The sequence below is a fragment of the Gigantopelta aegis genome, chromosome 4 (genome assembly GCF_016097555.1).
Source record: "Gigantopelta aegis isolate Gae_Host chromosome 4, Gae_host_genome, whole genome shotgun sequence".
Taxonomy (NCBI): domain Eukaryota; kingdom Metazoa; phylum Mollusca; class Gastropoda; order Neomphalida; family Peltospiridae; genus Gigantopelta; species Gigantopelta aegis.
In genome coordinates this window covers 93,809,757-93,936,433 of record NC_054702.1, presented here as the reverse complement: position 1 = coordinate 93,936,433, position 126,677 = coordinate 93,809,757, and the positions used below count along the sequence as shown (strand labels likewise).

Here is a 126,677-nt window from a genome sequence, read left to right as displayed (position 1 = left end):
ACGAGCTATTCATGCTTTGTGATCTTAAGTTGCATTACTAGCATGCTTGGTCACGTGCTCCTCTTTGACATCATTTTTCTTATCATTGGACTCTAAAACTTGTATGGATTCTCATCACGCAGAAAAATACTTTTGTTGGCATCTGATCTTCGAAACATGGGCATGATTGCAGTTAGAATGGCACAAACGTTGTTGCTAGTCATTTTGATTTTCATTGGTGTTCATTAGAAAACTATGCAGTGTCTGCGAAGATATTCTCGACAATTTTGGAATACTAGGGATCTTCCAGGTTTAGAGAGTACACGTGACGTCACGTTAACCAATCGTCAATATCAAGCGGGTACACATGTGTAATCATTTGGAAATGACAAGTTTAACATCCTAATACATCCCTGTGTTAAGGCCAATCAGTGGAAGAACTTTACGCAACCGATTAGGTGATCACAAAGTACGACCATGACATGACGTCAATACGTTGTTCTGTTATATCGTCACCGACGGCGCACCAAGCATTGTGTAGACCGTATTTCAGGTTCAGTAGACAGGATGGGATCACTGTACTTTTGACCGATAAATAGTACATCTAAGTAAAACACAATATTTTCAAATTTTATAAATATACGTCTAACTGACATTTTAATGATGAACGGGAACGTTTTTCCGTGAGTATATATATATATATATATATATATATATATATATATATATATATATATATATATATATATATATATATATATATATATGTGTGTGTGTGTGTGTGTGCTGTATTCGCCACTCTCAATAAAAATGTTGCCACCTTTATCATGTTGACGAACAGTATACTATACATTGGGTATTTTAAGACAATGTGTTGAGTGCGTCGTTAAATAAAACATTTTCTTCCTTCTTTTTAAGTCAATAAAATGTAGGAAAAGTATTGTTGTTCTGGGGAGCGTAAACCCTGTGCACCACGACGGGTACATCAAATGTCGTGGTATGTGCTATCTTTCCTGTGGGATGGTGCATGTAAAAGATCCTTGGCTACTAAAGTATAACGGGTTTCCTTTCTAATACGGTATATCAAAATTACCAAACATTTAACATCCAATAGCCGATGATTAATAAATCAATGTACTCTAGTGGTGTCGTTAAACAAAACAAACGTTAATTTTAAACCCTGAACGCATACTGTTACGACCTCGTCATAATGTTTTATATTTCACCCAGTGCCCAGACACGAGCTTGAGTGTGTTAATGCATTGTGTTGTCGTCCAGATGATAAATAACCCGTTGTGCTTTACATGGCAACTCCATTTTTGTGATGATGTATCTACACCCCGAATTTCGAATTAGGTCTAAGAAAAAGAAAGAGTGAATGAATTTTTGTTTTAATTTGTAGGTAAAAGAGGACATACATGCGTAACATTTTATCTCAACTCGTAGGGGTCAACGCAGTGGAAATAATAGTAACACAATATCTTACCTATCCTACCTAAAACCATATTTCAGAACGTTCACGGAACCTCATTTAGCTAACAAGTTAGTTTTAACTTACAAACATGTAGTTACCGAACTGTTCCAAATTTTAATTTTATACAAACTGAGTTGAGACAGAGACGCATTTAAGTATTTGGCGCCCCTAAGCCATTAATACTTTGCCCCATCCCCCCCCCCCCTTCTGCCAAAATATTGCCAATCTAGACCAAATGTGTATACACTTAGAATGCAATTTTATTGTTTTAAAAAAGTGTTCTCAGAAAGAAAGCAGTTTTCTGCAAGTAGCATGACAGCACAATTTTGTATTAGATACATTGCAAACTGGGGTGACGTATCTGTTTAAATGTGCAAGGGCGGGGCGTAGCCTAGAGGTAAAGCGCTCGCCTGATGCGCGGTTGGCCTGGGATCGATTCCAGATTGTGATCTATTTAGTGTAGTAGAGTTAAGGTATAATATTGCAAAAGGTGATACTAATATGCCACTTTGCATGCAATTAGGTCATAATGTGTAGAGTAAAACTTAATATAGGACGAACCTGGCAGTGGCCTCTATTGGCCAGGTGACGTCACAATTCAAAATGGCCTCCAATTAACTATTTCTCACTGTATCACATTTAAAAGTGTAAGGTGTAAAATATTAGCTCCAATGACACATTTCAGGCAATATTATTACTATTTACGTGTTGCTGTTATATATTAATCATTATTTTTTAGAAAAAAAAATGAATATGCTGAACAACAACAGAAACGTGTCTAATTACAAATATCATATATATAATAGCCCAATGGGTAGGCTAAAGCCTAAATATCAATGGAATCGTTCACTGGTGTCAACTTAGAAACAGATATTAATATCTCTTCCTGTGGCCGCCATTTTGAATTTCTATTACAAAAGTGTATGTGCATGTGATTACGTTGCTGGACCAGTAGGACTACATACATGTAGTAGAGCTTCTACCTTTAGTCTCGATAAATCAGTTTGTCTTTGGCACAAGTGGCACATGACAATTTGGTGACAAGAACAGATAATCATCAGTTATACATGTAGTCAGTACACAATACTGAAAATAATAATTCATTTGCCTGGTACCCAAGTACTGCACTTGATATTGTTACATGGGGAATTAGGTAGGCAGAAGCTGTGGCGCTTCTTTTGTGGCTTAATGACATAGTCTCTGAACATTCTAAACACTAGAAAGATTTGTTCGAATGATAAGTTAATAATCAATTCTATTAATTTAAAGCCCAAAATTCGATATGGGAGTTTTGCTATTGACATGATGATGTGATTTTGGAGACTTTATTCTGTTGAAGTAATATACATTGCTAAGTTGCTGTAATAGTTTGGAAATAATGTTTCTGTCAAGCCATTTATTCAGTGAGGCAAGTGAAGAACAGACTGACAATATAGTCATTTCACATTGCTATCATTGGTGAATATGATTCTTGATCCAAATATTAAACAGTGCCAGGTTTTATGGTAACCCAAGACACAAACTTTCATATAATGACACAGACATTCCTATCCCAGTATCACTTTATGCAAATAAATACAGTGGAAATCGCCATAATTAATCATCAAGGGCATACGGCAGATCATAAGTGATTTCATGGATGGGTGTGTGTTATCCAATGCAACTATTGCACCAAATATTGCTACAAACTGTGGAAAGCTTTATTTATGCAGTATACGTTACCAGAACCAATAGAGTTCCACAAATCACAGCTGCCTCGCTTAAAGTTTGCAGAAGAAAACATGTTACACTCATAATCTCACAATTCAGAAGATATTCGTATTTTGGTGATGGTGGATAATGCACCTCATGTTCATATATTGGTCCACGTTTCTTGAGTTAATGATAACTGTGTTGATGTCTGTGTGAATTCTACTGGCACCCAACTTCCATATATACGAAGAGTCATTGGAAACATTGGTACTCAGGTCCTTTGAATTAGACCATTCCAGCTATTATCATTGTCTCCTTGTACACACAAGAGACACGTCCAAATGTCCAAATGATCATCCCCAATTGTTTGTGATGAAATTGATAATGAATTATATTGTTTTAGATCGTAGTGTGAAATAGAAAAAAACTAATGTTTTTTTGTGATTTGCAGGTTTGCTTTAATTAGTATCGTATTATAATTAACACAGTGAAGATTATATACTCTTCAAAAAAAGAAACGCAAAAGGGTACAAATGGGTTATAACTCCGATTTTATGTTTCCTACCGGTTCATGCTTTGTGAATATAAGGTCATTGCATGTCCCAAACACATTCCCACGGTTACATTCGATAAAACGCAGCTACTGTACAATAAAGTTCCAAAATGTGAATATTCGCAAAAACGCAGCCACGTGCAAACCATGTCACCACTGCACGTGCGTTGTCTGCACGTGCAACATGAACACCGACAGTATAAAAGTGCAGGGTGTTCGCTTGCCTGGCCTCTGTATCTGGCCGACAGTTGACAATCCAGGACATGCTACGTCTCAGTGAACCGCAGAGAAACAATGCCATCGGCCGACTAGACGCAGGCGAATCCAGAACGGCCGTTGCCAGGGCATTCCATGTGTCCCCAAGCACCATCTCCAGACTGTGGGACCGTTACCAGCAACATGGATCAACACGTGACCTCCCTAGATCCGGTCGACCACGGGTCACTACCCCCGGGCAGGACCGCTACATCCGGGTACGCCACCTTCGGGAACGATTGACTACTGCCACCTCCACAGCCGCAGCAATACCAGGTTTGCGCAGGATATCCGACCAGACCGTACGGAACCGCCTACGTGAGGTAGGAATTCGTGCCAGACGTCCAGTTCGAGGTGTCATCTTAACACCACAACACCGTCGAATCCGACTGCAGTGGTGCCAGATTCATCGACAATGGCCTCAACTGCGATGGAGACAGGTGTTGTTCAGTGACGAGTCCCGAGTTCTGCTCCGACGTCATGATGGAAGATGTCGCGTGTATAGGCGTCGTGGTGAACGTTATGCGGCAAACTGCGTGCAGGAAGTGGACAGATTCGGCGGGGGTAGTGTCATGGTGTGGGCAGCCATCTCACACACTGGCAGAACTGACCTGGTCCACGTGCAGGGCAACCTGAATGCACAGGGCTACATTGACCAGATCCTCCGGCCACACATCGTTCCACTTATGGCCAACGCCAACGCAGTGTTCCAACATGACAACGCCAGGCCTCACACAGCACGTCTCACAACGGCTTTCCTACAGAACAACAACATTAATGTCCTTTCTTGGCCATCGATATCACCGGATTTGAACCCAATTGAGCATCTATGGGACGAGTTGGACCGACGCCTCCGACAGCGACAACCACAGCCCCAGACCCTGCCCGAGCTGGCAGCAGCCTTGCAGGCCGAGTGGGCCCCGGGACGTCATCCGTACTCTGGTTGCTTCAATGGGCAGGCGGTGCCAGGCAGTTGTCAACACACGCGGAGGCCACACCCGGTATTGACTCCAGATGACCTTGACCTTGGTGGTGTGTCCTATCACTTACTCACAATGGACTAGAGTGAATTGTGAACAATCCTGCAACATTTGGTAATTATCGGACTCACCATTCAATAATTAAATCAATTCTCCAAATGTTACGACAATGTGGTTTTGCGTTTCTTCTTTTGAAGAGTATATATAGGCAATTTGTAATTAGACGCGCTTCTTTGTTGTTCAGTATATCCACTTTTTTGGGCGAATATGGTGAACATATATATTACTTTCTTTTTATATTAGATTCATAGTTCCTTGAAACATGAGTATAAGTTTTGGTATAATGGTTTTAAATGCCTTAGAATTAGAGTTTCAATTCAAATTAAAGCTAACTGCGGTCATTTTGAAATTCAAACTATAGCGGCCACCAGGAGATGATATTAATTTTTGTATGTCCTGATTTTAAATGGACTCCACAGTGATACATAACATCTGTGCCAAGTTTCATTGATATTTGTGCTTTGACCACTGGGCATTTCTTTAAAAAAAAAAAAAAAAATTGTTCAGTATATTAATATTTTTTTCAAAAAAAAAAAATTAATATATACCAGCAACACAAATAGTAATTATAATGTCATTGGAATTAATATGCTATAGCTTGCACTTTTAAATGTGATACAAATAGAGTAAGAAATAGTTAATCGGCGGCCATTTTGAATTATGACGTCACCTGGCCAATAGGGCTCACTGCCAGGTTGGTCCTATGTCAACTTTTACTCCACACATGATGGCCTAACTGCATGCACAATGGCATGTTAGTATCACATTTTGCACTATTTACTGCTGTATACATGTCACAACTCAGCTACAGTAATTGGGCTATTTCTTGTTCCAGCCAGTGTACCACGACTGTTATATCAAAGGCCGTGGTATGTGCTATCCTGTCCACGGTCTCTACGGGCCTGTTATACATCTCTCTCTCTCTCTCTCTCTCTCTCTCTCTCTCTCTCTCTCTCTCTCTCTCTCTCTCTCTCTCTCTCTCTCTCTCTCTCCCCCCCCCCCTCTATCTCCCTCTCTCTCTCTGGGGTTTTATTTTCTGTTTGTCTCTCTCTATCTCTCTTCTCTCTCTCTCTCTCTCTCTCTCTCTCTCTCTCTCTCTCTCTCTCTCTCTCTCTCTCTTTCTGACTTCACATTATTTTAACAAAGCTATTTGTCTATCTGTCTGTTTGTGTGTCTCTCTCTCTCTGTCTTTCTCTCTCTCTCTGTCTTTCTGTCTCTGTCTCTGTCTCTGTCTCTCTGTCTCTCTCTCTCTCTCTCTCTCTCTCTCTCTCTCTCTCTCTCTCTCTCTGTGTGTGTGGTGTTTCTATCTGTCTCTCTGTTCTATATCTCTCATAGTCTCCCTCCCCCCTTCTCTCTCTCTCTCTCTCTCTCTCTCTCTCTCTCTCTCTTGTCCTCTCTCTCTCTCCTCTGTCTGTCTGTCCTCTGTCTCTCTGTCTCCTTCTCTCCTCGCCCCTCTCTCCTCTCTCTCTCTCTCTCTCTCTCTCTCTCTCTCTCTCTCTCTCTCTCTCTCTCTCTCTCTCTCTCTTCTCTCATTTTCCACGGCCATTCAGATGAAATAAATGTATGGCCACAAAGAAATTGTAATATTTTCTAGACTCTTACAAATATAGTCTCGCATTGTGAAGTTTTAAACTTAGCTCAATACAAAATCCAAACAGACAAAAGAAAAGATAAACACACGAAATTGACGTGACCTCATTTCCATAACGATGACCTGACTCACGTGATATCAGTTAACCAATCGGTTTAAGCGATAAAGCTTCAACATGGCAGTCTTTCATTTGTAAGTTATTTTCGTTTTCTTCTATTCGTTGGGGTAACCCAGTTCAATATAATGAATCAAAGCAAACTCACAGTGACAGAGACTAATGTATTATGAAGATAATGGCAATTAATAATATAATGTTGGAATTGTTCACTACTTGTTTTAATAAAAAATAGTAAATTATAAGATGTTTTGTACCATTTTCGACTATGTTTTTATTTCGGAATCCGGCGATCTTACATACCATTAGGTTTTTAATACCGTTTCAACCAGTGTTCTACAACTGGTATATCAAAAGCCATAATATGTGCATGCATATAAATATATAAGTCCTATGTATGTCAAAGTGGGGATGTGTGGGGTGGAGGGTTTTTCAGATAATTGATATTGAATTTTATGTCGGATTCACTTGTCCATATAATGGCATATAAAATTGTAAGACAGGGAGCTGTTGTGACCAGTTAGGTCACATTGCATTGCTGCAGAATTTTTTTAATATTGAGGGGCAACTTGCAAGACAGGAAGTGTTTTTTTCCCGTGCACAAGCTATTTAAGGGGTTATACTTTATACCTACTCCCGCATGGAACAGAGGATCATAATATATATAGGGGAGAAAAAGGGTGTCTATTGAATTTGGTGATGGTAGGATAAATAATTTAGTTGAATAGGTCAATCTTACATGCTTTCTGCATGAATGTTGGTTAACTCACCCCAAAACCATCTCGCCCCCTACCAAATCACCGCAGCGTTTGGTCAACTTGCCCCAATGTTTGGACAACTTGCCGCAAACTTGACTGCCTGTAAATAATTTTTACAAAATTAAAAATGGACGTCTACAACTTTGGTGTCATTTTATTTATTAATATTACAGTGAAACTCTACTATTACAACCACTTATTAAAATAGTTTTATATTGGGGAGATCCAATAATCAATTACAATGAACTGTCAAGCCTATTTTAGTGACGCTTGTGAATTTGTCCCTTATATCCTTAAAGGAATGATCAGGCAAGGCTTTTGGACTTGACTGGTGTGCATATTCAACAATATTTAATGCACATAACTGCTTAAAATATTAGTCAGTGATGTCATTAAAAATAAAAATAGCAGGTGAAAATCAAATTATAGGCAGCCATTAATCAACAAAAAGTCGACAAGCATTGTTTATTGGAAGTTCGATACCGCCGGGTGCCAGCTATTAATGACATCCCTGTTAGTATATTTAATTACTAAAACAGTAATGATATGAGTTGAGTAAACAGTATGGGTGAGTTGGTAGAGGGCGAGTAGACTTGTTCCCGTCAGCACATGTGCACAACGAGTAAAATCCCTTGCCAAATTAGATCACATCCAGGTGATTTAGCATGACCAACAGGTGTCATGAGTAGCTTCATAGATATAATGGCAGTGAAAGACTCCACTGAAATTTACAGCGGATCCGTTCTATTAAAAAGCAGTGCAACAACTTTGACAAAGTCTCTGCAACTCGTACCCATGGGCTGTGAAACTAATTATAAAAGCATATTTTATATCAAATGGTGTAATGTCTGCAAAAAAAAAAAGGTCCAGAATGGTTTAAAACCAAAAGCAGTGAAACGACTTTGACGAAGTCTCTGGAGCCTCGAAGGCTTAAACAATGCAAAATTAAAATATTCATATAATAAAATAAGCTGAATTGGAATGTGTTTGCTACTTTTAACAGTAAGAATTATAGTTAAATAGTCATACAGATTTCTAGTGATTACTTCTCCACTAGTATCAGTATTTAAAATTTAATAAAATATGCCCCCCCCCCCACCCCTTAAAAAATGCCACCTGACAGACGTTTATCACAGCTCTATATTTTTGTCCCATTGCATTAAAACAAAAAGAGTCATATAATTACTAATCATTGCTACATGTCTATTCACAAATTATAATTAATTAATTTATTTATTAAATTTCTTTTCTTTCTTTCTTTCTGTTATTTTCACTGTTTATTTGCATCACGATTACATCTCCAACAAAATGGATAGCTTCGTCATAAATAAAGTCTTAGCTCCAGGGGTATAAGCTATGTCACTTGGCTTAAAACCTTTACAGCTGTGCTCTTAAGTATGTGCCCTGACAAACTGTAAAAAAAAAAAATGTTTTGGTGTTTTCTTCTTCAGAGAAATTTTATAACTAATATGCATATTATTTTTCTTCTTTTCTTCAGGTTACCAGGATGAATTTCCTATTGAGAGGTTAATAATCTTTGCAAAATCATGTTTGATAGCCTAGAGTAAAACAAACCTGTTTACCATGTCTTCAACTAGCTCCGAACTGATTAGTGATAGCACTGGGATGGAGTCACCTTCCAAAGACCAGGCAGGAAGGGCACCACCCATGTTACCTTGTAAAGTGATAGACCCAGTTATCACAGTTAATGGTGATGAAGAAATACTAAAAGAAGTGGTGAGATAAAATTATTTTTAAACATTAAATATATGGACAAGACAATATAACAAAATTTTAGCCTATTTTAAGATTATTTATGTATTTACATGGATGATGATTTAAAGTAACATTATTATCAAAGTTGATCCATACATGTGTATTTTCTTATTTTGGCATTTAAAAACAAATCTTATTTTGGAACTGTTTTGAACATGCTAGCTTGTGAAGACTGACTTTAAGTGAGCTATTTTTATCTCCGTAACGTATTAAAACAAAAGCATGATTTGAAGGAAAATAAAGAAGTCTTGCCAAATTATATTTGGAGAGTAAATATTATTCATACTAATTACTAATTTTAATATACATGTAATCCGCAGGTTTTTGCAGTTATATGTGGTAGGATAAAAGTAGTTGTTTGATGTCACATTATGTCTATGTATCATTATCATGTTGCTTTTCAGTTGTGATCGTTATAGATTTTTAAAATTATTAATTATTTAATACGGTCGGAGGTAAAAACTAGTGATACTTTTTCTAGCTTTGAATATATTCTTTACAAGTCCATTTGTTATATTGTGTTGTCCTAAAATATGGTAAAATAGTTTTTCAGCCTGCTTGAATCCTCTCATAAAGATTTATACATGTAATTCCATACTAAACAAAAGTACTAATCACAATAGTGACAATTATACTTTGTTTTTTCTTATTACTTATGATTTCTGAAAATCCTTGGGATGAAAAACTGAAAACTGTATTAACACTATAATGATGGTCAATGATCACATCATAAATTATTATATTTTCAGCAAAAAATTGTTAATGTGAACAAAAATCCTTAGTTTGTTGACATGTATGTATTGTAGATTGGTAACTACATCATTTACTTTTATTATCAGTGTGTAAACAATGGAATCAACTACCACAAGTTGCAATATGAAGGAGCATCTGTGCGCATGTTGGAAATGTTTTTCTCTGGATACCCCAAGATAACTGGACTGCATCATTTCCCCCACCTGACCACCCTGTGTATCATCGGACAGACAATATCACGGATAGCGAGTACTGCGTTAACTCCTGTTATGACCTGTCTTACTGAACTGTGGATTTGTGAATGTCAGTTAAAAGTTAGTCTGCATTTGCTTTTGTGGTATATTGTTTGTTTTTTTTTGTAAAAGATTATAATGTAATAAACAAGGTTGTTCATGCAGGTCTATTTTTTAAAAGTTAAAAAAAAACATTGTTCAAGCCAATGAATAATGATTATTGTGCCATAGGAATGTGTGTTTTTTCTGTAAATAATATTAACCAAATAAATATAACATTTAAAATTATAACAGTTATCATCAGTAATATTCCTACGGCTTGATTAAATTAACAACCTAAGTTGTGTTCTATGAAGAATTATTATTTATTTTTGGTTGTGATTATTAAAACTTGTTAATTAACAGTACTTTATAATTGGAATAAATAAACAAACAAATAAATAAATAAACAATGACACATGTGTGTGTGTGTGGTATTAAGTTTAGGAAACTTGTCTGAGAATTAATCAAATAATTAACAGACACATTTCATACATTTTCTATAACTCATTTGCTAACATAATACTAATAGTCTGTATTAACATGGGTTTCATCAAGTATATTCATGTTATAAATATTGTTCTCTGGAAATACTATACAGTCATATAATTATGTTATATTTATGTAATAACATTAATTTATTTAATATTATTATGTTTTTTCTATTTCAGAAAATTGAGCACATTGACAGTATTATTGGTTTAAAGAAGTTGTATCTGTATGGAAATGAAATCTCAGTTCTTGACAACTTATTTCGTCTGACAGAACTGGAGGTCTTGTGGCTCAACAATAATTTTATAACCAATATAGAGGTTTGTAACTCAGATGTACTTAGTAAAAAGTGTATGTTTGTTAGAACAGTTTCTTTATGGGGGTCACAGTAACATTTGTAGGTTTTTAACTTTATTTGTAAATAGGGAATAACTATTTTAAGATATCAGCTTTATCCTGCGAAGGTTAGAATGGTGAATACAGCAAGGCTCTGCCGAGCTGCATTCACCATTCAACCTGCGCAGGATAAAGCCGATATCTTAAGACAGTAACCAGTTATTTCTTGTGTCCTGCAATCCTATGGAAATATTTATTTCATTTTTGTGTATGCAAATTGAGTATCGTCAACCTAGCAAGGCTTTTGCCGTATCACGTCATACAAGATACATGACGTAATTCTTTGTAAGACGCTAGCTACATTCTGTCACATTCAAAAAGCGTTTCTAAACTCCAGTTCATAAACAAATATACAAGTTTTGTATTGTTATCGCAAAACTAAAATTTATTTGCATTTACTGTACTAAAACAAATGATTTAAAGAGTATGTTTATTGAAAATCTAGTCTGAAATACTCGAGTTGAGTCAGGCTTATGTCACGTGACCTATATTTTTGGTCAGTGACTAAAAATATAGAGATTTATCTAGTCTTGACAATGAATACAGTGATTGCAGGATAATTTTATTTATTATTTCCTTTGAGGTACATGTATCTCAATTTTCTTCATATTTGGTACTCATCTGGATGCATCATTCTCTTATAGTAAAAATAAATAAATTATAACATGAATAGTTTACCCTTTTTGTTTTAAAGTTTCATGTTAGTGTCACGTAGTAATTTCAGTACAAAGCATGTGAAATTCTCTTGTACAGACCAAAGGAAATAACTTTTGTAAATATAAATTATTTCACACTTTAACTAAAGTACATGTACAGTTAGTTATGTGGCTTCTTTCGTAATAGGGGCGGGATTTAGCTGTCAGTTGACTGCTCGACTGAGGTGCTTGCATTGCAGGATTGAACCACCTTGGTGGATCCATTCAACTGAATATTTTTTCTCATTCCAACCAGTGCACCACAACTGATCAAACAAACTTTAACTTTCTTTCAGAATATTGGTACACTGACCAAGCTGAAAGAACTTAATCTGGCAAACAACAGAATTGAACAAATAGGTGGGTTTGCAGTTATGAAGCTTATTGTTGTTGTTTGTTGTTGGGTTGTTTTGTTTTTTTAATGAATTTCACTTATTAATGTACTAGTAGAATACATATATTAAAAAATAAAACGACAAATTAATATTTATTTTAAAGGGACATTCCTGAGTTTGCAGGACTTTTTAAGATGTTATCGACTAACAAAGACTTTATAACGATTGCAGTTACATATCAAATATATTTTTCTGCATAAATTATTAGTGACTGTATATTAAACATGTTTCTTATCGTTCTAATATTTGTACTAGGTTAAACTTCATTTTATTTCCAAATTTTTTTTTCCGTACAAAATCCATTTTTGGCTTCTTACAAATATTAAGATGACCAGAAACACATTGAATATTCAGACACTGATATTCTAAACCAGAAAATATATTTAATAAGTAAGTTTAATCGTAGAAATATTTTATAAGTCGGAAACATCTTACAGTGCAGCAAACTCAGGAATGTCCCTTTAATACAAATAGTATAAAAATCCATAAACTTCGGTATAGATGGACATGATTTCAAAATCAGTGCCAACATGTATGCATACATGTATGTCTTCACATTCCAAACTGCATGACTACAACATGGTCACTAAGTCGAATAAATTGTAATGAGATTGATTGACATCAAATAAAACTTTGAGGCAATTAATAATTGTCCTTTGTTTCTCGATGATAAACATTCAGATCAAAATCTCTTTTCTCACAATGTTTGGTCAGTATTGCTTTATGTGCTCTAATTTATTTTGGTAAAATGCTTTTATGCATGTCTAGCTCTGTCACTCGCCAAATTTCATGTACTAATTAATATTTTGTTGAAAAATAACGGTGGATTTTGAATATTTAAAGATAATTTGGCAAATGGTTTTGCTTACCCAGAGCTAGCCCTGTTATGTGTTGTCTTGTGTACTGTACACTTTGATTCCACTTAGTATATGCTTGGTTTGTATTACTTCATGCACAATATGCTCTCTGTTTCATAACAAAAAGTTGTAAGTACATTTTACTTACTTTTTTGTAGGTCATTCATTGGATGGAAATGTAAAACTGGAAGAGTTGAATTTATCAGGAAACAAGATATCTTCTTTAAGGGTACTAGTCTCTCTCTGTGTTGCTAGTACTACATGGCATGTTCACTGTACAGTATCCATTGTAAACCTATTTTTTGGTACATGTTTATGATAATTTAAAAAAAAAAAAAATTATAATTATAAATCTTAATAAAAACATGTTATTTTAATATAATTACAAACTTTCTGCTTTTATTCTGATTGGACGATGTCAAACAAAAACTGAAAGTTATCCTTTGATAAACCTCAGAAAAGGACATCATTGTATGTGTATTTTAACTAAATAGAGTGTGTCCAGACACTTGTGCATACATTTTTCAAGAAGGGGCTAAACTGTTGCTGGTGAAGTTTATGATGGGTTAACACATGCTTCCCCAGAAAAAGTATTGAAAAAAAAAAGAGGAGAAAATGTCAGTGATCAAGGGGAGGGTTTGACTGCCGAAACCCACCCTCTTCACACGCTCCTGTGTTTGTAATTATATAAGAACTGTTTGTGATTTTAAAAATTAATTTATTGATGTACAACTGTTACAAACTGCATAAAATTGCGTAGCATATTGAAGTGAATTAACCTAAAAACGTTAGAAAATGTCAAATGGGACATCATGTGAAACATCATGGAAGAATGTTAGAAACGGATTTGTGAATAATGTGTAGTTTTAACTAAATAAATTGTGTTGTTTGTAATTATAAGAATTGTTTGTCATTTTGTTGTGGATTTATCGATGTATTGCAGTCACAAATTTAGTATAAATTGCTTTGCTATGATATGTAATTTTATACAATTTGTGACTGTTATACATTGATAAATTCACAAAAACTTGCACACAATTCTTATATAAACATGTTCGTTAATTATGATAAATGACTATCCAAAACGACAAGATTATTATTGTTACAACGGCAAACATGTTATGACAGAGTGATCTTAGGACAAAGTTGGTTGTTATGATTAGTTTTTACTGAATACATATTCACTGATATCGCACTTCATACAACTTTATGATATCATTATATTTATTATATTAAATTGCTGTTTTAAAGATAGATGTCGCATAATTGTCTGAGAATTGTCTGACAGCTGTTTAAATTTTTCCTAATTGGGATTTTTGTACAGTAGATCTTAATCTAATTTTTCACCTACTGAAACAAATACTATTACTTTATCATTGTTAGTGAACATACAGTGGTACGTGCATTTATGAATTTTTGTTGTTGATTAATTATCTTAATTGTATGCTTACTTTAGGATGTGACCAACTTGGTGCGGCTACCCAAACTGACCAGTGTCAGCTTCAAGGACCCTCTGTATCCGCCGTGTCCAGCCAGCTTACTGTGTAACTACTCTATACACGTCATGTTCCATCTGCCAGGACTGAAACGACTTGATACGTACGATGTTGTTTCAAAGAATCTCTCAGAGATATCAGAGGTAACTTGATAGAGATTCAGGGCCCAATTTACAAATGCTTTTTTTAGACTTGCATACGTGTCTTACAATGCTTAAACATCAGCATTTAAGAAAAAAATCAAGTCAGATTGTTCTGAATTAGATTTTCCTTTTCATACTATAACCTGACCTGTGAGTCGAAGAGGAGACCCCCCTGAGTATAGTGGAAGATTCTAGCCAACTGACTTTTGGGGATGTTTGGATCAGTCTATTGAAATGGGGGTGGGGGGAATGCCATAGGTCAGAGGTCAGGTCAAATGTTCATGGAAAGAAGGAAAAAAATGGGATGAATTCAAGATGCTCTTAAAATACCATTTACGTACGTATGTTCTGTTAAAAACTTAAACTATCCAGTTAATGAAATAGAGTACATAAAAATAGATGTTATATTAATGTGCATATTGTAGTTGTGGAAAGCTAAGGAAAATAATGGAAGTTGCTACCATTTCATCACAATAAAATAATATTGGTTTGGGAACTCAAGAATTGTTATTGAATTTAAAATTTGGATTTTGACATTTATACACTGCAAATTATTATATGACATCAAGAATTTGGATGTTTGGTTGTCAGGTATTTAATCTGTGTAGATTCAAATAATTATGGTTAAACTTCATTGATTTCCTTTCAGATCACAGTCTCAAAGAAGAAAATGTTCTACAACATGAGAAACAAAACAATCCGACGAAATATGACAGACATGATGAAGAAACTTGAAAATCATAAGAAGCAGCTTTTAGATGTGCCACATAAACGACTGCGAGCCATCATGTTTTCTATCAAAGAGGTATTCATTCAAGTAAACTGGTCCCCAACCTGATTTCCAAAATCTTACAGTTTGCCATGCATTTAAATGGTTTTCACAATTAGTGAAACTAGATTTTAAAAGTAATAGTGTCACAGAAAATAAAATAAAAACAATATGTGTTTAACAATACCAGTGAGTTAGTTCATTGTTTAGTAAGGTGTCTCTTGGTATCACTTACAGGTGTAAATGTATAAAATGACATCATTCAGCATCAGTAGGCTTATGAGACAATATTCTACAATAGTTCAAATCATATCATACAAAAGCTATAAGTTATAAATAGAGGATTCGTCACGAGTATTTTTTAATATGGAAAATATCAACCGAGTCTATGTTCATTGATATTTGTTGAGGCTCTGCCGAGACAAATACCGATTAACTAGACGAGGTTGATATTTTACATATTAAAAAGCATGAGTAGCGAATTCTATTTATCCTATAACACTTCTAAAATACCATTTTAATTAAATTTTTGAAAACGTTACGCTCAGGTACACAGGTCTTGTTGGCTTGTTAGCAAATGACCCATCCACAGCAACACATTACCTAGAGACCTTGCAAATTTGCATACCATTATTAAATGGGTTAATTATTACACTAAAATTATCACATGGGTTTATGACATGGATATCATGGGTAAGTTATAGGATAAATAATAATATTAATTTAAAAGCACAAGTATAAACACATTAAAACATACATGCATATATAAAGGTTAGATATTTAATGACACCACAACACATTTAAGCTGGCTGTTTGGTGTCTAACATGCTTATTTCAATGAGAGACAGAGACAGAGACAGAGAGAGACAGAAAACAAAAGGAGGAGACAGAAAAAGCAACTAGTTTCATGAAATAACAATTTGTTAAGTATTATTACAGGAACATGCATTGTATTTATGCAGTATTCAAGTGTGTTTCGTTTTGTGAAATGATGTTGTTGCTTTGTTCAGCTAGAAAGAGAGATACTTGAGATGCACGATTCCAAAGAGGAAGTTGTCTTGCAAAACAGTGACACAGAAAGTGAAAAGGATGCCAAGGAACTACAGGTAGACTGACATTATAAAACCCCTAGCATACCTAACAGTTAAAATAGTCCATATTCACTGTAAAAATAAAATTTGTTTTTATTACTGAGAAGTTTAAATTCTTGAGTACAGGCAGCAAATTTAGCAGGATAATGTGCTTTCACAAATAACATATTTAGGCTAGGAAGCATAAGATTATAAAATGGAATCCAAAAAGATCTATATTGTATTGTTTTCATCCTTTAAAAAGTCCCCAAATTCAGTACCTGAGTATATTGTCCACCATGAACTTGAGAGGAATATTTGTTTTAATGAATGTATATGCATTTATTTTGTTATATTATTTCAGACATCTAGTAACAAGAGCAAAAATTCTGAGGATGGTCGAAAACCTGTTGTGGAGAAGTTGGAAGTTTTGAAATCGAGACTAGAACAGCTAAAATTGAAATGTGATGAGTATGTTATGATATTTTTATGGTTCTTTAAATAGTTTTAAATTTATAATTTATCTGTAATAAAACAGTTTTTTTTTTGTTTTTTTTAAATTGACAGTGTTGACTTTTTGTAGTTAGGTTTTCGTTAAGTTTTAGCATTTCCTGTTTTCTCCAAAATTGTAAGGGTTAGATCACCAAAAGAAAGTGTAGAAAATACATCACTTGCACATACAAATTCCAAATAATCAAGGTTGTGCAATAAATATGTGATATGTAAGACGTATTGTATCAGTATACTAGTAAACAGTATTTGTAAAAATTAGATATCTTTACTGATTTATTTTGAAAAACTGTTTATTACTTTAAATATTAAAATTTAATTGTAACAAATATATCTCAGTTTATGACATCCAATGTTTGGCTTTTATTGTAACACAGTTTGACTTTCTGGCCTCCATCTGGGTACTTTGTGTTTCAGGATTGAAGATTACCACAAGGAGTCCCATAATCGCATCCGTCACAATGCTGATGTACTGATTGGTCGATTTCTCATTGAACTTGAGACCGGGGGCAATGTTAGATTTGAGGACGGCAGCACATCTGATGTGTGGTTGGTTTTGTTCTTATATATATAAATAAAACCATAGTGATTCTGTTACACTTAACAAGGCAATGGCTGATATACTGTAGATCCTGAAATTAACGCGTCCCTAAATTAATGCAAGTGATGGTGGGCACACTAAAATGTGACAAGAAATTAATGCGAGTGGCATCCATGTGAAATATTACTTTCCTAATAGCACATGTCTGTGTACTTTTCGGCTAAATCTGATTTACAGGTGTCTTCAATGAGATCAGTTCACTAATATGTCAGTGTACACATCGATTAACATGTTCTTTATATGCTGTTGTGTAATTGCCTGAGCGTAATAAAGTTCTGTTCTGTTTAGTACCTAGTGTCCTTAATGAGACTAACTCAAAGCATATGTTTGCAGCAATCTAACATGTATACTTACCTATATCTGGCAAAACATTAGCATGCATGTACCATTACAACTGTATAAAGTTATAGCAAACTTGAACTGTGAAAACAAAGAAATGGTCAACCTGAGGATTAGTGTGCTAAAACCCATTCATGCGTGCTAAATCGTGTCGTTTTTTGCTTGACTATTGGACAATTAGTCTGTCTTGCCTATGATGAATTGTGCTCCAGTTGTTTATAAATGTATTAGAATTTTAATCTTTGTTGTACTAGCATGTAACACATAGCTTGCTGGACAAAATTTAGAAATAAATGTGTCATATTATTAATTCAAATAACACGATCTTACATTTTGCGCATTAATTTCAGGATCTACAGTATCTCACTAACTGTAATGGGATTATTAATTGAATGTGTGTCCTTGTCTTTAATAATCCAGTATATGTAATTATTGTTGTACTATTCTTTCTTGCCAATGCTCCTTTATAGTATATCAAACACTGGTATGTACTTCACTTCTGTATTATGAAAATTCAGTGTGTCTAAGCTCTTGCAGCTAACGAAATTAATATCTTTTATGTGGTGACTACATAAATCATGTGTCATAATTGCCCTTTATGTGTCATCACTAACAATTCATTAAAGAATTTGTTGAGTGTTTTTGAGTATCAGTTATTTTCTTTATATATTCATGTAATTAAAATTGTTTATATACATGCATGTTTTTATGTGAAACCCCTCTAAATTGGACACCCACCAGACCCAATAATATGTCCAGTTATCAGAGGTTCAATTTTCAGGGATTTTCATTAATGCAAAAATATTTGTTGTATTTTATTCATTATTTAAAATCGGCTAAGTGATAACATATTTAAAAAAGGAATCAATATATGACAATAAAATGTGGATAAAATGATGCGTTTATGAGACTGATGAACAGATCAGTAATTTAGAATAAAAAATAATTAACAAGTCAGTGGATTAAATTCATTGTTGCTCTGTCGATCTTTGAAGCCAATCATCAGATATATTTGTCAAGGAACATATTTGTGAAGAGCTTTTAATCCTATCTCAACTAAATATATGACAAAGCTGTAAATAAACACTAATTACTTAAATATCACTGCTGTCAACTGATCTTTAATTGCTTAATTGTTTCATGCCAGCTGTGCCCAGCCGCATTTAACGGTGCTAACCTTCTGTCTGCTATCCAAGCATGTGCATATTAGACAGAGCTGAGTTTGGCATTATCCGGTCAAAGTGATACTCAGAGCCATTAGTGGTATAATGATTGATAACGGTCTGATCGTCCGCTTTTTAGAGGTATAATTTACATTAAATGAACACTGTGGGACTGAATTATTCATCGGGTGTTCTGTTTAGAGAGGTAAACTTTAGTGTTGAAAGATGTGAAAATCATGGGACCGTGGAAAATGTCTGGTTTTGAGAGAATTCTGGTTTAGAGAGGGTTCAGTCTTGTGGTGTTTCACTGTATATTCATGTTATGTTGTCTTACAGGTTTAACTCTTGTCAGGATCTTGTCCTGTCTCGATTTTGTGTGGCCGATTACAGGGAACATGGGATAGTTGGACTCAAAATTCACAGAATCATCAGAATCCACAACAAAATACTGAAAATGCGATTTGATGAAAAGCTGTCATCACAAGTTGAAAACAGAGATGGGGAATATTATCTGGCTCCAAGGTATGTGAACATCGAGATTTTTTTATTTTTTTGAAGACATATATTTGTTAGGCAGTCAACGTAAATGTAGTTTTGCTGGGTCTACTATTAGAATACATGATGTGTATTTTGCACATTTTTGTTTTCTTCTATAAAATGTGAAAAACAAATGTGTGTAATGTATATAACAACATGAAAATCTGGGGAGGAGCCAACAATTGATCATTTATTGTATTTTGTAAATTCTGAAAAGCTGTGAATAGTAATCAGTGTAATAAAAGATCAAAACTCAATAAAAGTCCTTCTTTTCTTGTATATCTAGTATAACTGTTGTGAAAAAGACTAAAAACATCAACAAAAATACCACATTAAATTTTACAATTCCCAATAAAGATGAAACAAAACATTTATATGTGGTTGTACAAAATGGAAATACCTGTTGTTTGTTTGCATTAAACTTTTTCTATAATATATTAACATTAAAACTAATATCGTAATTCAAAATTTATCAGTGGATTATTTTTAGTACAGATTTCAGATTAGGATGGTATATAAAATATTAACCTGAATTTAGGCAAATTGATAAAGACTATCTTGTTAGAAAATCAGTATAAAAATTATCTGTTGAATATATTATACTAGTACCATTACTTAAGTTTATCATTTTCCTTTTTAGCTATGGTAATTGTTCTTTGTGATTCTCACATAGTAATATATCTTGCAGATTTATCCTCTGTGTTTTGTACTTTTAAGAAATACAGGTCACAGGAAACTGCTTGAATACCTGTTTTGGGTGTGGAATCCTGAGGTGCCGGGTGGTTTGTCAGAACACATTCGAGTGGTTGAAGCAGGCTTTCATGACGCAGATACCTACAAGGTACCATGTTAACTGTTACAATGTTGGAATTTTTTTTTTTAATATGAACAAGGCAAGATAAAACATGGGTGTTTTTAAACTTAGTGAGCTCTGTGGTCTAGTGGATAAACTGCTGGATAATCAAGCTGACGACAGTTGTTCAAATCCCTTAAAACCTGGTTCACACTTTAATTCATTCATCTTTCTCATCCATCACCATCTGTCTACCATTCTCATTATCTTAATATAAAACATGATTCTACCATGATTTCAATATTTTTCGACCCTGTCTGTCGGTTCCCTCCGATTCTGTCTTCTGAGCTGTCCACACCATCAGCTACCTGTCTTTGTGTACTTCCTGCATACTGGTCCTCTGCCACTAATAAAGCTAGTCTGACCCATAGCACTAACTTTATGATTGCCAGTAGTGAGTGAGTATAGTTAGTGGATACAAGTGCCTCTTAACAATGCCAGGAGTAATTCTAAACACACTCTGAAGTGGTCAGAGTAAGCCCACAGCTAAAGCTGACAGAAAATGGCAGATGTGTGGCATGGATAACCACAAGAGATAAGCACATGTTGTAGTTGGAGAGAGGACTGGGATGTGGAGGTGGACAGCGGAAGAAGTTGAAAAATATGAGGAGTTGTCAGATAGTAAAAAATGAAATGGAATTCAAAGGAGGTAGTGGGATAAAAAAAATGTTTTTAATTAAATGTTCAGTTTATGCCTTGACTAAGATCGGTATTCCTGATCGATCCCCTTTCTAACCTGGGTAAACATTGTCCTTCAGCAACTCGGATGTGACGGTGCTGTACCACAGAGCAACAGTCTCAGTCTTGCCGACAGACATCGGATAAATTATGAAATGAAGAAGAGAGGTGCTAAACAATTCCATGATGAATGTCCTTTTAGATATGGTGAGTTTTCCCAGTTTGTACATCAACTAAACCTGTTGTACGGCTACAAAATGAAATGGATTATTATTTTTTATAAAAACCTTTTGCAACTGATGTTAGAAGTATTTATGTACAAATGCTGTACCTTAAGTAAAACATAAAACAGGGGTGCAGTGGGGGAAAATCTACACTTGTTAAGACTGGATATCAAATGGCACTGATGATATAAGAACTTGAGTACTTAACCAGTACTGTTGGTAACACAATAAAATGGTTAACTCAAGAAAACAGTTGAATGAGGTTGAACAGGAATTGACACAGCTCACCATAAAGATTTTCATTTAATTTTTAATAGATTTATCTTCATATTAAATTAAATGTCTAACTTGATTTATTATCCAAAATGTGAGATGATTGTGTTTGAAATACTTTGTTTTCCATTTCATTTTTGTTTAAGACTGTTTTCCAGGGAATTTTATTTCGATGGAGCATTTATAAATTAACCATAATTAATAATTACCATGTAACATGGTATGCTACACTAATATGTGATATTTTCCATGTTACCGGTGACTGCTGGGCTATAGTGATACATTATATTCCATTTTGTCTTTTCTTTAGGTCAGCTGATTATCTCCAAGGTCTATCTGGGCAAACATTCTTGTGTAAATAGTGAACAGAAGTAAGTCCTAAGTTAAACTGAACTTATTATTATTAAACTGAATTTATTATTATAAAATATAATGTCTACATACATGTAAAGTGTTCTTTTGGGGTTTTGTTTTTTGTTGCTGGTGGGTTTGTTGGGGTTTGTTTTGTTTTTTTGTTTGTTTTTTTGGGGGGTGGGGGGTGGGGAGGGGTCTGCATGTGTATGCAGTATTTCCTGTAAGTCCCCTGTGGACCCTGCACTAACCCCATGAATTTCTTTGCCGGGACTAAAAATTGTAACCTTAAAAAATATAGGACTAACCTCTGTGATCAACCTGTCGATCAGCTATATATTCACCAAATAAGTACATTGTTCGAGCCCGATGGCTAGTTGGGGAAAACAAAATCATCCTACTAGTGGGATAGAAAACAAAACCGAACCCCACAAATGGCACGATGGTATGTGGGGGAGGAAGGATCTACAAATCAATTCTTTTAATTTACTTTCACATGCAACAGTTCACTAATAAATATTTGGCCACCAGTAATCTGTGTCCCATTCCCAACATGTATATATATATACCTATTGATATAATTTTATTTCTGTCCAGGTTAAATTGTAAACACACAACATTCCAACAGACAATTTGCTGCCATTTTCCTCTTTATAAGTAATAAAGCATGCATTTTTAATGTTTAATTTCAATCATTTGTTTAATGCTTTCATTGATTCATATACATGTACTAACCTTTATTTCATACCCAATAGTCACGGTATTCTTTGTGCTGGGGTGTTGTTAAATATTCATTTATAGTTTTATTTCAGCATATCCCATTTGTTGTGGAAAGTGACAAACAAACTTACAGACACAATCTCAGTTGTATCAGTATTACAAATTGTACAATGAAAAGTTATTTATTTTTGTTTATTGTGTGTTTTTAAATTTTTATTTTCATTTTATTTGGGGGGGTTTTAATAAAAGTTAGCAAGTGAATTTTTAAGCATGGCCAGTGAATTTTTAATTTCTTTTTCCCCCCACTAAAAAATAAAATTTATTCAGTGTCTATTAATTACTGCATATCTTGTTTGTAGGGTGTTCAAGTCTTCCTATCCGAGTGACAATGCTGTGTTCAGGCCAAGAATGTATTGTGTCTCTAGTGAATGTAAGTAACATGGTATGGTGTTCTGCAGAATCTCTTGCCCAGCACTCAATAAGTTGCAGACATTTGTTTAAGTCATGTAAAACACTAGTAGTATTAGGGAAATTATAATAGCCATTCCAGTCTACATCAAAATCACTGTATGTCGCACTAGTATCTATCACTTTGTACAAATGTACACATATGAATGCAAGCCACACACTTAACATGTAACGTGTTTTTACCTGGAAATCAGCAGCTAGTAAAATGCTAGTTTTACCACCTGATATTGTAGTAGAGTTCCAATCAGGTTGATTTTTCCATCTGTTGAATTAGAATATGGCTTTATTTAACGTGATTGGATTTCTTTCTTTTCCTGTCAGACGGTGATGACTACAGCACATGTGAATGCAGTTCTCGACAGTGTGATTGGTACATCTTTGATAATGAGCTTGTTCTTCCTGAATACATCATTGACTTTGAATACGTAACAAAGGTAATGTAAACTGAAAACAGTGTTGTCATAAATATTGTAGAGGATCATTACAGATTAGGTCTGTATAAATTATTTTTTATTGATGGATTTGTTGGAATTTAATTTTATGCCTACTTTTGGCCTGTATGCAGAATTCTGTGTTCCTGTAGTATGGGTGATATGGATCTGTTGTGTATTATCTATTAAGAATAGCTCTATTGTAGAATAAAATAATTATGGGTTGATGGGGGATAGAATGTGTTACCAAAATATTATTTTGCTAAATGCATGTCCAACATTTTTTTTTTTCTTCTATAAAATGTGAAAAACAAATGTGTGCAACGTATAAAACAGCATGAAAATCTGGGGAGGAGTTTTTAGTAGATATTATTAACCAAAAGCCAACAATCAATCATTTATTGTATTTTGCAAATTATGAAAAAACTGTGAATAGTAATTATTGTAATAAAAGGTCAAAACACAATAAAAGTCCTTCTTTTCTTGTATATCTAGTTATAACTGTGGTGGAAAAAGAAAAAAACCTAACAAAAATACATTTGTAATTCCCAATAAAGATGGAACAAAACATTTATACGTGGTTGTACAAAATGAACATACCTGTTGTGTGTTTGCATTAAACTTGTTCTCTAATATAACAACATTAAAACTAATATCGTAATTCTGCTAATATTTTGTTAAATGTATATCCAACATTTTTTTTTGTAACAGGTCAAGACAAAATCTCCATTTTCAAATGTCTCTGTTGATTTGATGGAAAACAATTTGTATACAATTCCACCACCATCGACGCCAGTTGAAAAGATAGATACTGACAATGATGTTTTTAATATGGAACCTAAAATAAAACCAAGACCAAGGTAACTTAGTATCACATTTTATAACACACCCATTGGTGAGAACATCATGCATTATTTATATCACATGACAGTAATACGTGTATTTAAAGATATACAGTTGGCTGTTCCTAGGTGATGAGCTCATCGCCACAGACTTGTCATCTAATGAAATCAGCACAATCAAAATTGATTGCTCTGAGGTGTATAAGTTAATCTGAAACTGATTGCTCTGTGACACATAAGTTAGCTCAAGCACAATCACTGTAAATAGGTTTTAATTTTAAAATTTGTTTCAATTTATTTTGAACCTGGTTTTGGAAAAATGTAAGCAACAGAAAAATCATGTCTGTTAGTGGTATAGATACCATTTATCTTACAACTCATTTAAAAATGAATCCAACTCACTTTTGCTTGATAGATACATTTTGAAACAACCTGCTGTAAGATAAATGGCATCTAATGGCCACTCGTGTAGTCCTCTACGAAGGCAATGAAGCACTCAAATAATCCAGACTGGAAAAGGCTTTTGTATCTACATTGGTCACACATATATCATGTCAAAGTGTGTCAACTTTATAAGAATGAATTGCCACTGATTCCAGGAAGGTTTAATTTGGAAAACAAAATCTATTTTCAGACTAATTACATTGACTGATGAGTTACTGCTGAAGACAGCTAGAGTTCACAGCCTGTCTGATATCACCGTACTCAATCTTCACGGCAATGGGTTATCAAAACTGAAGCACATCCAGTCATTGACAATGCTAAAGACATTGATAGTTAGCTTCAATGATCTTACCAGACTGGATGAACTAGCTCATATGGTATGATCAGTGCTTTACTTATTGTGGATGAATTTAACAGATTTCACAATTTGTACATGCAGTTTCTTATGCTAATGTTTCTTTGCTAAGTCCTTTTGTTGTTTTGGGTTTTTTTATGTAGGAAAAGTAATCAATCTTGTAAAATCATAAACGTCTCCGAGCATGTTATGAACATGGTGCAGTCACAAATATGGACATAGTGCAGTCACAAATATGGACATAGTGCAGTCACAAATATGGACATAGTGCAGTCACAAAAATGGACATAGTGCAGTCACAAATATGGACATAGTGCAGGCACAAATATGAACATAGTGCAGTCACAAATATGCACAAAAGTAAAAATATATTTCGGTATTGACGTATTTGTGAATATAATCCTCATGTTTATTTCAAACATCAAAATCCCACTAACCAATTTTTTTTGTTGAGTTTTTGGGTATGCACCATGTTTCAGTTTGCTGAAAGATTGAAGCTGAAAAAAGATTGTGCTATCTCATTTATTTCCTATGTAAAATATTTTTCCATATTCATATCTCGATGAATCCAAAAAAATTAAGCCACGCCTACTACTACTACCCCCCCCCCCCCCCCCCCCCCCCAAACTCACACTCCCCCCCCCCCCCCCCCCCCCCCCCCACTACTTTTGTACAACAAGCTGGATTATTCTGGCAATCATATTTAGATATTTGGAAGAAAACACGTGAAAGCTACAAAAAATTATACGATAAATTAATGGAAAATGCTATAGCAGAGTAGACATGGATCTATACGCATTGATAAAAAAAAACCACACAACAAAAAAACCTCGTCGCTAATCATGACATGAGACTTGGTCGTTGGCCAAAGAAATCATGTAGGAAACTTCACGGCTGTAACTTACTTGTAAGTGATGTTCAACAGCTGTTGGCGAAAATTAAACGGTTCCACCAACAGCATAAATGTTAGACACGTTCCCTTCATTCACTTTCATAAAATATAAACTAAACACGAATAGGACAATTCCTTCCAATATAACTAAATGATCCGTAAAAATGCACAGCAGCTAGAGGAAATGACGTCATTTACAAAAAATCACCTGATTCAAATAATAGTGAATGAACGTTCGCATTCTTACGCGACATAAGTATCAATGAAGTTTACACAAACAATACTACAGGCATATTTAAAGCTAAACAAAATAAATTCAGTTATGTATTGTTAAAGTATGCATATAAATTTAATTATAAGATTTGACCGCAGTTATTTTTTGGTTCATGCAAGTATGAACCGAAAAAACGATGTGCACACTTTTGTATGACCCTCTACGCGGGATCATACAGTGTGCACATCGTTTTTTCGGTTCATACTTGCATGAACCAAAAAATAATTGCAGTCAATTCTTAAATAATAAAATTTTCTTTGCGTCTGTACACTTACGACAGTCTGATTTGTAGAGAGGTGCTTAGGTTTTTTCATTCATATCTTGATGAACCAAACAAATTTAAGCTGTGCTTACCAAGACAGACATACAGACAGACAGACACACACACACACAGACACGACTTGCACTATATTTCTGTAACTAGTCGGATTATTCAGGCAACCATATTTAGATATTTTGAAGAAAACACATGAAAGATACATTAAGCAATACAATTGTGACACAAATACCACGTAATAGTGCACTTTTTATACAATAAATTAATGGAAAATACTATAGCAGAGTAGACATGCTGCATTGATGAAACAAAATCATCACTTATGTAATGAGACTGTCGGTGGCCAAAGAAATGTAGGAATGTTCACGCCTGAAACTTACTTGTAAGCTTGTTCTGCAGCTGTGGACGAAAATTAATTGGTTCTCACCGACAGTGTAAATATTTGACACATTCCCTTCATTCACATTCATGAAATATAAACTAAACACAAATCCAACATTTAACTTGACAAGCCGTCAAAATGCACACAAACAATACTACAGGCATAGTTAAAACTAAACAAAACAAATTGAGACATTTACGGTTAAAGGTAGGGTCAACTCAAACAAGAGCCTTATGTGTTGGAAAGATGCATACCCAGACCACCAACACATGCTGACACTTTAGCAAATGAAAAACGCGTAATTTTAGAGTTAATAAAAAAACATGATTATTCCTGCTAACTGGGGGCAGCCATTTTGTTTCGTTTTTGTGATGTCCGGTGGGATAGCTTGGGGCGAAGTGACGTCAGCTCCTGACCATCTCCTGTATGTACAGTGTAAACAAAAGCAGTAATTTTCGACACGGCGCTTCTCTTTGATCAACCTAACTTGTAAAACAGCATAAATGACACAATAATATAATAAACTATTTAACTAAATATATTTCAAGTTGCATTAACGGAACAAAATGGGGTTATAGTATTTTTCTCTGTTTAATAATCCAAAGGAAAAATGTACAAAATTAGGCCTATTGATATGCTATGTTGGAGCAAAAACGACAACCCATGATACCCAAGTGATAATTTTCTTTTCTTTGGGACTACGTAATTGGTCAGTTCTGTGGTTTTTGATGGAAAAGTCTACTTAATCAATAGTTTTACAGAACTATTTACAGTAATAAACCATGTCCATTACAATTTTAGGGGCGACAGGTAATATTCCACAATACCGGTATGTATTTTGTGTCTAGACAGCGACAATTAATTGGCTCGTCTGGTTACCAATCAAATACACACCTGCCAATCAGGAATCACAGGTAGAAGCAACTAACAGCATAGACCAATTAACTAAGAAAACACTCCGTGTATTATTTCAGTACATAGGTTAATGCATGGGCAAAACATTGTTAATTGTTTCGACTTGTTGTGTAGCCACTTTGACAATGGTATTTTATTTTGTATTGAAAACTAATATATATAGTGCTGGATATACTTATTGCTAGCTTACTGGGATGTGTATTATTACAGAACATTGCAATGTTTGACTATTTATCATCCCGCAAAAACCAGGTAGATTGTGTTTCTCTAGTTCTAAGGCTCATTCCTGACATTACGCATTAAGTATTATGTAACCACCAGCTCGCCAGAGGGCGTACTCACTGAGATGGTATAAAATGGCTGCGCCCGTTATATATAATAGCCGTCACATTTAACCGTTTTATTAATTAACTATACGATTATACGTGTTGATATTAAGCAATAATGTGCATTATATATCGTTGAATATGCATACCAGGCCAAATGCCTTAATTGTCCTCTCCTTTAAATTATGTATATAAATTTAATTATGAGATTTGATCACAATAATTTTTTGGTGCATGCAAGTATGAACTGAAAAAACGATGTGCACACTTTTGTATGACCCGCTACATTTTCTTGCATGTACCAAAAAATAATTGTGGTCAATTCTTAAATACATGAGTTCACTTCTTTGTTTTTAGGGTTTGGAGTACCTGGATGTAAGCTTTAACAAAATCTTCACTTTGGAAGGATTGAAGGTATTCATAAAATTTTAAATGTATAATTTTATTTTATTTGTTTCCTCATTTTATTCTATATCTTAATATTAAGGTTGTCATAATATTTTCTTTCAGAAAGAAAGAAAGAAATGTTTTAATTTTACGACACACTGAACACCTTTTAATTACAGTTATTTGTCATGGGACATATGGGTAAGGACTACAGAGATAATTAGAGAGGATACCTGCTTCCAAGATACAAGGGGCTACTCTTATCGATTAGCAGCAAGGAATCTTTTATATGCATCATATTTTCTTTCAGATACACATTGTTAATATGTGCAACAATTAATACATATTCTTAGTCGATTAAAATGGGAACAGATAGTGATCTTATATTATTCCATTAAAATTGAAAAGTACAACACTGCATAAGGTGTTTATTTTGTGCAAGAATATATACAACGAGACCGCATAGCGGTCGAGTAGTATGTTCTTTCGCAAAATAAACAAGTGCAATAAATATGAAGCGAAAACAATATATGTGAAGTTCTGTATTTATTACATACCTTCTTTTATGTTTTACAAAAAGTGTTTTTAATTTAACGTCATAACAACACTTTGTTAAATCTATGATCAAAATTCCTTTCATGGATTTACTTGACGTTAAGAATCATACTCTGCGGCAGCCTTGTGTAATGTTTCAAATACAATGTGAGGTCATTTGTAAATCATATATGACGTCAGTAAATAAAAGGCGCTAACTGCAGTAAAAAGAAAAGGGGAATTCCCCATTTATAAGTTCCGGTCCATATCACACATATGTGCGATACAAAATAAATTTATCACACAGTTTCAAAATGGCTTTATCACTATAGTAAGATTGTATAAGTATGTAATAAAAAATTTGACTCATTAACACAATTACATTTTCTATATTTGCTAAAAGTATTTTTATTGTACCAGGTATGTTGCCATTGATGACTTAATTAAGAGCTATTCAGGAAGACTAAATCAATGTTATCTAGTGGTGTCATTAAACAAAACAAACTTTAACTTCTAGGAAGACAACATTTAATATGAACACTGAACAATAATGTTTACAGGGCCTTTCAAAACTGAAGTACATGGATGTTAGCTGGAACAAACTGCAGAACACGAGAGAGGAGCTCTCTATAATGAGAAAACACATGTCGACACTGAAGACTCTAGACATTCGGTCCAATCCTTTCCTAAAGGTTAGTCTCACAGTTGTGTATCCATCTCATGCACACACTCGATAATACATCTGTGCAATTGTATATAATATTTTAATTTATATAACTATTTAATCCATTCCACAGTTGTCTTACTGTTGATAATTATTTTTTGTAATACATGCATTTGTGTTCATTTTATGTTGCTAGCCCAATAGTCTGAGGCTGCGGATCATTGGCCGACTGAAGGCGTTGACGTTACTTGATGGAGTGGCGGTCACGGAGAAAGAAGCAACATCAGCGCACAGCGTGGCAGCTCGTTCGAGAATTTCTTGATGTTAAATTCTTCGTTAAAAATTATTTTTTAAATAAATAAATACAAAATTAAAAAAAAATTAATTGTTATTTTTCTAGTGGCGTTATATACTTGGTGAAGAATGAACTACGCTTGAGAGTACATTCAAAAGTATTGATTTCTGAAAAATAACTAGTTTTACATGCTCATGTATTACTTTACATGAGCCTACACTTCTGTGTGTTTTGAAGATTGTATGCATTTGTGTTCATTTTATGTTGCTAGCCCAATACTCTGAGGCTGCGGATCATTGGCCGACTGAAGGCATTGACGTTGCTTGATGGAGTGCCAGTCACAGAGGAAGAAGCAACATCAGCGCTCAGAGTGGCAGCTGGTTCGAGGATTTCGCAGTTTTCACTGATCACATTCTCTCGGACAAACAACACTTCACCCAGGTCCTTGAGTTTAGTCGAACTGGCAAAGCTTATCTATCACATGAGTCGGAACAAGCCAGAAAAGTTAAACGAACATGATACGTCCTGGTATTCAAAGGTTATTAAAAATTTCTTATAGCAAAAATGCATATTATCCCAGCAAAAAGCTATGTTTTTTTTTCATTTTGTTTAATTTGGTGCAAGTTAATGGTGCATGATCTAGGTTTTAGGCTGAAACCCATAAAATATTAGCAATTTGGTGAATTTGCTAGGAAAATATGTCACCAAATAGTTTCATTTAGCCAAATAGCAAAAATTATGGTACATCTATAAACTACATACGATTTTCGAATTAGCTTTTTGGGGAATTAGTATTAAAATATATTTGTCAAATTCAACTTTAATTTATTTTTGGTGATTTGGCAAGTAATAGGTTAAACCCTGATATCCATGATAATGATATATTGTTACTTGCTTGATAATCCATTAATAACGTACATTCACCAGAAGATTGGTTTAAGTTCAGATTTAAAAATAAATGTTCATTTTGTCAAAAATTTTCAACATCAGTTTCAGGTTGCCATGAAATATTTTATAATCTCTATATATATATTTACTGACAGGTTACAACTCTTTATCTGGATGGACAGCACATCACAAAATTGTCCAATCTGGACAGGCTGGAGAACTTGAAGTGGGCATCATTCAGCAACAACGACCTCACAAAAATAGAGGTTTGTATTCTTGACTAAATTTTAAAGGTCTACATTTATCAAAAACGTAATTCACTATTGTTTGGTATCTACATATACATTTTACAATATATATGAAGTATCAATAAAATAAATTTTTAAAAATGTACCCATTTTTAATATATTTGTAATAAAAAGTTGCGTTTTTCCCATCGCTTGCCAAAAAGCCTCTGAACTCCAAGAATCAAGTCACGTGACCCCGTGACGCGCTAACCGGCATAACATTTGCAGCCTTTCGGTCATTTTACATGGAAGTGGAATACGTGTATTTTTAAAACGCGAACATTTTATTCTATTGAATTGAATTGTATGTTTGGAATATTATTTTGAAGATATCTTTCAAATGTGAAACATGGTGAACCATTATTCGTTGTATGGATGTACAAAAGCTGCAGTTAAAGGCAAAAGAAGTTTGCATATTTTTCCGAAAGACAAACCGACATTGTTTGCACGGAAGCAGTTCTTAAACCGAACACGTGCATATTGGAAAGGACCTTCAAGATGGGATTCGATTTGCAGTGACCACTTCACACCTGGGGATTACGACAATTATTTAAGATGGTCGATGGGAATGGCACCGAAACTTTTGTTAAAGAACTTGTCTGTTCCAAGCCTGTATCCCCCCTGTTCAGCCTATTTGCAGCCCGGAGTCCGAACGTTGCCCAGAGACAAAAACAAAGCCCAGTTGTTAATGCCGAGGTGTACATTGTTCATATTTGGCACAAAGATACGCCTCAATACGATGCATTTATATATGTTAAAAAAATAAATGTAGGAAAAATATTTTTAGAAAAAAATCACATTTTTCATGTACATAACGATATCTCGAACATCACCCGAAAACAAAAACAGATAGGCCTACCGAATGTGAATGCGATTTTTTCTAAAAAATATTTTTCATACATTTATTGTTTTAACATATACAGTCAGACCTTGTTACAACCTTGAACAAACGTACATCAGTGTTATTCTGTTCATTACAACGGAATTCACACCTTCTAACACCGACAGAGCAAATTAGGAACAAACATGCATCCGACGTCTGAAAACACCTCTTTACAACTACATTACATAATCTTAGATACCATAGCATATTGGCAGTACACACACAACCACTTAGATTCCTTGATCTCATAGTGAGTGTCACATGCTGTCAGAGCTACCGATGTCTGCAAAATCTGTAGACATGTATTGCTTTTGCAAATAAGCCTTTAGTTAACCAATTAAAGGATTAACTTTGAACAATAAAATCTTCTATTTTCATATTTTGTAAATAAAACAGGTATCAATTGTAGATGTCTGTAACCAAGTAATAATTAGACTAACGATGAATGTGCCTTGTTTAATATATTTAATGATGTTTTTTAAAAACATATTTAATGAATGTACGTGAATTTGTTGTTTTTAATAATAATTGCAATACATTAATTATTTAAATGCCATCCAGTCATCAGATAATATTAATTAGTATTTTTTCTAAAAAATATTTTTCCTACATTTATTTTTTTAACATATATCAATGCATCGTGTTGAGGTGTATCTTTATGCCAAATGTGAACAATGTACCCCTCGGCATTAACATTCGGGCTTTGTTTTTGTCACCGGGCGACGTCCGGGCTCCAGGCTGCAAATAGGCTGACCGCATTTGGCTCGACGGATCATCGTCGGTGTACTACTGTTCAAACTAATAGGGACGTACCCCTAACGGATTTTCTCCTCCTTCCTCACCAGTTGAGGTAGCATTAGAATAAATAGACAAATGCGATATGTCTGAAATGTCCAAACTAACGTCCGATAACAATGAGCTATTTTCCAAAGAATCATTACATGCTGTCGCCATGCTAACCTACTAATGAATGAGTGGAATTCACCGGATGCTACGTCACAGGTCAGATGCGGGTCAAATCGACTGGATCAGTGTTTTTTCCCCCGAGCGTTTTACAAAAAGTCGCTTTATTAATAATTGGGGTGGTATTTTTGTTTTTTATTGTTAATAATGTAATCTTTATGCATTTTTTTAATATACTGTGTATTAATAATGTGCCATGATTGTGGACCTTTAACATTTTTGGTAATGTGCCGTTTACCAACATGCAAGCAGAACAATGGTTAACATGAAATATTGTACCCTGCATTCCTTTCATTTCTTTAATAATATGTGAGTTAACTTTATATGACATGTAGAAATGTTCACCTAAATGTGATTTCATAAGTTTTTTGAGAGAATAATTTTTAAGTTATTGTTATCTTTGAAATATTATGTTTGACCAATATTTTGTTTCAATCTAGATGTATTAAATAAATGTGAACGTGTATTTAGGTATTCAAGATAAAAAGAAACATCTTGCTAGAATTGACATTCAAATGTTTTCTTTACATTTTAAATTATTAATCTGGGTCCCGTTTTAAGAAGTGATCTTAGCGCTAAGATCACCTTAAGTGCATAACTAACTTATGCACTAAAGGCAAACAGGGCCCTGGTGTTCAAAATAAGAGGAATATATTAACATTGATTGTTAATATGTTTTTTACATTATGTTTTAAAATCTGTTTAAATATATTGCAACCTTTTCAATTTCAGTTTCTTTTCTCTGATCATGCTGTTTGTTTGATGTTTCAGGGATTGGAAAACAATTCAAATCTGCTGGAACTCTCTCTAGAAAACAACTGCATATTGAAGTTGGATGGTATTTCCAAGTTGCACAAACTGCAGAGACTGAACGTTTCAAACAATTACATTAGCTGCCTAGAGCCATGTGTGCTCAATCACATGCCAGACCTCGTGTACGTTTCACTGGAGGACAACAGACTTACCTCCCTTCTTGGCCTGCAGAGGGTTTTCAGCCTCATCGAGCTCTATGTTGGCAACAATTTGATCTCCAATGTCAGAGAAATCTTTTGTTTAAAGGTAACTGCCCAAAATATTGAGATAGCAGACCTTGTCGTGAACAAAAAATATGAGGAAAGTGATTAATTTCTTCCTTAACTTAGATTATTGGTAGGCATTTAAGATATTAGCATTTTGATACCATATAAATACACAAGATAGGGGAGTTAAAAATTACTCATGGTGGTGAGAGTGATTACTTTTTGTTTTCATATTTCTTCACTGTTGCTGGTGATTAGATGTAATATTATTTTAACAAACTACTTTTAAAATTAAAAGGTTGGTTTTGGGTGTGTGGTTTTTTTCAGAAACCCAACCAAATTCCTGAAAATTTCTCGGGATTTATTTTTCAACAACAATTTCTTTTTTTGTTTTCCTTTAAAATTATTTAATATCCATTTGAAGTGTTGTGTTGGGTTATAACAATCAAAGATTATCGTAACAGATTTATCACACCGGTCTTTATTATGAATGATCATAGCTACAAATGTGGTAGTCGTGGTTTGACTGTTTATATAAAATGTTTACTGCAGTGATTAATAGCATGTGATTATTTTGACACAGAGCCTAACAAACCTTGCTATCCTGGACCTGTTTGGCAACCCCATGGCTACCGACAAGGAGCACTACCGACTGTTCATCATATTCCATCTCAAGATTCTCAAGGCACTCGATGGTTGTGCAGTAGTAAGAGTTCCACTTTAGAATACATATATTTTTATAAACATTTCTTTAGATTTGCATTTGATCTACATGTATGTTGTACAACATTATTAGTCCGCTGCTGGTCCAACCAGACTTGACTAAAAGTTTTGTCTGGCTATCAGTCCATCTGTCTGTCTGTCTGTCTGTCCGTCTGTCTGTCCCATATATAGTTTCCAGACTTTACAGACTTTCACAGTGTGTCAAAATAGTGCGCTGAAAGTTTGTATATTGCTTCATCATTTAGAGTTACAGATCTAGTTTGATTTTCATGGAGATTGGCCCGATTTTCAAAGAGTTTTGGCCTTTGAACTTGGGTGATACAAAAGTTTGTTTGGGGCTCAATAGGGGACATGTATTGGTTTAGCAGTACACTGAGAATGCTTGTTTGAAATTTGACATGTATGCCGGCTTGCACAAGTGTCAGACATACCACTATAATATTATGTCAGATATAAAAATAAAATAATGCAAATAACATTAAAGGCACAGACCCTAGTTTCAGCCTGTGAAAATGAACTCTGTTTTATTCATCTATAAACCTGCAACACACAATTGGATATGGTTATATCAGAGAGAAACTAAAGTCTGTGATGTTTAAACAGGGAAATGCTGTCTAAAAATAACTAGAGCTTGCCTCAATAATCATTACTTCTCAGACCAACATGCATTTTTAGAATGATTGAAAAATGCATTTTGGGGTATTGCAAAAACCTGGATGACCAGAACCACTTCAGGAGTTCAAAAATTAATATTCTAAATAATAAAGTGTAAGTACTTCTAATTTAAGTGGTCAAAACTGGCTTTAATAGTGAAAAATATGTCGTAGTGTTTAAAAAGTAGGGTTTGTCACTTTAATATAAAAGTGTTAAATTTATGTCTCTATTTTAAATGCAGCTATGCAGCATGTTATCAAAAGACAAATTGTTATTTATAGAATACACTATCAAAATACTATTAATTAATTGTTAAATAATAGCAATCTATATGCTATTGTAAATTAGTTATTGAGACCAAATGATATCTACTATTTGCTGCACAATTTTATCCCTTTGCATAACAGGAAGCTTCAGAAGGAAGTTTGGCAAAAGACACCTTCGGTGGTAGACTAACCCCAGACTTCATAGCTGAAAAACTGGGCCATTCTAACTTCCATGAAGTGAGAGAAGTGGACCTGCCCAACTCTGCCTTCCGCACGGTGGATCTTGGCAATGGTGACGAGTTCAACAACCTCAGAAGGTATTTTAGACATTGGCTACTGTTATTGTTGTCATGTCCAGGCTGTCGGTCATCGGTGCATGGGATACTGTAGCATTAGCCTTGAGACTGCCATCTCTGGCCCATCTGTCCATCCATTCTATTCCACCCCATTATCTCATTATTCATCCATCTATTCACACACCCACCCACTCATCCATTCATCCATTCATACATCCAACTACCCACCCATCCATCCCATTCATCCATCCATCCATCCATCAAATCTTATCTAATCCACCATCCATCTATTCCAGAGTGGATGGAAGGAGTCATCGTCCCATCATTCTTTATTCTTGGTTTCTTTTTAAATTGAAGCATGTAATACTATGTAAAATATTAGTGATTCTTGCATGATTGTTGTTTTTTGGGACTGCCCCCCCCCCCCCCGGAACCTTCCCCTGTTTCGGCCACACCGAAGTCCCCAATACGATGGGTGCCCCTAAGGATGGGGGCACCGAGACTGGAGGGCACGACGGTTGGGTTGGCCGGGGGGGTGCTGGGTGGGTGGGGGATACTCCACCAGAAGATGGTTAGGGCAGTAGGCGTAGGTGGTTTTGGCCGTAAGGTGCCCCTAAGTAAAACATATTTCCCTATTTAAAAAAAAACTTCCTGTGACTGAAGCCTAACCTCCTAGTCACCTGCCACCCCTATTTTGAGGACTAATTAATATATTTAAAAAACATTTTAAAATATATTTATATTTAGGACTGCCCGATCTAAATTTGCGCTACAAATTGTTAGTTGTTTGCTGTATATTAAATATTGTTTGGGAAAATAACGCACAAAATTATTTATTGTAAAGTCCTTTTTCCCTGTTTGTTTAAATATCAAAATTGCCCCAGTAATTGTTCTGTCCCAGGTTGGACTACTGGCATCCGGTGGCCGAACCTGGGATAGACATGCTCGAAACCTTCGTGGTATAGGAGCATGTAAATATTTTATTGATTGATTGATTGTTGTTTCCTAGAGCAGATTGAAGCTGTATTAAAGTTTAATAAAAATGGGTTACATTATATGAACTTACCACTACATACATAAGACAGGACAAATACAGTTTGATAAATCCTTAAATGTATTTAGCAGCAGGAAGTTAGGCTTACCTGTTGGTGAGATGTTGAGAATAATGTATGGTGCTCATTGATTTGCTTTGTTTTTAGCATCAACCTAGAACACAATAACCTGACATCTTTTACTGGATTGGTCCACCTCGTAAATGTTAGGGTGAGTTATTTAATAGCCAAGTGAACCTACTTTATAAGACACCATTGTTTCATAGTCTGGTCTGTTAATATTCATGTGGATATTGTATTAGTGTTTTTGTTAGTTAATTTTAACTTGATTTTCATGATCATAACCAATTATATTTCAAGCACACTATCACGAACAAAATCTGAGTTATCTGTTCAGGACAGTGGTTTAATGGTTAGTTATAGTCCTTCCCACAGGGAACACCTTTTTTATGCTATGGAATTTACTACAAGTTATTTGTTTGTTTCTGAACCGATTGTTTTCTAAATTGGACACAAAAATAGTATTTTTTGTTATTTCCAAAACACTTTTACTTTTCTTCTTACATCAAACAAAACTGAAATTATTTACAACAAAAAAAACATTTTGTAATAGTGAGAGAAGTTTGGGTAGTGGCCTTTTGTCTCCCCATTGAGCTGCTGACATTCACAGTGGATAGACGATTGGACAGGGATCATGCGAACCTGATACCTGTCAGACTTATATTTGATAGCTTAACCACTACATCACTGAAGCTGGCAATATCCTAGTAATAGTTTACTGATTTTTTAGGAGGATGCTAAATACTAACAACTTGGAAGTCTGTCTGGGTGATACTTCAAGGACAAATTGTCTTTTGTTTCAGTAATTCAAATTTTGGTCTCTTAAAAAATTGTTGTCTCAATCTGGTGTGTCTGTTTTGCTCAAAATGCAGATTAGTCATAATAAACTGGAAACTTGAAAACTTACAAATTATTACACTTCTGTGAGCTGTTTTTATGTTTTCATGTAAATTAGTATACTGATCATTTATTATGTTTTCCTATCTCAGTATATAGACCTGGAAATTAGATTTAGTTGTCAGTTATTTCCATTTATGTATGTTTGCATTTGCTTTCTCCTTTAGCTGTTTCTTGTGTTAGTAAATGTACACTTATATAATTTGATGTATACAGATATAAATAAAAATGTATCATATTTTATTGTTTGTTTATTTTTTTAATTTTATATTTCTAATTTACAGGTCCTGTGTTTGAATCACAACCATATTGAGTGTATCCTTCCAAAGATGAAGCTTCTGAATAACACTAAATCAAAAGTAACCAACTTCCTCTCCAAAAACATAGAGTTTGAAATGTCACACACGCCAGTGTTGCCAAATTTAGAAGTATTGCATCTAGGGTAAGTTGTCTAATAATTTGGATGGTTGTTTGAATCCACGTATAAGCTGCATTACAGCTGATGGCTATGTATGTTTTTAAATTCAGTGTTTAATTCTAAAATAGATGTACATGCTGTAAGTCCCAAAGTTCACTGTTTTTGTGAAAAATAGACTGAGATGTACAATGTAAGTGTTTTGATTTGCATTTTGACAATGGATTAACAGTCTCAGTCAAAACCAAGTCTTGGAACTTTGTTTTAATACATTATATTAGAAGTACTACTAGTACAGTACTATAAATACATGATTATTAAAGATCCATGGGGTCTGTTGGATAAGCTGCTGGACAAACAAGCTGACAATAGTGGTTCAAATCCCATAAAAGTTGGCTCACACTTTCATTCATCTTTCTCATCACCCTCTGTCTATCATTCTCGTTATCTTATTATAAAAAAATTCCAATTTCTCCCATGATTTCAATCTGTTTGAGGGCAGTCTGTGTACTTCTCTATACCCATCTGGCATCCTCGTCCTCTGCGGCTAATAAAGTTGGTCTGACCAACAGCACAGTGGTAGGGGAGTATAGTAGGTGGTTACAAGGGCCTCTTAACAATGCCAGAAGTAACTACTGAACACTCTTCGACGTGGTCAGACCAAGCCCACAGCTAAACCTGATAGAAAATGGCAGATGTGTGACACGGATAACCACAAGAGACAAGGACTGGGATGTGGAGGTGGACAGTAAAAGAAGTTGAAAGATATGAGCTGTCAGATTGGGAAGAAATGAGATGGAATTCAAAGGAGAAAAAGGAAAGGGGGCAGTGGGATAAAAAAAAAAAATTTAAAACCCAAAAGATTCATTGGAATAAGTAGCCTACTTTTTCTTCTTCTCTTTTGTTTTTTCAGTTTAATAATGTTTGCTTTTATCAGTTTTCAGTGTGATGCTTTGTACTTTTGTTTGCATTCCATTGAGTTTAATTATGACGATTGATTTGTATGTCATGATTAATAAATAAACATTGAATAATGTATGCAAAATCTGTTATATTTTTAGTTACAATGGCATCAGGGACATGTCGAGTCTTCAGCTGAGTCGATTACCATCACTGAAGGCACTTTTCCTCCAAGGTATACATGATTTAATATACAGGGTTTTTTAATATCACAGGTTAGTCAGGAGTAGGTAGGGTGTGTTTGATAGGCCATACTTCCCCCCCTTTATAAAACGATAGAACAATAATTTAAAATGTTCTACAATGCACCTACAAACATCTGTGATTAAAAGATATTCTGTAAGAGCATGTCTCCAGACTTAATTAATAATGCATAAACATTCAGACAGTAATTTTGATCTGCTTCACGCTGATGGTCTTGATTTCTCAATGTAATTTTTAGGAAATGACATTATGAAAGTGGAAGGTTTGGATGGTCTTCACGATCTCCGAGAACTGGTTCTGGACCGGAATAAGATCAAGGGACTGTCTGAACTCTCGTTTATTAACCAGTGGAATCTTCAGGAACTGCATCTTGAAGAAAATCGCCTGCGGGAGCTGTCAAACTTGGGTCATTTGGAAAACTTGCAACGGCTGTATCTTGGCTCAAATCGGTTGCAGGTAGGTTTTTATATGCAGCAAGAAAGCAAGTTTACCATCAAATTGTAATCAATAAAAATCTTTTGGAATTTAGCTGAATAACTGGTGGATATTTTTATATGCAATAATTTGTGTATGGTAAACATTGTGTTTGTGTCTGCCTTGGATAACAATTATTTTACCTATATGTATTAAAATGTAAATAGAGGATTCGTCACAAGTGTTTTTTAATAGGAAAAATGTCAACTGAGTACGTTAATTGGTATTTGTCGATGCTCTGCCAAGACAAATACCGATTAATGAAACAAGGTTGATATTTTACATATTAAAAAACATGATTAGCAAATTCTATATATTCAGTAACACTTCTAAAACATTTTCATTCGATATTTAGTAAATTACAGTTCTAAAGTCATCAACATCGGTAATATGACGTCATCACAATTAGCTCAAATTAGTTTGACGTCACACATTTTAACTACATCTTATGAAAATGTTACACTCAGGTACACAGGTCTTGTTGGTTTTTATCCTGCAACCACTGTTTCTATTGACAGATTATGACGACCAATTAAAGCAAAGTCATAAACATATACTAGCAGATTATGACTTTTGATATCATTCATATGACGTCACATGCATAGCTACATTACAAAATTGCTCATTTGACATCTAGGTCATTGTACAATGTGGCAGAAATAAAAACACAAATGATAGCTTTTCCCCTTAATTTTCATGGTATGCAGGATAAAAATAATAACTAGTTACTGACGTCAGATATCTGCTTTATTCTGTTCAGTCCGAATGTTCTTACCTTCATAGGATAAAGCAGATATCCGACATCATTAACTACGTAAACAAATGACCCATTGACAGCGACTAGAGACCTTGCAAATTTGCATAGACCTTTAAATTTGCATACCATTATTGAACGGGTTAATACACTAAATTATTACATGGGTTTATGACATGGATATCATGGGTAAGTTATAGAATAAATAATATGTATTTATAAGTCCTCTGCATCTAAACTCTTTAATAAGGAAATGAAGAAAACTCCCATATAATGCATGTCAATTTCAAAATTTCATAGTCACAGTATTAAGCATGTTGATGTTTTGGTAACTGTATTTTGCAGGATTTGTGTGAATTGGAGAAGTTAGATGTCCTTGGCAGTCTTGTTGAAATTTCTGTGGTGAACAATGCAGTAAGTGACTACCTTTTTAACTTTGCTTTGACAAAAGCGGGTCAGTACATGAAAGGGCAAATCGAAACTTGCAGCTGTGAATTTTCATATATATACTCTTCAAAAGAAGAAACACAAAACCACATTGTCGTAACATTTGGAGAATTGATTTAATTATTGAATGGTGAGTCCGATAATTACCAAATGTTGCAGGATTGTTCACAATTCACTCTAGTCCATTGTGAGTAAGTGATAGGACACACCACCAAGGTCAAGGTCATCTGGAGTCAATACCGGGTGTGGCCTCCGCGTGTGTTAACAACTGCCTGGCACCGCCTGCCCATTGAAGCAACCAGAGTACGGATGACGTCCCGGGGGATGGTGGCCCACTCGGCCTGCAAGGCTGCTGCCAGCTCGGGCAGGGTCTGGGGCTGTGGTTGTCGCTGTCGGAGGCGTCGGTCCAACTCGTCCCATAGATGCTCAATTGGGTTCAAATCCGGTGATATCAATGGCCAAGGAAGGACATTAATGTTGTTGTTCTGTAGGAAAGCCGTTGTGAGACGTGCTGTGTGAGGCCTGGCGTTGTCATGTTGGAACACTGCGTTGGCGTTGGCCATAACTGGAACGATGTGTGGCCGGAGGATCTGGTCAATGTAGCCCTGTGCATTCAGGTTGCCCTGCACGTGGACCAGGTCAGTTCTGCCAGTGTGTGAGATGGCTGCCCACACCATGACACTACCCCCGCCGAATCTGTCCACTTCCTGCACGCAGTTTGCCGCATAACGTCCACCACGACACCTATACACGCAACATCTTCCATCATGACGTCGGAGCAGAAATCAGGACTCGTCACTGAACCACACCTGTCTCCATCGCAGTTGAGGCCATTGTCGATGAATCTGGCACCAATGCAGTCGGAGTCGACGGTGTTGTGGTGTTAAGATGACACCTCGAACTGGACGTCTGGCACGAATTCCTACCTCACGTAGGCGGTTCCGTACGGTCTGGTCGGATATCCTGCGATATCCTGCGGCTGTGGAGGTGGCAGTAGTCAATCGTTCCCGAAGGTGGCGTACCCGGATGTAGTGGTCCTGCCCGGGGGTAGTGACCCGTGGTCGACCGGATCTAGGGAGGTCACGTGTTGATCCATGTTGCTGGTAACGGTCCCACAGTCTGGAGATGGTGCTTGGGGACACATGGAATGCCCTGGCAACGGCCATTCTGGATTTGCCTGCGTCTAGTCGGCCGATGGCATTGTTTCTCTGCGGTTCACTGAGACGTGGCATGTCCTGGATTGTCAACTGTCGGCCAGATACAGAGGCCAGGCAAGCGAACACCCTGCACTTTTATACTGTCGGTGTTCATGTTGCACGTGCAGACAACGCACGTGCAGTGGTGACATGGTTTGCACGTGGCTGCGTTTTTGCGAATATTCACATTTTGGAACTTTATTGTACAGTAGCTGCGTTTTATCGAATGTAACCGTGGGAATGTGTTTGGGACATGCAATGACCTTATATTCACAAAGCATGAACCGGTAGGAAACATAAAATCGGAGTTATAACCCATTTGTACCCTTTTGCGTTTCTTTTTTTGAAGAGTATATATTGACATGTAGCAAGTTTTAAATTATATCTTTGTTAAACATGTGGTACTGGATGTACCATATTGTAGTGGTGCTGACAGATTAAATGATATTCTAAAATGATACTTTCTATAAACTAGTCATGTAACATATATGTTGCAGCTGTCTCGGAGATTGATGCACCGTCCTCTGTTAGTGTTTCGAATCCCACAGCTTCTTGTGATTGATGGTCTGCCGGTCTCTGATGAGGAGAGGGCAAAGGCAGAACTGTTTTTTGCTGATCAACAATTGTACTTCCAGGTATGTGTGATATGACAAACTATTCTAATAAAAAACAACCCCACATTCTGTTTATCACCTACCTGTGAAAGAGATCAATGTAATAGCATTTCTGTTGGTCATTTTCTAAATCTCATTTCACTAGTGTCACTATTGGGATATCCTTTAAATGTTTGTTTGTTCATTCATTGATTCATTGATTCATTCATCCATCCATCCATTCATTCATTCATTCATTTATCCAACCATTCATTCATTCATCCAACCATTCATTCATTCATTCATCCATCCAATCATTCCATGTGAAATAGTCCCAACAATGTTATCAAATGTAAAATCTTTTTCAAAGAAAACTCAATCAGAATTTAATTCCATATTTTCAACACCAGTAATATATTGAGGCATTATAAATATATACATATATTTTGGGGCAACACCTCTAATAATCTAGCTAAGTAACGGCCACTTGCTTAGTATCCTCTATTTTTCTAATTTCTTGAAACCTAATACTTACTCATTGTAATCTATTCTAGTTTTTAGTCTACTGATAACACAATAGAAAACTGTTAAAAGGGTTTTTATGACAATATTTAGTAGAATTATAAGGTGAGCTTATTGAAGAGAATAGTCATGTAATACTATGACATAAAAAGTCTTCAGTGACTTAACATTTACATTATACAGTGAAACTTCTCAAAACCGGACCCTCTGTAAACCGGAATTCTCTTAAAACCAGACTTTTTACTTGGTCCCCAGGGTGTCCGGTTTAGAGGAGTTTCACTGTATACAAATATGAATTTCACTAAGATTAGAGTTTCCATGTTGCATAGGGTGGGGAGACATTGCGTGGTTTTATCAACAGTTATCATTTAATGCAGATTGACACTGTATGGCATGTGTTATTCACTACAGCCACCCACCAGCCAAGCCAACTCTTGCGAAGCCACCCTGCCCGGTATCTACCAATACAAGACCTCTGTTCCTGTGAAGGTAACCAACATGCAGCTGGTGTCTCCTCCAGTATTTACTGGCCCAGTTTACTATGATGACTCTGATCCCATACAGCGAGGTAAGGAGAAAGGTCGGTAATATTTTTTTAGTCATGTTTTCAGCTGGTTCAATCGGGGAATAGGGCTTGTATAAGGTGTTTTGACCATAAATAGAGCGCCTCAGGTGACAGTCATAAGGAAAATGTCCTCAGTTGACCTTATACTAAATAGAATTTAGGTAGTAGATATATTAGCAGTTTCAAAGCTTTATATATGGCTGTCTGGAAGTGTGGCTGAACTTGGCGGGTGTTAACTTCCAAATTCTTAAAGGATGATACAAGTCTTTGTTTTCATGTATAACAAAGATAGCACAGCCAATAACTAAAATAACATGTCTAGTAACAAAAATTACAAAGCCAGTGTTTAAAAAAAACCCAGTTATAATTTATGCCAGTTGCAAAAAAAAAGAAAGAAAAAAAGATTCGAAAGGTGTCCGTTTCTTTTCAAGGGGAGATAATGATGTCAACTTACTGTTGCAATTATAAATATTTTTATTGACCTCAGCTTCTGTTGAGTGTGAATAGGAATAGCAGTTTCTATTTGTTTAGGCAGCAGCATTTTTATTTTTCATTGCATCCTGTGTCGGATACAAGTAACAACAAACAAAAACATAAAACAGAACACAAAACAAACAACAACAGACCCATTACCTAAGTTTGTGTTTTGTTTAGGAGGTGGGAGGAGGAGAGGTGTGCCGAAGAGTGACAATGGAGCACAAGCTGGTAATAAAACTGGACCTGTGTTGAGCTACCAGCAGAACGGTCAGGGCAGTGCGACGCGGTTCACGTACATGAACAACCAGATGTCTTATGCCGCTCAAAACACAGCAGAGTATGTGGAGAACCTAGCCAGGTATCTGTTGTCATAATGTGTGGTGTTGGCATGGCCATATTGATCTGGGGAGCAAGATTAGAAACCAAATGTTATAAATTTAAAAATATAATAAAAATAATATTTATTATTATAAATTACTAGTATTATTACTACTGCTGCGACTACTACTACTAATAATAATGTATGATGTTTAATTTGCAAACCCTTCAGATGATATTAAACAGTGTTATACATTTCACAGAAAATCATCATAAAATTGTACATTTTTCTTATATAATTCTTTGCATTTAAACTACTATTTTAGTAGTGGTTGGGTGAGCCTTCTAGGGGGTTTTGATGAAGGATTATTGGTTTTTTAATTATTTATTTTATTTTATTTTTGGAATTCATGTTTTAGTAATTGGTTGTCATTAAAAATTTATGTTCTCTGAAGATGTTTGTTTCTTTTCTGATATTTATGATAGATTAAAATATGCCTCTTTTTTTTTTATTGCCTTTATTATATTCATTGCCATTCTCTTCTTTATTTCAGAATGAACAATGCTCGCAATGCTAAGAAATGAGTACAGAAAGGGAACAAATATACATACTTTTGTCAAATAAAAGTATCTAGTCAAGTATCACGCGTATTGATAGACTGCAGATGCCGGTGACTTGTGTGTTGTGATATGCCAGTGAGAATCTGCATTGGAAGAACATAATTATGTTACCGATGTCGATCCAAATTACAAGATACTGTTACTGGTGACAATACTACAAATACTGACCATGGAGTTTACTGCTGAAATCTGTGATATTCAAAATGTGATGTCTACAGACTTATGACCACCATAGATGTGTGAAAACTCGAACATTTTCCAGAATTCCAGATTTTAATGCCACTCAAAATTGTTTGTGTTCTTATAGTTTGATAAAAAGCTCATAATAGTATCCCCCAGATCACCTTTATTTTTTTTCAAGACTTTTGCCTGTGGAAATTTTCATCCCTGGTCCACTACTCTTGCATTGTAATCTAGTCATCTGGGATACATTATAGAGCTTTATAAAATCTTGCTCAATTAAAATGAATAAACTTGAAATGCTTCCATTATTATAAATTCTGCTGTTTCAATGAGTATTTATAGTAATCACCTCCTCATATTGCACTGTAAATGAATAAACTGAATTCCCTCATCATATTTTATTAATTTAATTAATAATCAGTATGTTTGAGGAAACATTTTAACGTTATCGTTTACATTAAACAAATTTATTAAACATTTCTCTTTCTTTCTATTTAACAGATTTTCAAAGTGGGGGGGAGGGCTCATTTTTATGGTTATATCGTCAGGTTTCCGTATTGGCATTATAAAACATTTTAAGTCCCGAAATAAAAAGGGGGGCTGAGCCCCCCTCCAGCTCTTACGGGCCTGAACAGTAGCATATGTTAAGATAAATGTTTTAATACTGTTAAAAAAAAATTAATCAGAAATGTTTCTTTTACACCAAAATATTTTCCTCATTATGTGTGTATCCTTTTAGTTTAAGTGGCTGTTCTGAAGATTAGACATCAAAATGTTTGGTATGAGTGTGTCAGGGTTTTATCATTAACCAAGTTTATAGTTTTATCATTATGCTTTATGTAATTTTATGTGACAAAGCTGTAGTTGATCATCTGGTCACAGGACATTGTCTCACATTCCTTATTTTGCTGATATAGCTATGATGAGGTCTTGTTATAAGAAAATTCAGTATTGACTGCTGTACAACAAATGTGATTATTACCAAATAGAATATTAGAATCTAATATTCAGATAACTAGTGTTTTGTTATTGTAATATTCAGTATTAATTCTATGCAAATTTCTTTGGCGTGCCAATCAACATAATCCTGTGATGGTTTTGCTTTGTTACTAATTTAATTGTGTTTTGATAGTTGTCTAACACATGCAATACATAAAAGCTATTTCATGGATGATGGGTTTTTATGTCAATGAATAATGTTTGAATATATTTTAATGAATTGCAAAGCAATTAGTGAAAATATGGTTTTCACACATCACAAGGTGACAAAAATTGGATCTGAAAAAAAGCCCACCTTGAAATGGCCTATTTGTTATACATTTGTAATGTTATACATTACGGTATACATTTTCCCTAATTTTTTACCAAAACAAAACATTAGGAAAAAATGTTTTAAAAACTCAAGATAGTCAAATGTAGTCCTTCCCTAAGGGAACACTGTTTACTTACTATATATTTGCTACAAGTTATTTATTTCTGAGCCGATTGTTTTCTAAATTGCACACAAAAATAGTGTGGGTTTTTTGTTTATCCAACACAAGTTTACTTTTCTTCTCGAGTCAAATCAAACTGAAATTATTTATATAAAACATTGTTCAGGGACACTGAGAAGTACTATAGATGATTAACACCACTAATCCTCATGTCAGAGAAATAAAGAGTGTACAAGAAAACAAATTGTATATATATATATATATTTAATTTAAAAACTGTTAAAATTGTATGTGAATGCATTTAACGTTTGTGATTCTTAATAATAAATGTATACATGACACGGGCGTAGGAAAGTGCCAAAAAGTGGGCGGGTGGGGGCAAACACACACACATATATATATATATATATATATATATATATATAAAAACCATTGCTGCTGCTATAAAGTGGGGGGCAACTGCCCCCCTTGCCGACCCCCCACTTCCTACGCCAGTGCATGTTTTATATATATACTTAGTACTCATATCAGAGTGAAATTTGTATAAATCAGTGCATCTAGTGGTAGTGATAATGCAGTGGTATTGTTGTTATTATTATTTATTTTATTAAATTGGAAGATCATACTTACTAAAATCAAAGAATTTAATAAATTATGTATGTTCATTCATTGTGTAGTTTGTTTCAAACAGTAAACAAGATGTCTAACATTAACTACACAAGCAAGTGTCGGAGTGTTTCCGTAATTGCTATTAAATGTTCTTCTTCTTTGCCGACAGTGATGATAAATGACTTTGTTAGAGGCTCATTACTTTTTGTAGAGATAAAATATGCAGAATTCAGGATTTTTTTGTCATTTGTACAGTGTTTCCAGTTTTTTTTAAATGTCTATATTTTCCATCAAAAAAATAATATATATTTACAACTGATGTTTTGCATATATCTCCGTTTCTATCTGCATTTATTATGAATAGAAGGGACGGAAGGCAACCCAATGGTAAAGTGGTCACCTGATGTGAGTCGGTTTAGGATTGATCCTCGTCAGTGGACCCATTCTGGCTATTTCTCGTTCCAGCCAGCACACCACAACTGGTATATTAAAGGTCATGGCATGTGTTATCCTGTCTGTCGAATGGTGAATATAAAAAATCCCTTTCTACTAATGGAAAAATATAGCAGGTTTCCCCTCTAAGACAATATGTCAGAATTACCAAATGTTTGACATCCAATAGCCGATGATTAATAAATTAATAAACAAAACAAACTAACTTTTTGTTATAAATAGATGTTTAGGCTAAAAATACGTGTACGGTTATGTGAAGAAACCATTTTCACTATTCTTCCATATCGCTAAAGAAAGTACAAGTATTTTTTTTTATCTCCATTTCCTTAAGCCCCAGTCACCGGGACCTAACATGGTATACATTGGCCATCACCGGAACAGTGTGACTGACGCTTTACGTGACTAATCAGGATGGAGGTTTATAGTAGAGGAGGAGTGTTTAATGACACCTAACATTTTAAAGTAAGCTATTGGATGCCATTTCGACAGGCCTATTGGGAGATCGAGGAGAGGAAACCTGCTTATCTACTACCATAAAGGCTATTCCTTCCCGAAAGCAGAAATATTTTAATTGCAGTTTCTTGCAGCCTTTGAATATACCAGTTATTGGCACAGGTTGAAATGGAAAAAGATCTTAAGGGTTCCATGGAGGTAGAATAATTCTGTGATCCATCTCACTTCAGACAACCACTTTACAGTATCAATAAGGCATTAACAAAATTGTGTCATTCTGGGAACGTGCCGAAAAAAAATGTATGTTAGGATTTTTCTCTTTGTTAACTACATTTCTACGCTTTTCACATAGACCTATCAATAAAATGATGATAATACAGTAGTCTTATAACGAACAGGAAGGTACCTTGATAGTTTGTTGTAGCAGTAGTTCATTTGCCTGTGTTGGTTATTAATGTATAGGGAGATAAAACAGGACTTTGCTATCTGTTCTATGCAGTTGTAAGTGTACTTTTCTTAAATAATAATAATAGATTAAAAATAATTTTTAAAATTGTGTCGGCCCTTTTTCTAGGTAGGGTTAGATTCATAGAATCAGTTTCTTTCTGGGTTTTTTTTTTTTAAGCCTGAGCTACATAAATGTGTCTCTTATGAGATGGGTCATAGGATCATTTTCCCTCTGTGGACACAATGTTGATTCTCTTTTCATCCATTGTTCTTAAACGAGTAACGGCTACAGTTGTGAAGTACAGGGGTCAACCCCCGACATTTTATGCCATGAAATGTTTTTTTTTGTGAATGTGTGAACCATAACATGTCATAATTTGGAAGTGTTATGTATGCTGTCGGCTAATGAGATTTTAATAGCTGAAACATCATAAATTAAGCATATATGGTCATTGTTTCCATAAGATATGCTGTGTGTGGTTAAATAAACTAGCTAAATAGTTTTATATGTGTATATGTCATGTTACATGTTATGTAATTATTATGTTAATAAATAATACCATATTTTAAAAATGCTTTGAAGTGAATGCTGATGGAAAACATAAAGTATTATAAATTACAAACTTTTACACGTTTCTCTTATTATTGGATTATACTAGTCATTTCCCTAGAAATTTGGCATGGTAGACCAAACACTTTTTGGGCATTTTCACAATTTTCAGGACACTTTCTTTTTCGTTAAAAATACACAAAAATTTATTGAAATAAACATTAATGTAATTTATGTGCTTGCTTTAATAAATGAATGGCAAAAGATATAAAAGGCATATTTTATTAATTAATTAATCTCAGGGCAACATGGTGCTAAGACTATCGAGGCATGGTGCTAAAACAAGCTAGGGAAAACACTATATACTAACTCGAATATTAGAAACAGTTAATCTTTTATTCTGATATAAAGCATATGTGATACTTTGCATTGTCTCTGAAAATAAAGACTCCATTTGAGCAGAGCTTAGACAAATACTGCAATTTGACCTCTAGGTCATCATACAATGTAGTTGAAATAATAGCTTTTCCCCTTAATTTTTATGAACTGCAAAATAAAAATAATAACTAGCTAATGACATGAAATAGTTATTCTCTATATATGATTATGTAGTCTTAGACTCTAGAAAGTGTGTATGCATCCCCTGTAAACAACAATAACTGACTTTTGTGGATCTAAATCTAGTTACATTAAATCTTTTTTTAAAAACCCATTAAATTAATGGGGTTTTTTATTATTTCTACAGTGATATGGATCCAGTTCACAGCATTATATTGGTCAGTCATTGAAAATGTTATCTTAAAGTGTGACATAGGCATGACACGGGAATGCTATTCATCCCAATTCAGGTCAGCCAGTCAAGATTGGAAAACACGCTGTTCAGGCCCTGTGCTTATAAATCTAGTCCAGACTCAATCTCTAATGATGTCACAGACATACCATTTGTATGGCGTTGTCACGACATTAATGTCTCGGATTCTATTAGAGTCTGAGTCAAAATAAACCCCCAACATAACAAGCTAATTGAAGGTCATAAAAACTACACAAAGTGTGTTATTAAAAAGTGTGTTTTGTTTCTACAAGCACATATATATTAATATAGGGCGGGACGTAGTTCAGTGGACCCATTTTGGCTATTTCTCGTTCCAGTCAGTGCACCACAACTGGTATATTAAAGGACGTGGCATGTGTTATCCTGTCTGTCGGATGGTGCATATAAAAAATCCCTTTTTACTGATGGAAAAATGTAGAATTACCAAATGTTTGACATCCAATAGCCAATGTTATAAATAGACGTTTAGGCTAAAAATACATCAAACCTGCACAAAGCAGCCACCTAGGTTATGTAAAGAAACTGTTTTCACTATTCTTCCATATCGCTGAAGTAAGAAAGTACACATATTTTTTGTATGTTTCCTTAAGCCTCGGTCACTGTCACGCAGATCCCCATGGTTGTTGTTCCCTGTGCTCTAGTGGTGTCGTTAAACAAAACAAACCTTATTTATATAAATTAATATGTACTCTATGATGCTTCAACGAATTGAACCATGTAGCACAATAAATTTATACGTATATATAAATGCTAAAACTGTCTGGTTCAATATGTAACTTGAGAGGACACCAGTGGTTACATATGGAACCCTGACTTCGGACTGCAAATTTAGTCAAGCCATGCCAGATGCATCACAAAAATTAACAAAGACATCAATTGTAAGATCTATTCTTTATTTACATTAGTGTTTTAGGAAATTTGGTTCTTATATATAATGGTAAATAACATTAAAACAATGGCTATTTCTTAAGTCCCATGTTTTGTTGTAATTTTAAAAAAGTTTGCTAATAATTTTGGAAGATTTTAGAATTTGTTTACTTTTTTTTTTATTAATTTGTCCTATCTGTTTCCAGGGAATATTTTAGGGGAATAAAGACAAAATTACTTACTAATTGTGTATTCAACTGTCAAAAGTGTCTGGTACCATTTTTAGAGGACTTGTTTGTAATTTATAAACTTCAAGAGCTATTGGTATTAATTCACATAAGTTTAAGTTGTTTACATGTCTACACATATATATACAAATATAAAACATATATAATTTTAATACCTAACAAATAACAGAAGGGGTGTGGAAAAAAATATATATGTTGGATCCTCTTTTTAAAGTATGTAATATTTTGACTAAATAGAAATATATCTACTAGTGAACTATATACATTGTGTGGCTTGTATATATATATACATACATTTCAATTTAAAAAAAATATTTTTAGTTGAGCACATTCAGTTTGTCCTTTGACATTATTTCCAGAAAAGTGAAACTGAAAATTTTGTACCAATACCAGTGACAGTGATTGATGATGATGATGGTTATGATGATAATAAATAATTATTATTATTATTAAAGTATGCTAATCAAGAATATTTGTTGAAAGGACAAAACAATAATAATAATAAAAGGAAAATCAATTATTGTCAAAATTCAGCCAAACTGTATTTGAGGCTGACCACAATTCAACAAAGACTCCATCAAACAAATATGCTAAATTTATTTTTACAAAATTTAAGAAACCATCATCAAACATTCCTGGTTTATACAAGTTATTAGAACATTAAAATGTAATAAAATTAAAATTCTAGTTCATATAGGGCTGTCTATAAATATAATGTAGGGCTGTCTATAAATATAATGTAGGGCTGCCTACAAGTAAATTATAACAAACATGTATCAAGTACTTGTAAAAACAAATCTCTTTAATTATATTTAACGACATTCAGCTACTTGTTTGATCAATTTTAATTTGTAATTGATAGAAGGAAGGGGTGGAAGTGAGGGACAGATAGTAGTAAAAAAGAGAGAAAAAAAAGAGAGAAAAAAAACATTATGTAAAAATTAATAGATGCAGTCATCTGTCACATTAATTTGTATTCATATATTTTATCATAAATGGATAAATTTGTTTGTGGTAACTAAGAAAAATCATGTTTTACTTGGCATAATCCAACTTCATCACACAATGACCGACTGGTGAAAAGATAAAGTTGAAGTTTGGAATACTTTACAATTATGTATCAAATCAACATCAATCTTTCCAGTTTTTTAGAAAACGGCAATCACAATTGTTCTGACCCAATATCCTTGATCTCACATGTATTAATTGTTTTAATTATTTTCAAATCTTCTTTTTTTGAACTTGATCCATGACAAATGAAATTTTGTCATATCAATGTGTATTCTAATTTCTACTTCCCTACTGATTTAATAATACAATTTCTAAATTGGTCACTGGATTTGGGTTTGGTTTTTTTTTTACTGTTCTATTAAGTCAACAAATAATTTCTGTCAAATTTAAATATGCCATTTTTACAAATGTTCGTGATGTATAAATTACAACTGATATCAAAAAAAAAAATATTTTGCAGGTAAAAATTGCTAATAATATAGCTGATGTCTTGGAGTACTAAAACATTTCACTTCTCAGATAGTACCCCAACATAGAAGGGCATCAAATATGTGTTGCCAAAATGCAGCTACATACAATTTTTAAAAACATTTTGCTGGTCAGTGACAAAAATCATAGGTTGAAAACTATGTCTCCAATTATATAATATAAATTCAGTCAGACATAGTATTTATACTATATCAGCTTTAACTAATTAAAACACTAATGTCTCTTTTTCTAATTACAAAATACTATCATCTTAGTAACATACGGGTCTTTGTCAAGCCACACTAATTATAAAGCCATACACTTTATGCCATTATTCAAATCTGATGTCAACTTTAATTTCTTTTTTTAAACGAATACTGTAAGAATGTTCTTGCCTGAATTAATTAGTGTAAGATCTTGTCAAAAAAGAAAATTCTGTCAGGATGTGGCACCCGACAAAAGATACACCAATATTACTGTCATTCACTGTTAAGAATTTCAACATATTTCCAGAGTACCATGGCAGCACTTCCTTCATATAATTCTAACTCTCTGTCAGATCAATGATCTCTTGTCCCTGACTTGTTACTGATGTGTGGATTGGCCTGCTGCCCACTGGTTTATGCACAAATGTATTACCGATGTCAATCCGCGTGCTCAGAGAAACTCCGTTTGCTGTCTTTTCAATAATGCAAGGCGACGGTTCAAATATCTGGCAGTCTTCATCACAATCCACTGTTCCTTCTTCGCCATTGCTCGACACTGAAATAACTGAATTGGAACAAGAAAGAACACTCTCGGAATCAACATCTCTCAACTTCCACTTCTTTACGTGCGGAAACGCAAACTGACAATTATCGGGAGCAAAACTTTTTTCAAGTGACCGCCTGGCACCCCCATGTGTCGAGGCATTCACAGGACTCTTCAGCGACTCCATGAAATCATTGGCACACAATCTGGTCTTATAATTCTGTGGTTTATCCATACTTCTCGTTATTCTGCCAGCCTCAACTCTCCTCGAATAATATGGTCTAATGGGGCTCAAAATAGGAGGGCCTTCAGAATCGGAGCCATCCGACATTGATGACGAAGATGACATTTTGGCAGGAACGGATCTCACACGCTTTTCCTTCCGCAGCCTGCGACCCTGCGGTGTGGACCTCATAGAAACATTGTCGTCAACTGGAACAAGCATTGGAGGAGTGTCATCATCAGTATCTGCCAGTGATGACCTTCGCTGGTGACAAGATATGAACCCTGCAGAGGATGTGCTCGAAACATTCCCTGTGTTGCTGCTGTCATCTACTTCCATGACGAGACTCAATTTGGACGTGCTGTCACATCCATGCATTTCGGCACTACCGTGTTTCGATCTCTCGATTTCCTTAAATATTTTTATTTTCCGGCCTCTCCATTTTATTGTTACGGTTTTGTGTGTGCCATCATCTTCCACTGAAGCAATGGAGCACATATCACTCTCTGAACTATCCACATCTGTGCCGACTGGCTCAACTGGCAGTGGTGGTGCACAGATGGCCCACTCTTTCACCTGCTGTCTAGCATCATTCGTTACTCCACGTCGGTATGGATGCATTCCCAATGACTGTAAGCCTGCACCTGTCACCGTGGACATGGTGAAATTTTTTATACTAACCTGCTTAAGTTTTCTTGTTGGCTCATTCGCAGGTGTCAACCTTTCATTAGAAGTTGTAGAATTTTCTGCCTTACATTTTTTTTTCCTTGTGTGTTTTTTAACATCGCTTGTCCCCAGTTTTGGATAACGTCTCTTGGTTTTACGAGGTTTCTGTACACAGCACACCTCGCTGTTGTCGCCCATGATATCCACTTCCAAATCCTCATCGCATGGCACCAGCCTCACAACATCGGTCTGCCGGTGGGTTCTCGTGTCACTCCCCATACTGGACACTGGTGACTCCCCATCACCACATGTAGACAGAGTTGCTGCCCTTCTCTTTAAGAGTTTATTCAACTCTTTTGGAGACTTGTAATACGACTTGCAACTTCTCTTTTTTGATTTAATCTTCGACAGTTTATTCTTCTTTTCTTCTTTTACTAAAACAAATTATTTAAAAAATATGAACTCAAATGATATCATTTGGGAAAAAGATGCTCATTGGGTAAATATCCATCTGTCTCTTGCCCTCCTGTCAGTATATACTTTTTAGTTCAGCTGTCTGACGACAGCGGTTCATACCATCAGCATCTATACTGTTGCCTGGGCACAAAATTAAGCCTAGATCACATTATATCAACTGTCGAGTTGAGTCATGTAGTGTGTATTGAAAAGCCAGTTGTCGGTGACTGATTTTTGGTTTGCATAATGGCCTTTGACACGACCAACATGTTTGGTTGCAGACGATGGCCTTCTTATTGTGTCTCGACCATATAATTAAGTCTCGGCATTAAGGTCGACGACAGTCACTTTTCAGACCCTTGTTTTAGCTTCGTACACAATAAGTAAAATATATTCAACAGTAATTTTTTGATATGATATATCTGACAAAGGGTCCTTTTTATTTTTTTCATCTTTTAAAACTTAAAATTAATATTTTGTTCAGAATTATGAAAAATACAAAAAATACCGACCTGTAAACAGCATTGTCTACTCGTTATAGAAATTTGATAGGGGTCAAGGTTAATAGATCAGTTTTTATTTTAATGTGGCGAAGCATTGTAATAATACAGCTATTTTTTAATTTGATTGACGTCAGTATTCCAATGACGTCACTTTGCATCTCCTTAAAATAACAAACTGGGTACATGACATTTCCGTTTTAAGAATGCTGGAAAAATTCCAATGTAAAATTGCTATTGAATTTTTTTGGTTTAAACATTACTAATGTACCTTAATGTGTATGAAGAAAATTTGTGATTAAAAAATTGTACCTTTTACGAAAAATGGATTTTATGTGAAATTACGGTAAACTGTGTTTTATTTATTGTGTACGAACCCAAAACAAGTGTGCGAAGTGACTTTCATCGACCTTAGTCGGGATGCTTTGTCACTTTTGCATCAGAAAAGCACGTAACAGCATCAGAGACAGCCCAAACACTAGTGTCTGACACTGATATGTATTTCAGATTTTTGCACAAGCAAAAGAAGTCCATAATTTTATACTGTTAAAACTGTTTCTCGTTATTTTGTCACTTTTATTATTTTTAAAAGAACACATTGCTGTTTTGATAAATTCTGATTTGCAGGTACATGCACTTAGTGTGGCAGAATTCTGACATCATAATTTGAACCTTCATGCTCATAAACATTTGTTTTGGATCTATTTAGCAATCTAGGTCACATTCAAACATAGTTTTTACTGAACACAACAGGATTATGCATTTTACACAAATTAACCTATGTAATATATACTTACAGTGTATATAAAGATCTCTATATTTAACACTATAACAGTTATGTCAGAGTTTGTATCCACAACAAATGTGTTTGAACCCTAATTGGATGCAAGTATATTAAACTCACTTTTACCTACCTAACTACCAGCTACTTACATCGTTTTTCTACTTCCAGACAAGCAGAGCATACATAGTCACTAGTTCTTTCTTTCAGTCCATGGCAGGCCTTATGGCTTCCTACAGAACCACACAGTTCACACACAACAATTTCCCATTTGCTGAAGGAAAAAAATGACTCATAGTATTTATGGCAACAACATTTCTACAAGACTCATTACGTTTTAATGTTAAATACTGTTATAATTTCTTTCTTGTTTTTAACATCATACAAGTTATTATCTGAACCAACAATACCTTACTTCAGTGATTAAAAACCCATATTTAAATGTACTTTTAAGCGCAGCCCACACTTCATATAACTTTTATTTCTCGTCCAACTCATGCTTAATCAGATCTTTATTATCTATGGGATGCTTACATGTCAATATAATAGACTGGTTTTTTTCTGAATTGTGAACAAACATAATCATATAAAGTACAAACATTTTAACCAATTAATGAAAACAACATCATCATCAACATGTAAACCAACTTCCTCCATGGGTGCAGTCTCTGTGTATTTTCCTGCACCCACCTGGCATCCTCGTCCTCTGTCTCTAATAAAGCCTGTCTGACCCATGGCATTAACCAACGACCGTTGGTAGGGGTGTATAGTAGGTGGTTACAAGTGCCTCTTAACAATGCCAGTAGGAAATACTGAACACTCCCCAAAGTGGTCAGACTAAGCCCACAGCTAAAAGCTGGAATGGCAGGTGTGTGGCACAGATAGCCACAAGAGACAACCACCTGTCGCGGTTGGAGAGACAAGAACTGGGATGTGGGGGTGGACAGCGAAAGAAGTTTAGACAGGAGTTGCCAGATCAGAAAGAAATGAGGCAGAATTCAAAGGACAGAAAGGAAAGGGGGCAATGGGATAAAAAAAATAAAAAAATAATAATAATATAAAATAAAAAACCAACATGTAAACCAAGTAGAGCCAATTAAGAAACCAAGACATAAGCTCTAGATAAGTCTTTGAAACTAATGATGGTTGTGAATATTTGATTATCTCAGTGATAAAGAAACACTGACAAACCTGGCATCACGGTCGTAGGAACGTCCCTCTGGACACCGACACGTCTCAGCATCACAGTGTGTATACCTTCGAGCAAGATCATCAAACGCACCAGGCTCCTTTTCCCATGATGCATCCCTTTAAATAAAACAATTTAAAACTAAAATTAATTCAATTTATTTTTTCTATAGTGATGACAAGATGATCGCAGATAAAAGTGGTATGATGAATTTGTTTACTCCATATAAACATTTATCCTAACTTCTTATAATAGGTCGTGCGTGTTGATGTAGCATTTTTTAAATCTGACTGACATAATAATTGACACTGGGTCGAGATGTAATGTTTTCTTTTGTTTGAATTTATTCAAAGAAAACAACAGAATTTAAATTTTTTAAACTTAACAAAATTAAAAACAAATTCTGAGAATACTGATAAAGCAATACATGTCCCCTACCGAACATAAGAATTTTTTATATCTCAAAAGTTCCAGAGCCAGAACTCGGTCAAAAATGGTTAAATTGCCATGAAATTCAAACTTGATCTGTAACAGTACATGATAAAAAGCTATATTAAAAATTTCAGCTCAGTATCTCAAGGCTTTCTGAAAACAAATCCAAAAAAAATAATTTCATATCTCCTAAGTTCAAGGGCCATAACTTCGTCAAAAATGGTTGCCATGAAAGTCAAACTTGATCTTTAACAGTACATGATAAAGCTATACACAAAATTTCAATATCTCAAGACATTCTAAAAAAAAAAAAGATCCAGAAAACTACATGTGGGACAGACGGACAGACGGACAGACAGAAAGACGGACAGAGTTGAAACCTATAGTACCCTCCGGTAGGGGACTAATAACTTAAAACACATATTTATTTATTTCATTTATTTATGTATTTAGTGTATAAAAGACAAATTAAATCATGCGTATATTTTACTCTAATTCTTTACTCTCAGTGTGTTAGTTTTTTTGTTTTTTTATCAAAGTGCATTGATAAAAATAAAAAGAAACAATCAATGTGCAAGCATCTTAGATTTGTCTGAAGCTAAAAAGAATTTGTATTGCACCAGACAGTACAACTAAAAATATATTGAGCATTAATTACTAAGCTGGACAGAGACCAAGATGCTGGACAGCAGAAATTCTGGACTGCATTGTTTTTTGGAAATCGTGTTTTCGTTAAGTTGACTCTTCGTTTGTTTATACAAGACTTGTTTGTTCAGGTTAATTAATTAAGGATTTTACATTTCTGAGCAAAAAATCAATCTGGTTTCCAAAACTGACATGTTCCACTTTTATTGGGTTATTAAAGCTGCACGCCCTAGTTCCATCCAGCGAAAATAAATTATAATTTGGTTAATCTACAAACCTGTAACACACTTAGATCACGTTTTTATCAAATGGAGTGAAAAAGCAGGTTTTATATCAATAAATACCATGGGAATCCCCATGTCCCAATTGCTTGAAATAATTTTGAAAGTTAGTATTCTGATGTCACCGGTAGATGTCGCTCGAAGCACAACAATGCCTACGTCACGACAAATTTCACAGAGTGCGCACAGATTTGGGGTGCGTTCCTTTCACCTCTCCTGGACATGTTCCAACTGTTCTGTCCTGGTTGTATCCCCTCTCCAGATATCGTAAGACTTAGCAAAATTATTGGTTTTAAGGGTTTGTAACATTTTGTATTGAGATACTTACTTGTCTGAACTTTATTGTTACTGAAAATGTTCACTAACTGTGAAGAAAAATCTCACAAATGAACAACAAGCAAACGACAACAAATCGGATCTTGATTGCGCGAACTGTGCACGAGAAAACAAACCCAACCAAAATGACAACGGTCACGTAGTATACCAACGTCTGTGACGTTTACACAGGAAGATTCCCTCTAAAAATAGATTGGACCTCGCTTGCGTAACGTTTTTTTCTCGAGTGCACGCGGATTTTTAAGAAATACAAAAAATGCAATTCGTGGTTTTACAAACATCAGGATTACCAAAAAGCAATATGTATTCTAAATAATAAAATGTAAGTAAAGTGCAATTTGTGAAAAAATGGGTTTAATAGCGAAAAACAACACCGTAATGGTTAACAACTAGCCATAACTAGGGCGTGTCCCTTTAATACATGATTTAAATAATAAAAAATTCAGGACCATGAAATTTGACCGGTTTTGACAGGATTTCGGTATATTCAAGGTCCGGTTTAGACAGGTTTCACTGTATAAAAATCGAAATTATTGTTATCTGCAAGTTTTATTATATTTTAGGATTGTTGTATTACATTTTTATTATTTAATTACTTGTAGCATGAAATATCTGTTTATAAACACCATGATATGAGAGTATCTTAAAGTCATATTTTATGCAGTATTATTTTTAAAGATCAGCTGCATCCATCATACAATCGGGCAGAAAATAAGATAGTGTTCATTATCATTTCAACATTGTACCTTGGTCTCTTTTGAAAGAACCTTTACTGTCAACATATTGTCAAACACATGGATAGACTGTCAAAAGCAGAGGAATAAAACATAGTACATACTGGTCAGGCACATATATCCCATAGTGCATCATGTCTGATTGGAATGATTCTTTGTTGTTACAGAGAGGACACTTAAAGAAGTAGAGGCCTGCAGACACTGCATATTTCTGAAATACAGATAACATTGTGGTCACATTATTTACAGAACTGCTACCTAGAATGTTTTTTTTTTTTAATTATAATAATTTTAAAAAAAAAGAAGTTATTCCTTACTTTTTTTTTATGGTGGAAAGAAATCCAATAAAAATATTTAAACTCTGATAAAACAGAGTATTGTGTAAATCGTACTAAATATTTAGGACAGAATTTATGGAGTCCAATTTTTTTAAATTCAGGTGTTTATTATGCATTGTAAACATATATGTAGTTGCATGCACATGAGAACAAAAATCATGTAAATGCGGCCCTTAATACATATGGAAACAAAAAACACACCTGGATGCAAGTCCTGTGAAACCATGCATTCTTACAGCATGGTGCCCGCAGTGTGTCATTAGAACATCTGGCCTCTATGGCATACATACAGATAGAACAGACAGTGTTGGCTGTGCCGTAGAATGCCAGCCTGTCACTCATTTTGCAAGTCTGCTGTGGTCTATGTTCGGGACAGTAGGATCTAAACACAGAAACACAAAAACATGGAGCACTGTCACCTGCTTTACAGTTCTACCAAAGATAAATAAATGTGTCCACGGTATGAATAACAATATTGTTTAATGCTACCATCAATAATGATGAATTAAAACCAAACGTTATTTTTTTGTTCCCATAATGGCAGATTATGATGATGATTAAAGCAAAGTGATCATTTGTCAAAATATTCAACTGCTTAGTTACATTTGTTTTTTTATATTGTTAATTTCAATAGTGTCTATATAATAAAACTTTGTGCTGTGGTAAACAGAACAAAATATATATGCATATTTACTAATGAATTAAAACTATTTTTGATGCCAGAAATTTAACATCTTATACAGAATGGCACCATCAACCTCTGACATTATACTACAAAAGGCTTGCTTGTTAGATGAACTGTACACAATTTAGGAATAAACACGTTTCTTCATTCTTTTTGATGGATTGCAGGACAAAAATAATAACAGGTTAATGACGTAGGTTATCAGCTTTATCTTACTGAGGGCAAATGTTGAATTCAGCTCAGCAAGCCTCGCAGGTTAAAGCCAATAACCTCCATTAACCTGTATTATATACATATAAATATGAAGCTGTTTGATGCAAAGTTTAGCAAGCGAGGCCCAATTACATGTATGATATGCTACCAATTTTGACAAGAAATAACCTGAAGGAATCGAAGAACTGGTGTAAGGTCCCCAGCTTGCGGCCACAGCAGAGGTGAAATGTCTTCCGACAGGAGGACACCACACAGCCAATTGTTGATCCTTTCTCCTTGCAGTATGAGCACCGCTGAAATGTAACAGATGAGTAATTAACTGCAAATTAGAGTTAAGCCCATAAGGACAATGAAAGAATTGTTTTTGTTTTAATGAAGCCTCAGCACCTGTTCAGCCCATCATTACAAAGAAAAAAAAACAGTTGATGTAACAAAATTCACAATTCTGACAAGCAAGTCATGTGATAAAGCAAAATATATCCTCGTTCTTAAATTGTATAGGCCATACGATTTCAAAGCCTTGTAATCATGGGAAACCATCAGGACCTTTTAAAACAAATTAATTATATATATATTATTTTCATTGAATTGTCGTATTCATATAATAATCATAAGAAACAAAATTTTGGTTCCGTGATTTTACCGACACACTATCGACACGGTACCGGAAACAATCGTTTCCATGAAATCTGAAGGCCTGTTGTACCATGACACAGTGGTTTTCTATTGATGTTGCAAGAGCTACAGTGTTCTCGCTGCTCTATTTAAGCGGGGCGGCCCGCCCTGCTATTGCATATTGCCACCCTCCTTTTTCGTTATTCACCCTCCTTTATTTTTCTACCGGCCTCGGTGGCGTCGTGGCAGGCCATCGGTCTACAGGCTGGTAGGTACTGGGTTCGGATCCCAGTCGAGGCATGGGATTTTTAATCCAGATACCGACTCCAAACCCTGAGTGAGTGCTCCGCAAGGCTCAATGGGTAGGTGTAAACCACTTGCACCGACCAGTGATCCATAACTGGTTCAACAAAGGCCATGGTTTGTGCTATCCTGCCTGTGGGAAGCGCAAATAAAAGATCCCTTGCTGCCTGTCGTAAAAAAGAGTAGCCTATGTGGCGACAGCGGGTTTCCTCTAAAAACAGTGTCAGAATGACCATATGTATGACGTCCAATAGCCGATGATAATATTAAAAATCAATGTGCTCTAGTGGCGTCGTTAAATAAAACAAACTTTACTTTTATTTTTCTGTGCCCTTCTTTATTTTACAGCACCTATCTCCTCTATTTCCAAATGCACACATTTTTCCACACACAAAAACCCCCACAACGATCAGTCTGCACACTGGACATCAAAGGAAACAAGCCGCGTTGTGTACGAAAAAGCAACTGACGAAACATTTACAACAGTTACCGTAACATAATTTAATAGTATTTTTAACAGCCTCTAGTTTGTCCCATACCTGTATTCATTTGTATGTTTAATACAAACAATAAAAGTTATATTTTATTTGAGCAATGAAACATTTTAATTTTTTATGGATTCGGCAATCTCCTACTGAACCCCCCCACCCACTTATTTGGCGCCAAATTTGTTACGTGATCAGAACGGTCACTCTATCTTTTGTTTCCACTAACTGTCGTCTGATATTTTGTCCTCAGTTACAGATATAATTGATTGTAACTGATGATTTTTACTTTCTGTCATTTCTGTCAGTTTATCAAGCAGTTCTTATAACATATTGTAAACTTATCACCGCTTATAAAATCAACGGAAGTGGTAGTGTTTAGCATTAAAATCTTACATCTTGGGTGCCAAATAATATATACACCGCCACTACAAAAACTAAATTACTTTTTATCAGTTGGCGATAATATTTTATCACAGCAATCGATTCATTCAATGAAGATGGGAATAACAAACAAAAATTTCGACATTAGGGGACCACACAAACATCTTTTTAGTTTTTCGTATATCTTGAAATCTTTATTAAAATAATAATATTAAAACTTTGATCGGTTCAGCAAAACCGGAACTGCCAGTCAGACCGATAACATCTTCGGTTCAATTAAAAGACGAATCTGCTTGTATTTCGTATAAACCTTTTTGTAATCAAAATAAGGAGTATATCTTTCCACAAAGTCTATCAACACACAACAACATGGTAACCACCAAGCTCTCCACCCCACCCTTTTTTCTTTCTTTTTTTGAAGGGTGTGGTGCTGCGCGGCCGCCCTCCTTTAATTTTCACCCAGCGAGAACACTGAGCTATAAATGTGATACCAGCTTGGAAATATATTATCGTTCTCATAAAAACTGTGCAGATTAATTTGAGCTAATTTCTTTAGTAGAAACAACACAAATAAATCTCCTCAGAAGTGATTCCCCCACCCCCGATCAAATGTAACCCTTTGAACCTGTCATGCCGATATTGCGGGATGAACGAGTAACGCGATAACCCGTCATACCGATATATCGGTATGTGACGTGTCTCTGTATTTGTTGACATTTCCGTGGCAACCAACCAACCAATCAGTAATTTTTTTACATCAGCTTCCTGTATGCATATATGTACTTCCTTTACAAACAAGCGAACGTCCATTTTTGACAAAAATACGCGAACATTTGAATATTTTTTGGCCAATATAATGAAACGAACACTCACTGCCATGCAGGCGGCTCGTATATTATTTGATAGCGATGATTTTGTGTCTGAAAGTGATCAAAATAGTGTATCAGAATGTCACGAATCTAGCAGTAGTTCAGAAAACAATTCACCTGTCCAGTCAACATTGAGTAAAACACCTGTAAATACCTGTAAACAATGACCGACCAGAGCGAGGCGTGGGTCTGTTCCATTTGTACCAGCGACACCATCTCCGGAATGGAATAAACAAGTTGATAGTTTTGTGGAACCTGTTTTCAATCCAAACAAAACACCAGGCCCCCAGAACATCCCAGTGAACATAAATAAAGAGAGTAAGCCTGTTGATTTTTAAAAAATGTTTTGGTCAGAGCAAATTTGGACTTTACTTGTAACAGAAACAAACAGACAGGCCAACTATGTCAAGTTATCAAAGCCTACAAATTATTATGCAAAGTCTTTTTGTCCTGTAACTGTCCCAGAAATGAAGGCTTTCTTTAGATGTAGAATTGCCATGGAGATGCTTGTTTATAAAGATCGTTATGAACAATATTGGAAAAAGAAAAATAACTTGCTCTCGGCTACCCCTGGTTTTGCTAGTATTTTTACCCAGGACCACTTTCTGGCAATTTGGACATTTCTTCATTGTGTGGATGAGCAGGGAACCGACATAGATAAATCTGACAAAATGTACAAATGTAGGCCTTTATTCGAATACCTCATCAAACAATTCAGGAAATTCTATGTTCCAGAATGCGAGTTGTCACTTGATGAAGGAATGATACCTTCTAAGAATTCGCTGTCGATTTGACAATATATCAAAGACAAACCCATCAAGTGGGGCATAAAAACCTTCTTGCTGTGTGAAGGAAAGTCTGGATATATTGTCGACGCGGAAATATATACAGGCAAGAAAGACCCTGATGAGAACTACATCCCTGAACTTGGTGCGACAGGTAACTTGTGTGTCCGACTTAGTTCTCATTACAGGGGACAGAACTAGTGTTTGTATACTGATCGATTTTACACATCAGTGATTTTGTGTAAATATCTTCTCAAGGAGCATAACATCAATCTCTGTGGGACGATACAAACTAATAGGAAGAATTACCCAAAGATGTTGATCAACAAAAAAATGGCCAGAGGACAGTCACAGTTAATTTTTGATGGGAAGTGTTGCAGCACTGGTTTGGTGTGACAAGAAACCAATCTACTTTTTGTTTTCAAAACATATCAATGTGCCCAATGTTCACGTACCAAGGTATGATGCTCAGGAACATAAACGCATACCAGTCGACTGCCCTCAAATTGTGAAATCACACAATGAATTCATGGGTGGAACATACAAAAACGACCAAACGACGCTGCTACAAAAGTGTCGACGTCATTACAGGTGGCCACAGATTGAAAGTGAAATTTTTCATGTGGACAGCATTCAATGCCTACATTCAAGAGAATTGTGTCAACCCCCATGAACAAGCTGGTCGCAGAACAATAACATTTCACATGTTTATTGAGAACTTGTGTGATTGGTACATTTCGCCGATACGTAGCACCCAGTCGAGATTTGACAACTGCACAGGATACTCGACTGTGTAACAACGAGCAAACACCTGTTCACATTGTGGAGTGAGCAGACCATGCTACAGGAAACAACGTGTGTGTAATGTGAAACGAAAAGCACAAGCGTGCAAAACTGAAAAATCCTGGACAGTTTTCTGGTGTTCTACCTGTCAGGTGTTTCTATGTGTTGGGACAGGTGTTAACAATTGTTTTCGTGCATATCACACCCTAAAGGAATACTGGAAATAAACCTACCTGTGAAATCATGTTGATGTGGTTTGGACATTATAGCAGAGCATACTGTACATTCCATTTCAAATCTATTTGAGTTGACATTTGTAGGATTACCTGTAATTAGGTACCTATACGTGTAAATCTTGTGATGTAAGTATAATAACTGACAACCTTTTTTTTTAATAAACCTCAGTTGTATAACATATATTGTTCAATAATAATAGTTTGCAGAATGATATTGTTTGTTTTATTGATTATAGTTCATTTCTCCTGCTTACCTGTAATCAACTTACCTGTATTACCTGATATTTTTCGTAATAATAGGGCGAAAATATCCGTTTGTCAAAATTTCTAATAATTGTTATTATAAACAACCAAGTTCTGGCTGATTATGCTAATTCATATATAAATCCAACTTCTGATCAGGATGGTCAGGGTGGAAGTGTAATAGTTTATAGGATGATAGGGTTCAAAGGGTTAAAACAAGAAAAATCACACGTCTTTTCTTATTACTGCTATAACTTCACACCATATCTACTTACCGTATATCTTCGCCTATAAGTCGAATTTTTTTCACCCAAAAATTATTTTATAACTTGGGGGGTCGACTTATAAGAGGGTAAAAAAAATTCAACAAAAAATATTACTGTTTTGTGGATTATTTTACAAGTTTTATTGTTGAAGTATGCCATGTATTTATACTCAAATATGTTAATTTGACACATTTATTTTTTATAACCTATTTTTTTTGGCATTAGAACGGTTTTGGTTATGCGAAAAGGCGTACGATCTCACTCACATGCCAAGACAACAGTCCACTTAGTTAAATTAACAGTCATCACTAATAGTAAAAATGTAAACAATACTAACTACCTGTTGCCTGAGTTTATTTGAAATCTGGTCACTGGCATTAATGGTTGTTCAAACAATGTTTTGGCGGTGATTAACTTCATGAATATTACTGAGCTTTTCCCTTAAAATAGACTGATCTCTGCAGTTCACTATCTAGAGCAATAGGGACACACATCATTTGTACAAAAACCAGTGTACTTTCCAGAGTTATCCTCCTTACATGTATTAATATGGCGGCAAAACGTGATACTTTCAGTTTTATCGTAGTGATCTGTTGTCAGTGTTTATAAATAAAGTTGTTGTCTGTGCACAAAACCATCTGTACAGTACTATACAGTAACAGTCAAACAGCTTTCACTCTCTACTAAGGGAATATTTCTTTTTGATGCTATGTAATAATGATAGTTTGATTGGAATAGTCTGATTATATTGCGATGTACAAAACGTGAAAACCGAAGTTTGTAAAATAATTTTCTTTTGTTCAAATATTATTGTTCTCATGTGCTAAAAATAAGAAATATTTCAATATTTATAAGTAGTTTTTCATGGGTCGACTTATAAACGGGTCAATAAAAAAATATGTTTTCAGGGCTTGAAATTAGGGACTCGACTTATAGCCGAGATCGACTTACAGGCGAAGATATACGGTACTAAAGCAATGGATAACGTATTAAGTACTTCTTATTACTTACAAATAAAACTTTCATTGTCAGTCAATGGGCCCTACAACTGATTAATTGATTTCTGCATTAAATGTTATCTGATGTATTAACTTACAAGCCTGCTGCCTCTCTTGAGCTCTTTCTTGATATCCGAGAGAAGAAACCCCATCACACCATTCGACTCTTTGCCACCTTGACTTAAACCACTGGCAAACAACTGGCAAGAAATATCAACCATAAGATTAGGACAGTGTATATATTGTCATAATACTTAAATCTATAACAAGGCTTTAGCTGTGAATAAAAAAAGGCCACATCACCCCATTTTGTTTAAACGTCATCCTACTTGTTTTAAGAGGCACTTCTTATCATACATGTGCATACACCTTACACCATTAAAATGTTCTGAGATGACATAAAATGAGAAGTGTTTTATAAACTACAACAAACATATTCGATTTTGATGTGCAATTTGTAAAAACATTTTTCAGTATATATATATATATATATATATATATATATATATATATACAGTAAAGTACGTTTAGAACGAACACGCTTATAACAAACTACCGGTTAGAACGAACTGATTGTAAAGTCCCGATTTTCTCCCCTATATATTAGTAATACATTTTAATGTATAGAACGAACTATGTATAGCGAATTAACTGTTACAACGAACCAATTTTGTGGTCCCAAATAGTTAATTCCAGTGTAAATAAGTGTTTACATAACGAACCGTGAATACCGGAATCATTACGTATCAAACCAATCAGTGTAAAACGCTGCAAAGCCGTGGGATCGACCACACGACCGCACTAAAACAACAGCCTAAATAACTTTTGTTTGTCTGGACTTGGGAACAGGTATCAATTAAGGGATTAAGTCACTAATTATACCGGAACCAGAGGACGATACACAGGAGCCACCCGAACAGCCAACGCCCACAGCAGTTGAAACGCACAAGGCACTCGAGACAGTCAGACTGTTTTTTCAGAGCAAAGGAGATATTCGATTGCCAGTATTTGACAGCATTGCGGACATTGACTCGGCATTAGAAGTTATGCGTCCAACGCTAAGTAAACAAACCACGATTAGTGATTACGTGACGAAACGTGATTAGGTACATGTAATTCACTAAACTCTTTTGATGTGATCTTTCAGTAATGTTTTGTTGTATTTATTGATTGTAATAAATGATATATTTTTTATAAATGTCTTATAATCACCAAGGCATTTTTTATTTTTTTTACTATTATATTGAGTTCAAAATTCAAAATGGCCGACTTTCGGAATAAAAATTACCAACTTCTGCAAATGTGTACAACGAACTACTGTTATAACGAACCAATGAAGCTGGTCCCTTGCAGTTCGTTATAAGCGTACTTTACTGTATATATATATATATATATATGCCAGCCAGTCCGTGGCTGTAGAAAAATAAATAAAACATTACCCCAAATATTTTAGCCCATGGGTAATACACATATTGTTTTATAATAAATAAATAAAAATTCATCATACCCCTAATATTATATATAAATTGTAGGATTTAAAAAAAAAAAAAAATGTTTTTTGTTTTTTTACAATATTGATAACATAAAAAAGGTGAAAATTAATGATGGTCTTCTGTGAATAACAATTTACATTAATGTTGTTTATATTTACTTACAGTATTCAATATTAGATACTTCAAGGCTAATTGCAATTATAAATTTTCAAAACTAATCAAAACAATTTTTTTTTGACTTTGTAAAGAATAAACAAAATCCTTACCAGGCAAAAATAATGAACTGTAATTTCACACTTCATGATTAATTTTCCATAATCATCTTCATTATCTTCTTCTGAGAGACAAAACACACAGGCTTTTGGATTTACTGTAACAAAAACAATTACACTAGTAATTGATCAATGATAAATTAAATCAATAAAGTGACATACAAATCAGTAAAATCAGTCATAAATCCATTTTATTTTCCTCTTTCATTTTCTATTTGGACCGTAACCAAACAGGTCTGACATCTTGTAACCATAAATAAAAAATGTGTTGAATGCATCATTAAAGTTCAAGTTGGTTTTGTTAACAACATCACAAGAACACACTGATTTATTAATCATAAGCTGTTGGAAACATTAGCGCCTTTTTATAAATTACGACAAATCGTATTTACAACATTACACAAGATTGCCGCAGAGTATCAGGGCTCATGCGAGGGACAAAGTGAGTCCAAACTTCGCTTTGACCAGCTTGACTTCGCTGTGTCAGTCACTGGATGGCAAAATCTGTGTTGCCTTTTAAAAATAGTGGCCAATTGCATTGTACAGGCCTCTGAGAATTGAAAGTTTGTGTAAACCATTTATGCGTTACGCAAAAATAAATTCAGGTAACCCATTTTGTTTTTAGGTAACCCACCATGAACATGTAAATGATGTCATAAATTCAATGCACGAATGAAAAATGGGTTACACAAACTATACTATATGAAACTATCACTCTCGCAATTTTCAGATGTCTGTGTGTGTGTGTGTGTGTATCAGGGGTGAGGGAAAATTAAATTGTCAATCAGTCCCATTTGACGTCATCATTAGGGGAAAAAAAGAGAGAATAATTTTTTTTAAATAATAATATGCATAAACTAATATTTAAAAGGTGATATTTGCCAAATAGTGTAAAACAAATGATCATCACAGTGGCGTTTCGCAGTTTGTATGTTTTTTTATTAACCACATTGTTCAAGAGATTCAGGGAAATATAATCAGTATGACCCACGTGTGTAATAATGATTTCATGTGTACCACGAATGACGTAATTTTGTGAAGCGATGTCATAACTTAATGTGTCTTCTTCAGTGTAAACGATTGTCAAAAATGATGTCACAATAATCCTGACACTCGTTTAGTAAAATCAATACGACATACAAGCTCGTATAATAATCTCTATATCTTCAATCATGAAATGTTTAATCACATCAGCAAAAAGAAAAAATCCAATTGTGTACATTTAGCCTAATGGAATAAATAATTAAAATTGATATAAGTTATGAATTTTAACTCCCATATATGTATATAAAGTATGAGTATTCAGTAATTTCAATTCAATTTATTGTACAAAACACTCACAAGGAGCAGGTATGACACCGTTCTGAGCTTTTGACAGCTTGATCGACATTTAGCACGTGTTTAGACTAAATGATTACTAATGATCTCCCTGACTGGATGACCAATCACTTCACCTCTAGTGATAACCGGTGCTCATAACAACAATAAAAAGTTTGAAACCATTTATAATTTTCAAGATCTTTATAATTATTAGAGTGCTACATTGAACAGTCTACAATAAATACATTTATAGATTATTTCAGAACATTTTATATTATTTAAAGCAGTGTTTATTTCACAAAGATCTCTTGCAATTTTGTCAGATGCTTGACACTCGACCCGACAGGGTACACAGGTGTCGATTGCAATGACAGGACAATGGTTGTAACCAGTTGCAAACTATGGGTCCTTTGTTTTAATTGGAGTGTAATGCCGTGATAGCTTTCTCACCAAGAATGGTGTTATTGTTAATGACTGTTTAATCCAGTGAAAGACTCAGCAGCTTTGAACGAATGTCTTGCCTAGTGGAGAGGTGCATGGAAGTGACCTCTCTTTATTAAATTTTGGACCGGTTAAAGTATTGAGAATAAAAATGCACATTAGTTTATTGATGTAGACAAATAAACATGTGTATTTTCCTGCACCCACCTGGCATCCTCGTCTTCTGCCTCTAATAAAGCTGGTCTGACCCATGGCATTAACCAACGACTGCGGGTAGTTGGGGTGCATAGTAGGTGGTTACAAAGCCAGAAGTAACTACTGAACACTGCCCGAAGTGGTCAGACTAAGCCCACAGCTAAAAGCTGATGGGGAATGGCAGGTGTGTGGAACAGATAGCCACAAGAGACAAGCACCTGCCGCAGTTGGAGAGACAAGGACTGGGATGTGGAGGTGGACAGCGAAAGAAGTTAAAAGATAGGAGTTGCCAGATCGGGAAGAAATGAGATGGAATTCAAAGGAGAGAAAGGAAAGGGGGCAGTGGGATAAAAAAAATAATAATAATAAAAAAAATTAAAAACCTAAATTTACATTAAACATACATTAAAAAAACTATAATATCGGTCTCGGAGATCAAGAATCAGTCCCAGACCGGGACAAAAGGGCTTTTCCCCACCCATATATACATATATATATATATATATTCCTAATATATGATATGGACGATACCGAAACACATGAGGGTAATACTCTCTTTATCATATAATCCCAAGCTTAATATGACGTTGTTTTTGAAAACTGTACACTGGATATTCAAATGAATATGTGGTGCAGCATCTTTTTGAATGGAAATGACATAATTTTGAGTGTATTTACATCAAAATAAACTATTGCATAACGTTTTTTGTTTTTGAACGCTGGACAGCTTTCTGTGTAAAATTGCTATTGAAATTTATTTCATGACTATGAATGCATACGTCAGTTATGGAGTGTCATCCTAGTACATTTGCTGAAATGTAGTGCTGTAACCTTGATTAATTTATATCCAATCAATGTGAGATAGAAAAAGTACACCCGAGGGGTTGGAAATTTCAAGCCAGGATGAGTCTATTAATATATATCCACTTTCCCACAAACAGGACTGCACATATCACAGCCTTTAATATACATTTATCCATTGTGAGGCACTGATTGGAACAAGAAAAAAACAAAGGAATCAATCTCAATACCCAAGCACCCGAGGCATGCACTGAGCTACATATAAATCCTCAGAGTTTAATTAAATAAAACATGTTCAGTTTTCTAAGTAATAGAACTGAGTATAATAGTTCCACAGTTTTAAGTCAGAAACAATTAAAGATACTCACAGACTGGTGTTGATGCTGGCAGTGTTACTGTACGTTTTTTCCTCTTTCGGTAAGTTATTACAAGCTTCGACATCTGAAAAAAAAAAAAATCATATTTACAAATAATGTCTACGAGTGAATGTACATGTACATGTATCACTTTATGGTCCATCCCACGGGGAATGCCTTTTTTCATACCCTATTTCAATAATGTTCTGGTGAAATACGTATTTGCCGACAGGTTTCTTCCTGTAGTGTGTGAATAAGTGATTAATAATACATGTTTGGGGGGGGGGGGGGGTTATCAGGGAGCTTGAAAGTGATTGATGTAAAGGTATTTAATGTCAAACATAGGTTTGTTGTTGTATTACAAAAGGAATATTTGACTACCATTTGCACATTTTAGGAACAATTAAAGTCTGAACCAAATTGTTCACAACTATGATAAATTACTCTCCTACCTTTAATTACTGTTACATTCCCTCCAAATTGTGTCCAGACACAAGTGTGAAAAATTCCACATATGAGGCTGTAACAATGTCACCAATGATATCGACTTCGCTGAGATCACATAGGGCAAACTACATGCAGTTTTCTACCGTCTGCCATTTAAAAAAATTTATGGAATACTCTTCAAGAGGTGAAAGCCTCCAAAGTATGATGTAATTAATATGAAATCAATGTGCTCTAGTGGTGTCTTTAAACAAAACAGTTTTTTTTTAAATCAATGACGTCATCATGTTTGCTTCTATATGTTATGACGTTGTCAGATTAAGTTATATCTTTTCACTTTTTGGGGGGCATGGCAAATATTGCATTCAGTTTAATTTTAAAAATTGGGCACAAAGGCAAACTTTTTCTTCAAAAAAAGGGGCACAAATGCAACTTATTTTCTATAAAGTTTTTGAGACAAAAATTATTTCACCTTGGTTTGATACAGATATATGCTATAATAATATATTTTACAAGATTAATAACATGTAGCATATATGCTACATTTTCCTTAAATGCCCAATGTAGCAGATATGCTACATTATTAAAAGTATATACAAATTTATGAAACTTCAAAAATCAACATGGAAGTGTTCAATGTACATTAACACATGTAAGTTGAATGAATATGATAATTTTTTATATTTACTTTGCGTACTTGGGCACTAGAAGGTTAAAATAAATGAATGCATCAAATATACAGGCACAGCATAAGACTACTTCATACTTCCTGCACCGCCCGCAGACTGCCACTCTCTCGGGACTGGCTCGACAGAATCAAGCTTGTTCGTGACTGCAATGTCCCAATCATCTTGCCAAGTTGAAAAGATATATTGGTTAATATGATATTTAAAATCACTAATGTGTAAGTCACAAAGAATATATTTATAAATGTCATCAACTTAAAACAGCTGTAAATAACGTTATTTTTATAGGCATTTTACTATTTTTAGTACTTTGCTAGATGTGATTTTTCATGTTACATTTTGTGTCATTTCTAAATAATAAAATGCTGGGTTTTAAGAAAAAAATATTCCGAAGGGCACGGTGGCAAACCAGGTACGGCAGCTGTCGACATTGGTGCTGTGGTGAAATTCGAACCCTGATTGATAGTTTGTTGGAAAATAAAGCTCTACAGGTTTTGCATTTTTGAAATAATTTGACGAAATTTTCTATCACCCAGAACTAGCCCTGGTATGGTAGGCAGAGATTGGCAGAATTTATATAGACTGGTCTTTGGCAGGAAGTCTTAAAGAGTGTTGATAACTGTCAAAATGTCCATCTAGCCCTCTGGGTACCAGACGTTTCGCCCCAAGACCAGTTAGCCCCCAACTGGTTGCCAAGTTCGCCCCCAACTATTGGTCAGTTCCCCCCAACCAATAAAGATGATTTTTGCGGAGGTTGTTTTGTTTTCTTAGTTTTTGTTTTTGCTATGCATGCGCGTTTATTTGAAAGGTATTAAGGGGGAGAGGGGAAGGGGGAACATGGGTTTGTGTGTGTTTGTTTGTTGGTAGATAGGCAGGCATAAATACTTTGTGGTCCAGCCTCAGATTAAAATCAGAATTGAGTATTTTGTTTGTTTGGTATTGTTCAAACATGCTAACTGGAGTCACAGCCTCTGATTAAAATCAGGGGTTGTTCCCACATAATAAACTGAGGATTGATGGTAATACTGTACAGTGTACTATTATGATGTCAGGGAACATTTTGTTTTCAAAATCTTGATTAGCGATATTTCTAGTCAATTGAAAATTGATTAGCGACTACTGTTTAATGTTTTAAAATTAGTGTGTAGATACTGAACAAAATGTTCCCTACTGAAGAATGCTTTGAACCAATTACTATATGGCCTCTTACACATGTATGTGTAGTCCAAATGGTATTCATTGTCCTTTGTATGATAAGAGATTAACGAATGAGCAGGTAGTCCTATAATTAGTAACCAAGCATCAAGATTATAATAACCTAGGCTATAACGCACATAGCAATTAGTTAACATATATTAATACATGTATTTTATAATACATTTTCCTTTCTTTGATAGTGGCCTCTTCTTCAAGTTCTTGTTTGTGTAAGTGGTATTCACTGTCCCTACCTCATGTAAACACTTTCATGATGAAATACACAACATTTTGATCAGACTAAATAAAAGGGATTTTGACTCATATCGTCTTTCGTGTCACAGCCGAAGACACACCAAACCATACGTTGTTCTTTTTTTGCTGCGGCGAACTTGTAATTCACTACGGGCTAACTGGTAATGTATTGGGGCGAACTGATATATGTTTGGGGGGGGCGAACTGATATATGTTTTGGGGGCAAACTGACTTAGGTGAATCGGGGTTGAAACGTCCGTTTAAGGGCTGTTAGCATTTGATTTTTTTAATAATTATTTGTCTGCATAATTGTCTGTTATGCTTGCGGTTCATGAGTTGGCCTGAATACTCTGGACTGTAAGAGAGCTAGACGGACATTTGGACATAAATACGCTCTCACTACAGTCAGAGACCAAGCTATGTATTTTTTTGGCAATTCCCTACAACCAAAAAGTTGGCAAAGATTTCCGCTCTAATATCACAACAATCCTATGTTTGACATTAAATACTTTTACGTCGATCATTTTCGAGTTAATTGATTAACAAAAAATCCACATATTAATCACTAATACACACTACAGAAAGAAACCCGACAGCACCCACATTCAGCTAAGCTTTGGCAAACTCCGGACAGCAGAATTCTAAGTTCGCTGACCTATATCATGATATGGCGTCACATGATCGCCCACTCAGCCATTCCGTCTACGTCACAAAATAGGTCACCAAGCTTTGTAATTCTTGCGACGGAGTGTCACAAAGCGTAGCTGAATGTGGGTGCTGTCGGATTTCTTTCTGTACTGTGTGTATTAGTGATTAATATGTGGATTTTTTAAAATCAGTTAACTCGAAAATGATCGATGTAAAGGTATTTGACGTCAAACATAGGATTGTTGTGATATTAGAGCGGAAATCTTTGCCAACTTTTTGGTTGTCGGCAATTGCCCAAAATATACATAGCTTGGTCTCTGACTGTAAAGAGAGCGTATTTATGTCCAAATGTCCGTCTAGCTCTCTTACACAAGTTACAGAGTACTCAGGCTATTCATGAGTGTGCATTTGTTAGGTCCCAAGGCATGCCTAACTGATGACCCACGAGCATCGTATAACGGCGTCACGCGATCTGACAGTGACACCGTCACCGACGGTACGACGATAATTAAAATCGGATAGGCCTAATGATAATGATAATCATAATGTGCAAACGAAAAATGGGTCATGCAAAATCAAAACTTGCTCGAGCGTTACACAAATAAAATGTATCGTTCTCGCAATTTTCTGAGGACTGACTGACGTGGAATTTCTGTTCAGATTTATTAAATTAAAATACTAAGTTTTAGCTCTGAATTCCGACGGCCCGATCGATCATCGACTCGAGCACTGTCTTTCATTTGGTATAGTATACCGCTACTATAGTATACGCACCGCGGTTTTTTGCCTTGCCGTTTTATGTTTCAATTGTGATGTACTATAAAATCTGAATCCGTTGACCATAGCGATATATTACTAGATTGATATTGGCAGTAGCCATATGCCTTACGCTTAAGTGACATTTTTTACAATTCAAAAAACAATTCACCTTTCCTTTTCACCAACATACAAGGTTTCAAAACCTCCACCGGAATCTTATCACGTGATGCGCTAAAACTGATGACGTTTTATACAATGTCACCTCCAACGAAAGTAAATAATTCTGATTATTTGTAACAATTATTCTAAAAAATTACAATAATGTTATTTTTCACTTAGTAATAGAATGTTACAAGATATATAAGCTGTTATGGTTAAATTTAGAGAAAAAGGCAAAACGGATTGACAGTTTCAAATAAATAGTTAAAATACGCAAGATAAAACTAAACATAATAAATTAAAGTTGCATTATCAGTATGTAGATTTGTAGTGCGGTTTCCAATATTATATCAGGGAGATGTAAAGTGATGTCATTTCAATACTGATGTCATTCAGATTTTAAGAAAACAAAAAGACCAGTTATGTTATTACTAGATGTTTCGCTACATTGGGGAAAAAAGGCGTCTTCTTACCTTCAGTGATGGTAAAGCTCACCCATTTCAAACAGCTGAGTTCCATAATGTTGACAATACTTTTACATGTATGTCAGTCTAAAACTGTTAGATGAAAGGAAAAAAGTACTATTTGTCAAATATAACAAATACAACTACCATTCAATGTGTTAAGTTTATTGTGTACACGGCCAAAATGATGTGTGGCAAAGGCATTTGTATGTGTGTTTATTTTTTTATTTTTTTTTTTTTTTTTCAATTTTCAGCTTGAGTTTGCTGTACAGATGACCTGTCAGGGATGTGTGGAGGTAGTTCACAAATCCCTGAAAGATGTGCAAGGTGACTTCTGGTGTTTTAATTCAGCCCTCTGATTTGAACATTGACATAATTCTCTTTACACACATGCAAAACATACCAGCTTAATTAAAAATGTTGACACATAAATGACAAACCTTTCAGGCACTTAATTAAAAGGGCAAAAACCAATATTAAGTTTAACATCTAATGACGTAATTGTACATGAGTGTGTTTTTATGGTAACAAATATTGTTCTCAAACTGTTGTACAGAATATTGTTTTCAACATGTCTTTGTTAGTTGGATGTATTAGTAGCCTATAGTTTTTGAGTACTTATTTTGTAAGGTGATGAATTAGGAGTCCCCCAATCCTAACATTACCAATGTATTTTGGGGCAATATATAATTTTTTTTTTAAAAGGGGCAAAAACTATTCTTTAATGACATTGGTAGTATTACTTTCAACATGTACATGATTAGGTCATGTAGACTCAATCTAATTAAAATTAGCTCCACTATTACATGTGGATCTAAAGACAGCCAGTTGGAGCTCGTGTCCACCAATCAAAACCTTACTTGCAGAATCCTGCCAGTGATTTAAAAATAATTTGAAAACATTCCGAATTATCTTGAGGGTATACGACATGTTTCGTGTGAATTACGAATGCCTTAAAACATGTTTTATTTTATAAAATATGTTTTATTTTATAAAATAAATAATTTGTAATGTAAAACTGAAGACTGATCTAGTTGGGTTTTTTTATAAATAAATAAATAATTTTTAATGTAAAATTGAAGACTGATAACGTATTGGTATGGTTCGCTGTACTGCGGCCACTAAAATAGACTCGCCCGATATTTTTTGAATTTGTATGCTCCCAAATAACGTTATAAAAGGCGAAGTGTGATTGGTCAATATTTAAATTATTATTTACAGACGAAATGTTACCTGGACATTGGGGACTACGCAGTGTTGTTAGTTTTAAATCACTGGCAGGATTCTGCAAGTAAGGTTTTGATTGGTGGACATGAGCTCCAACTGGCTGTCTTTAGATCCACATGTAATAGTGGAGCTAATTTTAATTAGATTGATGTAGACTAAATGTCTTTGCTTATTTAATGATAAAGGAATGTTATAATTTATTGTTCATAAAATGACAGCTAAGCTGCTTTTGCCTAATATTAATATACAGTCAAACCTGTCCTAGCGGCCACCTGTAATCAGTGGTCACCTGCCTTAAGCAGCCACGTTTTTCCCTCCTAAACGATTTATAATGTAAATTTATGCACCTGTAATAAGCGGTCACCTGTCTAATGCAGCCAGTGGCCACCTAAATCGGATCCCAAATCGCTAAAATACCTGTATTAAGCAGCTACATTAAATGTTTACTATTATATAAAAGGGATATTTTAACAACAGCGATAAGGTGCAGCAAATAACCGATCTTTACACCATCAGGAATACATCTCTACTGTGAGTCAATTAAAAAAGTATGACTCTGCAATGCATCTAAATGCCTCTGGGCAGGCTACGCTTGACATTTGTAGATTCACTTACTATGACAATACACTGCATGAAGTAGCAATTAAATAATTAAATAGAAAGAGAAAACAATCTTGTTGAGAACTGTTCAGGGCCATAGCTAGGATATTTTGTTTGAGGGGCAACTGAGTAGTTAATCGTCTAAAACTCCTTAAACGGTTAAGAAGAGAATTTTCTTTAAGTTGCTATAATGTTTTCCGGATGTTTTGCCCCCCCCCCCCCCCCCCCCCCCCCAAGCTACAGCCATGCTGTTAATTTAATACTCTCCATTTGCATTTTTTCTGAAGGAGACGACATGTCATAAGTTGATTTATAGTCATCCGCAAAGCATACATCTATTGATTAGCAGTACAGATGGTAAAACAAGAAATAACAACAAATGTTTTAAAGCCTATATATGTGGCAACCTGTAATCAGCGGTCACCGGTCTTAAGCAGCCACTTTTATCTACTCCCTTGTGTTTGACTGTATATTGTTTTCATGAACATACCTTTTTAAAATAATACAGTTTTTTTAGTCTTAGTTATTTTTTAATTTATAATACTATTTAATAAAACTATATTAAAGCATTCTTTGAGTGGTAAGGTCATGTTTTTTTGTTGGGGGTTTTCTGTAATTATAATTTGTTTGGTAGGTATTACATCAATAGAAGTCATCTTGGATGCAGAAAAGGTTATTGTTGAAACAACACTGCCTTCAGAGACTATCAAATCACTTCTAGAGAAAACTGGCAAACGAGCTGTGCTGCAAGGAATGGGTTCAAGTAAAGGTGTCTTTCAGTTTTAGCCAATCAGTTGTTTGTTATAGTAACATGTATGTTTTACTCTTTAAGCTACATATGTAATTATTTTTTATTATTAGTTGTTTTCGTTTTGGTAATTGTTGTGAGTGTTTGTACAATAAATTGAATTAATTTGAATACTGTAAGTTAACAGAATGCCATTTCTCAGCTGGGTGTCCAATTTTCTGACTTTCCGGTCAACTGACAAACTTCATATATTTGTGACAGGTACAAACTACGGCATTATTTAACAACATTATTTTAATTATTCTTAATTGCCAGGGTTGTTCTTTCAGCCACACACCTCTAAGGTTCATGAATCTGACCTCAGGTTAAGATTACAGTAATTTGAAACTAGGATTAAATTTTTAAAATTGCTTTTTCATCCTGATTTGTGGACTGATATTTTTCATATTCATGGGTTTGCAATCATTCAAGAACATTCTAGTATCTACATATTATGTGATGGTAACACAATTAAAATATTTAATTCCTTTATCATAAGAAGTATGTTAATTTTTTTTATCTAATATCAGTAGCAGAAATTAACTAAATTTTTTATAAACATACATGCTTGTGTTATGGAAATCACAGAATGTGTGCATATATCAATTCAGACATTTATCAGTTGCAGAGTGAAATCAAGTTTAAAAACAACTGTTGCACAAGTTAATTAATCAATTAATTAATTATTGTTACAAAATTTTTTTTTTATTGTTACATATATTTTTTAATTGTCATTTCATTTTCATTTTGCTTTAGTGCCTAGCCACCTTGGTGCGGCAGTGTCAATACTGGATACAGGAAGTGAAATGATTAAAGGAGTGATACGGTTTGTTCAGTCGGATGAAAAGTCCTGTGTTATTGAGGGTACAGTCGATGGCCTACCTTCTGGCAATCACACATTGTGTATTCATGAACTGGGAGATATTTCACAAGGGTGTAAGAGGTACAACAGCGTTTTGAGCTTTTGTTTTTTGGTAATTAATGAGTTACACAAGTTCTGTCTTATTTTGTTATTTGAGAAAATTTGGTATATGTTGCAGGCAGTCTGTAAATTAATTAAGCTCCACCTAGTTTTGACCATGTGACTGGTACTTTACAAGTAATTGTGACCATTTTGTGGATAAAAAACACTGAAATTAATGTTATGTGTATGTAGAAGATTTTGAAAAAAGATCGATATCAATTAAGTGACACTTCCATTTACATCAGTATTCAATGTATTCTAGGAAAAGGTACAGAAACAGTAGATATCCATCAAATGGATAGTAATTAACTATGGAGCTGGGTTTATACCGATGAGCTTCTCATTGGTAATTTATTCATGCTTATCTTGGTAAATACCCACTAGAAACAAAACTTTAAAACTATCAATATCAGGTTTAAACTCCGTCTTGGCTGCAATACAATCCAGATGATGCTTAATTAATTTCCAGGTGTATAGAACCAACTTCCACACAGGTGTAGATACCTCAAATATTCTTTGTTGGCACAGTCAAATGTGTTGGGTAGCCAGAATTGGACATTGTTGTGATATTTGTTAACATTAATATGAAAAAGAAACCATAATGATAAAAGTTCTAATATATACAAGAGGATACTGAATTTAATTCTGTCTGACAAAACAAAAACAGTAATGAGTAACACAAAAAGTAAATAAGAAAAACTTGACCCCCAACACATGTATTTTCTTGTATTTTGCAGCTGTGGTGATATTTTTGGTGAAGGATTAACAGAAAAGGTAGTGTTGCATAATTTTGAGTAATTCACTCTTTTTAAATACACTTAAGATGATTCAAAGTAATTATGTTTAACTTTAGTAAATATACTGTAGAAAAAGATGTGAACATATAATATGGTGTATGTGAAACTGATGTGGGTATGTGGTGTAGGAGCATGCATGTGAATGTCTGTGCATTCGAGCAGGAGTGTAAATGTTAGTGTGTCTGTGTGTGTGTGTGTGTCTGTGTGTGTGTGTGTCTGTGTGTGTGTCTGTGTGTGTCTGTGTGTGTGTGTCTGTGTGTGTGTGTGTGTGTGTGTGTGTGTGTGTGTGTGTGTGTGTGTGTGTGTGTGTGTGTGTGTGTGTGTGTGTGTGTGTGTGTGTGTGTGTGTGTCTGGGTCTGTGTGTGTGTGTCTGTGTGTATGTGTGTGTGTGTCTGTGTGTGTGTGTGTCTGTGTATGTGTGTTGTTTGTGTGGTGTGTGTTGTCTGTGTGTGTGTGTGTGTGTGTGTGTTCATGTGCTTGTTGCATGTGCAGCTGTTTAATTGGTCAACTTGTCACTAATTATGCTCTAGAGTTTTCAAAAGACCTATCACCATTTCAACCCCTGCTATTTTACAAGTTTGACAGGCATAAGTAGACATGTGTACCAAGATATATATGTTTTTTCCATACATTATTTTTATAGCTAAAAGGCATATTCTTCAATTGTTATCTGCAGGTGAAGGGTATTCTCAGGGAACTAAAAGTTGGAACAGATGGCCGAGCAATATTTAGGTTTGAAGAAAACCAACTAAAAGTTTCGGATATGATTGGTCGTTCTACTGTAATACATTGTGGAACAGTTAATCCGAGCAAGTCAGCTGGTACTGATCAAGATAAAAGGTACTTATTATGCCATATGATAGAAACAAATTGAATAAAATATCAAACAAAAACCAGAAATGAGAGTATGACAGCTGTTTTAAAAACTTCTTTAATGTCTGAACAGCATTGGTGTATTGAGACCCTTTTTTTCTTTTTCCATTTTTTTTTTGGGGGGGGGGAGAGGGGGTGGAGGTTGGAAGGCTGAATCTGGATAATTCTTTTTTATAATCATTTCACTACCAAACAGCTACATTAATATATGGTTTTAAATAAATTGCTGTAGGATGATGGAAATACATTAAAAAAGGTTTCAGGCCGGCTCATTTTGCCCGAATGTTTCAAAGATTTGCTCCAGACGTTTGGGGGGGGGGGGGGGGGGGGGGGGAGTTCATTCCCCTGACTCCCAACCCCCCACCCCTATCTCATATGCTCACTTATGCTGGACAGTAGTAATTTAATATGTATGATGTTGATAAAATTGTTTAAATTTGTATCTTGTGTAGAGAAAGGGAGAGCTAGCACTTTTACAACAGAAGAATTGACTATTGAAGTCTGATTATGAGTTGGACTCTTGAAAAGATAAATTACCTCAATAAGAAATAGCCTACTATTTGTTTTAAATTTCAGACTGGTGTGTGGTATAATAGCACGTTCAGCTGGACTGTTTGAAAACCCCAAGAAGATCTGTGCCTGTGATGGCGTCACGATCTGGGAGGAGAGAGACAAACCCTTGGCTGGTGGAAATAGATCAAACCTTTCATGATATTTGTTTTTATTAAGGATCAATCACTTTGAAATTGCACAGCTAACTAGTTGTTAGAAATCACTCAGTCATTTATAACAGCTGTAAAAATAACTGAGGCAATTGAAGAATCCTGCCATTTTTGCTAACATAAACCAGTAAAAATGTTCTAACTCGGTAATTACCAGACTGTTATATTATTGGTATATTAACTAATTAAGTATCCACTGGTGACAGAAGATGGATAATGAAGTGTGAAATCACTGGGATAGTTGTAAATCCAAGCAGAACATCACAAATGGTTTATATCAATAAAAAGGTTAAAGTTTGTTTTGTACAACAACATTAATTAGAACACATTGGTTATTACTCATTGGTTATTGGATGTCAAACATTTGGTAATTTTGACAAATATTCTTAGAGCGGAAACATACATTGTTCCATTAATAGCAAGGGATCTTTTATATGCACCATCCTACAGACATGATAACACATACCACAGCCTTTGATATACCAGTTGTGGTGCACTGGCTGGAATAAGATGTTTATATGACACTGAGTGGAGTATATAGATCTTTATGGCGATACTTAAGAGAAAGAGGTTGCATGTCTAACATGGCAGTTATATACATGTGTATGTTTGCACCTAATGGCCACTAATTAACTAGTATTCTGGAGGTGTTTTAAAATACATATTACCATTGTTCATAAATAGACAACTAGCTTGAATAGCGAGATGAATATTGTTAAATGTCTATGGTACATGTAAGTCTGTCATACTATTATCATTTATAATAGTGCTGTACGTTAATACTTGTGAAGAATTGTAGTATTGTTTATTTTGTGATTTGTCCTGATATACTGACTCCCTAATTTATTGTTGTTGCTACAGAAATTGTTTTAATGCAAATAAGAAATTTTTTGATACACTTGTTTTTATTTTATCATGTCATGTCGGATTACTAAGCATCATACAGTATAATAATATAAGTATGTAATATTTATATAGTAAAACTAGAAAGCCTCTTATAACATCCATGCATTTTTTACAATGTGTTTCTTTAACAAATGTATGTGTAGTACGTCCTGGACAGTTACTTGCATGCTACACAATAAATGGCACACATGAAACTGGTGGCTCTGCACATTAACATAATGGAACTAAAATTATTGTATATCATCAGAATTCCAACTAAAAATCTGAGTGTGGGGTAAAACAAAAATGTATACATGTACATTACCCATTAGTGTAAGGGGTATATATAATTCTGTGGGACTTTTAGTTGTAATTTTTGCAACCATCCATGATTGTAATTGTTATAGTATGTAGATTACAAACATATGGTTCCATTTTTTCTAATCAAGGTCATTTTGACGTTCTTCAAGGTCAGTACCCAAAATCATCAATGTGAGAGGTGGGGTTTTTCTTTAGAACATAGACATGTAATATATCGATGGATAGGTAGTGGTGGGCATTGTAGAAATAAGTCAATATTATGTATGAATATTGTATACAGGGTCATAAAACATGTTAATAGCCATTTTTAATTAAATATATGTATTTTTTTCTTTAAAATGCTATGCAGATTTAATTTATATTATTAAATTTGTATGTGTTTAAATTATATCTGTTTCTTAGATAAACTTTGGGAATATATGACATTTTTTATAATAGTGATCATACTATATTACCTGCACTGAATATTTACGTGTGTATTTCAACTACAAGGTTTCACTCCATATTAACATGATCATCATCCGACTCGTCACCATTAAGGAAAATGTGTGTCTATGATGATAAAAACATGCCATTTTGCATTTTAGGACATATCTTAGGATATATTTTTGAAATAGGATCATTGGAGATTTATTTGGTGATTGCTGTGGCCACTTTGGCTGCCATGTAATCCAGTGTAGGTTTCAGAATTGAGCATAATTATGGTTATTTACACACTTAATTACACAGATTTATATACGTAAGTCCATTACACAACTTGTAGGTTACTGCTTAATGGCAATTTTATGTCTTAAAAAAAGAAGCTTACATTAAGATAATTTCCATTGTTTATACTAGACTAGTATGGATTCTATATAATAATTTATATTTCAAAGGCAGCATCAGAATTAATGTCAAACGCGGTTCTTTGGAGAATGGTTATGTTCACCTCGTCTCTTTGGGCAATTTGACATCCGTATTTAATTATGTTGCAAACATTCACAGGGTTGATATTACACTGGTTAGTAATGCCCAATCCACATATTGCAGGCATGAACCTTGTAGGACATATGAGTCACTTGCACCTGGATTAATTTTCAAATGGTGTGGTGGGGACAAAGGTGAGATTATTTCGTGGCTGTATTCCATGATAACCATCAGCCAGGGAGTAGGCTACCACCCCTGAGAGAAATGTGACTAGATCATTTCATTTGTATGCCTTTTTTGTGACGCTGCCTATTCATCACTCAGTGTGTGTGGTGAAAACTGAAGTTGGCATTCTGAATCCCATAATAATCCTGGATCAGCCTTTGTATGCCAATGACAAACGGATCGAATATATATATATTTTTTTTTTCATTTGAATATTTTATTTTCATTTTTGGTCACATTTTCACACAGTATATATATATATTTTTTTATACATACATACACAGATCAAACTTAATATACTATGAAATAAAACAACAAACCTCTTGCCAACATGTCATTGAACCTCACTCAGTACTAAACACTCACATTTTTTTTATACATGTATATATATGGTAATAAATACTTAAGATACTGTTATGGTGGATGACCTAGAGATATTTATTCAAACAACCTATGGTATACACTCCATCTTTTAATAAATTCATTATATTTGATTTTATGGGAATACATTTTTTTTTCTAATATATAATAAGAATGGATATGAATTTTTAATATTTTAATATCTAGTGATTTCTTCAGAAATTTTGAACTATATATAAATTGCTTTGTCAAAAGAGCAATAATGTCAATTATGATATTGTTCTTTGAGTGGCCAAGAAGAAAACTGGTACGAGAGAAGCTAACTATAATGTCTGCCGATTCTTTTATCCATTGCTCGACTTGTTTAATTAAATTTTGGACGTGTACACAATCAAAAAATAAATGCGTATACGTTTCAATAGACGCATTACAGAAGCTACAGTTTAGGCTGCTTATCACTTTAATATTATAGAGAAATTTGTTTGTAGGGAGAATTCTTTGGATTATTCTATATTGGAACCATCTTAATTTGGTATCCTTAGATATACTGAACACATTGCTGTTGATACTTTTCCACCAATTGTATTCTTGTTCAAAATTTCATTCTCTTTCCCATTTAGATATATTTTTTGGTGGAGAAAAAGACGACTTTATATAGGTGTTATATATATGTTTTGACCCCTGTTTGTTTTGTATTATGGTATTTATATACTTTGGCCAAAATAGAAAGTCAGCTGAAAGTGGTTTGGTGGATAAAAATGGCCATGTATGTAATATTGCAGACTTTAGCCCTTCAAATGTAGTAATTGGTGGATGAAAGCCATAAAATTCACAAAATCCATCATATTTAAATAAGTTGCCATCTGGGTCATACATATCATGTACGTTTGTTTACCTATTATATTCCAATTCTGGTAATAAACAGTTTTGTTACCAATTTTAATTAGGGAGTTGAACCACAGTGGTTCAGAACTTACATCATTTTCGTTAAGTTCCACTTTCTTTTTGAATAATGCTAGTATATTGAATACCTGTTTCCAGAACATATTTGTAATTTTTTTCCCACACAGTTTATGGTAATCATCTCCTATATTAGTAAATAAAATATTTTTGTTTGGGAGGTAACATCTAAGAATATGATATCATAATGAATCATGTCCATTTATTGCTCTTCTAATCCATGTTAATTTTAAGGAATTCATAAAATATTCTAAGTTTACCATTTTTAAACCACCATTTTCTATATCCTGCATTAGCGAATTCCGAGAAATTCTATCTATGGAACTCTTCCAAATATATGAATAAAAGATCTTGTTGATTGTTTTTATTATGCCCTTGTCTGGATTGGGGATACTGAGAATAAGGTGACAAGTTTAGATAGAGCCAAGGATTTGACAACGGTAATTCTACCCAGCATAGTAAGATGATGTTTAGACCAGGTATTCAGTAACTTTGAAATCTCATCAATTTTGTCAGTATAATTTAATTGTACAATTTGATTTAACTGGACACTAATTTAATTCCCAAGAAGGTAAAATTCTTTTGTGACCATTTTAAGATTTTATCTTTACATAGATTTTATAATGTCCTCGCCATAGTTAAAAAAAATTAAGGTTTTGTTAATTAATCCCCAAAATACTGAATCAAAAGCTTTCTCAAAATCTACTAACAAAAGGAGTGCCGGAATATTACTTTCACTAGTGTAATGCATCAGGTCATATAATAATCTGGTATTTTCGGCTACACACCTGCCTGCTAGGAAACCCTTTTGATTTTCATGAATTAATTTATCTATAGATTGCTTTATTCTATTGGCTGTACAGCCAGAAATGATTTTATAAGTGGTATTTATTAAAGATATTGGTCTCCAGTTTTTTAGAACATCACGGGGTTTATTTCCTTTTGGCAACAGAGTAATAATGCCTTGTTTTTGAGTTATTGACAGCTCGCCAATTTCAAACGAATAGTTAATGCTTCGAAGTAAATATTTTCCAACGTCCTGCCAAAAGAATTAAAAAATTTGACTGTGAACCCATCTGGCCCCGGCGTTTTATTATTTTTCATATTTTTTAATATATACAATGCCTCACTTGCTGTTATTTGACCTACATATTCGCTAACATTTTCAATTTTGAGAATATTTGTATATCTAAAAACCTCATCTAAATCAATATCTATTAGATATTCTTCCTGTGACATATATAGTTTCGAGTAGTACGATCCGGCTTCTTCCAATATTTGATTTTGTTCAATAATAATGTTACTATCCTCACAAACAAGTTGGGTTATTGTTTTATTTACATAGTTTCATTTTTTTAGATTTAAAAAATATTTCGATGGCTTTTCTCCGTCTTCTATCCACCTAGCTCGGCTTCTCAAAATTAAACCCTTCATATATTCCTTTCTATCTAATTCCTCCTGTTTTTTCTTTTCTTCCAACCATTCAACAAATATCTGTTACTCAGGATTTTTATCCACTAACTCAGTTAAAAAATTAATTCGATTTTCCAGTTGTTTTCTTTTTAATTCCTTTTCCTTTTTAAGAGCTGCACTAAAACTGATTGACATGCCCCTTAGATCGAATATATATTTGCCCAATATGTCACAGTGAATATTAATTAATTGTGACTCGCGGATGCCTTAATATGAAGATGGCAACACTCAAAGTGGTAGCAGAGCTTCTTGATGGTAGTGAATTAGTAGATGTCCTGGTATATTTAGGCTGGAGTTGTCTCTTCAGGAACGACAGACTCCCTTTCCAAAAGCCCCTAACGTGAAACGTCCCCATTATCATACAGTAGAAGGCATGCATGGTTTATATTTCATGTCGGTCAAAGACTGATGCAATCACAAAGCTGAATCATGAACCCCGTTCCAGTTTTGTTTTCTAGTTTTGCAGTTGGAAATAAAAGTAATGTTCTGTCTCTGAACATTTAAGAAGCAAACTTCCTTTTGTATATAAGTATATTATCATTATTGTTTTCTTGCAACAAGATTTGGTGACACTTAATGAATACAATGGTGATGTATATGCTGAATTTTTGCAGGGCGCTTCACAGTTAAGAAAGCATGATATTCCTTTTCTGCTCTTGAACATAAACAGAATAATGCTTCTGTGAAAGGTGGTAGTAGAGCTGGATTGTATATGGACCAAAAACATTCAACTAATAAGAGAGTTTGAGTCATCTATGGAGTCAGGCAAAAGTTGGGAAATCTCAGACACCATTAACAGACCAACAGGCCTTTAGCTCATAACAAATCCAGAGAACACTGCCATCTTTCTTGAAGGAAGTCTGTTTCAGGCCTTATTACATTTGTTGTCAAGTACATTTTGCTTTAAGTGGGTGATGCTGTCAGTGAAGGACAATCTAAGACCCAAACACAAACAATGGACAGTTTTCATGGTTCTGGTCATAAAAACATCTAAGAAACTCAATATTTTTTATAGCTAATTTATATATGGTTTGCTTTTGATGCTTGAAATACTTTTTGAAATTGAAGTCTAGCACCTGGCAGATGTCTTTCGTTGACCATGTTCCTTTGGCTGCTGCAACGAAATGTTTTCGTTTATTGGTTGAAGCAAGAAAACATACTGGGACACAGTGACTGGGGAGGCAGTAAATAAACTAATTAATACAGCGTTCTGTGCTTTAACCAAACCAGCATCCATAGAGTAGGCCTACGGAACGTGCTTTCAACCCTAATACAGCATGCAAATAAAAGCAGTGTACCATAATTGCCATTACCAACTAAATTGACACATGCCTTGCGTTGGAATAACAGAGGGACAGAAAGTTGAAGTTTGTTTTGCTCAACAACATCATTAGATTACATTGATTTATTAATCATCGGCTATTGGGTGTCAAACATTTGGTTATATAATCTAAGAAAAACCCGCTATACTTTCCCTTTGATGTACCAGACGTGGGCACTGGTTGAGACAGGAAACAAAAATCAGAGCTTGGGTTAGATTTTGTTACTGCCCTTATTGCTGTGAATAATTTCCATACTAAAGATTATTTTGATACTAGAGGAAGCTGGAGAATATATAATGAAACACATTGTAACCTGGGACGTTTTATATGCTGCTGATTTGAAGCCATTCCCAATATAAACCATTTTTTTTTTTAATCTACCCTAATTGACCCTAATCGGTAAGCTGGACTAATCACAGTCCAGGCAGAAGAAGTCAGTCTACAAACCCACCCTAATCAATGTTTAACAAGTCTCCGCCCCTGCATACTATGAAGTCACTTTTGTTTTTAATCTAGCCACATTCAATGCTCTGCAAACCCATACATTTTGTTATACTACTCAAAAGAATTTAAGGGTCAGACGATATTTTCGACATTATTTTCTGAATGTCAATTATATTAGCTAGACCATAATGTCACGCATGGTATTGTTCCATTTTGACGAAAGTGGGTCTAAGCAACCCATAAATGAATTAAAATCCACTGTCATTGACACTGTCGACTAGTTCTAATGGCGAAAACATGCTTACATTTGCACGTAAATTAGGGCGAAAGCGAAAGGTCTGCTAAGTGCCCATAACTTGCTTTTTCACAAAACGCTTCATTTGCACGCTTTGCACGTGTATTCCATGTTCCCAATGCTGAATTTCCGTATAATTGGAGCTTGCGTTCGTGTACGGTGCACACTCCAAATTCGACAATGGTACGACTTCAACTGACTATCGAAGATCGAGGAAGGGCTATTGCTTGGCTTCAGGATGGCAATACGCAAAGAAATGTTGTTCTGAGACTTGGTGTCAGTCAGAGTGTCGTTGGCCGACTGTGGCAACGGTACCAAGCAACGAATTCTGTTCGAAATCGTCCACGTTCGGGAAGACCCCGAAGCACTACAAATAGAGAGGACCGCTACATCACCAATATGGCTCTACGTCAACGCACAACCACTGCACGCCGATTACGTGACAATCTGCGGACTGCGACTGGAACTCGAGTGTCTGATCAAACCATACGCAATCGTCTGAGAGCCAATAATCTACGCTGCCGTCGCCAGGCTGTTCGACCACCACTCCTACCACGTCACAGAACGGCCAGACGTCACTGGTGCACGCTTCATCTGCGGTGGCAACGTGTTCAGTGGGGTCGAGTGATGTTCACTGATGAGTCGAGGTTTAGTCTCCAGTTCAACGACGGTCGGGTTCGTGTCTACAGACGTCCTGGGGAGCGCTTCGCTGATGTTAACGTTAGACAACGTCACCGGTTCGGTGGTGGCAGCGTCATGGTGTGGGGCGGCATCTCTATCCACCACAGGATCCCCCTCTATGTGGTGGATGGCAATCTGAATGGAATCCGCTATCTGAATGAGATTATCCGGCCGTTGGTTCTCCCAGGCCTTCAGCAGATTGGCGGCGGGGCAGTTCTGCAGGATGACAATGCCAGACCCCACCGCGCCAGGGTGGTAACGGACTTTCTCAGACAACAAGGTATCGCCAGGATGGATTGGCCAGCATATTCGCCTGACTTGGCCCCAATAGAGTACGCCTGGGACGAATTAGGCAGGAGAGTTCGGGATAACCATGCCCCTCCGGCCAACCTTCATGATCTGGGTCAACTTTTTATGGCAGAGTGGCAGGCCATTCCCCAAGAGTTCTTCAGACGTCTGATCAATAGCATGAGGCAACGATGTGTCGAGTGTATTCGCGCCAGGAGTGGATTCACACACTATTAAACGAATGTTCTAATGTGTAAAATCCATGTTTGACAACCTTCAACTTTGACAGCATGCCATGTGACTTTCTTGTATACAGTGACGTTTATTTGTGTTTTTTTGTAAATATGGAACAATAAATAAAAAAAATTGGTGTAGTTTACATCATCAATCTAATACACTCTGAAACTTATTTGGTTATAAATTTTTGACCCTTAAATTCTTTTGAGTAGTATATAAAAGTTGTGACTTTCCCCAGTGATTGCTTTGTCCTGTACTAAATTGTGACTGTTTTCCAGTCACCATGCAGAGGTAATGATCAAATGTACAAAAAATGTACACGACGAGGGGTAATAACATATTCCCTGATTTTGAAAAAAACCCAACCCTTTATGGATGGCCCCCAGTTAGTAGTCTGAAAGACGTATTACCAATTTTACAGTGACAAGATGGCACACATCTCTCAGCAAACTTGTTTACGCTTTAGTCTATGTCCATGTTGTACACACTAGCAGAGAAGTGTTGCACCCCTACTTTTGAGGGGCGAGACGTAGCTCAGTGGTACAGTAATCGCCTGATGCGCGATCGATCTAGGGTCGATTTCCGTTGGTGATTTCATTGGGCTATTTACCGTTCCAGCCAGTGCTCCACAACTGGTGTAACAAAGGCCGTGGTATATACTGTCTGTGGGATGGTGCATATAAAAAAAAATCCCTTGCTGGTTATTGAAAAGAGTAGCCCATGAAGTGGCGACAGCGGGTTTCCTCTCTCAATATCTGTGTGGTCCTTAACCATAAGCCCGACGCCAGGTAACCGTAAATAAAATGTGTTGAGTGCGTTGTTAAATAAAATATTTCCTTCTTCTTTTTCTTCCCTACTTTTGAGTTGTACTGAACAGACCCTTTTTTGAGTCTTAACAGAAACTGCAAACTTTGTGGTGAATTTGACCAAATATGACATAACATCTAGTAGTTAGAATATTTTGCCCACCCGTCCCCTCTCTTCAAATTTGTATATCCGCCCCCTAACAAAACAAACTTTTATTAATGTTTTTATGTTTACACGGTGTTCTTTCCTTTAACATGTTAATATTTTAAAGACAGTCTACAGTGACACCTTATTTCACTTAGCAACTTGAACACATTTATAGTCATAATAGTGGTGACCTTTGATGACCTCAAAATGACCTTGATATTCAGAAAAAATGGAATCACATTTTTTTCTGAATCTGTGTACAATAATGATTATAAATATCATTGGCTCCAAAAATTAACATACAATTTCCACGGGACCTATTTTAGCTACATATGGCATATGCACTTCACTACGTAGGCCTACTGGTATGTCATAGTCTGTGGCATGAGAAAGTACAGCATTTTCATATTGTTTTAATTAAAAAAATTAATTATTATTTTTACATTAAAGTCTGTGAAAAAAAATTCTTTATAAGTATTAATTCATCAAAAATATTGCCAAACTATTTATGAACTTCCATCAAACTGTGCATTACGCAATAAACGTCTGGGTACTGTCCTAGAGTCATCGATAGTTGATTTTAAAGTCGTTCCAATGAACAATAGTACCGTACATCCAGCAATAATTACCTCCCTTGATCACGCGGGAAAGTGGAGCGGTGTTTATTTTTAAAGAATAAGATACACAAAGATGGGTGTAAGTTTACTGTTTAAACTAATTCAGAGCATTTCCTAGCTTTAAATAGCAAAAGTGGTAGTGCAAAAATAAAATCAAGGCACAGTGGTATAGTGTCTTCTCCAGCTAGACAAAATAAAAAAAAAATAATAGTTTTTTAACTAAAATTGAAAAAAAAAGAAAGATAGAAATGTTTTATTTAATGACGCACTCAACACATTTTATTTACGGTTATATGGTGTCAGACATATGGTTAAGGACCACACAGATATAGAGAGAAAACCTGCTGGCGCCACTTCATGGGCTTCTTTAGATTAGCAGCAACTTAGCAAGGGATCTTTTATATGCACCATCCCACAGACAGGGTAGTACATACCACGGCCTGGTATGTACTATCCTGTCTGTGGGATGGTGCATATAAAAGATCCCATGCTGGTAATCGAAAAAGAGGCCATGAAATGGCGACAGTGGGTTTCCTCTCTTAATATCTGTGTGGTCCGTAACAATATGTCAGACGCCATATAACCGTAAATAAAATGTGTTGTGTGCGTCATTAATTAAACTATTTCCTTCCTTCTAGTGGTGTCATTAAACAAAACAAAAATTTTCAGGTACGGCCCTGTCAGTAGTAAAAAGCAAAAAGTAAAGTTTGTTTTATTTAACGACGCCACTAGAGCACATTGATTTTTTATCTTATCATCGGCTATTGGACGTCAAACATATGGTCATTTTGACACTTTTAAAGAGGAAACCCGCTGTCGCCACATAGGCTACTCTTTTTTCGACAGGCAGCAAGGGATCTTTTATTTGCGCTTCCCACAGGCAGGATAGCACAAACCATGGCCTTTGTTGAACCAGTTATGGATCACTGGTCGGTGCAAGTGGTTTACACCTACCCATTGAGCCTTGCGGAGCACTCACTCAGGGTTTGGAGTCGGTATCTGGATTAAAAATCCCATGCCTCGACTGGGATCCGAACCCAGTACCTACCAGCCTAAAAAGCAAAAAATTAACATGATTCCAATAACATGTTCCAAGCTTTGAAGTTACAGAATAAATATTCTACCAATGAGTAACAGCTGAAATAAATTTGCGTAAACTGTTATGAAACAACAAAATTAGGTATTCCATTTGTGTTTTGCGTAACCCATCCTCGGAACATAACCATTAAATGATTTCCTAAATTTAATGTATAAATGAAAATGGGTTACATGATTTTAGACTTTGTGTGAGTGACACACAAATGAATCGGTTATTCTAACCATTTTCAAAGGCCTGGAGTCCATCTCGTAAGACATGATGATCTGTGTCGAGGTCACAGGTCTGTGAAAAAAGAAAATTTGTGTGAACCATTTATGGGTTATGCAAAAACAAATTCAAGTTGTTTGGTTACTTTGACACTTGTATGACCTGGCAACGTACTGTTAACAAAATAGCTGAAAGGGATCTTTTACATGCACTTCTCATAAGCGGGACAATACATACCATGGTCGTTGACTTGCCAGTTGTGGGGCACTAGTAGGGACAGAAGGAAGGTGGAGTCCATTCATTGACCCTACAATCCATCATATCTCAATCAAGTGCTTTTTCCAGATGGCCACAAGGGTTAAGCAAAGATGTATGTGTAGAATTTGCAGAGACCAAGTCCTGGAATGTGGTGATGGAGAGAAATTAAATAAAATAGAATTGAGGGGAGTGGAGTAATTATGGTAATCAACCACAAGGGAAGTTATATTCATTTACTTTTTTCAGCTGTGGGTGGGGATGCAGTGCATTATATAATTAATGTATTGTATAGAACTTTATATCTGAAAAAATGTAGTGGTAAATCACAATGTACACAGGCCTTTCCCCAGGATTTTTTTAAGGCGCTTACATATTTAGCATCATTATAAGACAAAAATCAAGCCAAAAGAAGTGGGGTAGTGGGTTGAAAACAGCCTTCAATCCATCAAATTATGTTGGGTTTTTTGGGGGGGGGGTAAAACTTAAAAAAAAAAATAACCCATCAATTCCCCACCCCCAACAATTTCATAATTTGGGCCATGTTGTTGCTGTTGATTTCAGCGTCATGTTAAATGCTTGTTGTGATTTCTGCTTGTAAAATACCTAAGCTAAGAATGCTGACGTCACAGTATATTCATTTATAAAAAAAGAAAAAAAAGGTAATAAAATAAAATGTTACGGTCTTTTTAAAATCCAGCTAACTTATTAAATGTCACCTCACAGTTTTACAAATATATATCTAGCATTATCTAACAAATATGATTATTGTAAACTAATTCAGTGTACGTGTAACTGCAATTTGTATAAATACTGCATGTTCATTTCCCGCGATCACAATCTGCATGCGTGCTCACGACCATAGGTACAAAATTAACAAAGACAAAGGAAATAACCGAAACTGCAGTTAGGTATTCATTGATTCATTGCTTTTCTACAAATTTACATCAAGATTTACTTCTGTGTAACTGTACTGTTTAATGTCCGCAACGATGTCTCTTGACACGTGGGTGTCAGCTGACTCTGAAGCGTGACGTATATTACGCCAAGAGCTTTCCTCAGTTCAGCCAACGAACGTTCTTCCTAATGTTCGCGAACTATTTGATTGGTGTCTGTCGTGTCCATTTGGTTTAACGTGAAGCACACAAACCAGTGTAGCAAACGTTTTGTTTTCGCTCGGTCTGGCTGAACTCAGCCCTTAGGATAACCTGTACCACGTGACCAGCACAAGCCCACCGACAATTAAAACGGTGCGATCAATGGACCTCAAAGTGAACATCTAAAGAATTGCAGAGATACCAAATGGAAGTGTGATAATGTGTGGTGAATGACGTTACGGATCACAGCTCCATTGTTTTGTATACATGTTACAAATTAAGCCGACACGATCCTGCACTTAAGGCGCTTACCAGACATGAAGGCGCTTACTTGGCTGGCTAAGGGAGCACGGGCCGTGTCGGCTTATTGCTCTAGGGAAACCCCTGGTACATATATATATAATTCTTAAAATGTTCCTGTCATTCCAAGCAGTTGAAACAGTTCAAAATTGTGACTTGTGGATACATGTAATTCAACAGAAAATAAATGCATGCTATATAATTCATACTTGTTTTTGAGGGATTGACAAGTCATTTATGCAGATCTAGGCTGTATATGCTGAATTGGGTGTGAATACCAGCTGCCCATACACATCAGTCTTCCCCAGAATAGGAGCATGGTCACCTTCCCCCTCCACTTCACACTCACCTGGGAGTTAGGGGATTGGTAAATTGATCGCCTTGCTATGAAAACGTAATACATTTTAACTGAAACTTCACGTCATTGCTCACCTAGCACTGTTTCAGTGAAGTGATTTTCAATTGGCCTTGATTTTGCTTAAAGAAGAGGACAATTAAGGCATTTGGCCTGGTATGCATATTTAACGATATATAATGCACATTATTGCTTAATATCAACACGTATAATCGTATAGTTAATTAATAAAACAGTTAAATGTGACGGCTATTATATATAACGGGCGCAGCCATTTTGTACCATCTCAGTGAGTACGCCCTCTGGCGAGCTGGTGGTTACGTAATGCTTAACGCGTCACGTCAGGAATGAGCCTTAGAACTAGAGAAACACAATTGTTTTTGCGGGATGATAAATAGTCATACATTGCAATGTTCTGTAATAATACACATCCCAGTAAGCCAGTAATAAGTATATCCAGTACTATATATATTATTATTCAATACAAAATAAAATACCATTGTCAAAACGGCTACACAACAAGTCGAAACAATTAACAATGTTTTGCCCATGCATTAACCTACGTACTGAAATGATACACGGAGTCCTTTCTTAGTTAATTGGTCTATGCTGTTAGTTGCTTCTACCTGTAATTCCTGATTGGCAGGTGTGTATTTGATTGGTAACCAGACGAGCCAGTTAATTGACGCTGTCTAGACACAAAAATACATACCGGTATTGTGGAATATTACCTGTCGCCCCTAAAATTGTAATGGACATGGTTTATTACTGTATTGATTAAGTAGACTTCCATCTAAAACCACAGAACTGACCAATTACGTAGTCCCAAAGAAAAAAAATATCATCACTTTGCTCCAACGTAGCATATCAATAGGCCTAATTTTGTACATTTTTCCTTTGGATTATTAAACAGAGAAAAATACTATAACCCCATTTTGTTCCGTTAATGCAACTTGAAATATATTTAGTTAAATAGTTTATTATATTATTGCGTCATTTATGCTGTTTTACAAGTCGGGTTGATCAAAGAGAAGCGCCTTGTCGAAAATTACTGCTTTTGTTTACACTGTACATACAGGAGATGGTCAGGAGCTGACGTCACTTCGCCCCAAGATATCCCACCTGACGTCACAAAAACGAAACAAAATGGCTGCCCCCAGTTAGCAGGAATAATCATGTTTTTTTATTAACTCTAAAATTACGCGTTTTTAATTTGCTAAAGTGTCAGTATGTGTTGGTGGTCCGGGTATGCATCTTTCCAACACATACGGCTCTTGTTGGAGTTGACCCTACCTTTAAGGCAAAGACTGTACAATAGCTATGGAAAGTGCATTTAAAAGTTCCTCTACTGCTTTATCATTGGGGATAGCCAGTGTGTTGATAGCAGGTTTTCTCGCACTCTCTCAACCATGTGAGATACCAAATAGCTGCTGTTTAAAAATGTGTGGAGTGAGTTGTAAATCAAATATTCCTCTTTTATCCTATTCCAAACTAAAGATACTAAATGTTGCAAACACCATGTTAGTTCAGATGTATACAAATCATGTTGGGTTTGTGGAACATGTTAATCGTGATGTTAAATTTTTTTACAGAGAAAATCAGCGAAGGGCAAAGAAAAGAAGTTAAAAAGAAAAGAGGTATTTTTACAAAAAGAATTGTTATTAATTTTATGCTTATCACAAAATCAATTACCGTGCATGAAATTGTGTATAATGTTCACTCTTACCAGAATGTCTTATACTTGTATACACCTGAAGTTCATGATCTTGTAGAGATACATTAATTAATAAAAATGTAATGTACAAACTTTAACTTGCAGCTAAGTTAAAGAAATACATATCAATTGATTTTTGGGCCTGGGCCCAGTTTCACAAAACATCGTAAGCCTAATTTTGCACGTAAACATAAATCTACGACTAAACCACAATTCTTATTACTATTATAGTACAACAAATATAGTTTGAAATACACATTTCATTTTTGTTTGTCCAAAAAGTAGTCCAGCTTCCGTAGTGATGTAATTTTTTGCGTGAAATAGATGCCAAACACGTTTAAACGCATGGCCGGTATAACTGACAGTAGCAGACGTAAACTTACGATGTTTAGTGAAATGGGCCCCTGAACTTTATGGAAGCACCAATGACAATTGCTTTAACTGTGATATGAATTGCCATAGGTCAAGGGCTGGATAAAAATTATTGCCATTGGTTGAATGGATAATTTTTTGTTCTTACCTTTTAATTTTGTATTTATTTGTTGCGATCATTATTGGTTTAAAATTGCTGTAAGCAGGCTAAAAACTGCATTTTGTCTTAGTGGGTTCCGGCTCTAAACATTATGGCTCCTTGTTTCAGAAAGTTAATACACATATTTTTAATTACAAATTAAAGGCACTGGCCCTAGTTTTTAGGCAGTGTGAATTATTTTTGGCTTTTAAAGCGTTTTTACTGTTAAATTGCAATTTTGTTATAATTGCTTGCTTCAATTACTACTACTTGTTTTAATAAACACATTTTGTTTCTGCTTGTACTACGGTTATAATCATAACGATTTTTATGCTGGATACAGTTTGTGGAAACTAATTTCTATATTAATAAGAAAATAATTTCTTTTTGTTTTGTTCCAGGAAACTGCTAAGATGAAGCTTTCACTTGTGAAAGTTGACAACTGCAATAAGGTACATAGTATGTAACTTTTTGAATGTCCACATACATGTGTGTATTTTGAAGAATGTCCAGTACAATAAGGGAATTGCTAGAGTTTAAATTTTACCACAGCACTGATAGTAAGTCTGTGGGTACCTTCCTTATTTGCTGCTGTTCCCTGAAAATCAGATATCAACACTGTGATGCCCTAGTAGGTTTGTCACTATGCTCATCCTATACATTTCATTTCCGTAATTGCAAATTAAAAAAAAATGAATAATGTGAAATTGATGTAGTGTTTTCCCTAGAAATTTGGCAAGACATGGTAGACTAAATATTGACTTTCAGGACATTTTCACCATTTTCATGGCATTTTTTTTTTTTTTTTTTGGTCATTTAAGACAAAAGATTAATTGAAATAAAAATACATGTAATTAATGTGCTGGCTTGTTTAACCTCAGGGTAGCATGACAGTGATTAAAGCAAGATGACACTCTAGACTATTGAGGCATGCTAAAACAAGCTAGGGAAATATTGATGGTTTGGCAAAACAATTTGCACAAGTTTTGTATCTCGATTCTGAATCTATATTTTGGGGTTCCATGTTATAATCTTGCCCTTCCAACCCAAAATCTAAGATTTGCAGTAGCAAAGCCAAGGAATCCTAAATTCACAGCCCACACACATATACATCTGATAATAAAAAAAAGAATTTTGTAAACTGGCACCTTCTTCGCAGTTTCTGTATAATTCTGTATATAGATTTTATTCCTAATATATTTATTTTTTGCTGACTTAAAACTGAAAAGCTAACATTCTGTTCTATTTTTAGATGGAAGACCCATTGGCACCTTTTGTAGTATTTAAAAAGTTTGACAGAAATGGGTACGTTATGGCATTTAGTTTTATTATTTAATGCTACATTTTTCACTTAGAGTGTTCATTGAAGTCTTGCTCATGGATATAATATTTAATGTTTATATCTAGCAGGATTCTCACTGGACTCTCCATTGGGGGTCATTTGAGCTTTCTTGTGAAATTTGGGGAGTCCCATAATAGGATTTTAAGTTAAAACTAAAAAAACAAGAGTCCTGTCCAAGTTCCATGCTTCAAAAGACACTTTTCGAGGGTCAGTGAGATCCCTGATCTTGTATTAATATATATATATAACTATGACCCTCTAACCCGCGTAGAGGTCATACAAAAGTGTGCACATCGTTTTTTTGGTTCATATTTGCATGAACCAAAAAATTATTGCGGTCAAATCTTATAATTAAATTTATATGCATACTTTAACAATACATAACTGAATTTATTTTGTTTAGCTTTAAATATGCCTGTAGTATTGTTTGTGTAAATTTCATTGATACTTATGTCATGTAAGAATGCGAACGTTCATTCACTATTATTTGAATTAGGTGATTTTTTGTAAATGACGTCATTTCCTCTAGCTGCTGTGCATTTTTACAGATCATTTAGTTAGGCCTATATTGGAAGGAATTGTCCTATTCGTGTTTAGTTTATATTTTATGAAAGTGAATGAAGGGAATGTGTCTAACATTTATGCTGTCGGTGGAACCGTTTAATTTTTGCCAACAGCTGTTGAACATCGCTTACAAGTAAGTTACAGGCGTGAAGTTTCCTACATGATTTCTTTGGCCAACGACAGTCTCATGTCATGATTAGCAAAGAGGTTTTTGTCTACTCTGCTAATAGCATTTTCCATTAATTTAGCGTATACATTTTTTGTAGCTTTCACGTGTGTGTTCTTCAAAATATCTAAATATGATTGCCAGAATAAGCTGGCTTGTTGCACTAGTGCGAGTCGGGGGTTTGGGGGTGGGGGGGGGGGGGAACGGGAAAAAAAAGCACCTCTGAACCAATCAGATTGCCATAAAGTGTATAGACGCAAAGAAAATTTAATTATTAGCATATGTTAAAATAGATACATGTATGTAAGTTGTAAATTTTAAAATTAATTAAGGACGTTCTTGTATTATAGAATATTTTCATTAAATTACCAACAGGAAGGCAGTATTATTGAAATGTCACATGTATTACCCGTACATCTATTATTAAAATAACTCCCTAGTTTCTGAGATATGTATTTCCATTTTGAATAAAATGCATTTGATGTTAATTAAAAAACACATGACCATCACAATCACATTGGATTTGTTAAATTGAGTAATGTGTAAAATAAAAGTAAAACACTTTAACAGCTAAATGTATTTTATATCCTAATACATGTGCTAATACAGTGCAAAGTTGTGTGTGATAAATCAGGTTGTCTTGTTTGTATATTTCAGGCTGGTGGCGAAAATTGAGTGCAAGCGAGTGGGTGATCTGGATAAACAGACCATAGACTGGGCTTTTGAACTCACAAAGACCAACATGAAGGATCTGTATGTACTTGGTGAAATTTGCATTTAAATGTTTAGATGCAGACATTGATATTCTATGCAACAAATTGTAATATGTCAGTTTAATCATTCAGAAAAAAAATATGCTAGCCAGAAACATGTCACACTAGTTATAAAATCTGTAATATTCTTTTCAAATAGTTGCTTCTTTTCATCTTTTGATTACTCCTGTTTTTAGTCCCGTATCGGTCCAATTGGAGGGACTAGATTTCATCTGTGTATAGCTTTTTCATGTAGTAACAGATCAAGTTTGACTTTCATGGCAATTTACAGGGGACAATATTTCAAAATCTGAGGTAACCGGAAGTCGGTTCACGTGGTTTTTACCTAGGTAACCAATTGTTACGTGAATTATATTTGCGTAACCTGTAGAATACCTCATCGGTTACATCAAAGTTACGTTGAAATTATATTTTAAATACACAATTTTTAGCTCAAACATAAAGTTAAAACAAAATACAAAAGAAAACGTTTTATAAAACAGAAAACAGTTTCTTTAATGCTTGCAAATTGAAAGAAGTGACTTACAGAAATTTCTTTTGTTTTCGTACGATCGTAGCGTTGTAGATTTATTATTATTATTATTATTATTCACCACTTGCCATCAGGATCGCAAAAAGTAATTTTTAGTTGCCCGAATCTAAAAACCACTGTCCTCGGGCATCGGGCCACCGTATTCTAAAACCTTTGTGAAGCTTGCGGAAGTTAACACTATTGTAAAAGGATTAAATATCAGCCCAGTACTGAAACAAAATAGATACATTTGGAGGAAAAATGCCCATTCCCTGGTGCATGATTAGACTAATAATTTTCTTTTATAAATAAGAAATAAGGCTACCATTTGTCACTGATATGTAAAATTTAGCATACAGCAGATTAAACAAAAACCCACCAAAAACCCAAACAACAAATGTCCAGTTCCTCTAAACTACAAAACAGGCTACTCATTGGTGCATGATTAGATTAATAAAAATAAATCTTATAATAATGTATAAAGAAAGACCACAATTTGACACTGATATTTTGCGGTGGCGATGCTACTTTCACTTTATCGCTGGTACTTCTATACTACAGTGACGTTCCAAATGTTTGTTATTTAAAGCTCATTATGCGATGTTAGTATTTTTCAGCTTTTGTGACATTTTTGCATTTTTGTTTACGTTAAAACCGTTTTCAACCTTTGTAAAATTAAAGGCAATCCAATATTATGTCTACATATATTCCTTTAGAGATAAAATAGCAGCAGATAATTTAGGTGCATTAGCGGTCCGTGCATATTTCTTTAAAACGTTTGGCTCGTCTCTATTCTGAGCCTTCGGTCGCAAGTTACAACCGTTGCAATATACTGTTGTCTACTGGTTTGCCGCGCAATAAGTATCTAAAAATCAGTCTAAAAGATTGGTCGGAATACTAGTATTATGTCTGCGTTAATAAACTTCCTGTAATCGTGAAGTCTGTAAGTTTTAATTTCTGAACGTCTACAGGTCACGACGTAACCGATTTGCGGTTAGCGTAAATTTAATTTTGCGTAACCAACACGCGAACAGAACGGCGGTCCGCGTGAAATATTGTGCCCTGAATTTACCCATTTTTGACAGTTATGGCCCTTGAATGGCAGAGTTATGGCAATGTGAAAATTGGTTTTCCACTTTTTTCAGAATGCTTTGCCCTTTATCATGTACTGTTAGTGATCAAGTTTGACTTTCATGGCGATTTACCCATTTTTGACAGAGTTATGGCCCTTGAACTTGGGCAATGTGAAAATTGGTTTTCCAGACTTCTATTTTAGAAGCCCTTGAGATATTGAACTGATATTTTGTATATAACTTTATCATATACTGTTACAGATGAGGTTTAACTTTCATGGCAATTTACCCATTTTTGACAGAGTTATGGTCCTTGAACTTAGGAGATATGATTTTTTTTTTTGACTTTTGTTTTGTAATACCTGAAAATATTGAGATGAAATTTTGTATATAGCTTTATCATGTACTGTTACTGATCAAGTTGAACTTTCATGGTGATTTATCCACTTTTCACACATGTTTGTCCCTTGAGTTTAGGAGATACGAAAAATTATTGGGTCAGGTAGAGGATGTGTATTGCTTTTGCAGTACTCTCAAAATGCTTTTAACAAAAGAGTTCTTGAACTCAACTTAGTAACACATATAAAAGAATAAAAACATTTATTCATGTATTTATGTATTCAAGTTCTGGAAATCAGTGACTTATTGACATAAGTGTAAAAAAAACCCACCTAACTTTTATCTGGTAGCTGAACAAAATGGTCTTTTTAATGTCTTAGACTGTAGTTTTCATATTTGTTTGTATCTTGTTTTTCAAGGTATGCACAGAGTGAATGGGGCTGGAAGGACCGAGAGAAAAAGGATGAAATGATAGAACACAAGGCCTGGTATCTTGTGGCAAGAGATAACGATGACAAACCCATAGCATTTGTACACTTCCGGTTTGATATGGAATTTGATGAAGAAGTACTGTACTTGTAAGTAATGCTTTTCTTGTTAATATATGAGCCGTCACACGCGAAAACCTACAACTTAGCACGACATCAGAAACCGAGTAAACGCCTCTCAAAGAATGATGTCACATGTAAACGCGGAAGTAAAAGTTGACATGCTGTTCTCAGTTGGAGAAATAAAATAAAATATAACTTTAATTGTTTGTATTAAATACATCAACGAATACTGGTATGGGACACCACAGAGTCTGTTAAAATAGATTTAAATTACATTATCGTAAGCTACTGAAGTTTTTGCTTGTTTGCATTTTTGTACACACTGCAGCTTGTTTTCTTTGATGTCCAGTGTGCAGATTGATAATTAAAAAAAAGTTCAGTGTGTGAAAAAAAGTGTGCAATTTGAAATGGCAGAGCTGGGTGCTGTAAAATATATTAGGATGCGGGAAATTAAAGAAAGGTGGAGAAAAAATAAAGGGGGCGGCAAAACACAAAAATGGGGTGGCAAAATGCAATGGCGGGCTGGCCGCCCCGCTTCAATGGAGCAGCGAAAACACTTGTCTCATCAGAAACAATACTACCTGTATAAAATCATTCGACCTTTTGTCCGCCCCAAGTACCAGGATACAACATATCCTCTACCAACCAAAGAATGAAACGATATAGTTCGACAGTACGACACCAACAAAATATGAAAATACTCTATGGATGATACAGGAATAAAGTGGGTTGGGTGCGAAGTGTAACAGGAATTTGAAAAAAGGGGTGTGCAATGTTGTAGTTCGCTAAATTTCATGTCCATCTAATTAGTATTACATTCATGTATTGGATCTATAGATTTTTTTTTTTTTTTTTTAAATCGGAATATCTCACTTTAAAAAAACAACAACAAAAAAACAACCCATCAGAATATATAATTTAAAATACTGGATAAACAGAAAATTAAAAAAGTACTGATTCCAAATCGACTGTTTTTATTGAAATTGGGCGGGAAGTAACCTAGAATATGGTAATAATGTTGAAGTTTCATTTTGACGTCGTCTACTTTGATGTGGAAAAAGTGACGTCATTAACCTTCTGACTACTGCAGGCGAGATATCTCGCCCGACGTCACATCAGTCGATATACTGTAGGCCTACACTGTATACAGTGCATTCCCCAATTCATATTTCCCGCCGTTTTGCACACGACACTCACCGGAAACGGAAATATAATTAAAGAAAAAAGATTTTTTTTTCAAAATGGTGGTTTTTGTTTTGATTTTTTCAATTGAAAATACCTTGAAATTTTGAGTTCAAAAAGTGGTTTTCGGCAAGTATTTTCGCTTGACAACAATGGCGGCACGTCGCGGTAATTTTCAGGGATCGATAGCTGATTGTAACAGCTAATTTGATAATAAATTTGATCGTTTTACCAACAACGAAAATTAGCAAATATTGCAATATGAATCGTAGTTCGGGTTTAAAAAAAAATTCTGGTCAGAAAACCACTGTTATCGGGAATAATGGACATAAATACTGGACAGCTGGCCACAAATACCCGTAAGTAAACGCAACTTTTTCGATTTTTTGCCTAATTTTAATCACCATTAGCCGATCTAAAATAATAAAAATTACAAAAAAAAGACACGAAAATAATACTTACCGATTCATATATGAACTTTATTTCATGTATTTATGAAACATTTAAGTGAATATATGTGAGTAAAAATTATAAACTTGTACCCACTCAACGTGGTTTTTGTTCAAAATTAATCCAGTAGTCTAAAGGTTAATGCTGTATTTTTACAAGATATAATTAAGATAGAGCCCAAATACCTGAGATTTAGTTTTTTAAGGTTATTACCTGTTATTTACCACAAAAAAAGAAAAAAACATGTTTTTTTGCCAAGTTGTAGGTTTTCCCTTGTGACTGCTCATACATTGATTGTGCAGCTTTTTCTACAGTCATTTGCTAGTGAAAGATTCAGTATGATGCACAAAAGTGATTACAGACCTTGCCACTTATGGAGAACTATCACTGCCATTAGACTAGTTCAAAGAGAGTAATCTTTAGCTCATCTTTGCATGTGAATTTATAAGATATCAGTATGGTAACATCTTTAATGACTGCCCATAATCAAAATTAGCTGAGTAATTAATCACTCCCCTCAATTGTTTTTTTATCACCTTGAGGTCTGTGATTGGCAGAAATAGGCTACGATGTTTGGTGAAATTGTTTACAATTGCTATTTTTTGTATACTTTCAGATACGAGATACAGCTGGTTCCTGAAATTCGGAAGAAAGGTCTTGGGAAATTTTTGGTTCTTACCTTAGAACTTATGGCAAACAAGTAAGTGTTAATATATTGATGACAAACTTAATATATTGATGACAAACATCTCCAGTCAAACCTTAGGAAGATAATGTAGAGCTGTCACCTAACATTGGTTTTTAATTAATTTATAAAGAATTTTTTGTTACTAGAATTCAGGATTGTCTACCTACAATACAATGGCATAGTAACTTCAATTATTAAAAAATACAAACTAAGATGAAGTTGCATGAAAAATATAAATTCTTTAACTAAAACGTTAAACTTCAGTATATAAATTAGCAAACTTTGCATGAAATAAAACAAACAAACGCACGTTTCTTTGGCTAAAATGATAACTGTTAGATTGTTATTGGCATTAGTATTTGTGTTGAAAAAACAATGGCAGTAGTATTTGTGTTGAAAAAACAAAAACTAACATTTCTTTCACTATCATATTAACTGTCAGTTATTGACAATTGTATTTGTAACCACTTATTTGTTTGTTCTGCAGGTATGACATGAGAAAGGTTATGCTGACATCGTTTAAACACAACAAGGAAGGCTTTGACTTTTTTAAGGCATTGAAGTAAGTTTTTCTACTCTACAATTTTGTTAAGGCTTGCATTACTAAAATTAAGGTTTGTTTTGTTTAACAATACCTCTAGAGCTCATTAATTTATTAATCATCAGTCACTGGATGTCAAATATTTAGAATCTAAATCCCTGTGTATCCTCTAATCACTACATTCATATAGAAAAATACTGATTTTGAAATGAAAAATGTCCTTAGTTTATTTCAAGAAGCTAAATATAATGGTAAAGAATATTGGCTATACATCCATGGCTGTTAACTGTCCGTCGTGAGACGGATTTCCGTCGTCAGAGAAATTGTGGAAATAATGTTTTCAATAATTGTTTTTTTTTTTTTTTTAATGAGAATCACTTACGCCGTTTTCGGTTACCGTAATGTCAACCCGATCACTTCGGCCATTTCCTTTGCCCCACTGACCCCCCTTTAGGTACCCATCAGATGGGTATAATCTGCCATACATTTAGGGGCCGGTGAACGGTCCCATTCCCCTAACGTAAATTCCCAATCCAATATCAAACCTTTTCCCAATTACGACCCAACGGTTTCCCAATAAAGATTCCCAAACTTGCTCTCATTGTGAACACTTGAACTCATAAAAATGTTTACAAATTTAGCTTTCGTTTTGGTTTTCCGATTGATTACGAACACGTGATGAACAATTCTGACCTGGATATGCAAATTAGGTGTATCTTGTTTTGATACAGTCTGTTGTGTCGTAGTTTTTAGTAATAATGCCTACATTGTCTGATATAATACAGTTTTGGTAGAAGAATACAACTTTTTGTTTTAATTCATCCATTTGCGTTAACACATATTTGGGATCTATCGCAACACATCCAATCCGCTATTTACATAGTCCGAACGGACGTAGAAAGTAAAGTATTGACTTAATGTGCACCCTGCACTGTCATTTGCTGTGCTATTTTAAGCAGACGATCTTATTTTGTAAAAATGTGTGTACATATGTTTTGTTTCGTTTTCAAATATTTTATTATTTTCTTTTATTTTTTTAAAATTATTTTTGGTATGGTTTTTGTAATTAAAAAAACAACAACGTTACTACAGTAGTTGTAAATTGAGTGAAAAAACCCCTTTAATTTAAATGTGCTACTCACTCCCTTTGAAGTAATGGCCGTACCCGATGTCACATCATGTGACGAACAGCACGTGCGAGTTTGAACACTGTTACAATGTAATAGTTCTGCGGGGAGATTATTAGATAGCGTATTATAGATATTGAAACTTAATAAAGTTGATCCGGTCAAATATAACATTTACCGACCAGCGGTATGTTACTTCTTTATTATTTACGATTGAATAATGGGTCATTCGAGAACTACCCAACGTGCACTGAGGAGAGTGGGAATTATGGGATGTGTGACGAAACGTAATTGGGGGGTGGGGATGGTTATTGTGCAACGTAATGTTAATTCATGAAGTAAAATGCAACCAGTCATTGCCATTTTATGTTAACATATATGTATTACTAAAGACCCCAAAGTAAAATATGACACGGTCACAAAACGTTACAAGGGGAGGGGGGTATTAAAACTGCAAGATTTTGCATTACGTATTGTTAAATGGACACAAAGATCAACAAAGGACTATTCCATATTAGCGTATTACAGTATCAGACATTGGCTTTTACCCCAATTTTTAACGACCCCCTCCCCCTCCCATAATGAATTTGCAATAGCACAAGGGCCACCCGATGTAAATGTATTTGAATATTTGATTTGCCATCCATTAGCTGGCGGTAAAGCCTAAATAAATAATATCGGGTAATAATGCAAACTTTAAAAAACATACCCGTAGCTTATGAAAGAATACCCCAACAAATGTCAGCCTAATAGGACTATTTCCATTAATATAGGTTCACTGCAGGACCCATCAAATTAATGTTTTTGTCCAATAAAAAAAAATAACAGGGTGTGGGATGGGAGAAATACATGTTTAAAGTGGACTGCAATTATCATATAAAACACTACCAGTTTGAATGCCCTGTACCTTGAAATTTCAGTCACAACATTTTACTTTTGTTAACAGCCATGTACATCATATGTGGATGATTCTTTTAGGTATGACGTTGACGAGATTTCACCAGAAGCTAGAGTGTTTGAAGAAGGCTATGACTATATTATAATGAGCAAGTTGACAAAGTTTGGCAAAGAGCAAAAAGCCAAGGAGGATGCGATGAATGAATTGGAGGAAAATAATCAGGAAATAAAAGAACAAGTTACCAGCTGATGAAATTCAGTGTTAAAAATCACAGTGCTAAACAAATTCAACTTACACATTGTAGTAGTCAGTGAATATCTCAAATAAACTGGTTGAATGAATGTATTCATGCATTGATATAATCATGAATGGAACTAAAATAACATTTTAATTGAAGTATATTTATTACAAGTTCATTAATAAAGGAATTTATATCTCAACAGCAGATACATAATTGTGTATGTAAAATTTAATTTAACCTACTGGTAAAATGCAAACATTTATGAGTAGTTATCAAGTTCTGATGTTCATGCACTTTAGTGTTAATTGAAAGACAGTAACTTAAGAATGATCTGGTGCAACCCAAATTCAATATTGGTTTCATAGTGTTCCATGGATGAAATATACTGATAATTACGTTCTCTGGAAGGGTTTGGTCAGATGGAAGCAATATCATCATGAGTGTGTACACAATTTACCACCATGTTTTTAGTTGGACACCAATATCTGACGGTTTTTAACTACAATAGTAATGTGAAAGCCATTAAAAACTAAATACATGTGGGTTTTAAATTTTTGCCAAGCAGAAGAGTTTAAACTCCAAAATACTTCCTCGATTTTTTGGCAAGTGCTATTATGAGAAATGACTTGTTCGGTCTCACACCCACATCCAACTTCTTTTAATAATCCAGTAATTATATTTTAAATAAATATGGGCCAATAGATACAAGGCTAGCTCTGGGTGAGCAGAACAATTTGTCAAATTATCTTCTTCATATCTTGCTTCAGAAACGGTTATTTTCCAACAAAATAACAGGCTGTGTGAGAAATTATTTCGTTATGTATGTCAGTGTTATAAGTGCTTGTTTTTAGTAAGGTCCAAGGTAGGGATAGCTCTGGGTAAATTGGGAATTTAATTATTAAAGTGAACAAATTGCAGAAACTGTTTTCTAACAAAATATCAATTATAACTTGAAATTATTTCAACAAATTGAAATAAAATTTAAAGTGCCTGAGCTAGCCCAAGTCGAATGAGTCACTGTAGATCAAAGTGTCCAAATAACTGTTAGACACCAAATGGCAGTGGTTCAAAATGTTGAGGATGATTAAAACAAATTTTCTTTTATCTTTAATGGAACTGGCCTTGAAGTGCCTGTACAAGTTATGAAAGTTTTCAAGAAAAACCCTCATCGATGAAGCTTTGTGCTGTTTTGTTCATTTGGTCAGTACTAAATCCTTCAAAGGTGAAACTATCTTACCCAGCCAATTTTCCAATGTTCCTATTTCTGGTGACACTTGTGTTAAAGTGTTTTTAAACACTAAGGCATATTTTTCACTATTTGATCCGTTTTTGATCGTTCAGACATTACTTACATTTTATTGTTTAGATCATCCATTTCCATACGCCTGGGTTTCTGGTCATCCTGGTGTTTCTAACACCCAAGAAATGCATTTTTTATTATTTTTTTAAATGTATATACTTATGAGAGGCACCTGTTTCACTCTGTTGCAACTTTATTCAAATGTTTTATAGGTTTGTAGAATTAACCAAACTTTGTGTCCATTTTGACAGGTTAAAACTAGGGTCTGAGACTTTAATAATAAACTCAAGTTTGCCTGCAGTGTATAGTGATTTCCCTAGAAATTTGTCAAGGCATGGTAGACCAAACACTTTTGGGGCATTTTCACCATTTTCGGGGCACTTGTATTTCATTACAAATACACAAAAAATTATTGAAATAAACATTAATGTAATTCATGTGCTTGCTTTAATAAATGAATGGCAAAAGATATAAAAGGCATATTTTATTAATTAATAATACCTTTTTGAATTAATTACTGAAAAAGGCTTGTTTAATCTCAGGGCAGCATGGTGCTGATGAAGGCAAGATGGCGTTAGACTATTGAGGCATTGTGCTGCACCATGCTAAAACAAGCTAGGGAAAACACTAGTGTAAGCTTTGTGAACTAAGGAGTCAAACTGTAACAGAATGTTATTGGCCATGAATATTTTCTAAATAAAGAAGTCGATATTTTAATGGGCATTGTTTTCTTTTACTCACAGATTGTACATTGTTTTAGTAAACATGTTGAAGAACTAGGAGTAATGCATGGTTTCATACTTGTCATTTCATTCACTTCTATGGAATGCAATATCCTGTCTGTGGAAAGTTTAAATAATAATAATAATAGATTTGTATTTCAGATCAATGATCCATAGAACATATTTAAACATCACATACAAAACTGATTACATAATAATACAGTAGTTTGTGCCAACAATTTACACATACAGATTTGACGTACGCACTTGTACACCACAGATGGGCAAGTAGGTCGTTTGAGGTTGTTTCGATTATGCTCTTCAGCAAATATCAAAGTTTTTTACTTGATGACTGACAAACATCTTGCTGGCACTGTATGGTCGTCGTCGTCCAATCATCCATTGGTATTATTATTGATCCTAACTGCTTTGCAGATCATTCAATAGCCCATCCACAAAATTAATGCCCAGTAAGTGTAGTTAATTTGGTGTTGTCAGACATTTGGTTCCAAAGCAGTGCAGTGAACATGTACATACATTCATATTTGTTTCCATGCTTCTATTAAATTACAGTTCAAGCACGCTGTCTTGGAAAACTCGGCTGTCTGGGTTGTCTGTACATAATAGTGGGTTAGTGAAAGAGAAGTTGGGTGTATTGGCCTTAATCTTGCCCATCGAGGTGGGAACTGATACTAGGATACTCTGAACCCACCATTGTCAAGTCTGACGACTTAACTATACCACAGAGGCCAGTGTAGCCAAACACTTAGGAAACAGCCTGATATTATTTCATAGCTCTGAAATGTCTTTCCATTTCAGATAACAATTTGTGTGGACAGGGGTTAAATTGATTTCAGTACATTCAAATTCTGGGGTGTAGCCAGGGAGGAAAAAATGCCGAGGCAAACCCAGACCTGTAAAATAAATGGCGTGGGAAAAATAAAACTAAATCTGGGGAAGTTCCAGGAGACAAGCAGCCTCATCTGCCTCATGCTGGCTACGCCACTGAAATTTGATGACAACAGAAGTGTTTGGATGGAAAATAAACCCAATGTTTGCCCAAGCTCTTCATCTATTTTCCACTAGCCCTTGCAGTTTAAAAACTCACATGTATCGGAGTATGAATTGGGAGAGGAAATGTGTAGGGTACATACAGCTTCACCAGTTTCAATAGTTTTTTGGAGAGGGCACCAAATTGAAAATGAATTTATACATGTACAGTGAAACCTGTCAAAACTGTGGACATTATATGTATCGGATTTAAACCAGATCTGGTGTTTAGACGGTCATGTGTTATAATGTAAAAAATTTGGGACCATGAAACTTGGCTGGTTTTGACAGGATTCTGGTACTTCAGGGTCCAGTTTTGACAGGTTTCAGTGTGTCTCTATCTCATGGTCCATTCCTCAACGTGGTGAGGTAGCTTGCATGTCTCAATTACTTTTTATTGCCAGCTGGAGCATCTGGTAGGGTCACCCAAGCTGGACTGGTCAAACTTAGGGTAGAGACTAGACCAATATAGACCAGGCAGACTGAGGACACTTGTCAAGAAAGACGACTTGTCTAGGAGAAACAAACTGCAAAATCAAAACTGCTGGAGAGGCTCAGAATCCTAGAAAGAAAACTCAAACCATGTCCACTTAAGTCCGAGTACAGAAGCTATGCGTAAGCATTAGTGTGAAAACTGAAACCGAAAAGGAAATGTCTGTACATGCACCAAGCTCTATGATCATGATCACTGTATGTATCTATCTATATATACTCTTCAAAAAAAGAAACGCAAAAGGGTACAAATGGGTTATAACTCCGATTTTATGTTTCCTACCGGTTCATGCTTTGTGAATATAAGGTCATTGCATGTCCCAAACACATTCCCACGGTTACATTCGATAAAACGCAGCTACTGTAAAATAAAGTTTCAAAATGTGAATATTCGCAAAAACGCAGCCACGTGCAAACCATGTCACCACTGCACGTGCGTTGTCTGCACGTGCAACATGAACACCGACAGTATAAAAGTGCAGGGTGTTCGCTTGCCTGGCCTCTGTATCTGGCCGACAGTTGACAATCCAGGACATGCCACGTCTCAGTGAACCGCAGAGAAACAATGCCATCGGCCGACTAGACGCAGGCGAATCCAGAACGGCCGTTGCCAGGGCATTCCATGTGTCCCCAAGCACCATCTCCAGACTGTGGGACCGTTACCAGCAACATGGATCAACTCGTGACCTCCCTAGATCCGGTCGACCACGGGTCACTACCCCCGGGCAGGACCGCTACATCCAGGTACGCCACCTTCGGGAATGATTGACTACTGCCACCTCCACAGCCGCAGCAATACCAGGTTTGCGCAGGATATCCGACCAGACCGTACGGAACCGCCTACGTGAGGTAGGAATTCGTGCCAGACGTCCAGTTCGAGGTGTCATCTTAACACCACAACACCGTCGACTCCGACTGCAGTGGTGCCAGATTCATCGACAATGGCCTCAACTGCGATGGAGACAGGTGTGGTTCAGTGACGAGTCCCGATTTCTGCTCCGACGTCATGATGGAAGATGTCGCGTGTATAGGCGTCGTGGTGAACGTTATGCGGCAAACTGCGTGCAGGAAGTGGACAGATTCGGCGGGGGTAGTGTCATGGTGTGGGCAGCCATCTCACACACTGGCAGAACTGACCTGGTCCACGTGCAGGGCCACCTGAATGCACAGGGCTACATTGACCAGATCCTCCGGCCACACATCGTTCCAGTTATGGCCAACGTCAACGCAGTGTTCCAACATGACAACGCCAGGCCTCACACAGCACGTCTCACAACGGCTTTCCTACAGAACAACATTAATGTCCTTCCTTGGCCATCGATATCACCAGATTTGAACCCAATTGAGCATCTATGGGACGAGTTGGACCGACAGCGACAACCACAGCCCCAGACCCTGCCCGAGCTGGCAGCAGCCTTGCAGGCCGAGTGGGCCACCATCCCCCGGGACGTCATCCGTACTCTGGTTGCTTCAATGGGCAGGCAGTGCCAGGCAGTTGTCAACACACGCGGAGGCCACACCCGGTATTGACTCCAGATGACCTTGACCTTGGTGGTGTGTCCTATCACTTACTCACAATGGACTAGAGTGAATTGTGAACAATCCTCCAACATTTGGTAATTATCGGACTCACCATTCAATAATTAAATCAATTCTCCAAATGTTACGACAATGTGGTTTTGCGTTTCTTCTTTTGAAGAGTATATATATATATATATATACATATGGCGTTTTGTGATGAAACATATAGTCAATTTTCTTTAGATAATTTGCCAAGTGTAGTTCTTGAAGGTACAAGATGAATCTTGTGTTCCCATGAACTGTGATTTCTTGCAACACAGATAAGACAAATTGGGCAATATAGGACAGTCATGAATTCAAAATGAATTAAAGCAATACAAACACTGACTAAAAAACCCGGGCGAGGGACATAGCCCAGTGGTAAAGCATTTTGCCTGATGCAGTGTCTAGGATCGATCCCCATGAGTGGGCCATTTCTCGTTCCAGCCAGAGCACCAAGACTAGTATGTCAAAGGCTGTGGTATGTGCTATCCTGTCTGTGGGATGGTGCATATAAAAGATCCCTTGCTACTAATGGAAATATGTAGCAGGTTTCTTTAAGACTATATGTCAAAACACCAAATGTCTGACATCCAATAGCCGATGATATCAATGTGCTCTAGTGGTGTCATTAAACAAAACAAACTGACAAAAAAACAACAATGGTACCTTCATGTTTTGGCAGATTTATTGGTATACAGAAGGATCACACATTAAATCAAAAATATTCTGGATACATGAACATATCAGATTATCAATAACAGTTCACTATGATCAATGACCATGTAACCTGTGTTCTGATAACATTTCAACACCTACACCGAACTGCAAATATTCAAAACATAGGCTATAAAATAAAATAAAAATGTTTTAAAAACCCACATAAAACTTCCATAAATATATCATTTTTTCAAAATCACTGTCCAAAATATTTAATTTGGTTTCAAGTATGGCAGTGAAGAAAAATACACTTGATAATATTACTTATGTTTGAAATTCAAATCATCAAACAAACTGACAACACTGATAAAATTAATCAAGGTATGAAAATAAAGGCTCTCACACAACAAATACAGAATGTTTTTTTAAATAAAATACTCAGTTGTGTTTGAGGAGTAAAAATGTGCTGACGAAAATGAGATGATTCCAACTATTTTCCACAAATTGGTGTGAAATTCCAAGTGTTTTAACAAGAGACAGTGGTGGCCATCAGGATTTCATGTGAGCCCAAATAATACTTTAATGATCCCGGTGCAAACCATATGCACCAATGATCTATTTTGGTGGATTTTTATATTCAAGACATTTCATTGTTTAACATTTTGTCATCCATTCAAATGTTCCCAAATAATTTAAAATGATAGTATCTTTGCTAATGAGATTCTAAATCAACTCTAAAACTACCAACAATTGAGTAAATGTCCCTGCCCATATTAATTAACGTTATGACCAATAGTCTCTTAAGTAAAAATGTAAAGCTCATCAAATTACGTTTGTACATGGTAGTTGTTTGAAATATCTTAACTTGCTAAAACACTGATAAATGGCATAAATCAAGAGGAGTAACATTCCTTTTAAGACAAATAGGGCACAAGAAACATTTTCAATATAAAGCAACGGATGAAATAAAAATGTCCGAAATTGGAAAGATAATTGTTTTGTAACTACTAATACAGTGCTATTTTCTTCAAGGAAAATAATAGAATTGTTCAACATTAAGCACTGCACATATTAAATTTTATGACAAACTTAAACAATATAATTCAGTTATAAATTTGGGGCAAGAATACATTTTCTAGCCAAAAAAGCTAAGAAATCATAATAGTTTTAATATATATAACAAAATACCCTTGAAATACTAAAAATAAAATATACACTTGTAACGAGATTCACTGTAAAACAATACTTTCCTTGATGCAAGATTCCATCAACAGTAAATACAAAATAAATGTATGCCTAGGTTAAATGCAATAGCAGAAGTACTGACCAATGGTATACATGTAAACTAGCAGTCAAAATATAAACATCTTCCTACAAAAAAAGTCATACTGCTAACCGACAAAAACCTCAACCTTGCTAGTAATACTGGTATATACATTGGATGTTATAAATACAGACAAACATTGTCGTCTTAACCTTTATTAATTCATCAGGCCACGGCACCTTGGTCCAATGGTCCAATTCTCTCGATCATGCTTATCTGGAGTTTGATGGCTCGGTCCCTCCAACATCAAGATGATAACATTTGATTGCATACATATCATTTGGTGTTCATTTCAAAGCATGTTAAACAAAAAACTAAATTTGTTTTCAAAATTAAACTTTAGGTTGTGACAAATTCAACTAAAGGCAAAACATTATTATTTAATTAAACTAAATTACTGATACAAAAAAAAAAAAACGAATACCGCAGCATACGCTATAATGTATGTGATGTACAAATATTATAAATTATTATGCAAATGATTATAAAAATTAATTTAGTTAAGTCAGCAGCATAAACGTACTAGTGGCATTTATTTAAATTTTCGACGTTTTGAACAACAGCTGATAGTTCCCAGTGCGACAGCACAAGAGTATCTTTTATCAATCAAAACAGAAGTGTGCAAGTATCCATGATACATAGTTTATGAAGTAAGTGACTTGTACCATGCCTAAAACTGAATTTTCATGTCGAGATAATCATGTCTAGTCAACTTCAATTTCCAATGCATACTAAGTAACTTTTAATAGTAAAAAAAATAATAACTGGGTGATGGAAGGTTCAAGGACCCCCCACCCCCATGTGAAATATCCCTGAACAAGCCTTATACTGTACACCAACACAAAAGCTTACATTTTGTGAACAAAACGTAACATATTTAACAGTATCTCATAAAATTGTGAATCTTATATATAGATAAAAAGAAATGTTTGTAAAGCCTATACATACAAATTTTGACAGGCTAAAACCAGTCTTGACAGAAATATTTTAACCACTGCTAATAACAAAATTGGAGATTAATGGAACAGCTTTAAGTTCAAAAAGGGGGTTATACCATTCATGCTGTCCTAGTACCCGAAAGCTGTCATCATTATGAATGTGTACTTTTAAAAAGAAAGTACACTGTATTTCAAATATAAATTGACCAACAAAGAAATTGGGATACTTTGTTTCAACATACTATTAATACCCAAAAAAATTAAATGGTTATAATATTTGGAACATTTGTTGATGTATTTTTCGTTGTTTTATTTAAAGATTTTATACCTCCTAAGATGAACACCATCATCACATTTGGGGTATGAACAAAAAATCATCAGCAAACTGTAAATCAGTGAAGCCGTTCTCGCATAATTTTGCAGATGATTTGTTTTTGTTCACAACGAGATGAGCATAAAAGAAATAACAAGACAATACTTGTAATTAAATTTGAATCATATTACCCGGTAGCTAATAATAACATTAAAACTGCATACTTTATTTTGAATTATTTTTGGTGCATAAACAATAATGCTCAATAAGACAACTTGCCCATATAAAATGACGTCATCACACATGACATTCCCTGACAACATAATTTTTATGTTCATCAAGAAATGAACAAACTCCCGTTGCTACATCTGAACCAATGGGATGTTATGTTGTAATGAATGTAATGGAAATATAATTATTAGTTATTACAATCAATATATTATTATTATGTACCATGCACTAGTATAATTTCACTCTTAACACAAATAATAAAGTGTTTATAAAACACAATTCTTATCAGTTTTACAATCTTTTGGCAACCGGTATACAAAATTTGATGATTATTTGCATGCATTAATTACTACCTATGTCCATACTGTGAAAATCTGGATCTTTGAAACACCAGATACTAAATTTTAAAGACACGGCCTGCTATATGTTGGAATTCAAGCAGACTACCAATTTCAGCAGTAGCAGATCCAAGTTTAGCAATTACAAATAAATGCCATAGATAAAACTGTTGAATCATTATCAAATTTGTCAAGAGACGTCAAAGTATGTATTGTGTATGTTTAGTCTCTGTTCATATATTCATTATAATTGTATTAAATATGATCTTCCACATAAGAAACCCAGTTAATTGTTGTACTGTGTCTGTATTATTACCGTAAACCAGATTAATATTGCAACATGTTTTTTGTTGGGGGGTTTTGTGTGCAAATATGCACTTAGAGTATATTCACGATGTGTAAATTTTGCGAATTACTATAATTTTGCAAATGACCGTTTGTATGTGCCAAAAAATAACTTGTCAATTAGGCTAATGTCAGGCTGGAAGACCACACTGCTGGTGTAGTTATAAAGTTACGGAGACTGATCCAAAATCGACAACACATCAAGTGAGCGCTTTACCACTGGGCTATGTCCCACCTCCCCCAACCCTAGAAAATAATGCATGCATATAAATTTTGTGACTTGAGGTTCACCATGTATGACACAGAATTATTTCGCATCCATTATTTTTCATGGTTTGCACTATGTCAGTAAAGTTATGTCTAAATCCTATATCTTTGAGAAAAAAGTTACACAAATATCATAAAGAGCTAAACCTGGGATGCAGAAAAATACTTCCATATAAAGTTCACTGGGACTTGTAGAAATTATTATACAAATATTAAATGGCGTTTTTACATTTGGTATAAGAAATTGTATAAAAAGGTAATAATATATGTGAAAATTATACTCAATTTAGCAAAAGCTTTCACAGATCTACATCTTATTTAAACCAGTTAACATATATACATACATTTATTAAAAAAGTATGTCAGTTAAAAAATATTTTACTTCATTGAAAGTGTAAATGTCAATTTCAGAAAATCAAAAACCACAATTGATGGAAAACATATTTCAATACCCACACTGGACAGTTAACAGTCCTTGAAAAAAAAAAAAAAACTTAATATATTACATTGCTCAAAATATAACAACTTCGTGATAAAGTATGCAAACCCACAAAATATTTCTAGAATAAAATAATATAATAGATCACGTTTAATGACTAGAAGTATTTAGTTGTTTATTTCAGTCAGTCTGTTGCCCTTACTGTACTAAAATGAAATGGCTACAGCATTGGTGTTCTTATGTTAATTACATATTGTTCCTCCCATGCCAAATAGCATGAATGATCCATCTGTTTAGGACATTAAATCTACCGTTTAGGTAGTCATTACTTGAGATTATTACAAGATGAGAGCAATAGTGGTACTAGTCACAAGTCAGAGAATGAATGACCATGAGAGTGGAGAGTGTGGAGAGTGTGGAGAGAGAGAGAGAGAGAGAGAGAGAGAGAGAGAGAGAGAGAGAGAGAGAGAGAGAGAGAGAGAGAGAGAGAGAGAGAGAGAGAGAGAGAGAGAGAGAGAGAGAGGAAGGAAGTGAGCAGACCCTGTGTTCTTGTAATATTTGAATATTACAATACTAAATAAAATGCTTTACCCGAGAACCAGTGTGATTATAAATCCACATCAAACGAACCAGCCACCTGGCCTGGCTACATATCATTGCATAGTAAGTTTGTTAGTGTGATGTGGGTTAAGAATACATAATTGTACAGGTGTGGATAAAAATCAAATCCTCTTTTCTTCAGCAGGTGTCACATAGTCCATGGCAGACAACTGTCAGTGGACCTGAATAATGGAATCTCTCGCTTTACCAACTCCAATCCACCAAACTAAAAATGCAAACAAAAACAGTCATGAAAACAAGAAGTCACAGACCAACAGTGACTAAATAAACAGTTTGTTTTGTTTAATGACACCACTAGAACACATTGATTTATTAATCACCTACTATTGGATGTCAAACATTGGTTAATTCTGACATGTAGTCATCAGAGAAAACCCACTACATTTTTCCTAATGCAGCAAGGGATCTTTTATATTCACTTTCCTACACAGGAGAGCACATACCACGGCCTTTGTCCAGGTGTGGTGTACTGGTTGGAATGAGAAAAAACCCAATCAGTTGAATGGATCCACAGAGTTGGTTTGATCATGCGAAGCAAGCACCTCAAATGAGTACTCAACCAAGTGAGCTGAATCCCCCACCCCATCCAACTTATTATATTGTGTACTGATGGTCAAATTTCAATTTGATACATGGCTTAGGTCTCACTACACAGATGTCATCTGCCATTGAAACCCATGTTAAATTGCCCAACTTCAAACGAAGATTGCCAATAGAACGGGTTCTCATTGGCACTAACAACATACACCATTGCGAACATACATTATATAAGCATTTATTTTCACTCTAAAATTGAGAACATTTCCGTCTCAGTTTTTTGCTATATGACCGCATCTGGTTGTAGTACCAGTCTGAACAGGTGGTTCATTAACCGATTCACTTCGGCTGTCACTTGCGCTGTACACCCATGTCCCAATAGGTCGATGCACAATATTACAAAATAACATGGGCAAAATACAGCCAGAAGGCTTACCATTAAACATACATATTGTTTTAATTCTTCACCATTTCCTAGAAGTGAATATGTGAACCATAACATGTGTCACAATTAGGAACTATAGTGGACCGTCATCAATGAACTCTCACCCGGAAGTGATCTGTGTAGTGAGACCTTACTTTCATCATGCAACAAGTAATGTAAAAAAAATGCTACACCTGTGAGAACCTACTCAACAGTCGATTGTCGCACCATTTTCTTTTTACATTGCCCACAATTTGTTTCTAGGACCAAAAAATACTTTTTTTTATATCGCTTTGAGTGTTATTTCTTTTACTCCAATGTTTAAAAATTTCCTTTGCATGTACCCTGACTACCATTCTAAGGATTATTCAATATGAGATTTTTTTCCCAAGAAATCGACAGTGGCTGTGCAGTTTCACAGTTTGAGTAGGTTTTTAATGATATAAAGTATTATTTGACATCACTTTTTGTATCATAAAGTTATATAAGATAATGAAACCTGTACTATCATTACACAACATAAAAAGACTGGTTTCGAAACAAATTTCACTGATCTGTAATCCATACTTTTTCTACTATTCAACTTTTAAAAAGTGGAACTTCTTTTTTTTTTAATCATACAATATAAAAATTATCCCAAATAAATGTAAAAATATGAAATACGACACTATATTAACTAGGATAATCAGCCTTTAAACCTATTGATCTCCATATTGCAATACAATTATATATATATTATTAAAATCAATCTTGATGATTCCGTACCTTTGGAGTTTATATTTTTTTAATTGACTTTGACATAAAAAAGGTCTCCACTATAATAAGTAATTGGCTAAACATTGTATTTAACTATCAACTTTTGACGAAAGTGTTTTTTATGAATAGCTTACCAGGAACACCAACAAGATCCTCTATTGCTTTGCAGTAGTCTTGCGCTTCACGCGGCAGATCAGCAAATTTACGTGTTTCTTCTGTATTGGTTCTCCACCCAGGGAACGTTTTATACTCAACCTCCACTCTCTTTAAATTCTCATCGGACGCTAGGAAGATCAAAAGCAATTTTCAGTAATCTTAATATTTCATCATTATTTCCTAAGGTCCAAAACACACTGAAGCCGGGTCTGGCAAGTGTGGCAAAGATGCCATGTCTGGTTTATTTTGACTTCTGGGTCTCTAACTGTGACATGTTTTCAATATATATTAATGTGTTTATAATTTTAGATACATTTACTTCTATAAACACCAACAATAAGTTTGAGAAATCCACGAATTAATATTCATCTTCCCTATTTATTAAGAAAAATGAATGAGTAAGGTTCAAACATTGTGCAGCTGCTAGTCTGGCAATGTTAAAATATAGTGCATGTTCCATGTCGTCTGTTACCAGATCTGTAGTTCGCGCCAGCCCAGATGTTGCATGTTTTGTTGTATTTGATTCAGTGTGTTTAATTTTTACTGATACCACACTTACCAGACCCAGACCCGGTGTGTTTTGTGCCTTAATGTGAATATTTTTCAACAATGATAGTTTGCATTATTTTTTTAGTTTTAGTTGAACAACATAACAATTTAACTTGGTTCACAAATTCACAATGAAACTACACTGTCGATAAGATTAGGATAGTGAGAAAATCTCCATTTCATCAATTTCATTATAATTTTTCACATCTTGAATATAATCCAGTGAAACCTCTCAAAACCGGACACTCTATAAACCGAATTCCCTAAAAACTGGACGGTCCTTTTTTAAAAATCAGTACATAACTTAACCTGTCTAAACCAGATACCTCTTAAAACTGGACATTTTACATGGTCCCGAGGGTGTCCGGTTTAAGAGGGGTTTCACTGTACAATAATTTTATAAAGAATATACATACCTGGAAATGTCTCCAGTTTTTCCCCATCCAAATAGTAAGCAACTCCTATTTTGATTTCATCAAACACATCCAATATATCCAGCTTAGTTATTGCTAGACTGTAAAATGAACAAAATTTATTTCTGTGCTGCTTGAATCAATATTAGTTCCAGGCAAATTAAACAAATTATCCATGTAATGTGATTCGTTTTTTATTTCTTTTTCTGAACATTCTAGCTCAAGAAAAGAAAAAACGCCCCAAAACAAAACCCCACTGGCTATAGTGCCAAATGTAAGCACAATAGACTGTCTAATCCAGATTCAAAGTGGGACCAATGAATTGCCCTAGTAAACCCAGAGCACTGATATTAGACCGATGTCACTCAAGCAATTGTCACAGAACAAGACTCTGTGCCAGTTTAGCCAGTGCATCACGACTGGTATATCAACGGCCGTGGTATGTACTACCCTGTCTGTGGGATGGTGCATATAAAAGATCCCTTTCTGCTAATCGAAAAGAGTAGTCCATGAAGTTTGACGCAATATAACCGTAATTAAAATGTGTTGAGTGCGTCGTTAAATAAAACATTTTTTTCTTTTTTTCTGTGCCAGTTTAAACAAAAATTTTGATTACACATGGGATCCAATGTATATGAAAATTATTATTTACAATAAAATTTAAAGTCACAGACCCTAGTTTCAACCCCTAAAAATGGATACGAAAATTAGTTGATCTATAAACCTGTAACACATTTCGATAAAGTTATAATAGAGTGAAAAAAAAGGTCTGTGATGTTGAAATATCTTTAAAAATAGATTAGAACCCAACTCCATAACCATTACATCTTAGATGAGCATGTTTTTGTTTTTTTTAAATACTAAAAGTGCATTTTGTGGTAGTAAAAACACCAGGATGACAAGAAACAGTCAGGGTAGGGTGTATGAATGTATGAAAATGGATAATCTAAACAATAGAATCTAATTAATGATCACAAACAGCTCTAATAGTGAAAAATATGCTGTAGAATTTAAAAACTAGGGTCTTTCACAACTTACGATGTGAACCCGTTCACCATGTGTGAAAACTTGAGCATGACAGCATCGAGCCAACCACAGCGACGAGGACGCCCTGTTGTCACGCCAATCTCTCCACCGCGAGTCGCAAGCAACTGACCCAGGTCCTGAAATATCAAAACAACATGTCAGTGTGCACATTTTAGGCAAACCCAGGAGCCCAATAATCATAAAATGATGTTGAACTCTTTCTTTTTTTTCCCCCATAGCATTTGTCTGATGGTGTAAAATATGCTTCACAGTAATATGTACTTAATATTTCTAAACAAGAACTTATTGTCATAGAGAATTTTCAGTTTTGTCATTAGTAGATGTTTATTCAAAGAGTTTAAATTCTGAATGTTAAATTTCCAAAATTTAATAAACTATGAGATAAAAACTCAAGGAATAGATACATGTTTGCCTCATTTAGCCGAGCTAAGACTTTAAATTTTGAATGTTAAATTTCTAAAAGTTAATAAACTAACAGATAAAACCTCAAGGAAAAGATACATGTTTGCTAAATAAATTTTGAATGTTAAATTTCTAAAATGTAATGAACTGTCAGATAAAACCTCAAGGAAAAGATACATGTTTGCCTCATTTAGTTGAGCTCACCTCTTTCAATTCAGTAGGAAATCCACCTTTTCCCACTCTTGTCAAATACGCCTTGACAACACCAAAAACATTACCCACATTACAGGGAGGAATACCGAGACCGGTGCACACACCTCCCACACTGCAGTTTGATGATGTAACATACGGATATAGACCTGAAATATACATAGAGCATAACAAACAAGTTACTAGTTATGACCAAACTTAAGTCCCGAGGGAAATAATGTTTACATACAAACCACTTTACATACTGTTCTGAGTATTGCTATAACTTTGTATTTTATTACTGTTCATGGATAATAAAGAAAAGTTCTATTTATTATATTTATAAAAAATATGTAATGAATTGTATTTAACTCTTTGGGGTCGAATCCCGACTGACGTCGTGATTTTCATTTACGCGAAAAGTCGAGTCCCGCCTGTACGCGTTGTTTACAACTAGCACTAATTGTCGAATGCCGACTGGAGGCGTGACCCAACTTAAATGTAAAACGAAAGTTCATTGGACAGTATAATTACTATCCAGCTTTAGCAATAGGTTGAAGGTCAATTTAGTGACCAATAGAAAGCGTTGTTACAACTGGCTTCATTAAATAAACCACGTGTTTCCTTCCGAAATTTCTTTGCATTGAAAAAAAATACAAAATGGAAAATGGCGGCTTTTTTGATTCGGAAAATGAAAGCACTTCTGATTTCGATGGCTTTACCAACGATGATCTACCTGATGAAACGTTTGATTTAGATGAAAGATATAATAGTTCTGATGTGGATCTGAGCAGCGATAGTGATGATTTACCTCTGTCACGGCTTCGAAATGGACACAATCGTGAAAATGGCAATGAAGAAATCGAACCAGAAACCCCAAATCGAACTACATCGTGGAGTCCAGTCCTGACTGATATACAAGTAGATGCGTTTGTGCAACCTGTCGGTGCTGTAAATATTCTTGGAAATGATGCAAAAGAAATAGATTTTTTTGAACAAATTTTCCCCGACGAGTGGTATGTGAAAATAGCCCAAGAGACTAACAGGTATGCACAATCAAGAATCGAACAAAATGGCGACGACCCAAAATGGTTTGCAACAAATGCGGATGAAAATTCGAGCATTCATTGGATTCAACATTCTTATGGGAATTGTGATTGCACCCACTCAGGACATGTATTTTTCGATGGATGCATTTTTTCGACCAACAGGTATGTCTGATCGTATTACGCGTGACCGCTTTGACAAGCTTTGTCAGTATTTTCACGTTTGTGATATTTCAACAAATCCTGACCGCGGACAACCTGGACATGATAAACTGGCTCATGTTCGTCCATTTTTAGAAGCTATTCGTGTCCAGTGTAGAACACAGTATTCGCCCCACTGTGAGACATCAATAGACGAAGCCATGGTGGCCTATACTGGTCGTTTGTCAATCAAACAGTACCTCCCCATGAAACCAACAAAACGTGGCATAAAAATATGGGCAAGAGCAGATCCCCACAATGGTTTTTTTGAACGACTTTCAAGTCTATACAGGCAAAGTCAACAATGTTGTTGAAACTGGCCTTGGTGAACGGGTTGTGAAAGACTTGACGAGAGACATATGGGGAAAAAATCACCGTGTCTACTGTGACAATTATTTCACTTCTGTGCCACTGTTTCAAGAACTTCTTGACAATAAAACGTATGCTTGTGGTACAGTACGAACCAACCGAAAGTATTTGCCAGCCAGTGTAACCCAAGCGAAGTTGAAACATCAGGGTGAAATGGTCATCGAACAAAAGGAAGGAAGCATGATAGCTGTGGCATGGCACGACAAGCGGACAGTGAACATCCTATCCACTTTGTCAAATCCGCTGGAACGAACGACTGTGAAACGGAAAAAGAAAGACGGCACACAGGTGGATGTTCCCTGTCCCCAGGCAGTCAAATCCTACACAGCATACATGAATGGAGTGGATAGAGCAGATCAGTTGCGGTCATCATAATCAGTTTCACGAAGGGCAGCCAAGTGGTGGAAATATTTGTTTTGGTTTTTGATCGACATTTCAATCATAAATGCATTCATCATGATGAAAGAATCGGCCAATCACATCATGACTTCCAAGACAGGAAGGAAGAAGGAAAGATGCCAGCTGGAATTCCGACAAAACTTGACCAAACAACTAGTTGGAACATACTGGCACAAGAGGAAGCGAGAGAGCGTACAGAAGAAAGCCACAGATGGACTTTTACACTGGCCAGTGGTTCTTGGCAAAAAAAAGAACATGCAAACAGTGTACCCTTCAGGGCGTTAGACGTGAACCCACCTCAGGCTGTGAACAGTGTAATGTTAACCTGTGTGTGGGTTGTTTCAAGCCTTACCACAAGGCAAAGTTTCCTGCCTTGTTTCAGTAGAACTGAATCACTGAATCAAAGAAAGTGAGATTTGTTAATTTTTTTGTTTACTTTCATCATTTAGAGACAATTATAATTATTTTACAATTATAATAATTTGAAAATGGCTTATATTCTTATTGGTACACACTATATTAAATATCACACAAAATGTGTTGTGAATATGTTTATTAATTATAAAGTTACAGGCATTTGTCTGAGAGCT

At 35.1% G+C, this 126,677-nt stretch overlaps 5 protein-coding genes across 9 annotated transcripts in view; 3 read left to right on the top strand and 2 right to left on the bottom strand.

Annotated features, from left to right (window-relative positions):
• The first annotated feature begins 6,748 nt into the window (after positions 1 to 6,748).
• LOC121371456 (leucine-rich repeat-containing protein 9-like) lies at positions 6,749 to 48,569 on the top strand. 2 transcript variants are annotated; one of them, XM_041497351.1, is made up of 35 exons: positions 6,749 to 6,776; positions 8,956 to 9,194; positions 10,073 to 10,300; positions 10,930 to 11,070; positions 12,138 to 12,201; positions 13,252 to 13,322; positions 14,550 to 14,732; positions 15,382 to 15,537; positions 16,512 to 16,607; positions 16,936 to 17,042; positions 17,499 to 17,630; positions 19,521 to 19,706; positions 20,439 to 20,562; positions 21,333 to 21,459; positions 22,060 to 22,120; positions 23,180 to 23,250; positions 23,610 to 23,722; positions 24,431 to 24,579; positions 25,196 to 25,382; positions 28,784 to 28,840; positions 29,908 to 30,039; positions 30,578 to 30,844; positions 31,350 to 31,460; positions 34,099 to 34,386; positions 34,930 to 35,052; positions 36,131 to 36,306; positions 37,485 to 37,548; positions 38,579 to 38,736; positions 39,771 to 39,844; positions 40,112 to 40,329; positions 41,447 to 41,515; positions 43,242 to 43,379; positions 44,271 to 44,427; positions 45,079 to 45,259; positions 45,774 to 48,569. In XM_041497351.1, the coding sequence occupies exons 2-35, from the start codon at positions 9,042 to 9,044 to the stop codon at positions 45,802 to 45,804; spliced, it is 4,593 nt and encodes a 1,530-aa protein (XP_041353285.1). In that variant the 5' UTR covers positions 6,749 to 6,776; positions 8,956 to 9,041; the 3' UTR covers positions 45,805 to 48,569. The 2 variants fall into 2 exon arrangements, with proteins under 2 accessions (XP_041353285.1, XP_041353284.1); XM_041497350.1 differs by having other exon boundaries at positions 44,271 to 44,439.
• A 1,781-nt stretch (positions 48,570 to 50,350) lies between these two features.
• On the bottom strand, positions 50,351 to 76,662 carry LOC121371457. 2 transcript variants are annotated; one of them, XM_041497353.1, is made up of 10 exons: positions 76,624 to 76,662; positions 72,481 to 72,553; positions 69,350 to 69,453; positions 67,689 to 67,790; positions 61,792 to 61,916; positions 60,927 to 61,107; positions 60,492 to 60,598; positions 57,962 to 58,078; positions 56,923 to 57,044; positions 50,351 to 55,467 (listed from the first exon to the last, which is right to left on the bottom strand). In XM_041497353.1, the coding sequence occupies exons 2-10, from the start codon at positions 72,551 to 72,553 to the stop codon at positions 53,939 to 53,941; spliced, it is 2,460 nt and encodes an 819-aa protein (XP_041353287.1). In that variant the 5' UTR covers positions 76,624 to 76,662; the 3' UTR covers positions 50,351 to 53,938. The 2 variants fall into 2 exon arrangements, with proteins under 2 accessions (XP_041353287.1, XP_041353286.1); XM_041497352.1 differs by lacking the exon at positions 76,624 to 76,662 and adding an exon at positions 76,470 to 76,577.
• Positions 76,663 to 76,707: 45 nt separating this feature from the next.
• On the top strand, positions 76,708 to 88,681 carry LOC121371455 (copper chaperone for superoxide dismutase-like). Of its 3 annotated transcripts, none has more exons than XM_041497347.1 (7): positions 76,708 to 76,727; positions 77,332 to 77,404; positions 79,539 to 79,667; positions 80,448 to 80,634; positions 81,393 to 81,429; positions 82,129 to 82,292; positions 82,902 to 88,681. In XM_041497347.1, the coding sequence occupies exons 1-7, from the start codon at positions 76,710 to 76,712 to the stop codon at positions 83,035 to 83,037; spliced, it is 744 nt and encodes a 247-aa protein (XP_041353281.1). In that variant the 5' UTR covers positions 76,708 to 76,709; the 3' UTR covers positions 83,038 to 88,681. The 3 variants fall into 3 exon arrangements, with proteins under 3 accessions (XP_041353281.1, XP_041353280.1, XP_041353282.1); XM_041497346.1 differs by having other exon boundaries at positions 79,539 to 79,673; XM_041497348.1 differs by lacking the exon at positions 76,708 to 76,727 and adding an exon at positions 77,030 to 77,097 and having other exon boundaries at positions 79,539 to 79,673.
• A 4,348-nt stretch (positions 88,682 to 93,029) lies between these two features.
• On the top strand, positions 93,030 to 110,729 carry LOC121372383 (N-alpha-acetyltransferase 40-like). Its single transcript, XM_041498687.1, has 9 exons — positions 93,030 to 93,094; positions 97,921 to 97,965; positions 98,955 to 99,005; positions 99,806 to 99,858; positions 101,283 to 101,378; positions 103,741 to 103,899; positions 106,121 to 106,204; positions 106,680 to 106,754; positions 108,839 to 110,729. The coding sequence occupies exons 1-9, from the start codon at positions 93,089 to 93,091 to the stop codon at positions 109,005 to 109,007; spliced, it is 738 nt and encodes a 245-aa protein (XP_041354621.1). The 5' UTR covers positions 93,030 to 93,088; the 3' UTR covers positions 109,008 to 110,729.
• Positions 110,730 to 118,347: 7,618 nt separating this feature from the next.
• Positions 118,348 to 126,677, bottom strand: part of LOC121371454 (adenylosuccinate synthetase isozyme 1 B-like) — a 20,221-nt gene continuing 11,891 nt past the window's right edge. The window contains exons 9-13 of the mRNA XM_041497345.1: positions 124,088 to 124,242; positions 123,473 to 123,597; positions 122,438 to 122,535; positions 121,451 to 121,600; positions 118,348 to 119,804 (exon numbers count right to left, since the gene is read on the bottom strand). Coding sequence (XP_041353279.1) covers positions 119,752 to 119,804; positions 121,451 to 121,600; positions 122,438 to 122,535; positions 123,473 to 123,597; positions 124,088 to 124,242 — 581 coding nt within the window. The 3' untranslated portion in view covers positions 118,348 to 119,751. The remainder of the gene's footprint in view (positions 119,805 to 121,450; positions 121,601 to 122,437; positions 122,536 to 123,472; positions 123,598 to 124,087; positions 124,243 to 126,677) is intronic.

Coding starts and splice junctions, on each gene's coding strand:
- LOC121372383 (XM_041498687.1), top strand. Junction 99,006..99,805: donor AAGTTGACAACTGCAATAAG/GTACATAGTATG, acceptor TTCTATTTTTAG/ATGGAAGACCCATTGGCACC. Junction 106,205..106,679: donor TTAGAACTTATGGCAAACAA/GTAAGTGTTAAT, acceptor TTTGTTCTGCAG/GTATGACATGAGAAAGGTTA.
- LOC121371457 (XM_041497352.1), bottom strand. CDS start 76,538: ATGGTCAACGGATTCAGATTTTATAGTACATCACAATTGAAACATAAA. Junction 72,554..76,469: donor CGGCAAGGCAAAAAACCGCG/GTGCGTATACTA, acceptor TTTTTTTTTCAG/ATGTCGAAGCTTGTAATAAC. Junction 57,045..57,961: donor TCCTACGACCGTGATGCCAG/GTTTGTCAGTGT, acceptor TTTTTCCTTCAG/CAAATGGGAAATTGTTGTGT.
- LOC121371456 (XM_041497350.1), top strand. CDS start 9,042: ATGTCTTCAACTAGCTCCGAACTGATTAGTGATAGCACTGGGATGGAG. Junction 12,202..13,251: donor CAACAGAATTGAACAAATAG/GTGGGTTTGCAG, acceptor ACTTTTTTGTAG/GTCATTCATTGGATGGAAAT. Junction 39,845..40,111: donor GAAGGCACTTTTCCTCCAAG/GTATACATGATT, acceptor TGTAATTTTTAG/GAAATGACATTATGAAAGTG.
- LOC121371455 (XM_041497346.1), top strand. Junction 79,674..80,447: donor AGGAATGGGTTCAAGTAAAG/GTGTCTTTCAGT, acceptor ATTTTGCTTTAG/TGCCTAGCCACCTTGGTGCG. Junction 81,430..82,128: donor GTGAAGGATTAACAGAAAAG/GTAGTGTTGCAT, acceptor TGTTATCTGCAG/GTGAAGGGTATTCTCAGGGA.